The following is a 143,826-nucleotide window of genomic DNA, read 5'->3' as shown; positions in this document are numbered from 1 at the left end:
CCCTTCAATTAGTCTCCTTTTCCATATGTCACAGTTCCAAAGTGGTGATTGAAGGAGTCAGGCGCAGAGAGCAGGGTAGTTCAGAAGGACATGGATTTAATATTCCAAAAATAACAGCGAGACGGTTACGCCACACACACAAGAGCGCGTCAAGTCCCAGTCCAAAACAAACAGGACTAAATCTAATCGGAACAGACACCACAAGAAATAACGAAACACCACAAACAGAAAAACAAGCCCGCACAAAAGTCAGCGGGACAACTGGGTTTAAATAGCCCACAATAAACCTAATTCGTGACACCATAAGTCACGTACGGCCTCTAAAAGATAGATAAGGTGAGTGGAGGAGAAGATGAGTGGAGGAGAAGATGAGTGGAGGAGGAGGGAAAAAGGATGAATGATTCGGGACCATTAGTAACGCGTGGTGGGAGGGGCGCTGGATGAGCGAGTGAAGGGTGATGATAACACATTCATTAACAGGACGTAAAACCACGCGTTAAATATGAGGGCCATCCATTATTATTTCAGATCTACCAGAGTGAGTGTAGGCAGCTTGGGTAAAAAGCAGAAAGATTGTCACACATGAATGGCACCTCTCTCTCTCTCTGACAGAGATAATGCAATTAGCTGATTAATTACTCCCGTGGATCATGTTTATGAAGAGGTTGGCTGCAAACTCGACAGCGGTGTTTTTTTTATGTTCCTCGCAGACGGCTGGGTAATTGCATGCAGCGGTAATAAGTGTGTTAATATGATCCCTAACATGAAAGGAAACAGGGAGAGTGATATATAACCCCACAGCCCAACAGCACTCGACAGGGGTTTGAGGGTGATGTTGATGAGCCTAGCGCCTAGATACATTTACAACCGTCACAACCCACTGAGCACAGACGTCAATTCAATTGCTTGCTGTTTGGGGTTTTAGACTGGGGTTCTGTACAGCACTTTATGACATCAGCTGATGTAAGAAGGGCTTTATAAATACATTTGTTTGAAATTTGATTGATATTGAAACAACAAGTGTGTGCCGAGTGGGAATGCTTCATCTACTTACCTCTGTCTTGATTGCATGTTAAACATTTTTTTATATATTTTTTGTTTATTTGACCTTTATTTAACTCGGCAAGTCAGTTAAGAACAAATTCTTATTTTCAATGACGACCTAGGAACAGTGGGTTAACTGCCTTGTTCAGGGGCAGAACGACAGATTTTTACCTTGTCAGCTCGGGGATTCGATCTTGCAACCTTTCGGTTCCAAGTCCAACGCTCTAACCACTAAGCTACCTGCCATCCCGACATGGATAAGATGATAAGGGAATGTGGAAAAGATAACCTCTTAGCCGCTTAGCTGCATTTCAAAGGAGTGGGACATTGTCTTTGGTTTTAATTGCTGAGAAACTTAATCTCATGTGCTGCACTGCAGACCATATCCACTCTAGTACTGCTGGGGCACTTTTCTTCTTCCAGCAATCAGGCTAGGCTGCAGTATGTATTTGACATAATCTAGCCCTAATGAGGCTCAGAGGGAGAGTTCTCTCTCTCTCCTCTACTGTCCACGGTGTGGCCTGACAGACTCTGTGTACTGCAGCAGAGCAGAGATCATTGTATAGTATTGGTCCGACTGAAACAGAAAGGGTGGGTTATGAGGGGAAGCCCAGATAAACTGGCTGTCCAGGGCACTGACAAACTAGTCCAACTGAATCCTCCTAGGAGACCTGCAGAGAGAGTTGGCTCAGCTGAAAACAAGGCTCCACACAAATGGCCATTTACAGTTTACAGCACTGATGTGTCTCTTAGACAGTTCTGATTGATTGGGAAATACAATACAACCTCGAGCTAACAGAAAAGCAGCAGCCAAAATGAAAATCAAACCATCACTCAGAAAGCTAAACCATCTGGATTATCAGCTTTACAAAAATGTGTTATTGTACACACCACCATATTATATAATGCAATACATCTCCCCTTTCCAGTGTGGCAGCTGCAAATATTTTAGCACCCATAATTACTGTAGTACTCAGATAATCTTAAGTGCACAACGCCTGAGGACCGTTTTATGACCTTTGACTTTCATAGGAACACAGTTCAAATACACCAGCTATCAATCACCTACGCAGACTTCATAATGATATCAACTCGAGCGCAATAACCTGGAGGTCGACAATCTTGGCCAACTGCTATCAATATTTGTATTCTAAATAAAAGGGAAGGAAAACTCATTTTGGATAAGGGCAGTAAATTTCAAATGTTCACCTTCACGTGGGGAGTCAGAATTAACAGCGTGATGACAATCTCCTTTGTTTTCCACTCCCACAGAAAGTCAATGATTCTCTCATAATTCGGAATGTGTTACAACAAGCTTTAGTAAAGAAATAGTAAATATACAGTATAAATCTCTCTCATTGAGACACAGTAAGGGAATATAGTTAGGCAAAGTGAAAGGATACATATTTGATTGACAGTCACAGAGGAGAGACAGTAGACCATTACATTTTGCTCATTTAGCCGACGCCTCAGAAGATAGAGGGTTAGCGCTAAATTAATGAAAACAGGTGCTTCACTTCAATGTATTGAAAACGGCTGTAAAAAAAACAACAGTTAACCCCTCGAGGCGAAAGAAAACACCTAACCACCAGATTGTGATAATGGAAAACAAAACTCTTCAAAGTGAGGCAAAACAACCAATTAAGTTGACATAAAACTTGTGCAGAGTATCTGAAGCTGAAATCAACTAATAAAGTAGAACCTTTCAAGTATTCTCATTTCAGTATAACCATTCAGATGAGGGAGGACAAACATTGAAGAGACTGTTGATTTATGTAGACGGGGTCTGCTCCAATCACTTCACCTCTCAACGTTTCACAAGCGTAATGAAAGTTGCATTCACAGGCTGATTTTATTTTCCAGAGGAGAGTCTGGAGTTGGCGGCCATGCGGCTCACCGATATTGCCGTTTCTCTTTGCCAGACACCGTTAAAGGAAAACTCCACCCAAAAACGATATTTTGGTATTTGTTTCATTAGTCCCTTGTTGACATATACTCTTAGAAAGAAGGGTTTCAAAAGGGTTCTTCAGCTGTCCCCATATGATAACCCTTTTTGGTTCCAGGTACTCTTCTGGGTTCCATGTAGAACCCTCTGTGTAAAGGGTTCTACATGGAACCAAAAATAGTTTTTCAAATGGTTCTCCTATGGGGACAGCCAAAGAACACTTTTAGGTTCTAGATAGCACCTTTTCTTCTAAGAGTGTAGTCCCAAAATGTTGCTTGTCAGCAATCAAGTGTTCAAGATATGTAACTTTCAAAATACAGAAATTGTCCCCGTAATTTGATAGTTACATATCTTGAAAACTTGCTGATTGCTGACAAACAAAACATTTTGGGACTATGTCAACAATGGACTAATGAAACCAACTGGACTACCAAAAGATAGTTTTGGGTGGAATTTTCCTTTAAGAGGAGGGTGGTGAGGAGAGAATTAACCCTGTTTCTCAGTCTTCTCCCCTCTTGGCTTCCTGCTACTCCACCAACGTGTGAATTACAGAGCACTCAAAGGAGAGGAGGAAGAAGAAGAGGGGTCAGAGGGAGAAAGAGTACAAACTTATGACAAACACACTGGCTACAAAAATCAAGCCACCAACTTTAAACTTTCTTCACAAATCTAAAATGAAATCTTACTTTCTTCATAGCCTACATAATTTTAAATGCTGACACACTGCCCTATGACTTATGGACAGGGAACAGAAAGCGAGGAAATTACCTTCAGCCTATTCTTGGAGAGCAATACAGTAGATAGATGGGAAAATCTCATTGTCTTCCTCACTTCCTCCTCAATAGATTTTGTAATCAAATAGAAGCACAATCACTTCTCTTCTCCTCTTCGAGATGAGGGCCATCTGCTGTGGAGGAAGCCAGTGTCCAGAACCATTTAAACGTTTCAACAGCAGCAGCATCTGCCACTGCTCTCCATACAGTAGATGCCAGAAGCATTAGGCTAGTTAAGCAGGTTTTGTCTGGAATCCAAGAGAGGACGGTTGGTCCGCCAAATGGTCCTGATGGAATTTGAAGACTGTCAAACATGAAACGATTCAACAACAATTCTAGGGCCCCTTTCATGCCGTTCCACGTTCTACCCCGCCGCCATGTCACATTCCAACAGTGAATCGGCTGTGGCAATATGCTTGTCTCTTTTCATTCAGAAGCCAGCGCCCCGGGGATGATAAACAAGCAGGAATTATGGAACTGAAAAATTGTGTCACTGACCTGTAATACATTATATATATACAGTTGAAGTCGGAAGTTTACATACACTTAGGTTGGAGTCATTAAAACTTGTTTTTCAACCACTCCACAAATTTCGTGTTAACAAACTAAAGTTTTGGCAAGTCAGTTAGGACATGTACTTTGTGCATGACACAAGTAAGTTTTCCAACAATTGTTTACAGACAGATTATTTCACTGTATCACAATTCCAGTGGGTCAGAAGTTTACATACACGAAGTTTACTGTGCCTTTAAACAGCTTGGAAAATTCCAGAAAATTATGTCATGGCTTTAGAAGCTTCTGATAGGCTAATTAACATAATTTGAGTCAATTTGAGGTGTACCTGTGGATGTATTTCAAGGCCTACCTTCAAACTCAGTGCCTCTTTGCTTGACATCATGGGAAAATCAAAAGAATTCAGCCAAGACCTCAGGAAAAAATTGTATACCTCCACAAGTCTGGTACATCCTTAGGAGCAATTTCCAAACACCTGAAGGTACCACGTTCATCTGTGCAAACAATAGCACGCAAGTATAAACACCATGGGACCACGCAGCCGCCATACCGCTCAGGAAGGAGACGCGTTCTGTCTCCTAGAGATGAACGTACTTTGGTGCGAAAAGTGCAAATCAATCCCAGAACAACAGCAAAGGACCTTGTGAAGATGCTGGAGGAAAAAGGTACAAAAGTATCTATAGCCACAGTAAAACGAGTCCTATATCGACATAACCTGAAAGGCCGCTCAGCAAGGAAGAAGCCACTGTTCCAAAACCGCCATAAAAAAGCCAGACTACGGTTTGCAACTGCACATGGGGACAAAGATCGTACTTTTTGGAGAAATGTCCTCTGGTCTGATGAAACAAAAATAGAACTGTTTGGCCATATTGACCATCGTTATGTTTGGAGGAAAAAGGGAGAGGCTTGCAAGCCGAAGAACATCATCCCAACCGTGAAGCACGGGGGTTTCAGTATCATGTTGTGGGTGTGCTTTTCTGCCGGAGGGACTGGTGCACTTCACAAAATAAATGGCATCATGAGGGAGGAAAATTATGTGGATATATTGAAGCAACATCTCAAGACATCAGTCAGGAAGTTAAAGCTTGGTCGCAAATGGGTCTTCCAAATGGACAATGACCCAAAGCATACTTCCAAAGTTGTGGCAAAATGGGTTAAGGACAACAAAGTCAAGGTATTGGAGTGGCCATCACAAAGCTCTGACCTCAATCCTATAGAAAATGTGTGGGCAAAAGCGTGTGCTGGCAAGGAGGCCTACAAATCTGACTCAGTTACACCAGCTCTGTCAGGAGGAATGGGCCAAAATTCACACAACTTATTGTGGGAAGCTTGTGGAAGGCTACCAGAAACGTTTCACCCAAGTTAAACAATTTAAAGGCAATGCTACCAAATACTAATTGAGTGTATGTAAACTTCTGACCCACTGGGAATGTGTTGAAAGAAATAAAAGCTTTAATAAATCATTCTCTCTACTATTATTCTGACATTTCACATTCTTAAAATAAAGTGGTGATCCTAACTGACCTAAGACAGGGAATTTGTACTTGGATTAAATGTCAGGAATTGTGAAAAACTGAGTTTAAATGTATTTGGCTAAGGTGTATGTAAACGTCTGACTTCAACTGTATATACAGTGGGGCAAAAAAGTATTTAGTCAGCCACCAATTGTGCAAGTTCTCCCACTTAAAAAGATGAGAGAGGCCTGTAATTTTCATCATAGGTACACTTCAACTATGACAGACAAAATGAGAAAAAAAATCCAGAAAATCACATTGTAGGATTTTTAATGAATTTATTTGCAAATTATGGTGGAAAATAAGTATTTGGTCACCTACAAACAAGCAAGATTTCTTTAAGAGGCTCCTCTGTCCTCCACTCGTTACCTGTATTAATGGCACCTGTTTGAACTTGTTATCAGTATAAAAGACACCTGTCCACAACCTCAAACAGTCACACTCCAAACTCCACTATGGCCAAGACCAAAGAGCTGTCAAAGGACACCAGAAACAAAATTGTAGACCTGCACCAGGCTGGGAATACTGAATCTGCAATAGGTAAGCAGCTTGGTTTGAAGAAATCAACTGTGGGAGCAATTATTAGGAAATGGAAGACATACAAGACCACTGATAATCTCCCTCGATCTGGGGCTCCACGCAAGATCTCACCCTGTGGGGTCAAAATGATCACAAGAACGGTGAGCAAAAATCCCAGAACCACACGGGGGGACCTAGTGAATGACCTGCAGAGAGCTGGGACCAAAGTAACAAAGCCTACCATCAGTAACACACTACGCCGCCAGGGACTCAAATCCTGCAGTGCCAGACGTGTCCCCCTGCTTAAGCCAGTACATGTCCAGGCCCGTCTGAAGTTTGCTAGAGAGCATTTGGATGATCCAGAAGAAGATTGGGAGAATGTCATATGGTCAGATGAAACCAAAATATAACTTTTTGGTAAAAACTCAACTCGTCGTGTTTGGAGGACAAAGAATGCTGAGTTGCATCCAAAGAACACCATACCTACTGTGAAGCATGGGGGTGGAAACATCATGCTTTGGGGCTGTTTTTCTGCAAAGGGACCAGGACGACTGATCCGTGTAAAGGAAAGAATGAATGGGGCCATGTATCGTGAGATTTTGAGTGAAAACCTTCTTCCATCAGCAAGGGCATTGAAGATGAAACGTGGCTGGGTCTTTCAGCATGACAATGATCCCAAACACACCGCCCGGGCAACGAAGGAGTGGCTTCGTAAGAAGCATTTCAAGGTCCTGGAGTGGCCTAGCCAGTCTCAAGATCTCAACCCCATAGAAAATCTTTGGAAGGAGTTGAAAGTCCGTGTTGCCCAGCAACAGCCCCAAAACATCACTGCTCTAGAGGAGATCTGCATGGAGGAATGGGCCAAAATACCAGCAACAGTGTGTGAAAACCTTGTGAAGACTTACAGAAAACGTTTGACCTCTGTCATTGCCAACAAAGGGTATATAACAAAGTATTGAGATAAACATTTGTTATTGACCAAATACTTATTTTCCACCATAATTTGCAAATAAATTCATAAAAAATCCTACAATGTGATTTTCTGAATTTCTTTTCTCATTTTGTCTGTCATAGTTGAAGTGTACCTATGATGAAAATTACAGGCCTCTCTCATCTTTTTAAGTGGGAGAACTTGCACAATTGGTGGCTGACTAAATACTTTTTTGCCCCACTGTACACACACAAGTATGTGGACACCCCTTCAAATTAGTAAATTCAGGTATGACAGGTGTATAAAACTGAGCACACAGCCATGCAATCTCCATAGACAAACACTGGCAGAAGAATGACCTTACTGAAGAGCTCAGTGACTTTTAATGTGGCACCGTCATACAACAGGATGCCACCTTTCCAACAAGTCAGTTCATCAAATTTCTTCCCTACTAGAGCTGCCCCGGTCAACTGTAAATGCTGTTCTTGTGAAGTTGAAACGTCTAGGTGCAACATCGTCTCAGCTGCAAAGTGGTAGGCCACACAAGCTCACAGAACGGGACCCCCGAGTGCTGAAGCTCGTAAAAATTGTCTGTCCTTGGTTGCAACACTCACTATCGAGTTTCAAACTGCCTCTGGAAGCTACCTGCCCCAATGCAGTGCCAACTGTAAAGTTTGGTGGAGGAGGAATAATGGTCTAGGGCTGTTTTTCATGGTTCGGACTAGGCCCCTTAGTTCCAGTGAAGAGAAATCTTAACACTACAGCATACAATGACATTCTAGACGATTCTGTGGTTCCAATTTTGTGGCATGACAATGCCCTCATGCCCAGAGCGAAGTCCAAATGGAAATGGTTTGTCGTGATCGGTGAGGAAGAACTTGACTGGCCTGCACAGAGCCCTGACCTCAACCCCATCGAACACCTTTGGGGTGAATTGGAACACCAACTGCGAGCCAAGCCTAATCGCCCAACAGCAGTACCCGACCTTACTAATGCTCTTGTGGATGAATGGAATCAAGTCCCCGCAGCAATGTTTCAACATCTAGTGGAAAGCCTTCCCAGAAGAGTTGAGGCTGTTATAGCAGCAAAGGCCTTCCAACACCCAATTATCAATAATCATCAAATACAATAATTCAAATGGCATTATTAAAATGCATTATTACTGCTACAGGAAGAACACTCATATCATTGTTGTTCAACAAAGTAGAATTGGAAGAATAATGACTTGCGTACAATAAATACTGATTCATTGGGGCACCAGCCTAGACACACCAATAGCGTTCGCTGGCCGAGAGTACTTAGCACCTCAGAATGTAATTTGAGCACCGATTTTTATACATAGAATCGGGTGAAAAATGTCAGCATTCAGACGTCTACAGCGCGCTGAACAATCGGCAGACGAACGCTAGATCCACATTCGGAGCGATGTGATTGGCCTTGGTGAGAAGGATCGAAAGGTGAAAACTCCATAAAAAAAACGAGGTCAAATCATGACGTCAGTGATCTTCAGGTCGGAATTCTAGAAAGATGCCAGTGTTTCCGAAATGATTTTCCAAGTCGGAGCCCGTTTTTTGGGGGAGGGGGGGGGGGGTCACAACAATTGTCTTGAACGCACTGAAGTTGGAAGTCAGAGATTTCCGACTTCCCAATTGTTTATAATGCGGCATGCGTGCCGTCTGAAACTTTTTTTGGGGAGGGGGGGGGGTTCACAACAATTGTCTTGAACGCACTGAAGTTGGAAGTCAGAGATTTCCGACTTCCCAATTGTTTATAATGCGGCATGCGTGCCGTCTGAAACCATTAAGTGCGCCTCGTCTGACTTTTGACAATAGTTCGTCAGCCTCTGCCGCTCTTTTGGCGGGGTGCTGGTGAAGCATGCCTCTTTTTCATGCAGTGCACCAGAGCAGTTCTTCCACTGTAGGGAGAAATGGTATTGCATATTAATATATGTTCATTTCATGCAAATAAACGTTGCTTCGCTACCACACCCACAACGGGAAAAAATAATGGTATTGGATTCGCAGGTGTAATAAATATCATTTATTATAACACAAGCATATTTGCTATTACATTGTTATAACTAACTTCTTTCCAAACAGGGTTTCTCACAAACTCATAAGCAGATACGGAGACCCACACACACCCAGAGACAGATGGCTGACACAGGCCTTTTCATAAAGACTGATAAGAAAAGGGTGCCTGGTACTGCATATCACGAGAAACTGAGACACACACATACCCAAGGACAGAGGACTGACGCAAACCTTTCATAAACACTGATAAGACAGGAACATCTACGCACACACAAAATCTCCTCTTCAGTCTGAACATTTTACAGAGACACACAGAAATGTCAAAATAGGAACATCTACGCACACACCTAATCTCCTGTTTTAGCTGAACATTTCTGAAGACAAAGAAATCTACTCAGAGCCAATGAGACAGTGATACTAGCCTGAAGGGGACCTCGCCCAACTCATCAGGACCAACCAGAGGACAAGAACTTCCAGACTCAACCTACTTTCTATCTTTGTATAAATGTCTATGCACTCTGTTATCTGGGCTTCTTTCGGATAGTTCATTTTGAGCTTGATGAAAGGGTCCGTGCACGCTATTTCAGATATCTTTACCTCTGAATAAATTGCTTTTAATTAAACCTTATCCACCCTGTCCAGAGTCTCTACTTCGTCTCAGTTCTCCAGTAAACTTGTGATATCAACAAATTGGTAGCAGAGGATGGTTTTCTTCTCTGAATTCGGTCCATAAAAAGTTGATAGAGAAAAGAGACAAGTGAGAGACGGATCAGAGAGACGGGTGACCTGAAAAGGAGCTGCCGGGGATTCATCTCACCTCAGGAATCTGATCTAAAAGTCGACTAAACAAAAGGTAAGCAGAGCCTGTTAAATCAAAAATCTGCATATTGTATTATAGAGATAACCAAATTTAAGATCAGTGACTGAGTGTGAGTATGAATTTCCGTTAAATTTATTATATAAGTTGCATACTAAGGCATTGATGTAAAGATATTTGTCATATAGTCTAAGAATGAAAAGAGATGAAATGAGTAATGAGAAATGAGAAATGATTGACCACCGTAGAAGCGGGCCTAGTTGCTAGAACTAGAAGGATCCTGCACGGTTGAAGTGTCTGTTCAAGTTTGTATCAGTGTCCGGGACTAGAAGTTAGTGTAAGTTGAAGATGTAAGTTGTTGGCAACCTCGTACACGCCTCGGACACCCTTCTAGGTAGCATCGGAATTAAACTGAGCTTGATCATTCGGGAGCTCGTGCTGAATTGGCAAATCCGGGTCAGGTTAATAACTATTTTTTAACTGGTCGCCGCTCGGTACCTAAGTCCAAGCCTGAGCTTTAATGTGGTGAGGACTTAATCCTCTTGGCCATGTTTTAAATTCTTGTGACAGGTATAACTATGTAATTATGTTTTGTTTGTAGTAAACGTTTGGGTTAAGGGGATTTACATGTTCCCAGAGACAAGGTATCTTAAAGGGGCACACTCATATATGGAGTGTTCAGAGTTTTATTTTCTGAGTTTTAATTAGAGGGGGAATTAAAACTAAGTGAGAGACGGATCAGAGAGACGGGTGACCTGAAAAGGAGCTGCCGGGGATTCATCTCACCTCAGGAATCTGATCTAAAAGTCGACTAAACAAAAGGTAAGCAGAGCCTGTTAAATCAAAAATCTGCATATTGTATTATAGAGATAACCAAATTTAAGATCAGTGACTGAGTGTGAGTATGAATTTCCGTTAAATGTATTATATAAGTTGCATACTAAGGCATTGATGTAAAGATATTTGTCATATAGTCTAAGAATGAAAAGAGATGAAATGAGTAATGACAAATGAGAAATGATTGACCACCGTAGAAGCGGGCCTAGTTGCTAGAACTAGAAGGATCCTGCACGGTTGAAGTGTCTGTTCAAGTTTGTATCAGTGTCCGGGACTAGAAGTTAGTGTAAGTTGAAGATGTAAGTTGTTGGCAACCTCGTACACGCCTCGGACACCCTTCTAGGTAGCATCGGAATTAAACTGAGCTTGATCATTCGGGAGCTCGTGCTGAATTGGCAAATCCGGGTCAGGTTAATAACTATTTTTTAACTGGTCGCCGCTCGGTACCTAAGTCCAAGCCTGAGCTTTAATGTGGTGAGGACTTAATCCTCTTGGCCATGTTTTAAATTCTTGTGACAGGTATAACTATGTAATTATGTTTTGTTTGTAGTAAACGTTTGGGTTAAGGGGATTTACATGTTCCCAGAGACAGGGTATCTTAAGGGGGCACACTCATATATGGAGTGTTCAGAGTTTTATTTTCTGAGTTTTAATTAATTGGGGCTCGGAGGATGAAACTCTGAATGTTCGATTCTGATACCTTCTGGGAAAATATATAACAACTCGAAAAACTGAAAAACGCTGATAACTTTTGCAAAATAATTCCTATAATTGAATTGATAATTATTTTAGCAGCGCTTGAGTTCGTAGATATATTGTTCCAGAAGGGCGATTCTGATACCTTCTGGGAAAATATATAACAACTCGAAAAACTGAAAAACGCTGATAACTTTTGCAAAATAATTCCTATAATTGAATTGATAATTATTTTAGCAGCGCTTGAGTTCGTAGATATATTGTTCCGGAAGGGCGATTCTGATACCTTCTGGGAAAATATATAACAACTCGAAAAACTGAAAAGCGCCGATAACTTTTGCAAAATAATTCCTATAATTGAATTGATAATTATTTTAGCAGCGCTTGAGTTCGTAGATATATTGTTCCGGAAGGCCGATGCTGATACCTTCTGGGAAAATATATAACAACTCGATTAACAAAAACTGTTTAACAGTAATAACTGCTGTAAATAATTCTTTGTGTACGAGTGTGGGGCACCAGAGATAAGTCGGTGTCAGCACCGAGAATACATTGCTGGCCTCGGCCAGTGACGGGCTAAGTGCACTAAGATAGTCAAACCTGATCCTGAAATTTACCATGGCAGCCGCTAATGGCCCAAAACTAAAGTTCAATGAATACCTAGAACAAAAAATACAGGACAGGGCAGGGGGAAAGGAACAATATAAATGTACAGGCCCCAATCTCAAGACCTCGTGGGAGGGCCAATCAGACTTTGAAGGCTAAGATAGCCAAGGTATGTGCTGGGTCCAAACTGTCGTGGGTAGAGGCCTTTCCCCTTGGGCTGATGGCCATGAGAGCCTCTCCAGGGGCAGGGACTCATCTGTCTCCTCATGAGATCATGACAGGGAGGGTGATGTCTGGTCCAACAAGAGAGGGAGGTCATATGCCCGCTCTTGATGTACAACAAATTGCAATGTCTGACTATGTGAGAAAACTGACGGAACTTTCTGCAGCTCTCTCCAAACAGATTCACAAGGTCCAATGGCAGGGTATAAAGTATTTTGGGGAGAAAATTTGGAGAAGGACTGAATGAGTTACATGAAAAGTCACTAGAGGGCGCCATTGGTCAACTTGTGGAGGTTCATGGAATTGGGAGAAGGCAGACAGTTACATGAAACATAGATGAAATTTAAAACGAATGATTTGAGGGTATTATCATAATTCTTTTTAAAGATAAGGGGTTCTTTAATAGGTCTAGACATGGTATGGAACACGAATATAAGGGGGTGTTGTAACCTTTGACCTGCATCATGGCTGTCTCTTGAAGTCTGATCAGCTTCGGGGGAGGGCCATGTAAATAATGCATTTGTGGTCATTTGGTATACTGGTTTTGAGGTAAATTGGTGTAAGTCATTATTTAGAGTAGGTAAGGTTGTTACCTGGCCAGGGCCAGGTATCAAAAGGGGGAGGGGTACATTGTGGTCTAGGATAGGATGGGGCCTATTGAATAATAAACTAATTTAAAATGTAAAAAATTCTAGCTAAAAAATAGGCATAGAAGTTAAATATATAATCAGATAGAACAAATGAGAAACTGTTTGTTAACCAAACCTGTATGTCCAAGATTTTATGCATTACAGATGAATTAAAGGAGAAGGTGATTCACTCGACCTGGGGGCATATCGCACTTGGAGGGTGAGACACACTGACACTGCCGAATGATCACAGAGTTAAGGAGAAGAACTGTTGCTAATAAAGCTCAGGGGTCAACTCCTTAATGAAGAATTCCCTGACCCCGACCTTTCCTCACTGTGTACGTTCATAGAAGTGAAAGTGTTGCTTGATCTCTAGCTGATGATGTGTTCTCTGGGAGAGGATGGGGCTTTACAGGACTGCTTGTGGTCCTGAGCTGTCTGTTTAGGATACGATGGGGATGTTACCATCGCAGTGCTGCCAGAACCACCACCAGTTCCAACGGACCAGGGATTCAGCCGGCCTCCTCCACCACTTCAAGACCAAGTCCCACACCACCACCTAAGCTCTCCAATCTGGGACAGGTAATAAATGTAAAAGACATCTCAGATAGTGACCAATTGGGGACTGAAACTGAATATGAGGAAAGGAAGAATATGTGGTTGGCCTACAAAACAATAAATAGAAAGGACTGTGTCGTATGTGGACATGCCAGACCTATTCTGGCTGCTCACCCATTTGCCCTAAGTAATGGGGAAGGTTGGATGTGTATATTGGAAAGTTTAAGCCAAATTCAACCCTGTGTAAAACTCTGAGTCTTGTGTTCACAGAAGTCCCTCCCCAGAAGGTACCGTGGGGAGTTAAGGCATATGGGGGATATTACAGCTGTATCACTAGTACAGGTAGGGGTATAGACTATGGGAGACTCCCTACTACTACCTGCATCACTAATGCCACTATTAACTAGAGGTGTTGCTGATGTATGGTGGATGTGGGGACCTGCCAGGCGATTGACCCCATTTTGAAAGGATATTGTCGTTGCACATGTGCTTTGGCCAGTCTGATAACACCATTGCCTATTATTGAGGTTACAGCTAACCAACTTCTGGGAGCTGCACATGACACAGAGACTCGGTACCAACCCAGGAGACGGCAGAACCGTGACGCTCCTTGGTCCGAGGGTACAGATAACATGCACACCAACCTGTTGGGGTCCCAATAGGGGTCCCCCACGAATACCAGACATCAAACAGGAATGATGGCTTGTGGCATTTATTGCCCATTTTTGGCCCAGCTATTGTTGATGCTAAGCAGAATGCCTGAATCAATTATATCTACTATAATCAACAATGATTTGTTAACTACACCCACACAGTACTTACGGGATGGCTGAACGATTGGATGCTACCTCTCAAACCAGTAGACAAAATAGACTAGAACTGGACATGATTCTGGCCAACCAGGGAGGTGTATGTAAAATGATTGGAGAACAGTGTTGCACGTTTGTCCCTAAACAATACTAGTCCGGATGGGAGCATTTCAAAAGCTCTGAGTGGGTTGGCAAGGTTATCAGTGGAGATGAAGGGTCTTGCAGGTGTGGAGGAGAGTGGACTGTTCCCCTGGCTGGGTGGTTGGTTTGGTAAGTACACTGCGATGATGATTACTGGATTTCTGACCCTAGTTGTTGTTTTTCTTATGCTCATGTGCTGTGCTGTCTTTCTCATACCTTGTTTGAAGAAGTCTGTTACAGATGTGGCAAGGGCCTCTGGTATGATGCCGTTGCTTGATGCTCCAGTTGGAGAGGCTGATACGGAATCAAGCTTTCGCAGGAGAGTGGGCCTGACAGAGGAGGACCCTTGGTTTGCTGTAGTAGAGGTTGTCGAATGAATAAAAAGTGATGTTTGTCCTCCCTGTTGTGAAGGTTTGAAGTTCCCGGGTGGCGACGAGCCCACCTGGTACAGGTTGTATAGAGGGATGGACCTGAGGGTTTAACATTTTCTCGTTTTTTGGTTAAAAATTAGGTAATTGGACTCAACAAGGTTTTGAAGCGGTTCATGGCCAGTTGGCTGCAACTAGCCTGATGGCATCCCAAAATAGAATCGCGGTGGATATGTTGTTGGCTGAACGCGGAGGTGTTTGTGCCATGTTCGGGGAGCAATGTTGTACTTTCATTCCCAATAACACAGCAACTGATGGTAGTCTTACTGTTGCCTTAGAGGGTCTTCGTACACTTAATGAGAAGATGAAGCACCACTCCGGGGTTGACACCTCTATGTGGGACTCTTGGATGGATGCGTTTGGGAAATATAAGATGCTTGTTTCCTCCATACTGGTATCTATATCTGTCTTCACTGCGATACTGGTGCTTTGTGGATGCTGCTGCATTCCATGTATTCGAACGCTGACCACTAGGATCATAACTACTGCTATTGATCCCAACCAGGCAGAGAAGGGACAGATGTTTCCTATGCTTGCCCTGGAGGATGCTGAGCCAGGCTATTGGACTGATGACTAATTAAACGCCATTCATAGTTTATGTCACGTCTCTTTGGAGACGTGAAGAGGGGGAATTAAAACTTTCTCTCTGAGAAAGTTTCCCTGGTTGTTTACTTTTGCTTTTCTTACTTTTACCTAAGTTTATGTCACGTCTCTTGTGAGACGTGAAGAGGGGGAATTAAAACTTTCTCTCTGAGAAAGTTTCCCTGGTTGTTTACTTTTGCTTTTCTTACTTTTACCTAGTTTATGTCACGTCTCTTTGGAGACGTGAAGAGGGGGAATCAAAACTTTATCTTCTGATAAAGTTTACTCTATTTTTTGCCACTTGTAGCTTTTGTCCTAGCGTTTGTCACGTCTCTTATGAGACGTGAAGAGGGGGATTTGTAATAAATATCATTTATTATAACACAAGCATATTTGCTATTACATTGTTATAACTAACTTCTTTCCAAACAGGGTTTCTCACAAACTCATAAGCAGATACGGAGACCCACACACACCCAGAGACAGATGGCTGACACAGGCCTTTTCATAAAGACTGATAAGAAAAGGGTGCCTGGTACTGCATATCACGAGAAACTGAGACACACACATACCCAAGGACAGAGGACTGACGCAAACCTTTCATAAACACTGATAAGACAGGAACATCTACGCACACACAAAATCTCCTCTTCAGTCTGAACATTTTACAGAGACACACAGAAATGTCAAAATAGGAACATCTACGCACACACCTAATCTCCTGTTTTAGCTGAACATTTCTGAAGACAAAGAAATCTACTCAGAGCCAATGAGACAGTGATACTAGCCTGAAGGGGACCTCACCCAACTCATCAGGACCAACCAGAGGACAAGAACTTCCAGACTCAACCTACTTTCTATCTTTGTATAAATGTCTATGCACTCTGTTATCTGGGCTTCTTTCGGATAGTTCATTTTGAGCTTGATGAAAGGGTCCGTGCACGCTATTTCAGATATCTTTACCTCTGAATAAATTGCTTTTAATTAAACCTTATCCACCCTGTCCAGAGTCTCTACTTCGTCTCAGTTCTCCAGTAAACTTGTGATATCAACACAGGTGGAGGACTTCTGTGAGAGGCCGCTGTTATGCCTGAATTCGACCCAAAACCAACGAGGAAGTCTGCTCCAGTGTTGAGAGCGGTTGTATAAAACCAATTGGTATGTCAAGCAATGCTCTTAACCGTGCCAGGCTGCTCTTAATTTCTATTCAGTTCGACTCGCTATAAGTTTGGCGTCTAAACTGTCCGTAAGAGAGCTTTAAGAAGAGGCAGCAGAGAGAAAAGCTCTCTCTCTCCTGCATGCTCTCTCGTTTATGCGACTGACTTTCAAGGCCTCAAGTTGCTTTCTTATTTCATTCTGTGAAGTAGATCACAGAGGGAAGTGACTTGTGGCCTAAATCTGTCATCAGCTCACTGTTGTAAAGCTGTTTCTCTGCAGGATCTTTCCTCTGACCCTGGCTATGGGCAGTAAAATATATTGGTATTCACTGTCAGTTGAAAAGGACCTGAAGCAAGTCAAAAAATTTCTTATTTTTTTTAACAGACACTTTGTCCTTCACTAAGACAGTCCATGACATAGACAACAAGATGATAAAGCATCATATTTATTGCTCTGCAACATTCTCCAAATAATAAAGTTTAATTTAATAAATGTGTATAAAAATACATTATCAAGCCATCCACTTGCCACTGTACGTACCCGTTATAAATTAAAGTTTCCATTATCGTAATTAGATTCCAAATACATGATAGATCACCATATCGAGCTCATCACATCAGTCTGTGCGGTTCTGTTACACCACTGATTACCACATCTTTAACATGTCTCCCACATCAAATATGCTTGTACATTCATGAAGGGGTGGTGATTTCTGTTAGCAAAAAGGCACCATAACTAAAAGATGAAATCTCATCCTGAATTTAAAATGTTACCTCTACATTCTGAAAATTAAATCCTTGAAGTAAGCTTACGGGGACAGATCACCCTAAAACAGTTCAGATTGTGGTTCCCTTTTACATAGTGACTACATTTGACTTCATCCAACCCTTTATTTCAAAAAACAATATTTTATTAGAACGAGAACTGTTCTGTGGGTTACCTGTTATTTCCAGGCTAGTGGTGATGTCTCAGACAGAGTTTTGTTTCTGATAGAATCATCTCTAGAGGTTCAAGCTGTACTTTGTCCAAATGAGATAGAAATGTAAAACTTCATAAATATGCTGCTTATAAATCAAGGATATTGCGTGAAAATGACATCCCTTTGCAGAGGGCTTAAATGAAGAGGGTGACTAATAAGTTGTATGTACATTTTATTAGTATTTTTATTTAACTAGGCAAGTCAGTTAAGAACAAATTCTTATTTACAATGACGGCCAAACCCGGACGACGCTGGGCCAATTGTGCGCCGCCCTATGGGACTTCCAATCATGGCCGGTTGTGATACAGTTGTGTAAAAGCAAAACTAAATGTAGAACGCAATGTGATTGGGGAAAAAAACAAGATCTCTTAACAATATAAGCTTATATCCATGGTTGGAACCTGAACGTCTGGTTAGACTTTTCCCACAAGGCCCTCTGCTGCCGTCCGTCCACTGAAGATGACATCATTGACCGAGACGCCATCATAAGAGGACCCAGCCAGACTAAGGGGTAGATTGTGGTCTCTGATGTACTGTCTCATATTTTCTGTTGATAGAAAAACCAAGCCCAAATCAACAGATATACGGTAGATAGGTATATTTAAAAAACGAAAGCTCTTTTTCGATACAGGGCACAGAGATCAGAGATACCCAGCACAAAAGCAAGTCAAATCTATTAAATGAAGACTGTCCTCATCTTACCAAGTCGTTTCCAGTGTCCAAGGTAATATTGAGGAATGCAGTCCTAGAGGAGATAAATTACATATTAAGACAACAATTATATTAGCTGTCCTGATCCCAGACCTGTATGAGCTAAAGCCGTCTCTTAACTATCATCGTAATTCCAAGGAATTGGCTAAGCACATACAGACCTGGAACCAGCCGACAAATGGTGGAGGACGTTAAAACTAAGAGTGACTGGACAGGAAAGCAGGCACTCAGATCACATTTATGGAAGATAGCAGTGAAAGATGAATCCATCCTGTCAACAAATTAAAAAATAGGACATTTATTCCCCTACAGTGTCAGTTCGGAAGTGATTATCACGTCGTCTATCTATCTATACAGACCATACCATTCAAATTGAACTCTTTGTCTTGCTCAAAACGTCCTGCTATCTCTGCTGCTTGGTTGTTGGTTGACATGAGAGCACAGAGAGATAACACAAATGGAAAAGGATTTGTTGGTGCTGATGAAATAAATGACAAGAACATCTGAGCATACAACAGAGGGAATGACTTGGTGCAAGGGAAACATCAGGATTTGAGCTAGCATCAGGGAGATGCAGCATTATGAATACTGATGTCGCTGACTTGGGGTAGTGTGTGTCTGTGAAGATGTGTGTGTAGGAGTAGGGGAAGAGGATCTAACATCCCAGTGCCCCTCTCCATCCTCCCTATCCAGTTCCATAGAGGGAAAGAGGGAGGAAGACCAATACAGAAACAGAGAGGAGCCATCTATCTGGTGAGATAGTGATCATCAACAGGCTTGTTGATCTGTTTGCTCCAGTCTTGCTCCCCTGGCACAGGGCTAAGTTATGACATAGTGGAGCTCAACTGAATACATCGTTGGTTGGTTCGAATACTAACTGAATCCAGGGCCCAATGAGGACCTCTGGTGACACATAGTGGTTAATGAATGAAATTGAACAAGAAGTGGCTTTTGATTCAAGTCTCATGAAAACACACACACACCTTACCTTGAGTAATGCAACGATGCTCCAGATAGGTGGTGTGGTAACACCTAGGTGTGATGTCACGGCCTGGGTGGCCCTATCCAGGAGGAGCTGCTCAGTCACTTCCTCTGGATTCCCAAACACTTCCTGGAACCAGGCCCCGCCCATCATCACCTAGGGAACACAGACAGTACACACACAGCGGATTCAAATCATCAAAGCTTGATGATGAGTTGGTTATTTTAATCAGCTGTGTACTGCTAGGGCAAAAACCAAAGCGTACACCCAGGGGAGGCCCTGGGACTGGGTTTGGGAAACCCTGATTTAGAGAACTGTCTGTCTGCCTGCCAGCCAGCTTAATAATAAATTAATCATCATCCTTTGTCCTAAAGGACCATCACTGAAGAAATGGAACTACATTCCAACAACAGCCTTGTTCAGGGCTACTGGGTTATAGTCCCACGGATGGCTGCACCATATTTGCCTTGGCCAGCAGCTTGTCTGTTTGCATAAACTAACGTGTCTAGAGAAACAGGCATCTGCTCAGTAAACAAATAATGCGAGGAGAAGGAGGAACATCAATAATGGAGTGACATTTGTTGTAGAAGTCAAGTCACATGGCACCAGAGGCTATTTGCAGTTAGTTATACAGTATGTCTTCCACACCAGGGTATTCCAAACAGAAACTCCCTCCACAACCTCCCTGTGACATGACCCCATAAGCCTGACTGAGGCTGGGGCTGGACTGTGTAAGGGACATGGGGATCTGTCATCCTCACTTCTAAAGCATGAATCATTTACGCTGAGCGTAATCCTGTATATCTTGATGGGTTCCACTGTGGTTTATACATGGAAGGTTGGTCCCTGCCATGCTGTGCATTATTAACATAGGAAAGCATTCTTGCACGGCCTATAACACACACATTGTAATTGTTTGTGTATGAGAGAGAGAATATAGTACATATATATTGTGTGTCTCTTACTGTTAGTCTGGTGGTGGGTCCTCCAGTGCGGTTGTGCTGAGGGAAGGGCACAGAGTCATAGACCACCCCTAGGAGACCTCTGTCTTCTGAGGATGGCACCAGGTGGCCAAAGCCCTGAGGCCACACAAGACAACACTCACATTAGATACACACACATTCTGAAACACACGCATACCCATACAAAATAACAGAGAATCTTCCAAAACAAATTGCTTCATTCTCATTGAGTGTTCTCACCGTGACAGGCAGGACGGAACCCTCGTACTCCAGGTTTACCACGGCAACAGTCACTGTGGCGATCTCCAGTAGCTGCTGTGACAGGGGCTGTGCAGCAGAGGGCAGTGCTGAGGCCAGAGCTAAAACAACACACACGCACAACTGAAGACCAACACCACACAGGCTTCCAGGTCCACAGGCAGAACGACAGGGACTGAATTTAGAACCACTGTTTGAAGTTAAAAGATGTAGGTTCAGAGGTCAAGTTTAGTAAAAGTGAATTTACCTTTTGCGGGTAGAGCAGAAATGATATGATCAGCTTTGATGGTGCCGTCCTCCAGTTGAATCTATGTTAAAAAATCAATTCCACAGACATCAGTTGATTAATTTACTCAATTTAATAAACAACTTAAAAATACATATACCACCACAACTCCAGTGCAATGGCAGTACACATACATGTGTCTCAACCCCCAGGTCTCCAGCAGTCTCACCTCCCAGTCGGTGCCATTAGTACTTAGCCCCATCACAGGGGTGTCTCTGTGCACCTCTACACGTCCCCCATTCCTCATCCTCTCCTCCAGGGCTTCTGGAAGGTTCTGTAAGCCCCTCTTCAGTGACCACTGGGCCCAGTTCTCCTGAGCGGCCCTCTTGGCCAGGGTAGAGGGGGGTACGTCTGGTCCAGGGCCTGGGGGGACAGTCACACTTGTTATTCATCTACTCATTTAGACAGGTCAGCAATATGACTGTTATGGGGCCCTTTAAGACTCAGAATTCCTATGTAGCTTCGGTGTGGTGGCGGACTCTCTCTCACCTGAGCCCAGCAACATCCCCAGGACGATGGAACCTCTGGCCTTCTCTGCGTTGTAGAGTGGCGGGAGACAAGAGCGCACACTCAGCTTCCTGCAGTCCCCTGCAAACACTCCCCTGCACAGGCTGTCGATGGCAATGTCTGCAAGCTGCAGAGAGAAGAGGAGCATACTGTCACTCTGAACTGATGTGGAAGTTGTGTGGACATAATTTCGGGTCTTTTTTTAACGCCATCTCACCTCAGTGCCCAGCCTTCTCGACACGAAGGAATGAACAGACTCATCCTCCTCCTTTCCTCTGCTGATCAGTATCTCCTTCAGTACGCTCTGGACCAGAGGACGAGAGAACGGAGGGACTGTACACACTACTCCACTGGATGGAGGGAGAGAGACAGAGGGTGACTTGGATAGACAGACTACCTACAGTTGATTAATTTCACCATGTTGTGAATGCATGAACATAGCTGTTTGTGTCTAACGTGGTACTATTTTATCACTCATCCTTACCCCCCCTTACCCTAAGCCAGAAGGCATCTTGTGTAGCTGGCCTCCCACGTAGAGGTAACGGTTCTTAGAGGCCACGTGATCATAGGTGACTGGGAGGACCTCGCTCTCCAGCCCCAACTCTTCCACCTGTAGAAAACAGACTTCGATTTTTACCTCCTCACACACACACACACACACACACACACACACACACACACACACACACACACACACACACACACACACACACACACACACACACACACACTTCACACATACACACATACACTTCACACACACACATACACTTCACAGTGCCTACCATGTTGAGTGTGTTTCGTCCCACGGCTCCTGCAGGTCGAATCCCTCTGGGTCCATGTTCAAACACAGCTCCATCCTCCCTACGAGTTGAGCTTAGCCAGCCTCCGAACCGTCCAGCCCTCTCCAGCAGCACTATCTACACAGACAGACAATGTTGTACCTGTGCAGGGCCTAGTGGGCATCTCATAATAGTGTAATAACAGCTTAATTACAGTATGTTTGGCCTTACAGTAGAGATGTAGTCTACCTGCAGCATATGTGGAGATAGTTGTGGTAATGATATTTACCTTGGAGACCTGGGGGCTCTTGCTGAGGTGGAAGCAGGCTGACAGGCCCCCGATCCCCCCTCCCAGGACAGCCACTGTCTTCTGCATTCAGCCCTAGGATTCCCAGCTCTGTGCAATGGGACAGAACAGGGCTGTAGTGTCTATTCTGTACCACACAAATGGCATGAAGAGCAACTGAGCAAGCCAAGTAACCAAGCTTGGCTTTGGTTAAAGTGGGGGGAAACAAGGACAGCTGCACACTGTCAGACCGGTAACTGTCAAGTGGCCTGGCCAAGCCTACTTGACCCCATGAGGAAGTGTTTTTGATGAGCTTCCCCACAGGGTGATGCAGTTACAAGGGTTTGTGGAATTCAGCTATGACTACATCGATTCGCTCAAGGTCAATACTTCTAAAAAGTGTAATTGTTAAACACTTACCTTGTACCTAAGTTTGTCCTCTGTAGTTCTGTGCCTGGATTGCTGAAATCCATACTTTTTAATAAAACGTTCATTAAATACAACCACCAACCGTTTCCTATTTTCTGTTGCTCTAAAATGGTATGTCATGTGCCAATTGAATCTCAGATTAGGCAGGGTAATGTACGTTTTAGAGCAATCTTTGAACAATAGAAAATGTGGAAATGGTCAGTGGTTGTATTTGACAAACGTTTTGTTAAAAAGTATGGACAAAGGCACGCAACTACAGAGGACAAACATAGGTACAAGGTAAGTGTTTCATAATTAAAAATTTTGGGCGAATCGATGTAGTCAGACTGACTTCCACAAAGCCTGGTCCCTGCTCAACTCCGTTGGCGGAGATATTCAGAAACTTCCTTCACCACGGAGTTGAGTTTAGTTAGGGGCCGTTACTAAAACAATATGATGGTGTCTCTCACTCATCAAACAGATGACTGACAGAGAGTTGTAGCCTATGTCTCCCACTAATCTTGAGTGGAGAAGGAGGGTTGGGTCTGGGTGGTGGCCCCTGATAAGATGATGACATAATGACAGTCTCTTTTAATCTGCTGTCTGGAGACTCAGAGAGCCAAGAGAAATGTACTATTGAAATAAATACTTTCTTGTACAGTCAGTGACAGTTTTCACTCAGAAACATTAGCAGTATCTGGATACAGCAATAGCCTAAATACAGCTAGCTTGAAGATGATCTTTTTATTGTGAACACTTTTTATAATTTTTTACTTTAGTTTATTTGGTAAATATTTTTTTAAACTCTTCTTGAACTGCACTGTTGGTTAAGGGCTTGTAAGCATTTCACGGTAAGGTCTACACTTGTATTCGGCATATGTGACAAAGTTTGATTTGATTTGCTAGCTATCTATCTAGTTTGATAAGTAAGGCCAGTGAACGTGCAAAGGCATGATGCCAAATTACACTAGGGGCCAAAGGCAGTCATTCGGTTGTGTGCAGTTTTACAGTAAATTACAATACACCGGCAACATATCTAATTGAACAAAGTAACGTTAGTTGTTTTGAAGGAGTCTTCGCTCACAACACCGGTTGTCAGGTGTTATCCAATGCATTCGAAAGAACCCCAAACGTTGTTAGCCGGTTAGCAAGCAACACAACTGGGAAAAAGTGTAGCACACGTTGCAAAGGAAGGCACAACTTCACGAGAGGTAAACTGACAGGTCGATGTGCTTATTGGAATAAATGTAGAAATGTCTAGAATTTACCTTTTGCGGTCTAAAGTTGGAGTCACTACTCATATGAACCTCCGTGACATAACGTTGATGACAGAGGACTTCGTCGCTGCTTTGAATAACCAATTACAATCACCGATTTCGTCTTTTTTGCTGGAAATCCTTTGCTTGTTCTTTCTGTTTTCTGCATGGTTGCCATCTAGTGTATGGGAAAGCATTTACAACATGCTTTATTTTATTGCTATGTGGAGTTCATAACCATTCAAAAATACAATGACTCATTTGCATACCGGTAATTGCATTTAATGTATTTATTTTTATTTGCTTAAAACCACAATGACCCATAACTTCATAAACTGGATACAACTTTACCATACAATGATTATTTGTACATTTGTATTGTATTTGTGAGACATTCTACTGCACTGTTGGAGATAGTAACATAAGTGTTTCGCTGCATCTGCCATAACACCTGCAAGTAAGCATTTCACTGTTGTGTTGTATTTGGCGCATGTGATAAATACAATTTGATTCGATTTTAAATCTGTGTACGCTACCAATAAACTTAGATTTTATTTCGATTTTAATATAGAACATGGACCCAGTCATTCAGATTATCCAGAGCCTCTGACGTCTCACATCATGGCTTTGATACAACAGGAGACAGCCAAAAAGAATGTACCAAGCTATCTAGCTAGTTAATTAAAGGTTAAATAAAACAAAACAAATACAGTTTGTTGAAATGACATGTCACTGAAGCTTGCAAGGGTCTGCCTGGTCCTTTCCCCCCCACACCTCTGATTCCAAAAGTTCTACAACATAATGAACAAGGGCAGCCTTTCTGTGGGAAACCATTGCACTACACAACAGCTCCTGCAGCCTGGGGAAGTCCAGCTCCTCTGGGTGGAGAGCTGACACCAGGAAAGTGGTATGTTTGAGGCCTAGTCGACCTAGGGCCTCCTCACTCCACCTTCTAACCTCTTCAACAGCCCCTTCCCCCATTAGGTCAGCCTTGGAGAGGACCAGGTAGCACATCCTCCCCTGAGCTGACAGACTCTGCAGCAGCTGGACACAGACCTGGCTAAGCCTGAGAGGCGAGACCAGGATGTAGACATCACATAGTGGGTGCAGAAGAGTCAGCGACATCGGAGGGAATGGAGATGGAGGTTGCGGAGAAGATGAAAGAGCCCTCTGATCTGTCTTGGTCGACGAGGGAGCCAGATCCCCCACCCTGCCCATGCCTGGTAGATCCCACAGCCAGACATTAGGCAGCTCAGGGTGTGGGAACCCCAGAGCCTCCATGGTGGTTTCAGTGACTCCAGTGGGAGACGCCCTCTCGTCCTGGTTCTTCAAGCCCAGGAGGGAGTTGACTAGGCTGGAGCTGCCGCAACCCGTCTGCCCCAGGACCCCCAGGTCCAGTCGGAGGTGCTCCAAGGCCGTGAGGGCGGAGAGAAGTCTGGATGGGGGGTTGGTCAGATCTCTGGACTGGAACAGGTGTCCATTCCGATCAATGTCCCCCGGACGCACCTTATCCATTCTCAGACCAGCTGACAGCAGAGACCTGCAGGGAAGGATACGGGCAAAAGGATGCAATGAAACAAAGAAGTGTGATTTTTCTTTTTTTTTAAGTCCATATCACATGATATTACAAATTAATGGTTTGTTTTACAGTATCTCCTCAAGGGACAAACTTGATTATTTACTCTGAATCTGGAAAATTGCCATGTAGTTTCATTAATATGAATTATCTGTACACACTGTTTGCACAATTAACCATAACATGAGACTAAACACACACTCACTGTTTGTCATTCCTCAGCAGTTTTGGAACTCTGTTTTCTCTGAAAACATCCACCATGAACTGACAAAAGGCTTTCTTTCTCAGCTCAGGCAGAGCTGTAGTCATGGTCGCTCCAATCTCCCTTAACTCTAGTAATGTTTGCTTCACATCCTCTGGGACCTCAGCTTCTCCAGCTGTGGCTGCCAGCCTCTTCCTCTCAATCTCCATCTGACGGGCTTTCATTCTCTCCCAGGCACAGGTCTTACAGGGTCCTGTGAGCTTCTCCTGGATCAGGTCCCACTCCTGTTCAGCTCTGACTAAGAACAGCGGTTGGTCCCTGTCACGGAGCTCCATGATAGGCCCTGGGAGGTTGTCCTGGTGCTGCACTGAGGTGAGGACCACCAACACATCGAAGTGTTCAATAGGGTGGTTTTGGCCATCAAGGCTTGGAATTGTCCAAATCCGAATGTTGGGGATTTTAGGGTGCAGGACCATTGGTGATTTGGGGTGCAGGACGATCGGTTGATTCTCAGTGGGAGGGTCATCTCTCTTATTGTCGTCCTGCTCACTTTCCTTAACCTGTCCTTTTTCTTCTCTCTCAAACACTTTAGACAGAGTCCCCGAAATCTCAATTTCATCATCATCACTAGCTTCCTCATCCTCACTTTTCTCCTCCTCTTCCTCCTCCTCCTCCTCCTCCTCCTCCTCCTCCTCCTCCTCATCTCCTAACCCACACAGTGCTCTGGCCAGCTGAGTGTTGGCCTCCTGGGTTCCCCCAGTAACAGCCACATCTAAAGGGAAGTGGTCATACAGTTCCAACGCCGCCACCAGCGTGCACTCCAGTCCCGTCGCCCGTGTAGACGATCGCCATGGTGCAAGGAGCAGCTCCACCATTTCTTCACTCAGTTTCCCAGTCATCATGAGCTCAGTTCATCTCCCTGAGAAAAAACAAATGAGTATAAAGGTATTTGTCACAATTATGTTCTCCTAAGACTTGATATTGTACAAGATGCTATTGTTACAAAATCAATAACTAGTCTACGAATATTGTTGCACTCTCTTTGTCTAGGAGTTCTATGTTCTTGACCTCTTGGTCGGCCAGTCCAAGCTTACTATATATTTTTTCAGTTGGTGAATAAACATAAATATGTACAAAAAGGAAAAATACCAAAGGCATGCCCAAACTAAAGGCTAAAAAATAAACGAAAGGCCTCATGGCCACCAAACAAAACCCGCAGCCTTTATGGCTTGCTAGCTGGGATACTGACCGACGATCACCTTCTTCATATTATTCTTCTTCTTCTTCAATGAGGTTTAACGGCGGTTTGCATCCATATTATTTACACAGTGATGCCGAAACGTTGGTAAATACCCATTAAATTGCTGGGAGTTTATATATGGAGGGTGCGACTTTCTTTATTTTGATAGTTTATAGTTTATTTGCCATTAGTCAGCACAAACCTTTTTTCTGGGTGTGCGCCAGCTCATGTTTTTTATTCTAGCATTACCACCACCAACAATACTTTTTTGGCGGTTGGCATCCAACTTTATGTTCCATTCCTGACACCTACTGAACTGACTATCACCTTCATTGACAGCACCTGCTTATCATCCAGGTTCAGCACCTGCTGCCTCCAGGGGGAATGGAGTTTGGAAGTGTATCCTGTCAATGTGTTGCCTAACTGTGTGCTTACACTACACTACCTACTACATAACACTATGGAGAAAGAAATAATCAGGGTAGCACTTTACATTACAGCACTTTATCCCGTCTACTGTAATGTAAAGAGATACTGATTTAGTTGGGCGGAGGATGGAGAATACTTAAGCATAAATAATGACAGACTACTTACCTGGCAGAGATAAAAGAAAAATTATATGCAGACTTGATTTTAAGGCTAATATCACTAGAGTGTTTTTTCCTCTTGTATTGAGTAATCCTTCTCTTCTGGAGGTTTGCCGAGGTGGTAAGTTCTTTAGGAATAACATCTGAACCCCATTCACTTCAATGTTGACCAAGTCAGTCACATGCTGCATTGTAAATAAACCACAGAACCTGCTTCCAGGATATAGATTTTTTTTCAGGTGGAGCAAGGTGTGTGTAGTCTGGCTGGCCACGACCCACGGGACAACACAGCGAGCTAGAGAGGCTGGTGTTAGCAAGACTACGGTGTGTGAATACAGACCAACAAACTGTTGACTTATTGGAAAACACAAGAACTGGCTGCTTTTATGACATGAATGTTACTTGATATGAAACAATATGAAAAAAAATATGACAAGAATATTACTTGGTATGAAACAAGATTAAATTTGTTGTTTGATATTCAGATCATAATTATTACAACACAATTACAAATGGCACTTATTTTACTGTACATTTAAGACAATAACCTACGAGTTTCTTCATAGGCCAAATGTAATGTAGAGCCAAACAAAAGCATTATTATGACATGTGTGCAATGAAATTACTTTGTAGAGGTTTTTAATCATCCATTCATGAGAAACACCATTCTCAACAAGAATGTAGCCTACTACCTAATGAAATTGTCCTGTATCCTGTTTGAGTGTGAACAGTTAAGAAGAGCAATGGCACTTCTCCCCAGCAGATGTCATCATTGCTTTTCATCTCAACCTACTAATAGTAACGCCACTCAGTCCACTGGAATAGTGTATTATTCAGCTATGTCAAATAGGCCTGTTGACAATAAATTCAATGTTGGAAACACCCAAATTAGTCAATATACAGTACAGTACACACATACAAAACAATGAAGATGCATGTACAAACATACTGTACAAATTATTTTTTTTAATTATTTTTTTTAGGAACTTGGGATCAAGACATGTGCAGACATGCCCCATGACATCATGGAAGTAGACTACCTTTAACAGTATGCTGAGACAGGTGCTGAGCACAGCAGGTGCAACAGAACAACAGCTGTTTGGTCAACAGAAGAAGATGCTCAGGGCCTGACATCACTGCAGTGGGGGTAATGTTTGTTGTGTGAAAAAATAGATGATGTGATGATTGCTCTAACTCTAACAGTCTTTAAACCTGCTAATTTAAGAGGCTGCTGTAACCTAAAAAGGTCAAGAATGGTTAAATACCAGTTGCTATAGGTGTAACATTATACAGCCTAGGGCTAGACTGAGGACTGATGGCTTCAGGCAGAACTGCTCACTTTCTGTCTGGGCCAGATATAGTCTAGGTTTATCATGAATCCATTTCTTTTGTCATATTTTGTAGTCAATATCTCAGTGTTTCCATTCAAAAGGACCACAATGCAATCTCTTGCTGAGCCAAACTGGTTGGACCACTTCTGTTGCTGCTAGTATGAATAAGATCAAGCCCCTCCCTGGACATATTCCCATGTCAACAATACATTACATCCAGCCAGAACCTACATTCTCTTGGATCTGTTAGAAATACTTATACTTGGGTCTGTTATTTCTTCACTGTCTTCTTCTTCTCTGCTCAGGAGCAGTGGGTTTAGAAGGAGCTGACAGAAGGACTGCTACCATGGCTGATGGAAAGGGATTCACCTGTCTTATGGTCATTCTCATCCTGGGGAATATATTTGGAGCTGTAAGAGTTGCACTTGATTTTATTCCTATAGAGCTGTATTTTGATAGTATTTGTTTAATCATATGTAATCATATGGTAGACAAATGGTGTGTAGATCTATGGTGTTGTCCTTAACATTAAAATCCAGAAGTTTACTACAGTACATTAGATTTCTGGTCCTTTTCAGCACTATACTGTACGGGTTATTGCCACTTTCAATTGTAATGTAGGATCCTGTTATAATAATGTTTACAATTTGTTATAACAACTTTTAATATGTTATTACCTTATTATAGGCAGCAGGTCTTGCCCTTTGTGCTCTGGCCATCTGGGTTGCAGTAGATGAATACAAGCTCTACCCTATATCTAGTGTGTCGGGGAAAGATGACATATTTGCCGGGGCCTGGATTGCCATTTTCACAGGCTTTGCCTTCTTCTGCATGTGTGTCTTTGGTATCTTGGCTGCTGCGAAGAAGAGCCGTGCCTTAATGCTAACAGTAAGACTTTGATACTAAATTCATCACAATCTATTTGGTCACCGAAGTTCTTCATTTGTTCATCTGAACACTGATTCAAAATATATAATTCAAGTGGAATATATGGTATGTCTATATCTCTTTCCCTGTTGTTCTTTTCAAGTAAAGGAAAATATTTATTTTGGGATCTTGACAGTATCTGATCCTGATGTTGATCATCTACATATTTGAGTGTGCCTCGTGTATCACTGCAGTCACCCACAGAGACTATGTGAGTACATGGGAAATGGGCAACTTGGGATACCTTCAGATCTTCACATTGTTTGAACAGCACAATTCTAGAAACACCACTTTGAAACGTATTCTCCTGTTTTGTCTCATCCTCTCCTATGTGCTGTTTGTAGCTGGTTGGAAACAGTAATCTGGTGAAGAAGCAGATGCTGAAGTACTATGCAGCCGACGGTGACTCTGGCAGTCGGATCACACTGACATGGAACAAAGTGATGAAAGAGGTGACTGGTCACCAAATCAAAGGAATCTGTCATAGGATAATCTGACTAATCAGAGCCACACCACACATTCCAAACAGACGATTAGCACAAAGACCGACTAAACCTAGGTTATTGTGTGGAGTATCTGTTAGGGAAAGGTATCACATTCCAGTAACACACACACACACACACACACACACACACACACACACACACACACACACACACACACACTCACACGCACACACCCTTGGGAGTAGCAGATGAATTGTCAGCTCTGACATGACATAGCATGTCCCTCTCTCTCCATCATCAATGCCAGAGTCCAGATGTGTCTCTGCTGGGTGAACCGGTTTGGACAGCCCCATAGTGTGGGAAAGACAAGGGTGTCACGACTTCCACCGAGGTCGGCTCCTCTCCTTGTTCGGGCGGCGGTCGACGTCACCGGCCTTTTAGCCATCGCCGCCCCATTTTTCATTGTTCCATTTGTTTTGTCTTGTTCCCCGCACACCTGGTTATCATTCCCTAATTACATTGTGTATATATATTCCTCTGTTCTGGAGACCTGGTCTGGACTTTCCAAGAAGGCGACTGAATTACCATCACATCGACGGGGGTATTGTGCGATAAATCTCCTGGTAGACGCTACACTTCCCAGGAGTCACGTGTATCCCCTGTCGCAAGCGGAGACGGAGGCTATGGAGACATATGTCTCTGAATCCCAGCGTCAGGGGTACATTCGGTCCTCCACTTCACCCGCCTCCTCGAGTTTCTTTTTCGTGAAGAAGAAGGAGGGAGGTCTGCGCCCGTGCATTGACTATCGAGGTCTAAATCAAATCACGGTGAGGTAGAGTTACCCGGCGATTGAGTCAATGCACGGGGTGCGCTTCTTCACTAAATTAGATCTCAGGAGCGCTTACAACCTGGTGCGTATCCGGGAGGGAGACGAGTGGAAGACGGCGTTTAGTACCACGTCAGGGCATTATGAGTACCTCGTCATGCCGTATGGGTTGATGAATGCTCCATCAGTCTTCCAATCCTTTGTAGACGAGATTTTCAGGGACCTGCACTGGCAGGGTGTAGTGGTGTATATCGATGACATTCTGATATACTCCACTACACGCGCTGAGCATGTGTCCCTGGTGCGCAGGGTGCTTGGACGACTGATGGAGCATGACCTGTACATCAAGGCTGAGAAATGCTTGTTCTTTCAGCAGGCCGTCTCCTTCCTAGGGTATCGAATTTCCACCTCGGGTGGAGATGGAGAGTGACCGCATTTCTGCAGTGCGCAATTGGCCGACTCCCACCACGGTAAAGGAGGTGCAGCGGTTTTTAGGGTTTGCCAATTACTACCGGAGGTTTACCCGGGGTTTTGGCCAGGTGGCGGCTCCCATTACCCCACTGCTGAAGGGGGGCCCTGTTCGTTTGCAGTGGTCGGCTAAGGCGGACAGGGCTTTTGGGCACCTACGGGCTCTGTTTACCTCGGCTCCCGTGCTGGCCCATCCGGATCCCGCTTTGGCGTTCATAGTGGAGGTGGACTCGTCCGAAGCTGGGATAGGAACCGTGCTCTCTCAGCGATCGGGCATGCCACCGAAGCTCCGCCCCTGTGCTTCTTCTCGAAGAAGCTCAGCCCGGCGGAGCGGAACTATGATGTTAGGTACCGGGAGTTGTTGGCTGTGGTTAAGGCTTTGAAGGCGTTGAGACATTGGCTTGAGGGGGCTAAACACCCTTTCCTCATCTGGACTGACCACCGCAACCTGGAGTACATCCGGGCAGCGAGGAGACTGAATCCTCGTCAGGCAAGGTGGGCCATGTTTTTTACCCGTTTTGTGTTCACCCTGTCGTACAGACCAGGTTCCCAAAATGTGAAGGCAGACACACTGTCCCGGCTGTATGACACAGAGGAGCGGTCCATGAATCAGACTCCCATATTCCCGGCCTCCTGCCTGGTAGCACCGGTCGTATGGGAGCTGGACGCGGACATTGAGCAGGCGTTACGTACAGAGCCTGCTCCCCTCCAGTGTTCCGTCGGGCATCTGTATGTTCCGTCTACTGTCCGTGACCTGTTGATCTATTGGGCCCACACGTCACCCTCCTCTGGTCATCCGGTGGATCGGTCGGACGGTGCGCTGTCTGAGTGGGAAGTACTGGTGGCCCACCTTGGCAAAGGACGTGAGGGTTTATGTTTCCTCCTGCTCGGTGTGCGCCCAGTGTAAGGCTCCGAGACACCTGCCCAGAGGTAAGCTACATCCCTTACCCATTCCACAATGGCCTTGGTCACACCTGTCGGTGGATTTTCTAACCGATCTTCCTCTCTCACAGGGAAACACCACGATCCTGGTCGTTGTGGATCGTTTCTCTAAGTCCTGTCATCTCCTCCCTCTGCCCGGTCTCCCTACAGCCCTACAGACTGCAGAGGCCTTGTTTACACACGTCTTCCGGCACTACGGGGTGCTTGAGGATATAGTGTCTGAACGAGGTCCCCAGTTCACTTCGAGAGTCTGGGAGACGTTCATGGAACGTCTGGGGGTCTCGATCAGCTTTACCTCAGGTTTTCACCCTGAGAGTAATGGGCAGGTGGAGAGAGTGAACCAGGATGTGGGCATGTTTCTGCGGTCTTATTGCCAGGACCGGCCGGGGAGGTGGGCGGCGTTCGTGCCCTGGGCAGAGATGGCGCAGAACTCAGTCCGCCACTCCTCCACTAACCTCTCTCCCTTTCAGTGCGAATTGGGGTACCAGCCGGTTCTGGCGCCGTGGCATCAGGGTTGGATTATTACGTTTGTTTTTTGTGACTGTATTTTGCGCAGTTCTCTTTAGCATATTGGCTGGAGGTTTGACGATGTTGCATCCGTTCGTTGTGCTTCTGCCCAATAAAGAGTGCGCCTGCTCACAACTCTCTGCTCTCCTGCACTCTCCTGACTTCAAACACCAGTAGCGCATACGTTGACAAAGGGATGGGATCAGTTTGCTGCACAGGGACACAAACAACCTCTGCAGGCTATGTTGATGTAGCTAGGATAAAGAATGTAGAGCTGCACTTTCTACAAATACTTACAGTATACAGTAGCTCGCTCAGTTTGAGTGAAGTGAGTTCAGTCTGTCACAACATCAGTTTGTCCACTGACTAACTAAACTATTCCTGTTTGATTGAAGAATATTCCTCACCCATGTATTGTTTCTACAACATCCTCTCCTCTCCTATTTCAGGTGGAGTGTTGTGGAACAGATGGCCCAGTGGACTGGATAGAGTACAACTCCACCTTCAGGGAGAAGTTTGGTACAGACTACCCCTGGCCCACCCACTGCTGCAAGAGGAAGAACAACTACGAGGTGGTGAATATAGAGGCCTGCAAGAACGGCCAGAACACCACCATGTTCACTAAGGTGAGAAAACACATTCCCATTGCCTAAAACCTAAGAGATTCTCTGGTTCTCTGATTCTCACTTGAAGGTTCAAGATTTAAGTAGCTCATAACCACAGATCTAGGATCTGATTATACAGTACCTGCCATTAATTATAACTGTACTGTAACTAATAACAGTATGGAAAATATCTGACCCTATACTGTATCAGTGGTTAGGGGTCATTTATACCTCCCACTTGAAGTAAGCACATTGTTGCTTGTCCTTGAACCACCTTGGCACAGGCTATCCTGTTTATACCCTCTATCTTTCTACCCAGGGCTGCTTCAACCACATTGAGTCTGTGTTCAGTCGATATACATGGGCTATCAGCTGGTATGGTTTCGCTGTGCTAATGTTTATGGTGAGTGTTCAGTTGGTCTACTTAGGTTGGTAAATAGTTAAGTATTCAGTTGGTCTACTTAGGTTGGTAAATAGTGAAGTATTCAGTTGCAACAGTTTCATTACCCGAAAACGATTTATCGGACACTTTTGTATACTACACAACATACAGTAGAGACATTATCATAAGATAAAGTCTAACAACACTTAAGTCTAACGTCCCCTTGTCTTTAGACTGTAAGTCTAACGTTCCCTTGTCTTTATTTGATTCAGTTCTGGCTGTTGATCCTGGCCATGGTGTACTACCTGATGCTATGAGAAGTCTGGAGGTGATGTCTGCTGAAGCCACACCAACCCTCACTTCAGGAACTACCTAATTTCTTAAATAACAAATGACTGTGGGAATGATAACAGAAAAGTTTTCTGATATATAGAGAATGAACACTGTGTAGGGATGTTCCATCTTTTTAGGTAAATGGTCTCAAATTTGTATATTTTATTTATGTATATTTTTTTAATGGTTTATTGCACTGTAAATGCTAGATGAACAAATGGTGATTGGCCTGAGAATTTCAATGTCCTAACTGCTTTGGTAATGGGACATATACAGTGGGGAGAACAAGTATTTGATACACTGCCGATTTTGCAGGTTTTCCTACTTACAAAGCATGTAGAGGTCTGTAATTTTTATCATAGGTACACTTCAACTGTGAGAGACGGAATTTAAAACAAAAATCCAGAAAATCACATTGTATGATTTTTAAGTAATTAATTCGCATTTTATTGCATGACATAAGTATTTGATACATCAGAAAAGCAGAACTTAATATTTGGTACAGAAACCTTTGTTTGCAATTACAGAGATCATACGTTTCCTGTAGTTCTTGACCAGGTTTGCACACACTGCAGCAGGGATTTTGGCCCACTCCTCCATACAGACCTTCTCCAGATCCTTCAGGTTTCGGGGCTGTCGCTGGGCAATACGGACTTTCAGCTCCCTCCAAAGATTTTCTATTGGGTTCAGGTCTGGAGACTGGCTAGGCCACTCCAGGACCTTGAGATGCTTCTTACGGAGCCACTCCTTAGTTGCCCTGGCTGTGTGTTTCGGGTCGTTGTCATGCTGGAAGACCCAGCCACGACCTATCTTCAATGCTCTTACTGAGGGAAGGAGGTTGTTGGCCAAGATCTCGCGATGCATGGCCCCATCCATCCTCCCCTCAATACGGTGCAGTCATCCTGTCCCCTTTGCAGAAAAGCATCCCCAAAGAATGATGTTTCCACCTCCAAGCTTCACGGTTAGGATGGTGTTCTTGGGGTTGTACTAATCCTTCTTCTTCCTCCAAACACGGCGAGTGGAGTTTAGACCAAAAAGCTCTATTTTTGTCTCATCAGACCACATGACCTTCTCCAATTCCTCCTCTGGATCATCCAGATGGTCATTGGCAAACTTCAGACGGGCCTGGACATGCGCTGGCTTGAGCAGGGGGACCTTGCGTGCGCTGCAGGATTTTAATCCATGACGGCGTAGTGTGTTACTAATGGTTTTCTTTGAGACTGTGGTCCCAGCTCTCTTCAGGTCATTAACCAGGTCCTGCCGTGTAGTTCTGGGCTGATCCCTCACCTTCCTCATGATCATTGATGCCCCACGAGGTGAGATCTTGCATGGAGCCCCAGACCGAGGGTGATTGACCGTCATCTTGAACTTCTTCCATTTTCTAATAATTGCGCCAACAGTTGTTGCCTTCTCACCAAGCTGCTTACCTATTGTCCTGTAGCCCATCCCAGCCTTGTGCAGGTCTACAATTTTATCCCTGATGTCCTTACACAGCTCTCTGGTCTTGGCCATTGTGGAGAGGTTGGAGTCTGTTTGATTGAGTGGGTGGACAGGTGTCTTTTATACAGGTAACGAGTTCAAACAGGTGCAGTTAATACAGGTAATGAGTGGAGAACAGGAGGGCTTCTTAAAGAAAAACTAACAGGTCTGTGAGAGCCGGAATTCTTACTGGTTGGTAGGTGATCAAATACTTATGTCATGCAATAAAATGCGAATTAATTACTTAAAAATCATACAATGTGATTTTCTGGATTTTTGTTTTAAATTCCGTCTCTCACAGTTGAAGTGTACCTATGATAAAAATTACAGACCTTTACATGCTTTGTAAGTAGGAAAACCTGCAAAATCGGCAGTGTATCAAATACTTGTTCTCCCCACTGTATATAGTTCTTGTCATTAATTGTACAGTACCAGTCAAAAGTTTGGACACACCTACTCATTACAGGGTGTTTCTTTATTTTTACTATTTTCTACATTGTAGAATAATAGTGAAGACATCAAAACTATGAAATAACACATATGAAATCATGTATAAAAAAAACAACACTTTTTTGGTTACTACATGATTCCATATGTGTTATTTCATAGTTTTGACGTCTTCACTGTTATTCTACAATGTAGAAAATAGTAAAACAATTAAGAAAAACCCTTGAATGAGTAGGTGTGTCCAAACTTTTGACTGGTACTGTAAAATATTTGTTTTTTGTAATTTTCTAAATATTTTCAATATTATTAATTTCCATGTTGACTGTGTGCCAGGAAATGCCCCTGTCCAGAGCAAACTCCCCGAAAAAGTGTCAAAGAAAAAAAAAAACTGGCAAAAATTAAATAACTTAGAAAGGATCTCATGTTAGTTTCCTGATTTATAGTATCTGAAAACTGTGATTCCTAAAAAAATGTGTCAGAAGTTTTGTTCAACTCTATCAGATATGTCTATCTTTATTAAATTAATCAGAAATGAATGAGCAGGCTCAGCTATATCTTGACAACCCCTTCTTTATTGTATGGTCCTAAAGGTCCTGTACTTTTGATAGATTTAAACAAACAATATTGAAATCACCATGTTCACAACAATAACCTGTCAACTCCATCTCCCTTATAGGGTGACCACATTTAAAATACCCAAATGCGGGACAACAGGATGATTTTGTGGGACATTTGCGGTACAGTGTAGCCCACATGATTATTTAATTTTGTTGCAGCACTTAGATCTTCTTGCAATTGAATTACTGTTTAATTAGCAATGTAGAGCAGATGATGTTAGCAAACTATATAGCTTTCCTGTATTTTGTTTAAATCAAAGTACATTCTGCCTAGTAGCCCACATTCCTGTGCTGTTGAGTTTTGGCCACACAAGATTTTTTGTTGATGTTATTTGGCTTCCCTTGGTATCCATGACTATACGCCACTGAGACCAAGCTGAATTTAAGGGCATCTAGCCTAGTATTTTTCCTCAGTGCAAAATGTGGTGATACAGAAACTAGAGAGCAGGTGTGGCTGTTTTTATGAAAATCTGGTAATATGTGGCCAATGAAATATTTCTGGTTGGTCTCAGGGAATGTAAAACAATAGGGAGACCTTTAAAAATGGGATTGAGTGAAGTGTCATCAAATATGTTGAATGAGCAACTAATGAGCATAGAGACTGGAGAGCCTCACACATTTGATGAAATTACCTTAGGCCTATATCTTTCATTATATACTGGGTGGTTCAAGCCCTGAATGCTGATTTGCTGACAGACGTAGGACAAAACATTTATTTTTACTGCTATAATTACGTTGGTAAACAGTTTATAATAGCAATAAGGCATCTCGGGGGTTTGTGATATATGGCCAATATAACACGACTAAGGGCCGTGTCCAGGCACTCCGCTTTGCATCGCGCTTAATAGCCCTTAGCCATGGTATATTAGCCATATACCACACCTCCTCGGGCCTTATTGCGTAAGTCTAATACAGCGGTTTACTTACTTTTGTAGCTCTTCATCAGAAGCACCCTTTTTTAAGTAGTGAGGACTAGCTGTCCTCTCCAAGATTAAATGGAATTTAGCCTAAAAGGATTTGAGAAATGTGATTGGTTGACGATAGGCCAACAATGACTGGAGAAGTGTTTAACATCACCAGTACTACATCCTTATGATGTATATTGTTTCATAAGGGCAATGTAAGTGCATGAGACAGTTTGGAATGTCTGACTGAAATACAGGACAAATCAACCTTTATAATTTTTTATTGTGGTGCTTAATTAAATTTGATAAAATCCGTGACATGAATGTTTGGTTGCGGGACGCGGTGTGCCAAAATGCGGGACTGTCCCGCACAATCCAGGACATGTGGTCACCCTACTTATAGAGAAGATAGAATATGAGTTATGGTTAAAATATGTTCATTTTAATTAGGTTTTAGAGCCATAAAACAACTGAGGAAAAACTAAATTGCTGTTAAGTATACCACTTGAAGGTTGAAGAAAAATGTGCAAATTGTCAACTCCGTAAAACATCAACTCCATCAGATTTTTTGTCTAATGTCAACTATGCCAGAGTGCTGAAAGATCTGTTAGAACAGTTATGTTTTTATTGGGGAATTTCTAATGAATTATTTTCCATTATTTAGAGAATGTTTGTATTGAACTTAAAAATGTCTGTTTTAAGTATCTGTACTCCATTAGAGGCATTTCAACTCTGTCACTGATGGGTAACCCCCTTAAAAATCGATGTTTTTGTCAATATTCGGGAATAAGTATTAATATGCTTAAACTGTTGAAGTATTTGTATATACCTAAGTGATCATTTTAATAACTTTTTTATGTTCTGAATCTATATAGTGCAATAAATAGAAAAAAGTTAGGAGATTTGTATTACATATTTGAATAATCTCATGTTAGAATGAAACAAGCAAGGCCTTTAAACAGTTGTTGGACAATACATGTAAAAAATAACATGCCTTTTATGGTGTCTGACTGAGTTGACATGAATCCAGTTTATTGCATTTTCAAATAAATTAACAAAAATGGTTGATCCTCTAAAGTATTTCAAAAATATATTTGTGAAAAAGAAGTTGAGATTGTTCCATCTTTCAAGAATCTCTGAGCTACAGTGCCTTGCAGAAGTATTCAGACCCCTTGGATTTCTTAACTTTTTCATTGTGCTATAAAATGGGATTCAAATGTATTTGTCATTTTTTTGTCAACAATCTACACAACATATTCTGTAATGTCAAAGTGGAAGAAAAAGTAGACATATTTTTTAAGATGAACAAAATGTAAATAACAGCTCCCTGATTAAATACATGTTAGAAACACCTTTGGCATCAATTACAGCTGTAAGTCTTATTGGGTAAGTCTCTAAGAGCTTTGTACAAACCTTGATTGCACAATACTTACACATTATTCTTTTAAAAATTGTTCTAGCTCTGTCAAGTTGGTTGTTTATCATTGCTAAACAGCCCCTTTCAAGTCTTGCCCTAGACTTTCAAGCTGATTTAAGTCAAAACTGTAACTAGGCCACTCAGGAACATTCAATGTTGTCTTGGTAAGCAACTCCAGTGTATATATGGCTTTGTGTTTTAGGTTATTGTCCTGCTGAAAGGTGAATTTGTCTCCCAGTGTCTGTTGGAAAGCAGACTGAATCAGGTTTTCCTCTATGATTTTGCCTGTGCTTAGCTATATTCTGTTTCTAAAAATAAGAAAAATCCCATGCCAATGACAAGCATACCCATAACATGATGAACCCACCACCATACTTGAACATATGAAGAGTGGTATTAAAAATTTTCCCAAAACATAACTCTTTGTATTCAGGAGATCCTTATCGCAAACAGGATGCATGTTTTGGAATATTTTTTATTCTGTATAGGCTTCCTTCTTTTTACTCTTTAATTTAGATTAGTATTGTGTAGTAACTACAATGTTGTTGATCCATCCTCAGTTTTCTCCAGTCACAGCCATTAAAAACTCTGTAACTGTTTTAAAGTCACCATTGGCCTTATGGTGAAATCCCTGAGCAGTTTCCTTCCTCTCCGGCAACTGAGTTAGGAAGGACGCCTCTATCTTTGTAGTGACTGAGTGTATTGATACATCATCCAAAGTGTAATTAAGAACTTTTTTGTCTTTTTACCCATCTACCAAATCGGTGCCCTCCTTTGTGAGGCATTGGAAAACCTCCCTGGTCTTTGTGGTTGACTCTGTGTTTGAAATTCACTGCTTGACTGAGGGACCTTACAGATAATTGTATGTGTGGGGTACATGTTAAACACTATTATTTCACACAGAGTCCATGCAACTTATGTGACTTGTTTAACAAATTTTTACTCCTGAACTTATTTAAGCTTGCCATAACAAAGGGGGTGAATACTTATTGACTCAAGACATTTCAGCTTTTCATGTTCTATTCATTTGTAAACATTTCTGAAAACATAATTCATCTTTGACATTATGGGGTATTGTGTTTAGGCCAGTGACACAAAATCTCAATTTAATCCATTTTAATTTCACATCAAAATGTGGAAAAAGTCAAGGGGTGTGAATATTTTCTGAAGTCAGAGGAAGGGTTAATCATTCAAAAATCATATAAAGCCCTATTATTTCATACAGAGTCCACATATGTGATTTGTTAAGCCAAATTGTACTCCTGAAATCATTTAGGAATTCCTAAACAAAGATTCTGAATACTTACAACTACATTTTAGTTATGAATTTTGTATTGATCTTTAATTTTTCTTCCACTTTAACAGAGTATTTTGTGTAGATTTTTACAATAAAGACAACTAAATCCATTTTAATCACACTTTATAACACAGAAATCCAAGGGGTCTGAATACTTTGCTAGGCACTGCATAACTGTTGTACTCAAACGATCCTAAATGGTCTAACCCTTCCTTTGGAAATTGTACATATATATATATTTTTTTTTTTACAGTATATGACATAAAAGGATGACAAAATATTAACATTTTGCAATATCAGGTATTCTTTTCTGGTTTTACCAGTATTTGCTGTCTGGGTGTGCCAAAAGTAAAACCATGGAGAAGTCACTGTGCTGTGTTTTGTGTATGGACATGGCTTTACCTGTACACCTATAGAATACATCACACCCAAACCTTTTATAGTCTCAGTCTAATTTGATAAACCCTGTTATCAAAAGTAGGAGTGCCTTTTGGTCAGGATGTACAACGAACTTTAGGTGACATCACAGGTATAAGCAAGAGACAAACAACTCCACCCTGTACATTGAAGATAGCCCCATTGTTCACATTTCATTTGAAGAAATATCAGGACATCAAAATGGTGTCAAAGACATCAAAATGACATCAAAATGGTGTCTCCTGGTTTAAAGAATAACTGTTTGAAGGCCATCTATGCAGCTGAAGGATAATGTTACCTTGGTTTTCTGCTATTCTACTCTCTGGGTTACAGCTAGAACGCAGAACCAGTTTAGTTTCAGTCAAACAATAGGTAGAAGGTGAAATCTCAAGGCTGCATAATGGTAAAGTAGATATGGATGAAGAATACATTTAATTTAAAATCGCTGATGAAACCTCAACTTTAAATGTTTTAATCTTCAAAAATGTCCATTGTATGTTTATACAATTCTTATTTTAGTATTCTATTCAATGACAAAATCTGCAGTTCAGGAAAAAAACAAGGACAAATTGTTTCATCTTTGATGTAACCATCAGGTTTTTAATTCACACCTTGTAAAATATTACAAAATAAGATTAACTGCCTTTTGCCAAGTGCTATAAGGCTGAAAGGGATAGTATTGGACTGAAAATTCAGGTTACACCCACACACCTGTAATACACACATAGGTAGTATAGCCATTTTAAGTCTTTCCAACTTATATGGACTTCAATGTACTTGGTCACTGCATAGATATAAAAGAGAAGAGGGAGGGAGGGATGCATGCTTGCTCACACAACAGGACCATACTCACACGCCCACACAGTAACAGAGAACACACAAGCGTGCACACAAACAATTATCCTTCAAAAAGCCCAAGTCCAGAGTCATTAGGGAGTTCAATGAAAAATGTGCAATTTTCTTTAATCTAATCTAAGGAGTTTAGGGACACTAAGAGTACCAGGTCCTGTATGCTGCTTTGTACCGTCATAGTAAAGAGCTATAGTGCACGTGGCAAGATACCATTCAATGTTACCAGCCCGGACCTAGAGAGAAAAAGTTACCGCCTTAACATGCTTCATGGAACCAAATGATTGTTCATCAAAAAGGCACGTTGAACAAAAACCAAAGTACATCTCAGAAGTGGCACCATTTTTCGCATTCTCACCCCCGTTACAAAACAGCTCTTCCTTCCCTCGCACTTCATTACAGTGGTATCACAGCATTACAACACAGTTGAGGAAACACCCCTGAAAGATAGTTGAGGAAACACCCCTGAAAGATGTATAGTTCCCAAAGTTCAATGGACAGCACTGCTAAGCTAGCCTAATACAACCTTGTCCTTTGTTTAGCTCTCCTACAATACAACTACACTGGGACATTTGTCTATCTGTGATGGAAAAGTATCCACAAAGACAGTGAGACATACCAACGACTGGGAAAGGATTGAACCAGTTTTGTAAACGACACAGTCATAGGGACAGAAGTGAAGTGATATACATGTGCACGCACACACACACACCCAGTTCAATATAGTGGAAGTCTGTGCAAAAACCATTACAGTACAGGTAATGACCTACCAAGATGAAGTGTCTCCCCCTGCTGTCCAATAACAGTAGTGCAGTCCCAACGCCAGAATGGGGAAGATACATGAATTAAGACATGGTGGTTTGTTAATGGAATGAAATTAACACATACAGTACGTGGTTTCTGCCTCCACTGAATCATCACATCACACCTTTAGTAATGTGTTGTACGTGTCAGGTATATGTTGCATAGGGGCAGGCAGTGAGTACAACTCCCAAAATGGAGGTAAGGACTTCTAGGGTGCTTCTGTTGTATTCAACCAACACGGATACAGAAAAACAACAGAGGACCAGTGTGTGGTATTGTATTATCAGCACAGTACATTGCTTTGGATAAAAGCATCTGTTAGACTTAACATGTACAAAAACATCCTTCAAGGATAAGTACATTAGATAAGTCGCACAGTACAAACTTTCTGCAGTCAGACAGGCAGACAGAAAGACACACACAGCATTCAGAATGAAAGCGCAAACTAGTGTAGTACCACTAATCCTAAAACGACAAAGTACTGTCTGTAAAAACAGATTCCCTAAAACAGAAGGCAATGTTTTGTTTCAGTTTTTCATTTGCTGAATTATGTGCTTTTTAGCTCACCATGAGAGACACTCGTCATTGGCTACATGGACACATTTAGACATGCGTACATACATTCACACACTCACATTCTGTCCAGGGATAAAAATTAAAACAATCAAATTCTACTTGGGTCGTTCCACAAAATAAGTGCCTTTTGCGTCCTTTTGATATTTTAAGTACAAAATTGTGCACCAATACTGAATTTTAAAAGCGTTATATTTAATGAAATGCCCTTTAATATAGACCACATGGAGAATTCAATATATTTTTAATATGAATAAAGACTTGCTAAAGTGCCAAAATTCTGCATTTGATATGTCCCTCTGTGACTTCCAAGAAGATGAACATTTCTCCATCATTGTAAAGCCCTAGTAATTTTGTTGCTTTGACAGTCATTTCTGATTATTATTCATTTAAAATGTGATTAGTCATTCATTTTAAGAAAAAAATGAATCTTTCCCTAATTTTAAGCGCAACCCGGTTATGTGAACTGAACTCGTTTTAATATGGTGAAACTTTTAAAATAATATTCCTTTTTAAATAATAATAAAAGACATTGAACATCTACTAGTCCAAATGATTGAGTAAGAGCAGTTGAGCTGGTTCTTCTGAAAACATTTATGGTGTTTTGTGGTGGAAAACTGAGTAGGCCGAGCATAACCCTGTTAACCACAGATAACCAGCCTAGATAATTGTATTATTTTGTGAAGCGTGCATTCAATTGCCCCTTCCTATTGCACACAACAAGCTTACATTTCCTCTGCCACTAGGGGATTTATGGCCGATTTAAGATGAACTTGTCAACCTTGTTACTTTATTTGGCACTAACTAGTCATTTATTATTTTTTTTACCTTGAGATGGGAAAGTTGAACAGGTGCTCTTTATGACTATATCTAAAGTAGGTGAAATCAACAAACAATACACATCTCAAAAGGCACCGAATTGGTGGAACGACAGACTTATTATTTCAAACAAATTATTTATATGACATGCATTCCTCGAAACTAAAACTAAAATAAATATAACATGTAAAATCAAGCTTCTGAAAACCACTAAACCAACTCAGCAGCTTTTGAGGTTCTTCTTTTTAAAAAAGGAGACAGACTGAGGTTATTTCCCTGTGTAGTCCTATTTCAGTACTACAACATTGTAAAAAACAAAGGCAAACCCAATCAAACCTAACCCACAGCCAGTCTAACAGTCACTGTGCAGAATACCTAATACTCTATTAAAAAGTACAGCAGCCAGGGTTTTTTTCTGCATAGAAAAGTCTTGGGCGGGCTGCCTAAGTGCTTTTCCAGGCCGCTTATGTAAAAAAGAAAAAGGACTATATATTATGATATATACAGTACCAGTCAAAAGTTTGGACACACCTACTCATTCAAGGGTTTTTCTTTATTTTTACTATTTTCTACATTGTAGAATAATAGTGAAGACATCAAAACTATGAAATAACACATATGGAATCATGTAGTAACCAAAAAAGTGTTAATCAAATCAAAATATTTTAGATCTTCAAAGTAGCCACCCTTTGCCTGGATGACAGCTTTGCACACTCTTGGCATTCTCTCAACCATCTTCATGAGGTAGTCACCGGGAATGCATTTCAATTAACAGGTGTGCCTTGTTAAAAAGTTAATTTGTGGAATTTCTTTCCTTCTTAATGCGTTTGAGCCAATCAGTTGTGTTGTGACAAGGCAGGGGTGGTATACAGAAGATAGCCCTATTTGGTAAAATACCAAGTCCATATTATGGCAAGACCAGCTCAAAAAAGCAAAGAGAAACAACAGTCCATTATTACTTTAAGACATGCAGGTCAGTCAATCCGGAAAATGTCAAGAACTTTCAAAGTTTCAAGTGCAGTCGCAAAAACCATCAATCACCATGATGAAACTGGCTCTCATGAGGACTGCCACAAGAAAGGAAGACCCAGAGTTACCTCTGCTGCAAAGGATAAGTTCATTAGAGTTAACTGCACCTCAGATTGCAGCCCAAATAAATGCTACACAGAGTTTAAGTAACAGATACATCTCAACATCAACTGTTCAGAGGAGACTGTGTGAATCAGGCCTTCATGGTCAAATTGCTGCAAATAAACCACTACTAAAGGACAGCAATAAGAAGAAGAGACTTGCTTGGGCCAAGAAACAAGCAATAGACACACTGTACTGTAGATGGACACACTGTAGATTTTTCTATTGTGTTATTGACTGTACGTTTGTTTATTCCATGTGTAACTCTGTGTTGTTGTTTGTGTCGCACTGCTTTGCTTTATCTTGGCCAGGTCGCAGTTGTAAATGAGAACTTGTTCTCAACAGGCCTACCTGGATAAATAAAAGGTGGGAAAATAAATAAATAAAATAGACATTAGACCAGTGGAAATCTGTTCTTTGGTCTGATGAGTCCAAATTTGAGATTTTCTTTGTCAGACGCAAAATAGGTGAACGGATGATTTCCGCATGTGTGGCTCGCACAGTGATGGTGTGTTGCTGATGACACTAAGTGCTTTATTTAGAATTCAAGGCACACTTAACCAGTATGGCTACTACAGCATTCTGCAGCGATACGCCATCTCATCTGGTTAGCGCTTAGTGGGACTATACTTTGTGTTTCAACAGAACAATGACCAAACACACCTCCAGGCTGTATAAGGGCTATTTGACCAAGAAGGAGAGTGACGCATCAGATGGCCTGGCCTCCACAATCACCCGACCTCAACCCAATTGAGATGGTTTGGGATGAGTTGGACCGCAGAGTGAAGGAAAAGCAGCCAACAAGTGCTCAGCATATGTTGGAACTCCTTCAAGACTGTTGGAAAAGCATTCCAGGTGAAGCAGGTTGAGAGAATGCCAAAGCTGTCATCAAGGCAAAGGGTGGCTACTTTGAAATAACACATGGAATAATGTAGGAACCAAAAAATGTTAAAACAGATTTTAGATTCTTCAAAGTTTCGATGTCTTCACTATTATTCTACAATGTAGAACATAAGAAAAACCCTTGAATGAGTAGCTGTGTCAACTTTTGACTGGTATTGTATGTATGTATATATATATATATATATATATATATATATATATATATATATATATTTTTTTTTTTTTTATATAATAAATAATTTTCAGGATGGAAAACATTTTCAATGTGTAAACTTAAATTACTAAAAAGAGATGTGAAGTATGTAGAAAAGATAATGAACCTATATATTTTTTAAAAATAAGATAATCTTTGAGAACTAACCATCACCTAAATAAAAGCTGGACAATCAGGGAGAATCTAAAATTCCAAAAATTATGCATTCAGGGGTTTTTGTCATAGCATGGGGCCACCAGATTTGTTTGAGTTGCAGAAAATGTGCTTTAAAACTGTAGAATTGTATCTCCGTCACATGGCAAAATGTGTAGAATTGCACAAAATTTGCTTGAAAACCACTACATTTTGTCACTGCGGCCAACAGAAGGGCCTCTAAAATTGTCGCTCGGCCACCGCACCATTGGCCACGCCCACCACGTAAGCCCCATTTTGATCCAGAAAAGACCCTGGCAGCTATTCGCCTTTCTTTCTCAACACTCACAACAACAGTCTGCTCTGGAATGTTTTCAAATCTAAGCCACTTTTCGGTTCATCTCTTTGATCTCTTCATCGCCTTCCATCATTGTTCCCTTCTTTCTCATTGGTCCAGTGGTTGCAGGTGTGAAGTGGTGATAGGCCCCAGGGAATGTTCAAACAGGAAACTGGACTGTATGTCTAGCTACCCCAGAATGCCTTGCCCTTGGTCCCATTTCTAGACATGACCTGTTGTCTCACGTTTCCAGGAAGGCTTTCTATCGTCCTGTTCCCTTTCTCTGTGGACCATGAGAGTTTTACATGGTCTCTTCCTAGCTCTTTCTCTCTCTTTCACATTCAGTCTGATAGGGTACAGTGTGTAAAAGTCTACTTTGCGCTCCTCCTCAGCAGTAGCTGCGTGTCTGACCCTCAGTATGGATGGTCCAGTTGGGTGATGGTCCAGGTAAGCTGCCCTGCCGTGCCAGCCCTCTCTGGTTCCTCAGACCCTGCGGCCGCAGCACCGGCTCGTGGACCACATCTCTGCGGGGTGGAGGGTTGGGGTATTGGCCCAGCATCGGGCCAGGCTGGAAGGGGTACTGGCTGTACTGGAGGCCTCCTGGCTGGCCGGGGTAGGGCCTGGGGGCTCCCAGCGTCAGGTTGGAGAAGGCTGCAGACGGGGAGTCTGAGGGCTCCAAGAGGGGCTGGCTGGGGTAGCTGGAGGAGCAGGGGTCCTGGGGGCTCTGGATGGGGTAGGGGGGCTCCTGGTAGTGCTGCCAAGGGGGGTAGGGGTTAGCGCCAGAGCTCTGGTGCTCTCCCTGGGTGAAGTCTTGGGTCCGGTAGTATTTGAGCACCTGATCGCCTGAGGGCATGACGTCAAAGGCCTGCCTGTACTGGCCCCCGGGCGAGGACCTCCGGAGCGGGTCTTGGCGTTGGAAGCCCCCTGCCCCAGCCCTCTGAGGAGCCCTGATCCGTGAGGGGCCCGGGGTGTAGACATTATAGGCAGGCGGGGACTGGTTGTGCTGCTGGCTGGGGTAGGGGTTGGCAGGGTGCTCCATGGCAGGGGAGGAGCTGGTGGAGGCAGAGGAGGAGGTGACTGTGGAGGGACCCTCAGCCCTCTCCTCCTCAGCCAGCTTCTCTATCAGCAGGGAGGCGATCTCCTTCCCCGACAGGCCCTGGATGGGCTCTGTACTACAGCTGGAGCTCTGGGGGTCTGAGCGGCTGCGGTAGTGGATCCCTGTCGATGTAGACGCTGTGGGCGCTGGGAGGAAGTCGCTCTCCTGGATGCTCCCTGGGGTCGTTGCTGCCGAGTCATTGTGGGCGGCTGGGCTGTCTGGAGTGGAGGGTGTGAGGCTGACGCTGGTGGAGCATGCCTGGTCAGGGGCCAGGCGGGGGGAGGACTGTCTCTGGTCCTCTGGGGGAGGGGGGTCGTTTGGCGAGGCAAGAGGTTCAAAATCCTGTGGAGAGTCTCCATCCAGGTCTGTGCTGGTCCAGCTCTTTTGGGCCCCAGTAGAGGGGCTGGGGAAAGGGAAGTTGACGTAGATGGGCTCAGACAGGTCCTTGGAGGTTGGTCTGTGGGCCTTTGGAGGGGAGGGCTGGGATGGCTGGCCCTGGAGAGACTTGCCCTGGGGAGGCTGGCTCAGACTCAGAGGAGCCTCCTCTGGCTTACGATAGCACACCTTCCCGTTTTCAAAATAGGGGTGTAGCTGGGAGGCGGTGAGGTCTGTAGAGGCTGACCTGTTGGAGCGGTGGAGGTTGCGTTGGTGCTGGTGGAGCGCCAGGGGAACCATGGAGGAGGAGGGGAGGGGGTGCATCTCACTACGGGCCAGCCGGACTGAGGAGGAGGTCTGGCGCTGGGGCCGGGGGTGGTGGTGAGAGGGGTGATGGTGGTGGGTGGAGCCGTCCTGGGAGTGTCCGTGGGAGAATGAATGGGACTGGGAGTGGGCGGCTGCCCAAGCCCGCGTGGCTTCTTTGGACCAGAGCTGGGGCCCCCTCTCGCCTCTGGGTCCACCCTGGTTGTGGTGGAGAGGCTGGGGTTGGTGATGCCCCCGGGAGATGGGCCTTTTGTTGGCCTCTGGGTGGGGGGCCGGGCGGAAGTTACCCTCCAGGTCCAGCCTCATGTTCTGGTAGCTGTGGCGGGCATAGCTGGGGGGGCCCTGCGGATTCTCAGGCCCGGCGATCTCGTAGTAGAAGTTTTCCATCCTTCCCTGGTCCTCTGAGGTGGAGGAGAGGGGCACGGGCCGGATCTGGGCCTGCTGAGGGGGCTGCTGACCCGGGGATGGTTGGCTGGCTGCCCTGGCTGCGAGGTAGCGGGTGAGGTGGTCTGGAGCTCCACTCAGACGCTCTGAGAAGGCTCTGGCCAGAGGAGGGTTCCCCTGTTGACCAAAGATCCGCCTGATGCGCCCTGAGTCCAGGGAGCGACGCATCTCAGTCTGGGCCAGTGGTGCTCTGTGGGGACGCTCCAGATCCAGGGGCTTAGGGGGTACTTTGGGGCGGGTGGGCTGGAAGGCACGGACCTGAGTCAGAGGGGACTCTGACTTGGAGTGCAGGAGCTGGGGGTGGGCCGAGGACGGCTTGGACTGGGTGGAGGTTGAGGCGGATTTCTGTTGGAGGTGAGGGGCAGAGAACTGGCGTGAGTAGGCTGGGGGCTTCCTCTGAGACTGGGACTCAGTGGGGCTAGGTCTCTCCCCAGACTGGACTGGTTTGGGTAGCTGTGACTGGGGCAGCTGCTTCTGGTTCTTGTAGATGGGGCTGGGGATCTGGTCGTCTCCAGAGGCGCCCCCACCAGACAGCTCCGAGTTGGACGCCACAGAGTCAGACGTCTCAGAGGACAGGGTCTCCGTATCCTGCAATAAAAAAAAGTATAACTTTTTTACAGCCATACAGTAAGTTACAGTACTGGTTAGTCATGCATGCTGTAGCTACGTGCAGCCGGACATACTTTACTGTACTGTTCTCTAAGCCTGCTTAACCAGCTGGGAAAATAGAACATGGGCTTTGTCAGTCTTCTCAAAACAACGACAGTTAAAAAAGGAATCTAATTTTGCCCAGGCAACTGTAAACATGGTGCTTGTTATGGTTAGGAAATGAAGGCTCGGCTGAAAATTACCTGACAGCACTGCACTCTTCATATGGAGCCCAAAACTAAAAAATCTCCAGCACAGTCAAAACAACATATCCACCACTTAGAATTTACCACAGTACAAACAGACACAGTTTACACAAAGTTACACCCATATAGTGCCAGTTACAGACATGTGCACACTCCCACACACACACCTGTCCTGGAGTCCTCTCTCCCTGGCCGTGTCCTGTATCTGCTGCAGTCTCTGTCGCGTTTCCCTCTCCCTCGGTCATCCACACAGACAGGGGGCGCACTGTGGAGTAGAGCTGATTGGGGTCAGAGGACAGCAGCTCTCCTGCGTCGGCAGACAGGGAACTCTGGTAGCGGGTGTCGGCTACGTCCTGGGACCGGGACTGAGGGGGGCGGTAGGGGGGCGAGGCGCCCTGTCTCAGGGCCTTGTTGGCACTCTCAGCCAGGGCCAGGGCCATGAGGCGTGCTGGGTTTTTAGGAGGTGGAGGGGGAGGCTGGGCAAACAGGGGGGCACCGGTGGGTCCCGTTATACCTGTAGAGGGGAGAGGAGGGTTAAATTACATGACTATGGTCTGCAGTAAAACCTCAAATCATCATTGAAAACAAACACATTTTTGATGATGATTATAAATCAATCAACTAATACATTCAATCAATCAAACTTGTTGGCAGAGTCCATTTCTGTTTACTCACCCTGTCCTCTGATCTTGGCCTCGGGGCCCAGTTTGCTGCGGATCTCCTGCTGGCAGCTCTCCGTCAGCTGGAAGTCACATGACCGAAGCAGCATGGAGATCATCTGAGGAGGCTGCGACTGGGAGGGGCCGCTGCTCGGGATGCCAGGCTGTAATTCACCAGCTCGCCCGCCAATCATGTCCAACACCTACGAGGGAGAAAGTCAAGTTTGGTGAGGCAAATTTATCATACAGAGTATATAGGCAAGTAAACTCCAACCCTGAGATACAGAAATACAAGGACAGCAGTGACACAGAGAAGGAGGAAGTACCTTAGCTGGGACGCTGATGGATACAGGGTCAGAGATGTCCAGTGTAGGGGACTTGGGGGATTTTTGTGAGAAGGCATTCACCATCTTCCGGGTAAAAGATCTTCTCTCTGGCGGGGGCTGAGCAGAGGGGGCAGAGGTCACAGATGTAGGGGGCTGGCCCTGGCCTTGACTGTGTGAGGTACTCAGGTTGGCACCCTCCCATGACTGGCCGGCAGATGGGCTGGTATTGGCCGGTCTGTGTTGACAGAACACCTGAAGGGGCGGGGCTGTGGCGGCGATGATCAGACTTCTCCTGACGGCCGCATCCGATTGGTTGAGCACCGAGTCGGGGTCCTCTGTGATTGAGCGCTGGCTGCTGGAGTGAGAGTGTCCTTGGTGGCTGAGGCAGCGGTAGGGAGGGGGCGTGGCAGTGGGCGGGGACTCCCTGCCACCCGCAGTGACTACGCTGCTGCCCAAGCCGATTGGTCCGTCCTCCAGGAAGGTGGGGCTGAAGTCAATGACGTCCTCGGCCATCCAGGAAGCAGCCGGGTCCTGGTTGGAGAAGTCAGGCAGCATGTAGATGCCTTCCTCGTCTTCATCCTCCTCATCGTCTCCATCATCCCTGGGCTGGCGGTCCTCAGGCAGCAGGCTATCATATGAGCGGCTGGAAGGCAGGCGGGACGGGGGGCGCTGGGGCAGGTGCTGAGGGTCCATGGAGGCAGCCAAAGACAGACCGTCACTGCTGGAGCGGGGCCGCCGCAGACGCTTAGACTGTCCTGAGAGAAGTAGGAAAAAAAAGGAATAGTCAGGGTTTAAAATAAGTGTCTCTGTAGTGCTCAGTGACTAACACACAGCTCCACCAGCTCCCAAAGGACCCATTCTACTCCGACTGTCCCAAAATGACTCAAACTATCATCACTGCTTCCAGACATATTCCTGCTCTTCCACAGCCTCCCCTGAAAGAGAAATCTCATACTCTATACTTAACGGACAAGAGAGAGGCTCTGCTATCGATCAGTCTGCGAGGACTTAAACTGCTGAGATGAGTAGCAGTATTAGCGTCAGTGTGTTATGGCCTACTGTGGTGTACCTGCTCCACTGTGCTGGGACGATAAGGATTCCTCACTCTTAGCTGAACGCAGGGTCACACTGTCCACACGACAACCTGCAGGAGAGACCAGAGAGAGAGAGACCAGAGAGAGAGAGAGACCAGAGCGAGAGATCAGAGAGAGACCAGAGAGAGAGAGAGAGAGAGAGAGAGAGAGAGAGAGAGAGACCAGAGACCAGAGAGAGAGAAAGAGATCTGTCATACAAAGAGAGGATCAAAAGGGGCGATAAACTGTGGTTGGTATTTATTTTCCTTTCTACCTCCATCCATCCAGGTAAATGGATGGATGGAGTTAGACATGGAGGTAGACATGATATCAGACATGATATCTACCTGCATGTGAGGTGGCGGGCTGGAACAGGGAGCTGATCCTCATTGGTTTACGTTGCCCCGCCCCCAGGGGCTTCCCGATCGCAAAGAACGTCTTCCAGCTCCCTCCAGCTGCCTTCCGTACCTTCAGCCCTCTCTTCCTCCTGTAGGGGGAGGAGAGAGAGCAAGACAGAGTAGGGGAGAGAGAGAGATTTAGGTGGGTGAGACTGCTAAATCAACTGCATGTGATAGTGAAACTATAGAAACTTGCATTGTCTGGAATAAGCCTGGCCTCCCACTCACCTGTCGACAGGGTGGTCCAGCACGGTGTGGAACTGGCCCTGGAACTGGACTGGCGCCCCCTGGAGGAGCAGAGGAGCCTGTGTCCTGGCCTGGGCCTCTTCTAGGGAGAGCAGCCTGGTGGAGACAAAGGACTTGGGCCTGGTCAGAGAGTGCCGCCCTGCAGGCAGAGAGAGGACCTACAGTTAGTAATAGATAGAGGGTGGGAGAGTGAGGAGGCATCGATGACGGTGGCCAAAAGCTTTGTTCCAAATGAGATCCTATTCCCTGTATAGTAGTGCATTACCTTTGGCCAAAGCCCCTAAGTGGCACACTATGTCGCATACAAATAAAAAGTGTACTGTACGGGAAATAGGGTGTCATTTCAGATTTACCCAACGAGAGCGAATAAGACACTGACACGCTTGCAACTCAGAAATCACACGGAGTTAACAACACAAAGGGAGGGAAGGCTGAGGTATGCAGAGGAAGTTGGACCTTTTCATTTGAAACTCCCAGTTAAAGAGCAACCAAAGTAAAACAGGACACCCGTCAGGGGAGAGCAGGGCATGGGTCATCAGACAGGATTGACATCTAAACAAATATGTATTATAATGCAATTAACAAATTACTGTAACAGTGTCTTATAGGGCAATTCCATGCCAGGAAAGCACAAAAATATTTTTCCCACATTAATTTACTGCAATACAATTTTTCACATTAAAATTACTCAACATTAAAGTATTCATATTAATATTTCAAAAGTACCCTTTTTGATTTAGCATATTTTTTGGACATATTGTTTGGAACAACAAGTCAAACACTCTTCAAATACGTCAAATTTCCAGAGTCCGTGCTCTGCTACTTTTGAAGACCATTTTATACATATAAACTGACAGGTCATTAAGCAATCACATTCAGCAAATCACCAGCAGAGGGAGTTCAATTTGAATCTATTTTCCCATTCACTGGTGGGGCTCACATAACTTATCATAACTTCAAAAGTAGCAGAATGTTGGAAAGTTTATGTACTTGTATAGTATATAGTTTAAAACAATGTCTAAAAATGTAAATGTACAAAATCTAGATAGTATGAGATGTTCACTAATATGTTTTATGTTGAATAAATAATATGTTAATAACATAATAAATAATATAATATGTGAATAATATAATATGTTGAATAAAAAAATCATAATCTAGACATAATCCATGTTTTAGAGCACACTATCATGTACAGTTCACAGATCATAGGGTCTTTTTTGTCTCACAAATGGTTTGTGATACAAATGTAAAAACCATATCAAACAAACAGTCATCCTCCCAATTAAGTTTCTGTGAGAATAGCTAGAACAATCAGACACCCAAAATATTTTTTGACTTTCCTGGCGTGGATCTGAGTCTGAGACACAAAGCAAGCATCTAGCTGAGCCCTGGCTGGGACGCTGACAGAAACGCTTCAGCTGGAGAAGCACACAGACACTGCTGATCTGTAGACAATACTGAGGTTAAACATTTTAGCTATAGGGCCTATTGATTATTTAGCTAGCTGACAAGACAAAACAGATCATGGAAGCTGGGAATCATCAATTCAACATTGTTGTTTTACCTGGTGGTTCTGGCTCAATGTAATCCTCTTAAAAGAAACATCCACAGCATTTGTGACACATTGATCAAAACAACGTCTATTCTTTAATATTTTGAGCATTACAGCGCAAAACAACCTAAAAGTTACTTTAATAACTATTTAAAATGACAAAAACAAATATTGGAGTAGACACAAAATGTAATCGACCACATTTACTTTAAGATGGGATGAATTGGAACCAGGATGGAAGTTTATTGCCTATTCAACTGTCAATACAACCGAAAAATCACGTGAGAGTTCACGGTTGACCAGTGACTCAAACCCTGAAGAGACACTGGGTTTATACAAACATATGTCAGCATGTGCGCACAAAACTTGGCTATATTAAATACTTGTTTTTTTTACCCCTTTTTCTCCCAAACTTCGTGGTATCCAATTGGTAGTTCAGTCTTGTCTCATCACTGCAACTCCCGTATGGACAACTCGGGAGAGGCGAAGGTTGAGAGCCGTGCGTCCTCCTTAACACAATGCCCACTTAACCCGGAAGCCAGCCGCACCAATGTGTCGGAGGAAACACCGTACACCTGGCGACCATGTCAGCATGCACTGCGCCCGGCCCGCCACAGGAGTCGCTAGAGAGCGAAGGGACAAGGACATCCCTGCTGGCCAAACCCTTCCCTAACCCGGACGACACTTGGCCAATTGTGAGCCGCCCCATGGGTCTCCCGGTCGCGGCCGGCTGCGACAGAACCTGGATTCGAACCCAGAATCTCTACTGGCCCTTAGACCACTGCACCACTCGGGAGGCCAACTTGGCTATACTTACTATCTACTGGAAAACAACAGACAAAAGCCCAATAGGATGAGACACATTCATCATGAACTCTTTCTTGTGCACATCGTACAGAGATCTCAGGACAAATGGGTCACACAGAAGCCAAAAGTAGACCAAGCCTAAACTAAACTAATCAACGCTATAGAGTGCTTGTAAGCATCCAGCATTGAGAGAGAGAAGGCACGGACGGTCAGAACATGGAGTAGTGTCGCCTCGCTACGGTGACTTCCAAAAGAGGGTGCCTGGGGGCCTAAGGGACCTCCTCACCCCTGGACTCCCCCACCTCCTCCTCACCTCTGGCCTCCTGCAGACTCACCAGCCTGGTTCTCTGGTGCTGCCGAGAGACCTTACACTCCAGCTTGCCCGTTGCTACGGAGACACAGAGCTCTCGCTCACTATCTGCTGCTGCTTCCATCACACTGGGCATACATTGGTTGAATCAACGTTGTTTCCACATCATTTCAATGAAATTACATTGAATCAACGTGGAATAGACATTGAATTGAAGTCTGTGCCCAGTGGGATGGCTACATCATCAGTGTGGCTGAGGGCTCACTTTATGGCAAGTTTTCAGTTTTATTCCATATTTAATACTGATGTTTATTAAGAGTAAAGAACAAAGTGTTGCCAAATATTGTACTACTTTTTGGAGCAAATTGATGCAGTGGAAAAATCTTTCCATGCTGAAATCACTTATATTACTGCCATTTTAGACTATTCATACACATGTTCTACTGTGCTGCGAGGCAAGACAAAGAGTGCAATGAAATATTAGTATCACAGAGTCATTCAAGTAGAGTTGCTTTCATAGACTTACAGCATTTGCGGGGTAAAAAGCGGAGGACAGCGGGCGGTCGTGACAGTTGTAATGGAGGTAGAAGTGTCTTTCATTATATACAGGGCTTTAACCAAAGCTCTCTGTTTAACCAGACAACTACAAGCATTAAGTAGAGGATAGAGGAAGCCTGGCTGGCTGAGTAGTAAAGCTAGTTACCGTAGGTAATAAAAAGAGGCTTTGAGGCTCTGAGGTAAATGCTCGGTGTGTGGCATTGATAACACAAAACCACAGAGCTGATACAGAGGGAGAGAAGACAGAGGGAGCACTCTGAAGGAGAAGACATTTTCAGTCGAATCCTAACTTGAAATCAAAACACGTCACTGATGATTGCCGACTGATGCATGCATCGATTTCAATGGGAAATGTGTGTTTTTCCACACAAATGGAACTCAAGTTAGGAAGATTGTGTCCAGTGACGGTTAGAGAAGCCAGCGTTGGGGTTATGGTGATGTGTGTACCTGTGCCTGTGAAGCGTCCTACAGAGGTGAAGGAGTCACTGAAGAGCACGTCCACGTGACCGAGGAGAAACTCCACCACCACAGACTGGATCCGCACCTCCTTAAACGGGTCAGCACCACTCAGACCCACCGCCTCGATCGCCATAGACCTGCCACAGAGACAACACACAGCCACACCATGTTCATCAACTCCAGACAGAAATGTCATGAATAGAGCTGACATGATTCCTCACTGTACATGTCAGAGGCACACTTGTTCTGAACAATATATTTCTATATGAACGATCCACAACGCACACATGCAGGTACAGTAGGTAGGTACAGACACACACCTGAGCAGGTTGGGGGCCCAGACGATGGCCAGGTTCTTGATGTGCATGTTGGTCTCTCCGCTGCAGGTGGCCAGACCAGCCAGGTGTCTAATGAGGTACTCCAGGGTCCTGACAGAGAGAAAGACAACATTAGTCCACAATCTGGGATCTGTCTCCATGGCTGTGTATACCTGTAGTCTCTATCTCCATGGCTGTGTTGTGTATACCCGTAGTCTCTGTCTCCCTCCATGGCTGTGTATACCTGTAGTCTCTATCTCCGTGGCTGTGTTGTGTATATACCTGTAGTCTCTGTCTCCCTCCATGGCTGTGTATACCTGTAGTCTCTATCTCCATGGCTGTGTTGTGTATACCCGTAGTCTCTGTCTCCCTCCATGGCTGTGTATACCTGTAGTCTCTATCTCCGTGGCTGTGTTGTGTATATACCTGTAGTCTCTGTCTCCCTCCATGGCTGTGTTGTGTGTATACCTGTAGTCTCTGTCTCCCTCCATGGCTGTGCTGTGTGTATACCTGTAGTCTCTGTCTCCCTCCATGGCTGTGCTGTGTGTATACCTGTAGTCTCTGTCTCCCTCCATGGCTGTGCTGTGTGTATACCTGTAGTCTCTGTCTCCCTCCATGGCTGTGTTGTGTGTATACCTGTAGTCTCTGTCTCCCTCCGTGGCTGTGTTGTGTATATACCTGTAGTTTCTGTCTCCCTCCCAGGCTGTGTTGTGTATACCTGTAGTCTCTGTCTCCATGGCTGTGTTGTGTATACCTGTAGTCTCTGTCTCCATGGCTGTGTTGTGTATACCTGTAGTCTCTGTCTCCATGGCTGTGTTGTGTATACCTGTAGTCTCTGTCTCCATGGCTGTGTTGTGTATACCTGTAGTCTCTGTCTCCATGGCTGTGTTGTGTATACCTGTAGTCTCTGTCTCCATGGCTGTGTTGTGTATACCTGTAGTCTCTGTCTCCATGGCTGTGTTGTGTATACCTGTAGTCTCTGTCTCCATGGCTGTGTTGTGTATACCTGTAGTCTCTGTCTCCATGGCTGTGTTGTGTATACCTGTAGTCTCTGTCTCCATGGCTGTGTTGTGTATACCTGTAGTCTCTGTCTCCATGGCTGTGTTGTGTATACCTGTAGTGTGGTGGTGGGAGCTGCTGGATGACATCATGTACTTTCACCATGCGCTCGTCGTCCGTCATCTCTCCCATACAGTCCTACGGAGGAAGACCAGGGAAAAAAGAGATGGCAAGTTTAGCCTTTGACAATGGACAGCGCTTTCAGTTGGAGGGAGTTGTGTTGGGTTATGGCCATGTACTCACAGCAAACTTGTCGTAGAGCTGGTAGGTGAGCAGGGGGTTGGGCAGCTCTCTGAAGTAGAGCTTACACAGGGACCCCACACAGTGGATGTCCTGCATGTACATATCCTTGGTCAGGTCTGGAACGTTCTCACTGTCAAACTCATGTCTGGTGGGGAGAGAGAGTGTCAAATAGGGTTGAATGCCAAAAAAGTATTGCATATTTGCCTATATGTATTTTATGCATGCAGTCAATGATCTATGTAGTCCTAAGTCTTTACAGGTTCAGGGCCTGACATGCAGGGTTAGCATGAGCAGTGGTACCGGAGTTTCTGAATGTTGGAGGAGACTCCAGAGTGCCTGTAGATGCCGTCCACCACACCATGCTTCTCTATGAACTCTGAGCAGCTCTTCAGAACCTGTGGAACTGGAGAAGCACACAAAGATCCTTGTCACACGTTACAGTAGTACACCAAACCAGACCAGGCTCTCAAGGACACACAGAGATGACTCCCTGAGACTCTAGAATTAGAACTCTAACTAGGGCAATGGGCCCATTTCATCAACTCCGTAGCACTAATGTGATCCTAAAATGGCATGATTGATTTTAATATTGTTCTGAGTTCACTTGACACACCAAAACCGCTCACTCTCTGCAGCCAGCAACTCACTCTTACGTTACTATAAAAATAACAAGCCCAAAGATACTGACAACTAATTTGCATCCCCAAAAGGTTATGTGAGGATAAGTGTGTTTTATGTACCGTCCAGTCCTGAGTTGAGCAGGTGCTCTCCCAGGTCACAGCCGAACACCCTCTCCTTAAGAATGCCTCTCTGTTTGAGCTTCTGCTTGGTGGGCCTGGACTTCATAAAGGTGCGCAGGAATCCCATCAGCTTGCCGTGCTTCTTAGAAACTGTCAGAGGGGGGCGACAGAGAGCTGCTGAGTATTGACACTACAGTGGGAAAGAGAGACTATTGTGGTGGGTGAGGGGTCCATCTCTGTGAGGGGCGTGTCTTTGTGTGTGTGTACACGTGCCTGCAAATGTGTGTGTGTGTATCCATATGTGAATGTTTAACATAAATGTCATCATCGTCATCAAATATAAACGGATGAAAAGACATGAGAAAATAGGAGAGTTTAGTGGGAGCTGGAGCATGGACACTAGTAGGAGGCTGGGTCGTGTTCTGGACCAATGAGCCACGACCACCAACATCATTAGAACAATAAGCAGCAGCAGATTACTTGGACACATCGTGAAGATTAGGATTAAGAGCAAGGAAATAATGATTGTCATTGGTAATAATAGGCGGTGGCCCGTTCCTGTAGGTTCATGCTCTACAACATCCGCAGAGTACGACCCTGCCTCACACAGGAAGCGGCGCAGGTCCTAATCCAGGCACTTGTCATCTCCCGTCTGGATTACTGCAACTCGCTGTTGGCTGGGCTTCCTGCCTGTGCCATCAAACCCCTACAACTCATCCAGAACGCCGCAGCCCGTCTGGTGTTCAACCTTCCCAAGTTCTCTCACGTCACCCCGCTCCTCCGCTCTCTCCACTGGCTTCCAGTTGAAGCTCGCATCCGCTACAAGACCATGGTGCTTGCCTACGGAGCTGTGAGGGGAACGGCACCTCAGTACCTTCAGGCTCTGATCAGGCCCTACACCCAAACAAGGGCTCTGCGTTCATCCACCTCTGGCCTGCTCGCCTCCCTACCACTGAGGAAGTACAGTTCCCGCTCAGCCCAGTCAAAACTGTTCGCTGCTCTGGCACCCCAATGGTGGAACAAACTCCCTCACGACGCCAGGACAGCGGAGTCAATCACCACCTTCCGGAGACACCTGAAACCCCACCTCTTCAAGGAATACCTAGGATAAAGCAATCCTTCTGCCCCCCCCCCCCCCCCCCCCCCCTTAAAAGATTTAGATGCACTATTGTAAAGTGGCTGTTCCACTGGATGTCATTAGGTGAATGCACCAATTTGTAAGTCGCTCTGGATAAGAGCGTCTGCTAAATGACTTAAATGTAAATGTAAATGTAATAATAAACCTGTATCGTCTTCCTCTATAACAACGACTTGCTTCTCATTTATACAACAAGCTCCATTGTGTTCCTATGATTTATGGGTGACTCTAAAATACATGTACACTAATTCTACTCTAAAAACATCCTCACCACTCCTGCATGTGAACAGCCCTAGGCTTGGCTAGTTGTATAAATGGCTATTGTACGTTTCCTGGTTGGCTTAAAGGGAAATGTGTTATACAGGCCCTGCATTAAGGGGAGAGATGAGGCGTTAGGAAAGATAAGGACGGTGGAAGGACTCTGATTAGATGACAAATAGATTAATGAGAGAGAAATTCAATTTCAGTTGTTGTTACCAGCAAGTCTTAGGTACCAAGGCTGAGGAACTGAGAGAGAGAGAGAGAAAGAGAAAAAGGCAATAGATACAACAGGAAGGCGGTTGGAACACCAGCTAAATACATTGTTTTGGGAGTGCGAAGTACAGAACAGAGATATACTGTGGTCAGAGATACAAATATGAAGATTGCAAAGATGTTGTGGTGACCACATTAAGCAAGCAAAACAACCTATGGGCTGAGTAATTGTGAAACTATGTAATGTCACGTGATCCGCTGTGTGTATCTGGTTAACACCACAAGATCATGTATCCTTAAATAAAAAATTGTCTAGATGTTTACAAGACGAAGATACAAGGGAGAGGGAGGAAAAGTGGCTGTTATATACGGTTCAATTAAATATAATAAGCGATATGTGCTGCATGCCATAATGGAAAAAAGTAACCATGACAGTTAATACTACATGTTGTCAACCTCATTTCAAGCCAGCCCCTGCAAAACCTTCGACACGCTCTGTGGAGACTAAATACTCATACAGCAGTGATTGGTTGATTGCGTCTGTTTACCGGATGTAGGAGAGGGAGGTCCTGGTGCGCTGGAGTTGGCTGGATCTCCATCTGGAAACACAAACATCACTCAATACATCTGACATTGATCTGGTGACACAGTGCAGGTGTACAGTGCATTCAGAAAGTATTCATACCCCTTGACTTTTTCCACATTGTTACGTTACAGTCTGATTCTAAAATGGATTAAAAAAATATCCCTCAAACTACACACAGTACCCCATAATAACAAAGCAAAAACAGCTTTTTCTAAATGTTTACAAATGTATTAAATATTTAAAAAAAAACTGAAATATGACATTTACATAAGTATTCCGACCGTTTACTCAGTGCTTTGTTGAAGCACCTTTGGCAGTGATTACAGCCGAGTCTTCTTGGGTATGACGCTACAAGCTTGGCACACCTGTATTTGGGGAGTTTCTCCCATTTTTCTCTGCAGATCCTCTCAAACTCTGTCAGGTTGGATGGGGAGCGTTGCTGCACAGCTATTTTCAGGTCTCTCCAGAGATGTTCGATCATGTTCAAGTTCTGGCTCTGGCTGGGCCACTCAAGGACATTCAGAGACTTGTCCCGAAGCCACTCCTGCGTTGTCTTGGTTGTGTGCTTAGGGTCGTTGTCCTGTTGGAAGTTGAACCTTTGCCCCAGTCTGAAGTCCTGAGCGTTCTGGAGTAGGTTTTCATCAAGGATCTCTCTGTACTTTGCTCCGTTCATCTTTCCCTCAATCCTGACTAGTCTCCCAGTCCCCGCCACTGAAAAACATCCCCACAGCAAGATGCTGCCACCACCATTCTTCCCCGTAGGGATGTTGCCAGGTTTCCTCCAGAAGTGATGCTTGGCATTTAGGCCAAAGAGTTCAGTCTTGGTTTTATCAGACCAGAAAATCTTGTTTCTCATGGTCTGAGTCTTTAGGTGCCTTTTGGCCAACTCCAAGCAGGCTGTCATGTGCCTTTTACTGAGGAGTGGCTTCCATCTGGACACTTTACCATAAAGGCCTGATTGATGGAGTGCTGCAGAGATGGGAGAACCTTCCAGAAGGACAACCATCTCCACAGAGGAACTATAGAGCCCTGTCAAAGTGACCATCGGGTTCTTGGTCACCTCCCTGACGAAGGCCCTTCTCCACCAATTGCTCAGTTTGGCCAGCTCTAGGAAGAGTCTTGGTGGTGCCAAACTTCTTCCATTTAAGAATGATGAAGGCCACTGTGTTCTTTTGGTACCCTTCCCCAGATCTGTGCCTCGACACAATCCTGCCTCAGAGTTCTATGGACAATTCCTTCGACCTCATGGCTTGGTTTTTGCTCTAACATGCACTGTCAACTAGAGGTCGACCGATTAATCGGAATGGCCGATTAATTAGGGCCGATTTCAAGTTTTCATAACAATCGGAAATCTGTATTTTTTGGACACATTTTTTTTTTTACACCTTTATTTAACTAGGCAAGTCAGTTAAGAACACATTCTTATTTTCAATGACGGCCTAGGAACGGTGGGTTAACTGCCTTGTTCAGGGGCAGAACGACAGATTTTTACCATGTCAGCTCGGGGATTCAATCTTGCAACCTTACAGTTAACTAGTCCAATGCTCTAACCACCTGCCTCACGAGGAGCCCGCCTGTTACGCGAATGCAGTAAGAAGCCAAGGGAAGTTGCTAGCTAGCATTAAACTTATCTTATAAAAAACAATCAATCAATCATAATCACTAGTTAATCACATGGTTGATGATATTACTAGTTTATCTAGCGTGTCCTGCGTTGCATATAATCGATGCGGTGCGCATTCACGGAAAAAGGACTGTCGTTGCTCCAAAGTGTACCTAACCATAAACATCAATGCCTTTCTTAAAATCAATATACAGAAGTATATATTTTTTAAACCTGCATATTTAGCTAAAGGAAATCCAGGTTAGCAGGCAATATTAACTAATATTAATTAAGGTGAAATTGTGTCACTTCTCTTGTGTTCCTTGCACGCAGAGTCAGGGTATATGCGATAATAATAAAAGTTTTGTTTTCGAAATGATAGTTTCCGGATTCGACCATATTAATGACCAAAGGCTCGTATTTCTGTGTGTTATTATGTTATAATTAAGTCTATGATTTGATATTTGATAGAGCAGTCTGACTGAGCGATGGTAGGCAGCAGCAGGCTCGTAAGCATTCATTCAAACAGCACTTTCGTGCATTTTGCCAGCAGCTCTTCACTGTCATTCAAGCATTGCGCTGTTTATGACTTCAACCCTATCAACTCCCGAGATTAGGCTGGTGTAACCGATGTGAAATGGCTAGCTAGTTAGTGGGGTGCGCGCTAATAGCGTTTCAAACGTCACTCGCTCTGAGACCTGGAGTAGTTGTTCCCCTTGCTCTGCATGGGTAACGCTGCTTCGAGGGTGGCTGTTGTCGATGTGTTCTTCGTTCGAGCCCAGGTAGGAGCGAAGAGAGGGACGGAAGCTATACTGTTACACTGCAATACTAAAGTGCCTATAAGAACATCCAATAGTCAAAGGTATATGGAATACAATTGGTATAGAGAGAAATAGTCGTATAAATACAATATTAACTACAACCTAAAACCTCATACCTTGGAATATTGTAGTCTCATGTTAAAAGGAACCACCAGCTTTCATATGTTCTCATGTTCTGAGCAAGGAACTTAAACGTTAGCTTTTACTTTCTTCTCCAACACTTTGTTTTTGCATTATTTAAACCAAATTGAACATGTTTCATTATTTATTTGAGGCCAAATTGATTTTTATTGATGTATTATATTAAGTTAAAATAAGTGTTCATTCAGTATTGTTGTAATTGTCATAATTACAAATTAAAAATATATATATAAAAAAAATAATAATAAAATAAATCGGCCGATTAATCGGTATCGGCTTTTTGTTGATCCTCCAATAAATCGGTATCGGCGTTGAAAAATCATAATCGGTCGACCTCTACTGTCAACTGTGGGACCTTTATATAGACAGGTGTGTGCCTTTCCAAATCAAGTTGTAGAAACATCGCAAGGATGATTAATGGAAACAGGATGCACCTGAGCTCAATTTCAAGTCTCATAGCAAAGGGTCTGAATACTTATGTAAATAAGATATTTCTGTATTTAATTTTTTTTTAAATATTTATTTTTTAACCTGTTTTTGCTTTGTCATTATGGGGTATTGTCTGTAGATTGATGAGGAAAAACATGTATTTAATCCATTTCTGAAAAACGTAACAAAATGTGGAAAAAGTCAAGGGGTCTGAGTACTTTCCGAAGGCACTGTATGTGATAATATACAGTAAGTGGGATTTAGTATGGTGGTGTCATAACGTGTGTGTGTGTGTGTGTGTGTGTGTGTGTGTGTGTGTGTGTGTGTGTGTGTGTGTGTGTGTGTGTGTGAGCCACCTATTTTAGCGGCGGACTGAGGCTTCTCGTTGATGAGCTCCACACACTCACTGGGGAAGAAGCCCACCTAAAGTGAGGAAAGACCATCAAAGTAACTGAGGATAACAAGCACGGACACACAAAAACTTGGACACACACACACACACACACAATAGCTTACACATGACATAGGTTAAAAAACAAGAGCAAATGAGTTAAAAGAAAAGTAAAAGCTCAGTGAAAATAGAGAACAGTGAAAGAAAAAGAGGAAACAAAACGAGAAGGGAAAAGGAAGTACAGAAACATGAAGACGTGAGATAGTGAATGTAGCCATCATCTGGAGAACTGTTGTTCTGCAGTGGGACTCTTTAGAGAGGGTGAGGGAGACAGGCGTGCGCGTGAGGGAGACAGGCGTGCGGGTGAGGGAGACAGGCGTGCGGGTGAGGGAGGCAGGCGTGCGCGTGAGGGAGACAGGCGTGCGCGTGAGGGAGACAGGCGTGCGCGTGAGGGAGACAGGCGTGCGCGTGAGGGAGACAGGCGTGCGCGTGAGGGAGACAGGCGTGCGCGTGAGGGAGACAGGGGTGTGAGGGAGACAGGGGTGCGCACGAGGGAGACAGGGGTGCGCACGAGGGAGACGGGTGCGCATGAGGGAGACAGGGGTGCGCATGAGGGAGACAGGGGTGCGCATGAGGGAGACAGCCAGTGGTGGAATTCTCCAGTGATTGTGTTGTGTACCTGGAAGCCATGCTTCCCCCTCCACCAGTTGGAGTCCTCTTTGGGTGGCATATCAATTACAGACAGGATATCTCCCACCTGGAGAGAGACACACACACACATTAGACAAAGACATTAAACAACCTCCGACTTCAGACAAAGTCTACAGGCAAACGAGCCAGATGACTTCATTTAACATCGCACCCCCCCCCCAAAAAAAGTACATCAACACATAATACAGCCTCGGCAGTCAAAACACCAGCCCCAAAACTAAACATTATCCAGACACAACAAGCTGGATCAGGGCATAATGTATCCTGCCCGATTTGGCTGAACTCCTCACACTTATTTCAGATAACAGATAAGGAGAACAGATGAGATACAGTTGCCATTCCTCACTGTAAGGAGGACAGGACAGAGAGGAGATAAGAAACAGAGAGAGAAACAGAGAGAGAGAGCGCGAGAGAGAGACAAAATGAGAGTGAGACGGAAAGAGAGAGAGAGACAGAAGCGCTAAAATGTGCCTCGGTGTTTGGGTCACCCCATTCCGGGGTGCTGTGGCCCAGAAACAGAAAGAGGAGCAGTATGTAGAGCAGGAGGAGGAGATGAGGACAGGAATAGACAGAACAGGAAGATGGAAAAGGAAAAAAAGAAGAAAAAGGAAGGTGACAGCCAAACAGAGAGACCAAGGCCCAGACAGAGGTGACACAGAAATCTGAAAACTATGAGTGCCACTAATGAAAATCTCATTTGGTTCTGTGTATCCCTGCAGCAGCTCCATACCTCAATGGAGATCTCGTCGCTGGCCTGCGCCGTGTAGCGCTTGATGACATGAGCAGCGGCGATGGCGGGAACGTTGAGCGAAGCTTCCTCTTTCAGGAGGAACCGATTCCCACGGTTGTCAATCTGGGAGGAACAGCAAACACAAACCTCTGTTGTTTAAGGAATAGACGGGCAAATAATTACACCACTTTCTCAATATCCCTTAATTATAGTAGTAGGGCTAATGCACAGGTGGTAAGACAAAGCCTGTCTCTCTAGGTCTGTCTTTCTCTCTCCCACTCTTCTTTGGTCTTCCCCAACAATTGTCTTCTTTCTCTGGCCAATTTGTTATGTTTCCATGTTTTTAGAGCTTATTCTCACCTTCACTCTTTCTTTCAACGTCTTTGGGGGGAGGGGCAGCCCCCCGCCAAAAAAACAGTCCCACTATGTTTTATTTTTTAGCTTTATTGAAGAGATCGTACTACCGTGTGAAAAACGGGGGAGGGTGAATCAAAAGGCAGTGGGCCATATTCGAACCCATGCTGACTCTGGCATATATGTGAGCCGGGGTCAGCGGCTGTAACCACTGGACCACACAGTCCACTCTCTTATGTTTTTTAAAAACACTTTAATAGTCTCACCTCCATCCAGGTGAGCACAGGCCCACAGTTGAGCTTGTTGTCCACGATCATGGAGAGGCGGCTCAGGTACTCCGACAGCAGCGGGGTGAAGATCTGACAAACAACAAAAACAACTGACGCAGGACTTAACACACAGCTACTGTAGGAGCCGACAGCCATTTACATACATCTACTTCCAGATACCATAGATGAAGACAGGTGACCCAAATATCAACACCTGCTAGAATCAGAGAACAAAGGTGTACAGAGACAGACAGGTCACAGACAACGATGACTACATAACCTCGATGAAGGTAATTTCATGTCATTCTCAGAGGTCTTCATGCTAACCTACAGCAGTACCATCGACCTCCATACAGTACAACAACAAAAAACTTCTACAGCTAATTCAGTCAGAATGCTACATCACCCCCTCAACAAATAAGCTCTCCCACAGTCCCCACTCACCTCTACCCTGTCCCCGATCTCGCTGAGGGGTGGCAGGGGCAGCAGCTGGGAGTAACGCCGGTCGTAGATACACTGGTGGAGGTGAGCGTCCAGAGTACGGAACTCCTCATAGGAGCGCCGAACCATCCACGTCTTAGCCTACATCACACAGACAGACGGAGAGACAGAGAGAGAAAGAGAGAGAGCACGCGAGACAGCGAGAGGGAAAGAAGAGGGGACAGAAATATTAATGTGAGGAGGAGAGCAAGGAAGGGGGGGGAATAAGTCAGACAGGAGGAGAGAGGAAGAGAGAGGGGGAAATATATTCCCAATCTGTCAAAGTGTACGTGTTGGTGTGAATGTGTCTGGGTTAGATATAGCCCTGGCAAGGAGATGTGCGAGTGCGTGTGCACTCGTGTTTGGCGAGGGTATGTGGCCGTGCCCACTCACCTGGCAGGACACCTGCACCAGGAAAACCAGGTCTTTGGCAGAGCCCGAGATCCAGCTGGCATCGCTCTGCTCGTTCGCAAACTGCAACTGAGGAACAGAAACACACACACACACACACACAAGCATGGGTCAGAGGAACAGGTGGAGCAACTATACAAAACATATAGCCTACTGTACACCGAATAAGCAAACACATATACAAGGATACTGCAAAGCACCCTCCTATACCTACACACACGATCAGGATACATTATATCCAGGGAAATCGCAATCCTTGCCTGGTACCTTTTACAGAACCTCCCTCCTAGTCGCCCAGATTCTGCATCTTCTAATAAAGCAGCCAACTAAATCAGAGGAGATCTTTCAAAATGGCCGACAACATCTATGTGAAAGCTGTGAAAAGACACGCCTGCTAAACTAGTGACATCAGAGCCATGTGTAGCTAATAGAAAGCCTCGGGTGGAGCCGTAGGACACCCATGGGGTTCTGGTGGCCCGGATTTACAAACAAATGGGCTTCTACAAACAAGCACAAAAGGAAAACAGTCATGTGTTTTTTTGTCTTTTGTCTTTTTTGGGGAAGAGGAGGAAGAAGTGAGGGCGGTGTTGAGGCTCCAGGCAGATTAAAATAGAAAATACTTTCATCTGAAATGAGACAGGCAGTGTTGTGGACCTCGGACTTTCACATCACATCCACTACGACTAACGCCTCAGAGAAAGATACAGAGAGAGAGGGATAAAGAGGAGAGAGACTCAGTGGAGAGAGGTAGAAAGAGGGGGAGAGGGATAAAGAGGAGAGACTCAGAGGAGAGAGGTAGAAAAAGGGGGAGAGGGATAAAGAGGAGAGCGACTCAGTGGAGAGAGGTAGAAAAAGGGGGAGAGGGATAGAGGGGGAGAGGGATAAAGAGGAGAGCGACTCAGTGGAGAGAGGTAGAAAAAGGGGGAGAGGGATAGAGGGGGAGAGGGATAAAGAGGAGAGCGACTCAGTGGAGAGAGGTAGAAAAAGGGGGAGAGGGATAAAGAGGAGAGAGACTCAGTGGAGAGAGGTAGAAAGAGGGGGAGAGGGATAAAGAGGAGAGAGACTCAGTGGAGAGAGGTAGAAAGAGGGGGAGAGGGATAAAGAGGAGAGACTCAGTGGAGAGAGGTAGAAAGAGGGGGAGAGGGATAAAGAGGAGAGACTCAGAGGAGGGAGGTAGAAAGAGGGGGAGAGGGATAAAGAGGAGAGACTCAGAGGAGGGAGGTAGAAAGAGGGGGAGAGGGATAAAGAGGAGAGACTCAGAGGAGGGAGGTAGAAAGAGGGGGAGAGGGATAAAGAGGAGAGACTCAGAGGAGGAGGGAGATAGGAAGAGAAGGAGAGGTAAAGAGAAAGTAGCCAGAGAGACTTAAAAAAGAAAGCAAATGCAAGAAAGAGGAAGAATAGAGGGTTTGACGTGTGTTTGTTTCTGACTCAGAGAGCAAGGACAGTGAGATCTCTTTTCTTCAGGGGCTTCAGACACTAATGAGCAGTGCTCCCTCTGCACACACACACACACACACACACACACACACACACACACACACACACACACACACACACACACACACACACACACACACACACACACACACACACACACACACACACACACACACACGCTCCAGCACAGAGAAAGAGAGCACTAACAGCTGTGCTGGGTGGGGAGAGACATGGAGGTGATGATGTCACTCACTACATCAGGTGTATGGAGTTCATCATCATGACAGTGTTTAAAATGGCATTAAAGTTACAAAATCCTTGTTATAGGATGATGTTATATGATTTCTGTTGAAGTAGCGTATGTTTAACAGTGTGTGCGTTTAGATTGTTTTTAGGGGGGAATTGTACACGGTGTGTGCTTGTATAAGTAAACAAGTTTGTGAACATAAGAGTGTGAATATGAATTAACTAATTACGTTACAATGAAAAGTATCTAGAGAGGTATGAGAATGTGCTCAGTGTGAATGTCAGAGAAAAGGGAGAGTACTGCTGCTCTTCCACTCCGATGCCCATGGACATAAAATCTGACTGAGTTCGTATTTGTGAGTCCAGTTGTGGTTGTGTGCCCAGTAGCGTGTGTGTGTGTGTGTGTGTGAGAGAGAGTGTGTAGGTCAGGCACAAAGAAAGAGAGCCAGCCTCAGCCCTGGAGATGTTGCTGCTCTCATCTCTCCACTGTGCCCACCCCCTTCCACATCTAGCCCACAGTCCTGACGCATTCTGACAGAAACACCCACAGTACAGACATGCAGTAACACACACACACCCCCAGTACAGACATGCAGTAACACACACACACACCCACAGTACAGACATGCAGTAACACACACACACCCACAGTACAGACATGCAGTAACACACACACACACACAGACATGCAGTAACACACACAGTAACACACACCCATAGTACAGACATGCAGTAACACACCCATAGTACAGACATGCAGTAACACACACCCACAGTACAGACATGCAGTAACACACACACACACACACACACACACACACACACACACACACACACACACACACACACACACACACAGTACAGACATGCAGTAACACACACACACACAGTACAGACATGCAATAACACACACACACACACCCACAGTACAGACATGCAGTAACACACACACCCCCAGTACAGACATGCAGTAACACACACACACACACACACACAGTACATACATGCAGTAACACACACACACCCACAGTACAGACATGCAGTAACACACACACACACACCCATAGTACAGACATGCAGTAACACACACCCACAGTACAGACATGCAGTAACACACACACACACACAGTACAGACATGCAGTAACACACACACACACACACAGTACAGACATGCAATAACACACACACACACACCCACAGTACAGGCATGCAGTAACACACACACACCCCCAGTACAGACATGCAGTAACACACACACACACACCCATAGTACAGACATGCAGTAACACACACCCACAGTACAGACATGCAGTAACACACACACACACACAGTACAGACATGCAGTAACACACACACACACACAGTACAGACATGCAATAACACACACACACACACACACACACCCACAGTACAGACATGCAGTAACACACACACACCCCCAGTACAGACATGCAGTAACACACACACACACCCACAGTACAGACATGCAGTAACACACACACACACACCCATAGTACAGACATGCAGTAACACACACCCACAGTACAGACATGCAGTAACACACACCCACAGTACAGACATGCAGTAACACACACCCACAGTACAGACATGCAGTAACACACACACACACACACACACACACACACACACACACACACACACACACACACATGCAATAACACACACACACACACACACACACACACACACACCCACAGTACAGACATGCAGTAACACACACACACCCACAGTACAGACTAGAGGTCGACCGATTAATCGGAATGGCCGATTAATTAGGGCCGATTTCATAACAATTGGAAATCGGTAATTTTGGACGCTGATTTTGCGGATGTTTTTTTTACACCTTTATTTAACTAGGCAAGTCAGTTAAGAACACATTCTTATTTTCAATGACGGCCTAGGAACGGTGGGTTAACTGCCTTGTTCAGGGGCAGAACGACAGATTTTTACCTTGTCAGCTCAGGGATTCAATCTTGTAACCTTACTTACGGTTAACTAGTCCAATGCTCTAACCACCTGCCTCACGAGGAGCCCGCCTGTTGCGCGAATGCAGTAAAAAGCCAAGGTAAGTTGCTAGCTAGCATTAAACTTATCTTATAAAAAACAATCAATCATAATCACTAGTTAATCACATGGTTGATGATATTACTAGTTTATCTAGCGTGTCCTGCGTTGCATATAATCGATGCGGTGCGCATTCGCGAAAAAGGACTGTCGTTGCTCCAATGTGTACCTAACCATAAACATCAATGCCTTTCTTAAAATCAACACACATAAGTATATATTTTTAAACCTGCATATTTAGCTAAAAGAAAGGTGAAATTGTGTCACTTCTCTTGCGTTCATTGCACGCAGTCAGGGTATATGCAACAGTTTGGGCCGCCTGGCTCATTGCGAACTAATTTGTCAGAATTTTACGTAATTATGACGTAACATTGAAGGTTGTGCAATGTAACAGGAATATTTAGACTGATGGATGCCACCCGTTAGATAAAATACGGAACGGTTCCGTATTTCACTGAAAGAATAAACGTTTTGTTTTCGAGATGATAGTTACCGGATTCGACCATATTAATGACCTAAGGCTCGTATTTCTGTGTGTTATTATGTTGTAATTAAGTCTATGATTTGATAGAGCAGTCTGACTGAGCGATGGTGGGCACCAGCAGGCTTGTAAGCATTCATTCAAACAGCACTTTCGTGCGTTTTGCCAGCAGCTCTGCTGTTTATGAATTCAAGCCTATCAACTCCTGAGATTAGGCTGGTGTAACCGATGTGAAATGGCTAGCTAGTTAGTGGGGTGCGCGCTAATAGCGTTTCAAACGTCACTCGCTCTGAGACTTGGAGTTGTTGTTCCCCTTGCTCTGCATGGGTAACGCTGCTTCGAGGGTGGCTGTTGTCGATGTGTTCCTGGTTCGAGCCCAGGTAGGAGCGAAGAGAGGGACGGAAGCTATACTGTTACACTGGCAATACTAAAGTGCCTATAAGAACATCCAATAGTCAAAGGTATATGAAATACAAATCATATAGAGAGAAATAGTCCTATAATTCCTATAAATACAACCTAAAACTTCTTACCTGGGAATATTGAAGACTCATGTTAAAAGGAACCACCAGCTTTCATATGTTCTGAGCAAGGAACTTAAACGTTAGCTTTCTTACATGGCACATATTGCACTTTTACTTTCTTCTCCAACACTTTGTTTTTGCATTATTTCAACCAAATTGAACATGTTTCATTATTTTTTTGAGGCTAAATTGATTTTATTGATGTATTATATTAAGTTAAAATAAGTGTTCATTCAGTATTGTTGTAATTGTCATTATTACAAATATATATATATATTATTATATATATATATATATTTTTTTTAATCGGCCGATTAATCGGTATAGGCTTTTTTTGGTCCTCCAATAATCGGTATCGGCGTTGAAAAATCATAATCGGTCGACCTCTAGTACAGACATGCAGTAACACACACACACACACACACACACACACACACACACACACACACACACACACACACACACACACACACACACACACACACACACACACACACACACACACACACACACACACACACACACACACACACACACACACACACACACACACACACACAGTGTGACCTGTATTGTGAGGTCATTAGGAGAGTCCAGTCCTGTTCACATGTGATAATTACTACAGTAACATTACAGCATGAGGCTGGGGTCAACATCACTACAGTAAAATTACAACATGAGGCTGGGGTTGTCGTCACTACAGTAACATTACAACATGAGGCTGGGGTTGTCGTCACTACAGTAACATTACAACATGAGGCTGGGGTTGTCGTCACTACAGTAACATTACAACATGAGGCTGGGGTTGTCGTCACTACAGTAACATTACAACATGAGGCTGGGGTTGTCGTCACTACAGTAACATTACAACATGAGGCTGGGGTTGTCGTCACTACAGTAACATTACAACATGAGGCTGGGGTTGTCGTCACTACAGTAACATTACAACATGAGGCTGGGGTTGTCGTCACTACAGTAACATTACAACATGAGGCTGGGGTTGTCGTCACTACAGTAACATTACAACATGAGGCTGGGGTTGTCGTCACTACAGTAACATTACAACATGAGGCTGGGGTTGTCGTCACTACAGTAACATTACAACATGAGGCTGGGGTTGTCGTCACTACAGTAACATTACAACATGAGGCTGGGGTTGTCGTCACTACAGTAACATTACAACATGAGGCTGGGGTTGTCGTCACTACAGTAACATTACAACATGAGGCTGGGGTTGTCGTCACTACAGTAACATTACAACATGAGGCTGGGGTTGTCGTCACTACAGTAACATTACAACATGAGGCTGGGGTTGTCGTCACTACAGTAACATTACAACATGAGGCTGGGGTTGTCGTCACTACAGTAACATTACAACATGAGGCTGGGGTTGTCGTCACTACAGTAACATTACAACATGAGGCTGGGGTTGTCGTCACTACAGTAACATTACAACATGAGGCTGGGGTTGTCGTCACTACAGTAACATTACAACATGAGGCTGGGGTTGTCGTCACTACAGTAACATTACAACATGAGGCTGGGGTTCTAATGCAGGCCACTGGAACATCCATAAGGACCTATGACGTTAGTAATAGACATGGCTAAAACACACTTTATTTACAGTCAGCCAAGCAGGACATCTTTGTAGTTACATTTCTAAAATGGGCATTTTAGCTACCGGTCCCTGACCTGCTGTTTTCAACTCTCTAGAGACAGCAGGAGCAGTAGAGATACTCTGAATGACCGGCTATGAAAAGCCAACTGACATTAATCTCCTGAGGTGCTGGCCTGTTGCACCCTCAATAACCACTGTGATTATTATTATTTGACCCTGCTGGTCATCTATGAACAGTTGAACATCTTGGCCATGTTCTGTTATAATCTCCACCCGGCACAGCCAGAAGAGGACAGGCCACTCCTCATAGCCTGGTTCCTCTCTAGGTTTCTTCCTAGGTTCTGGCCTTTCTAGGGAGTTTTTCCTAGCCACCGTGCTTCTACACCTGCATTGCTTGCTGTTTGGGGTTTTAGGCTGAGTTTCTGTACAGCACTTTGTGACATCAGCTGATGTAAGAAGGGCTTCATAAATACATTTGATTGATTGATTGCCTGGAAACCTACCTGGATGGAGCCAAACTCCACATTGTCATAGTGGAAGTGGGCACAGTCAACGAGCTTAGGGAAGTGGCCTTTCACAACAGACAGCCTGAGATAGAAACAAACAGCAGTCAGATTAGATTAAATAACAGCATTATACAGTCACAGAGTGTGAGAGTCACAATACAGAGAATCTATTTGTCTTGAACAGCAGCAGACCAACACTGTTCTAACAGTTAGTGCAGTAGTAGAAGCCCTGTATACAGTGTCTATGTTTGGGTGAATTAGTAGGCCTACACTTAGGTTAGGAGTGAAGCTCCAGGACAAACAAAGCTGTAGCTATGGGAGCTTGACAGTGACCGTGGTTCTCGTATGAACAGAAACCACCCTGAGCAGACTGCTTTGCATGTCCCTACTCTCAAACGCACACACTGACTGTGGCAGTTCCATTGCATGGTGATTTTTGCAGCTCGATGTTTATCATGAATCTTGCCCTGCAGGCAGAAGTGAGCGACGTCTGCTAGATGGGCCAGCTGCAAAGTCAAATTTGGCTATATTGTAAAAATGTATGAAAACAAAAATGTGCTTTTGGTCTTAAATTTAAGGTTAGGCATTAGGTTTAGCGGTGTGTTTAAGGTTAGGTTTCATGCCAACCTGCGGTGACCAGGGCCAGACTTTATCAGTGACACCACTCACTCCTCTAAGCTTCACACCACATCAACCTCCCACTGTCAACTACCACATAACCTCACAGCAGCCAGGGGGAAATGAAACTGGGGAACTTCCTGTTTCACAGCACTGCGTGGTCTGTAAGGGAAGTTCTGAGGTTCCCTGTATGTGTTTGTGTATAAACTTCTCTCCGACCCGTGTCTCCACATAAGTGGTTTAAGACCTGACAGGGATGTCCATACAAGGGCATTCATCACAGAGCACAGCTAAAAAGTATAGTGAACCTGAAATACTACAGTATATATAATATACACCCTTCCTCTCAGTCTATGCTTGGCATCCCTTGTCTGGCACCAAAGTTCCATCGGTGCCTAATGGTTCACATTTCACACCACTTCTGCGTCCTGTAACTACACTGCAGCCACATTTCCCTCGTGCAGGTCAGCAGTGTACTTGTTCCACCCTCTGTGAAATGATCTTTAACTGTTCCAATCCACCCTCAGTGAAATGATTAAGACCCAGAGGGCAGTGTGCCAGTCTTAGTGGCAGTATCACCTCTTACTCATCTTCCCCCTCAAGTTGGCAGTGGTGCCCACGGAGCGGGTAGTGGGCTCCCCGGAAGTGTCCAGATTATCGGTGCTCCAAGCCTTAGGGAGGGAGATGAGGAAAGAGGAAAAAGACACAGTTAGTAAAACACGACAGTCAATAGGCCACGTTACATGGTGTCAGTCTGTCTCCAGGGGTGGTGGTCAAGACTGTACCTCAAAGGGAGATTGGTGTCCTCCCTGTCTTAAGACATCAACCAGGAGATATCTAGATATCTACTATAGTCAAAGTATGGTATATAGGCTACACCATCTACAAAATCTCTTCCTTCTTGACGGTGATTTGACTTCGTCAAAGCAACTTCCTCAGCCCCATGATGTCACTCCTGACTACAGTACATAACATGCAGAAGATACTTACACAAACACAGCACAACTAACACCACTGCAGAGGACAGAGCAAACTGTAGTAGTGGTAGCTGTGTCTGATTCTACTTCCCATGCTGTAGCCTATATAAGCTGTTAGTTAGTAAATCCCTGTCCCCCTGCGCGTATCCAGTCCTTCCTGTCAGGATCTGCATGACGATGCAGCAGCCGTCACACAGCGGAGCTGAATGCGCACTGACTCATACTGACTCAACAGCAGGTGGAAACACAGCTAACCATCACACGGTTCACACCTTCACAGGCCCTACGGCAAGCCAGACACACACCCCTCCTCTCCCTCTGGCTTTAGGTCTACCTTCACTCATCTCTAAAACCAGCATACAGCCATGTAACCGTCATCACAAATGAACGAATGACAAATATTTGTCCCTCTTTCCATTCATACCTCTCTCTTGCTCTCCCTCTCTCAATGTCAATATCCACCTCCTTTCCATATTATCCAGCTGATGAATGCAAACCAACACACCCACTCCTACACAAACAGGTAGCAGCACAGATGAGCTGTCAACCACCAGAGGGAACGAACATCAATCGCTCACTGTGTGTGTGTGTTTGTAAACAAGCCATTTTTCACACACGACCAGTGTATATTACACCCATAAGGCTTTGGTAGAGGTTAACTGAAGTCATTTGTCTGTTGTCAGGGAAATATGTCCCAAATAGACAGCAGGTAGCCTAGTGGTTAGAGTGTTGTAACCAAAAGGTTGCTGGATCGAATCCCCGAGCTGACAAGGTAAAAATCTGTCATTCTGCCCCTGGACAAGGCAGTTAACCCACTGTTCCCTGGTAGGCCGTCATTGTAAATAAGAATTTGTTCTTAAAACTGACTTGCCTAGTTAAATAAAAATAAATAAATAAAATGGGCAGGGTTGTCACCCCCATGAGATGAATTGGTGACAACCATCTCCATTCACAACATAGACAGTGAGAAATGGTTTTGCCCAGATGGGGGGAGGATGAGATGGGAATTAGGCTAAAAGTATGTGGATGAGTGACTCCCGATTCTCCTTCAAATACTCAAAATGGGATCAAATATCAAAACCCCATGTTCAGAAGCTAAAGGCCTCTACCTGAACAAGTGTAAGAGAATCTACCGCTTCCTCAGAGAGTTGGCCTATCTTACAATGTCTCACTCTCACATGCTGGATACAGTTTGGAAGGGTGCAAGCCAGGTTCAAGATCAGATTCTCCACTACTCGGCCTGTCATGGGCTTCTGCAACACCTTTAAAGGATACAGCAGCGAAAACTCCTGGGCTTTTAAAGCCTTCCCAGTTGTGAATCACTGTGATTGGGGACAGCGTGTCTGTTCACAGGTTATTCCTCAGCAGAAGCAGAGGATGCAGAGCTGGATAGAGTACTGCAGCTCCAGGGAAAAACATTACTCCTCAGAGTATTGGCCTAGGATCAGTACTACTCCTCCCGGGACTGACCTTACCCACACAAACCCAAACTGGTCCTGGTCAATCAGTTGGGGACAACTGACACCCTCACCGTTCCTGGGTGAGTGAGTGGGAGAGTGAGCACCTGGCATAGGCTGCTGAGGTAAATTGACTGTTAACAGTAAGCCTGGACAGCCCTGCCTCCACCTGGTGTGTGTGTGTGTACGCACTCAGCGGGGCCCTTAGAGGCTGAAGGCACTGGGGCTAAACTGGGCAAAGCTTCATCAGAATACATCAGCGCTGCATCACTTCAGCATTGAGTGTATCACACACCAAGATGTGTCTGTTCAGCCCTCAGTACAGCCCGGCCCCTTAAAGGGACTGAGTCGAGGCTGACAACGTGGCAACAGCAGAGAAACTCAACGAGCTGAGAGTCCATCATTACAAAGCAGGGGATAAGGTATTTATAGACAAGAACCCTGGCCTGTATCCAGTCTGCACTGACTGTCTGCAACATGCATTCATTCCATCTCCAACATTCTAAAACCTTAGTTCACCACCGACTGGTACATTAATGGATGCTAAAGGTCATTAGCGGACCACGTCATGTCGTTGCTCTTCCAGTAACTCCACACCCCTCTTCACTCTACACCAGGCTAGAGTGTCACGGGCAGCCGGTATGGAACAACAGGCACCTGGAACTGGATCTGCCATGGAAGCCACCGCTTCCAAACAACAGTTAGCTAGACGGTCAGAGACACAGGCAGGCGGTCAGAGCAGGGCAGTATCCACACACAACCTTCCGGGACAATACCAGCCGTTAATCCTAAGAGACTAGGCTCTAGGAGGTATTGTTGTACAGCAACAACACAGAGAGGTCTTCTTTAGACCAAAACCAAAGACATGACAATCCTAATGGCATTCAGGCAGGGTAATAACCCCTGCAGTCATTCACTCTCACACCCCCTCATTGATTCCACAGCAGCCCTCTTTCTCTCCACCTCCTGTTCTCTACCTTCTGCATCCTCCTCTTCTTGAACATATTGAGGACCCCTTTCAAGGGGGGCGGGGGTTCTTTTTAGATGTTGGTGTAGTCCATCTCCAGTGCTACGTATCTCCTCTGTCCATCCATCTGTCTGTCACCATCGGTCTCCCATGGTTACCTCCGCCCAGCCATCACTGTCCCTTCTCAGTGCATTCTGCTCAGAGGGACAGGTAAGTGGACCTAGCATACCTGGCGGTTACGTCTGTGTGCGTGTGCACAGACACATACTTGACTGTTGAATATTTCATGGTGTGAACACACACAGCGATCTGAACCCTGGGCCATTGCCAGAGCTCAGGCTTCTCAGCTGTTCTATGAGAGGGGCAGGAGACGGACTGAAGGGCGGTCGGTCGCTTTATATAAAAGCTTGGTTTCCTTCCTAATCTATCCAGCGACAACTGGCAGTTATACAGGGCAACACAACCTCCACATCATAGCAAAACCACATAAGGGGGATATAAAAAGGTGTCACGTTTAATGCTTCGACAAGGCCAAGAGGAGGGAGTCTTGGTGGTACAGAGAAGAACTGACCTAGAAAGCGTGTTCTGTTGAGTCTAGAGGATCCAGCATGCTATATAAACCCCCTCTCAGTTTAGACATCTTTAAATGATAAGCCCTGGTTCTCTCAGTAAGGCCGCTGTCATCAGATCTCACCTCATAGTTTGAATGTTTGTGCCCTGATCCAACAGCAACAGTCCATGTAATGCATGCCTGGTATTCCAGCCTCTCTTTAGGGACCGGGAAAACAGGAACTCTGATCTCTTGTTTGGGAAGAGCGGCTGCAGTGGTTCAGCAGCAACTCTACCCAGTGTCTACCCAGCGTCTACCCAGCGTCTACCCAGCCTCTACCCAGCGTCTACCCAGCGTCTACCCAGCCTCTACCCAGCCTCTACCCAGCCTCTACCCAGCCTCTACCCAGCCTCTACCCAGCCTCTACCCAGCCTCTACCCAGCGTCTACCCAGCGTCTACCCAGTGTCTACCCAGTGCCAAGCAGTGTCTACCCAGTGTCTACCCAGTGCCAAGCAGTGTCTACCCAGTGTCTACCCAGTGCCAAGCAGTGTCTACCCAGTGTCTACCCAGTGCCAAGCAGTGTCTACCCAGTGTCTACCCAGTGCCAAGCAGTGTCTACCCAGTGTCTACCCAGTGCCAAGCAGTGTCTACCCAGTGCCAAGCAGTGTCTACCCAGTGTCTACCCAGTGTCTACCCAGTGCCAAGCAGTCTACCCAGTGTCTACCCAGTCTCTACCCAGTGCCAAGCAGTGTCTACCCAGTGTCTACCCAGTGCCAAGCAGTGTCTACCCAGTGTCTACCCAGTGCAAAGCAGTGTCTACCCAGTGTCTACCCAGTGCCAAGCAGTGTCTACCCAGTGCCAAGCAGTCTACCCAGTGTCTACCCAGTGCCTACCCAGTGCCAAGCAGTGTCTACCCAGTGTCTACCCAGTGCAAAGCAGTGTCTACCCAGTGTCTACCCAGTGCCAAGCAGTCTACCCAGTGTCTACCCAGTGCCAAGCAGTGTCTACCCAGTGCCAAGCAGTCTACCCAGTGTCTACCCAGTGCCTACCCAGTGTCTACCCAGTGCCAAGCAGTGTTGGGGAGTAGTGAACTACATGTAGTTCAACAAGTAACCGAAACTACCACCAACTTCAAAATGTAGTTAACTAAATTCCAATCTTGGTAGTGTTTTAGTACATAGTTAATTACTTTTTTTTTTGCCATGTAGCGGTGTAGCTAACTACTGGAACTATACACTACTCTTCTTGCAAATAGAAAAGAAGGTATGGCTGAAGTAGACAAGTTTCCTTACTATTTTGGCATCAGCCCTTCCCCTAATTCTAATTTGAAAGACAGTTTTTGTGTTTAATATGCACATTCTGTAATCTTACTTCAGAGAGATCTGTTTTAACAAATTGTAGTCAATGACATTTCAGATTTTGATATGATAATTTATCAAAGTCGTTTGGATCTAGTGAACAACTTTTTCAAATGAACTCTAGTGTAGTTTTTCTTCCTCCAGTGTGAAGGAATTGGTAGCTTGGTAATCAATATTCTCAGACAATCTTCCCCAACACTGGTACAAAATCATCCATTGCTGGGTAGTTTCTGGTCCATAACTATGTGCCATAATGAAAATGTCCCACTGTTCTGTGGCAAACAGTGCCACACAGAGACATGACCACCATGGAGACATTCAGGGGAATAAGACAAAACAAGCATGCATACTATACAGGCCACAGAGATAACATAGATAGAATGTCTTCCCAGAATAGCAGATCACTCACACCACACTGGGTAAAGCCACACACACAGACATTATCGTGCTGACGACATACAGAGGTAGACAATACTTGTAATAATTGTTGACCGCATGCACAAGTATGTATATTTACACACACGTGCAGACAGACCACCACACCACACAGGCACAATAAGTACCCACAAACATAAAGAGGTGCATACAGAAAGTTTGGGTAGACGGAGACTTACCAGACATGACTGTCCGGCTCATAGCGCGTATAAACATGGTGCATTTCCCAACCCACTGGGGTCACGACACTTCACACAGAAAAAGAAAACGAAGGAAGCACATTTAATTTCCGTCCCTTCATACAAGAGTCTTAATGTGTGTAGACAAGAGACAATACACGCTAGACTGCTTCCTTGAGGGATTTGAGTAAGTTGAGTTCAAAGTTGATTCTGGAGAGAAAGTCAGACTTTTGTTTAGCCTAATTGTTTGAGGGTAAAAAATAAAATAAAAACATAAATAAATAAAAACAATTCTATTGAGCTTTGCTGTAACACCAAGTGGCCTGTGTTGAGAGCTGGAGCGAGAGGACTTGGCTGACTGTCCACGCTCCATCATAAAGAGCCAAACCCTAACCAACCAGCCCTGATCTAACGTAACAAGGCCATGCATCAACACCACTGCTCTGAAAGCCTTCTCCACTCTGACACAGTTAAAAGATCACTTGATTCCCATACAGAACCATCCCTATAATAGTGCCATCTAACCCATAACCCACAGTGAGAATCGTATCTCAAATGCCTATGCTGGTTTTGAATACTCCTCTTTGTTGACAACAACCCTTGGTATTTTCAGTCACATACCATTTCTAACAGTCTAACCTGTGAGGTTGTCAGCACGGACAGCATCATTGTGCTTGGGCTTCCCAGTATTACAGCAGAGTGAAGCGTTGGCACACTGTCTGTCTGTCTCAGGGGAGTTGGCTCATCTAGTTCGTTGGAGGTGGGAGAGGAGCAAACAGACATGGGTCACACACAGGGGTCAACACGCTGAGGAAATGGGTTAAATGTGACAGTTTTGTTCCTTCTAGAGTATGCCTAAGTCATGTGTGTATATAAGATTTGGCGTGGCTATGCTGTGTGTTTGCATGTGCGGGGGGGGGGGGGGGGGGGGCTTGAGGTTCAAGGCACATTAGAAAAGTTTCAAAGAGTATCAGTGAAGCTTTCTCTGGGAGGGGGAGTATTCTGCTGCTATGTAACAATGCCCCTAAATTTTTTTACAAAAACAATGCCATTGATTTGAATGTGTGTGTAGGAGGGAATTCTCTGCAAGTGAATCTGCCCAATGATCATTCTATTACAGCCTCTGCCATTCAACTCCTACAACGGTCCCAAGTCACATGGTTAGGCTTAGTAAATGTAGGGAGTTCGGCTAGGCCTACTCTACCCTATGAATCACACGAGTGAGGCTGTTCCATGAACCTTACTAAGTCACAGGCATCGAGTGTGTTTAAAATGTTGACTAGAGTCAGTGGGCAGCCTGTTGGTCTGTGCAGAGCAGACGTTGGTGTTTATGATGTGGGAGTGAGGCTCCATGCTTTGTAGTCAGCCAGAGCCTTACCAACAGTTGCCGAGATCTTCCGTCATGTGGGCAGCATCACTATAGTAACGCAGCGTGTTTTTGCATGTCAGGCCGTGAGGGAGATTGTGTGCTTTCTCGAGCTTATAAAAGGACTGCATGGATAAGATTTAGGTGGACAGGATGTCAGAGTAGGATAAGAGAGTGTGTGGATGTGCATGCTAGAGTGTGTCACAGGGAAAGAAAAATAATGGTGTGAGAGCCTGATTCAACTACTTCTGTCCTTGTGCGATTGAGAGGGTTTAAGTAGGATCAAATGTGCTTGACTATGTGGGGTGAACTGGACAGTGTGTGTGAGCAACATGAGTGTGTGTTTCTCTCATTCCTCTGACTCTGAACTTGACACATAAGTTGGTGTAGAGACAGTGGCCAGCAACTCTCTCATGCCTGTAGGTGTATAGAGTGAAGTGGGTCTCACACACACACAGATTTAACACATATGCACCATATACTTATGACGACTGAAAAACAAGCTCAAAACCACTCTGCATAAATCAATCCTGACAAATCTCTCATAACTAAATCCCTGGCTGGCTATTATTACGATGATTGTTTTGTCTCTGCCTCTCTGCTCTCTGAGGCTCAGCAGGAGTCCTGGATCTTGACCCCAAAAGAAGACAATAGGATAGAGGGTCAGTCAAGCAGAAGAAGAGCCATTTGTTATTGTCCCTTTTCTCCCACGGTCAGTAAACCCCCCCACTCCAAGCGACGCTGTCTTCACAGTCAAGGAGACTTTGGTCTGTCCTCTTCAGGTCACAGCACAATGTTGGCTTGGGTTGGTTGGCTGGGTGGGTTTGGCTTGGGTTGGTTGGGTGGGTGGGTTTGGCTTGGGTCCGGCTTGGGTTGGTTGGGTGGGTGGGTTTGGCTTGGGTCCGGCTTGGGTTGGTTGGGTGGGGTGGGTTTGGCTTGGGTTGGTTGGGTGGGGTGGGTCTGGCTTGGGTTGGTTGGGTGGGGTGGGTCTGGCTTGGGTTGGTTGGGTGGGGTGGGTTTGGCTTGGGTTGGTTGGGTGGGGTGGGTCTGGCTTGGGTTGGTTGGGTGGGGTGGGTCTGGCTTGGGTTGGTTGGGTGGGGTGGGTCTGGCTTGGGTTGGTTGGGTGGGGTGGGTCTGGCTTGGGTTGGTTGGGTGGGGTGGGTCTGGCTTGGGTTGGTTGGGTGGGGTGGGTCTGGCTTGGGTTGGTTGGGTGGGGTGGGTCTGGCTTGGGTTGGTTGGGTGGGGTGGGTCTGGCTTGGGTTGGTTGGGTGGGGTGGGTTTGGCTTGGGTTGGTTGGGTGGGGTGGGTCTGGCTTGGGTTGGTTGGGTGGGGTGGGTCTGGCTTGGGTTGGTTGGGTGGGGTGGGTCTGGCTTGGGTTGGTTGGGTGGGGTGGGTCTGGCTTGGGTTGGTTGGGTGGGGTGGGTCTGGCTTGGGTTGGTTGGGTGGGGTGGGTCTGGCTTGGGTTGGTTGGGTGGGGTGGGTCTGGCTTGGGTTGGTTGGGTGGGGTGGGTCTGGCTTGGGTTGGTTGGGTGGGGTGGGTCTGGCTTGGGTTGGTTGGGTGGGGTGGGTCTGGCTTGGGTTGGTTGGGTGGGGTGGGTCTGGCTTGGGTTGGTTGGGTGGGGTGGGTCTGGCTTGGGTTGGTTGGGTGGGGTGGGTCTGGCTTGGGTTGGTTGGGTGGGTGGGTTTGGCTTGGGTTGGTTGGGTGGGGTGGGTCTGGCTTGGGTTGGTTGGGTGGGGTGGGTCTGGCTTGGGTTGGTTGGGTGGGGTGGGTCTGGCTTGGGTTGGTTGGGTGGGGTGGGTCTGGCTTAGTTCAGTGGGTTGGCTTGGGTTGAATGGGATGATGATAAATGGGAAAACCCAGAAGATGGCCGCATGTTCCATCAAACATAGATAAGAGGAAGACTTTACTTCTTCTGTCTTCTGAGTGGCAACCTTGCCAACAGAGAATACTACAGCCCAAAGGGTGAATGTCTGTTTGCGTAACCCAGCTGCTCCAACAGTTTTGCGTGTTGTCTAGAACTCCCCCTGCTACTCCTCCATGCCCCATCCCCTGCTTCTCTCACTCCTCCATTTCACTCACTTTCTGTATGAAAGAGGACAATGAGTATCCCCTACCCTTTTACACCCTCCTTCCCTCTTTCTCCAGGGGGAAGAATAGGTTCAAAGAGTGTCCTTTCATGCTCACTCTCTCCCTCCTCCTCTCTTTCGTAGCGACCCAGTGTAATAGAAGTGTCAGCCCCTCTTTCTCTGAGGACTGAATAAGTGGGTAATGTTGGGAGATGGGTCTTGGGAGAATTCGGGGGGTGGGGTGAGGAGGAACGGCATCACAAATTTGCTCTTTTCGTTATTATCATCATCAAATCAAATGTATTTGTCACATACACATGGTTAGCAGATGTTAATGCGAGTGTAGCGAAATGCTTGTGCTTCTAGTTCCAACAATGCAGTAATATCCAACGAGTAATCTAACCTAACAATTCCACAACTACTACCTTATACACACAAGTGTAAAGGGATAAAGAATATGTACATAAAGATACAGTGGGGCAAAAAAGTATTTAGTCAGCCACCAATTGTGCAAGTTCTCCGACTTAAAAAGATGATTTTTCATCATAGGTACACTTCAACTATGACAGACAATGACAGACAAAATGAGAAAAAAAAATCCAGAAAATCACACTGTAGGATTTTTAATGAATTTATTTGCAAATTATGGTGGAAAATAAGTATTTGGTCAATAACAAAAGTTTCTCAATACTTTGTTATATACCCTTTGTTGGCAATGACAGAGGTCAAACGTTTTCTGTAAGTCTTCACAAGGTTTTCACACACTGTTGCTGGTATTTTGGCCCATTCCTCCATGCAGATCTCCTCTAGAGCAGTGATGTTTTGGGGCTGTTGCTGGGCAACACGGACTTTCGGCTCGGGTGGTTGTTGTCCTTGAGAGGGTACTAGACCCAGGGTCTCGAGCTTGATGACGAGTTTGGAGGGTACTATGGTGTTAAATGCTGAGCTGTAGTCGATGAACAGCATTCTCACATAGGTATTCCTCTTGTCCAGATGGGTTAGGGCATTGTGCAGTGTGGTTGCGATTGCGTCATCTGTGGACCTGGGGCGGTAAGCAAATTGGAGTGGGTCTAGGGTGTCAGGTAGGGTGGAGGTGATATGGTCCTTGACTAGTCTCTCAAAGCACTTCATGATGACGGAAGTGAGTGCTACGGGGCGGTAGTTGTTTAGCTCAGTTACCTTCGCTTTCTTGGGAACAGGAACAATGGTGGCCCTCTTGAAGCATGTGGGAACAGCAGACTGGGATAAGGATTGATTGAATATGTCCGTAAACACACCAGCCAGCTGGTCTGCGCATGCTCTGAGGACGCGGCTGGGAATGCCGTCTGGGCCTGCAGCCTTGCGAGGGTTAACACGTTTAAATGTTTTACTCATGTCGGCTGCAGTGAAGGAGAGTCCGCAGGTTTTGGTAGCGGGCCGTGTCAGTGGCACTGTATTGTCCTCAAAGCGAGCAAAGAAGTTATCTAGTCTGTCTGGGAGCAAGACATCCTGGTCCGCGACGGGGCTGGTTTTCTTTTTGTAATCCGTGATTGACTGTAGACCCTGCCACATACCTCTTGTGTCTGAGCCGTTGAATTGCAACTCTACTTTGTCTGTATACTGACGCTTAGCTTGTTTGATTGCCTTGCGGAGGGAATAGCTACACTGTTTGTATTCGGTCATGTTTCCAGTCACCTTGCCCTGGTTAAAAGCAGTGGTTCGCGCTTTCAGTTTCGCGCGAATGCTGCCATCAATCCACGGTTTCTGGTTTGGGAATGTTTTAATAGTTGTTGTGGGTACGACGTCGCCGATGCATTTCTAATGAACTCGCTCACCGAATCAGCGTATTCGTCAATGTTGTTGTTGGACGCAATGCGGAACATATCCCAATCCACGTGATCGAAGCAGTCTTGAAGCGTGGAATCAGATTGGTCGGAACAGCGTTGAACAGACCTGAGCGCGGGAGCTTCTTGTTTTAGTTTCTGTCTGTAGGCTGGACGCAACAAAATGGAGTCGTGGGCCGCTTTTCCGAAAGGAGGGCGGGGGAGGGCCTTATATGCGTCGCGGAAGTTAGAATAACAATGATCCAGGGTTTTACCAGCCCTGGTTGCGCAATCGATATGCTGATAGAATTTTGGGAGTCTTGTTTTCAGATTAGCCTTGTTAAAATCCCCAGCTACAATGAATGCAGCCTCAGGATACGTGGTTTCCAGTTTACATAGAGTCAAATAAAGTTCATTCAGGGCCATCGATGTGTCTGCTTGGGGGGGGGGAATATATACGGCTGTGATTATAATCGAAGAGAATTCCCTTGGTAGATAATGCGGTCGACATTTGATTGTGAGGGATTCTAAATCAGGTGAACAGAATGACTTGAGTTCCTGTATGTTGTTATGATCACACCACGTCTCGTTAATCATAAGGCATACCCCCCCGCCCCTCTTCTTACCAGAAAGATGCTTGTTTCTGTTGGCGCGATGCGTGAAGAAACCAGCTGGCTGCACCGACTCCGATAGCGTCTCTCGAGTGAGCCATGTTTCCGTGAAGCAAAGAACGTTACAGTCTCTGATGTCTCTCTGGAAGGCAACCCTTGCTCGGATTTCATCAACCTTGTTGTCAAGAGACTGGACATTGGCGAGTAGTATGCTAGGGAGTGGTGCGCGATGTGCCCGTCTCCGGAGCCTGACCAGAAGACAGCTTCGTTTGCCCCTTTTACGGCGACGTTGTTTAGGTTCGCCGGCTGGGATCAGATCCATTGTCCTGGGTGGAAGGCAAAACACTGGATCCGCTTCGGGAAGTCATATTCCTGGTCATAATGAAGGTGAGTTGACGTTGCTCTTATATTCAGTAGTTCCTCCCAACTGTATGTAATAAAACCTAAGATTACCTGGGGTACCAATGTAAGAAATAACACGTAAAAAAACAAAATACTGCATAGTTTCCTAGGAACGCGAAGCGAGGCGGCCATCTCTGTTGGCGCCGGAAGTTTGCTGGGTTTGCATCATCTGTAAGTGGTCGCGGCTGGGCTACTGTGACGTGAATGGGCCAGTTTGGGGCAAGTACAGTCGTGGCTACAAGTGTTGAACTGTCACGCCAGACACACTCCAGTGGGTGGAGGTAAGTGGAGGAGGTGACAGAGACAGACAGGGACTGTGTTGTTCAAATCCAGGGGCTACTACAGTGACAGGAGCTTGGGGACTGGACATGGGGGAGAAGCATCAGCCTGGACCCAGACATGAGGCCAGGGGTCAAGTCATTCAGCAGGTTGACAGCCCAATGGCACATGTGACTAACTGTACCTCACTGAGTGTGTTTACAACACAACACTAGACTACACATGATTACTTTTCATGTTTCACGCAACATTAGGCCCCTTGGTTATTGATGTAGTAACACTGTAGAGGTGTACCAGAGGGGTGCTTCCTCTGTCTCCCAGCCTCAATACAACTTTACTGGGAGTGTGTTTCTAATGCATGAGCTCCGTTAGTTCCCCCCCACTGCCCTTTGACCTTTCATAGAACAAAACAGGCCTTCCCATTCAGCCTTGCCACACCATCCCCTCACCTCTTATAGATCCCACCCAAACCCAACGACACCCCAAAAAAGGAACTGCATTCACCCATCCCTCCCTGTACTCCTTCAGGCTAATGCAGCAAACACTGCCCCCCAAATCTTCTCCCATCTCCCAGAGTAAGCATGGGAAGCCATAGCGAAGGCTAGCTAAGATGGAAGGCTGGGGAGGATCTAGGCTGTGTAAGATGGGAGCAAGGTGGGCTCTATCATGGACATTCCAGAAGAGGGTCCCTGGGAAACAGACAGTCCCCCTGTCACCCCCCACCGCCCGTTACCCAAAAAGCGCCTCTGGGAGCCCCGTCCTCTTTCTTCCACGCGACAGGAAAGACACAGAGCCACCGGCAGCATACTAAACACCAAACACCGCCCTCATCCCAGCTGCAGCCACGTGAGATAGAGAGATACAAGAGGGAGAGAAAAGACTAAAAAGAAAAAAAGAGAGGTGGGGGAAGAAAAAAGTAGAGAAAAGAAAAAGAAAGAGAGGGAGAATTCGTCAGAAGCCTGACTGTTGTGAACAAGTGTGTGTGTGTAGCGAGACATGAGGGACAGTGGAGGAGGGGGCCGTTTGTGTTGGTACGGAACAATGTGGGCATGGCTTCAGAACAGATGTTTCTATAGGGGCAGACAGCTGGCACCCAGAGCATCTGACTGCAGCGGTGAGAGAGGAAAAACCATAAAGGAATTAGGGAAAAAGAGAATGGCTGAATGAAAACACTAACAGGAAAAAAACGATCCATACGTGGAGCCTAGGTCTGGTGGGGGGAAATAAGGTCACTAGTCACGGTAAAGGGGAGGGGTTCTGAAGACATGCTTCAGCAATGTGGAGGATGTCAAGGCAACATGAAAGATTTTAAACTATAGAGCTAGCATGTATAGTATATGGACAGACAGAGGGCTACACTCCAGGATAGTGACTTGGTGGCTGTACTGCATAGGCAGGTATGCTGTCTGTTTAGTCAGTGTCTCTTCAAGCTGCTGTATATGGGCTTGGACAACCAGGATATGAATCATAATGCAAAACCGGTTAGTAGGCACTGACTGTACTGCAAGTCATGGATAGAAGGGTGAACCCATGAGGCAAACAGATATTGGCATAGCACACATTCCAGCCTCCAGGCCAAAACAGAGAGGAGTAGTGAGAGGGGGAAGGGAAGAAAGTCGTAGGTTTGTATACAGGTTAATGTACTGTAAATAAACCATATATAATCGTACACAGTATTAGCACAGAGATCTAATGTTAAGCACCCATTAAAGAGTATTTTTCCATCTCCAGGGTGAGTAGTGTGTGTGTGCACGTTGGGCGTGGCTGGTGCTGGCTGGCTTCTCCTCTATGAGGGCGTTAGAGGAGATGATGGGTGACAGGGCGTGAGGCAGTGCCCTCGCCCAGACCAGCCCTTCTCCGGCCTGAGGCGGGACTCTGTGACGCCCCTTGGCCCCAAGCTGTCAGCAGCAGCCGTGTGAGCCCAGTTCCAGCTCTCTAGCTCCAGCCGTTCAGGCTTTAGGCCCTGGGAAAGGGGTCAGGGACAGGGATGGTGTCCCCAATCAGGCCTTTTAGCTCAGCTTACAGCTCACCTCTCTAGACCTACCAGGGATCGATGATCCCTTTACTATTCACATGACATGAGGTACAGAAGTAAGAACCTGGTAATAACATAGTGTTGGCTCACATGAGACGCAGCACCTCTCTAAAGGGCCTGCTTTGAGAGCAGCTTGAAAGATGCTCAACATGTTAACATGCTCAGCGAAACAGCCCCCTGGCTGTAGCCTAGCGGTAATTCAATTCACCATTATCACTGTAGGAAAATATCCGAGGTGGTCAAACTAGATCTTTCTAAACATCTGTCCTCACGGTGAGTCCACATGCAGGGGGAAGTAGAGACGAGCAGAGAGTAGAAGCACTGAGCACACAGGAGGACTGTCTGACCGTTACCCCTGACAACGAGCTGTGCGCTGCCTAAACCAGCCCCCCCCCCCCCGCCTCTCTCCACATCCTCATTTCAGCTCAAACATAAACCGCTTGCTTTGTGACTGAACGTTGTTGCTAATGCAGCCAGGCTTGTTTAGTTTCTCATTACACGGTATGTGATAAAATAATGAGCGGTCAGTGAAGAACCAAACCAGTGGCCAATGACAGAGGTGGTGTGGCCAGAACGCCAGTGTTACAGAGTCCGTAAGCAGCCATTGATTTGTGTGTGTATTGTGTTTGTGCTCAGTTACAGGCAGATCCACACAGGTGTCACACAGGGAAGAGAGAGAGTAAGCAAGAGATGAGGGTAGAGGAAGGGAGTAGGAAGGGCCTCACAGTAAACAGGAAGCGATGGAGAGGATTATTGGTGGGCGTGGCCCTGCTGTGCCAACTCTCTTTGCTTTTTACCTTCCTCTCCATCTTCCTGTCTAGGGTCTCTTTCTATCCCTACCCAATTTGTACATTGAGGACATCTTTATGTAATTTGTACAGCCCAAGTGGCAGAGGGGGTGAAGGGAACAGTGGAATAGAATGTGACGTTATGTAACAACAGCAGTGCTGATTCTGACAAACATCAAAATCAACCATTCCTCTCATGTTTTCTTGCGATAATAACGCTGGTGCACCGAGGACACGGAGGGAGTGTGTCTGTGTACTGAGGCACTTCCCTTACCACTTCAACTCCTCAGGTCATCAATGGTAGCAAGAAGGGACAACAGCTGGGAACAATCTTCAATAGGATTAAATTAGCCAGAGCACATCAGAGCAACACAACTAACATGGGACCGGATGCATAAATAAAAAGGATGTATTATTAGTGAGTTCCTTTCTGTACAGTAAGAGCCCCCTATCATTCAGCTGTTGGCAGCCACAGGCCAAGCATTTCATTCTCCTGTTGGCAAGTGAGCATCCTAGGGGAGCATTTACATTAAATCAAGTGTGTTGAAAACAACTAGCATTTGAGTTCAGTTGGGGCTGGGCTAGGCTAATTTGTGCTGCAACGGAAGCCTAATCTTTATAATAGTCTTACTACAAATCCAAATGCGTACAGAAAAACTACACACACACATTGAACTGCAGCCGGCTGCACACTGCGCCAACAACGCAAAGGAAGCAGAATAACTCTTGTTCAGCAAATGTAATGTCCAAACGTAAAAGGCTCTTAACACAACATTACCATCAGTCTGCATTGATTTTCCTCTTACCGAACATTGCAAGTGACCATGAGATGATTAAACGGAAATCAATTAGGTACGTAGCCAGTGAGTCCATCCAACAGCTGTAAATAAACAGTCTGTCCGAAACAAAGACACACACACACAAAGACACACACACACACACTATTTTTCTGTCTCGGTCTCAGTCGCTCAGTCTCTGTATGGTATACACACAGACACACACTCGGTCTCAGGCCCTCAGTCTTAGTCTCATTCAATCTCTGTAACACACAGCTCCTTCCAGACAGTGTTATGAAGATGCTGGGTTTGTAATTAAACACCTTGATCGCCCACTGCTGCTCACACTGGAGGCAGAGCTAATCCTCAAACTGACTATTGGGGAGAGCAGGCCAAGATAAGCTACACCAGCTGGACATGGAATCAGAATGACAACATTCAAGGATACTGGAAAGGGTTCAGACTAGGGAGGTCAACGTAACCAATGGGTCTTGAGATTGTGAGATGGATCTAAACTATAGCCTTGAGCGAAGTTTTAGACTCAGGACTGACAACACAGTAATGCTTCTCTAGAACATGGAACCAACTATCTATCTGAAGCCAGTGAGTCAATCCAACAGAGCCACAATGAAGACCATAAGATTTAGTTCCATAAAGGAAAAAGCAGTAATGACACACATGCCTTGTTTGGCCAGGCATTAGAGAATACAGAAGCATAAAATAGGCCTGGCTTTTCCTAGTTTTCCAAGGGATATTTAATGTACAGTCTGAGAATAAACATAGGTGACATAATCTGAAGCTAAGCACCAGTTCAGCCTGTTTCAGCTGTAACATACTGGGTCCACTGCGGTTGGGTAGAGTAATGATGGATTGATCATTATTGACAGAAATACCCTGTGCTGTGGCAAAGAGACAGTCTTGGGACCTAACCCAGATTACTAATTGTCAGTCTTGAGAGTAGGAGACTCGTGGATGGAGGAGGATTTGTATCTGATCATAAACCACCACATTCTCTGGTAGAACGACCTGTTCCACTGGTATGCAAAACCCATGTCTATTGCAAACACAGCTGTATGTAAGAATAATGACACGTTCACGTGCTAGTCGGATATAGGAAGTCAGACATTTCCGAGTTTCCTAGATCTGACTAGCACTTGAACGCGGCATAACTCCAGGGAGTAGACAATATATCAAAATGGAGTTGGCAGGCCAATCACTCCATTCAATAAAATACAATTTCAAGTTGCACAGCACAGTTGGGACTAACCATAAAGTCTAAAGCGCGTTTACCTTAGGAAAACATGAATTCAGTGAAGTGATGTTATAGCGCGAGACGACAGCATAGCGTTGGAACGGTTTGAAGTGTTACTTCAGCACGCTGACGGCACAGTTACCTGGAACCGATTGTTTTCCCATTGGACTAATTGTATCTACACGCCGAGAGGGTCATTAACAATATCATATCTGAAAACGTTGCAGCCCGACAATGGGAAACAGATGAGTTGTATTATGTTGCGCATATAACATTCGTTTCTTTAGTACTAACTCATTTAAAATCATATTAGCTACATTAGTATCCCGTGCCTTTGTTATGAGAATAACGTTAGTTGGAAAAGAGCTGAACGCTGTTCATCACTGTGACTTGCGCGCAATTGATGAAATGGAAGCCCCGGCCGGAGTAGACAAAAGATGGTCCGTTTTCAAAACTGTTTTGAGCTGGCAATCTAGCAACTAACAAGGAAATCATAATAATATTAGCTAGCCTTGCTAGATTGTGTTAAACGATTACACGTTGTAGACAGCACGTAAATATTCGAATTAAGGCAAGTGATGAATGCCCAGTAAAACCGAATCACCCTGTCTGGCTGACAGACAACAACGCCATTCATGCTTGCATTTCAATTTCAAGGGAGGGGCGCGCGATGTAGCTAACTGGAGCTAGCTAGCAAACTAGATGAAATAAATAACGTAACTCACGTTAGTTAGCTAAATTGAGCTAATAAACGGCATAGCCACACGGGATCTGGCTTTATAGCATTAGCTATAAGATTTAGTTAGTTGGTCAGATAAAGAGAATAACCATATCAAATGACTTGAGCGAAGCAGTGATAGGCCAGGGTTCAGCAATGTCCCTGTAACTAATGGCAACAACGGACTGGACAGCATCTTCCGTTTCAGTTTGCCACAGACTAGCCATATGTGACAGACATGGTACGACAAACTAGCTAGCACATGTTTTGCTGCAAAACTAAAAAAAAACGTTTTTTTCACTTGCCTCATGTCTACTGACATATGCAGCCTGAACTAAAACAAAAATGATGACTTACCACCATTCCGATATCCAGGTTCAGGGGAAAGGGTCGGATGGGCTCCGTCTTCAAATTCCAATCTCACTGGCTTAAATTAATGTTTGATTGATGCATTCGTTAAAGTGGCCCTCCGCTTCTTACATTGATATGTAACGTTAGCAACAGTTTACCTCGCATTTAGAAAATGTCGAAGCATCATTGCTAGTTGTGAATCTAACACGAAAAAGGACCTCCTAACCAGCCCTCCAAGACAGGACTGTGAGGAGTGACTGGAACCACGAGGGGGTGGCGAAATCTAGTTTGTTGCCTTGACAAAAAACAAATTTTCAGCGAGATCCTGATGAAAATGTAGACAACTGTCTCCATATTATAGACGACATAATGTGCTTGTTAGAAATCTGAAGAAGTTCTCGGTTCATGCAAAATCGTCCTTTCTACATTGTTAGTAGGCTGCATTCATTGCCTCAGTTCAGGCAATGATATGTTTCTACACACGTGTGGATAAGCAGTGTCTATCCGCCGATACCAAAACTCAAAGGGATATGTGTATTTTATGGAAACGTAAAGATTGAGTGTAAAGCTCTAGTTAATCGTAAATAAGATAACATTATTTTAACGCCAACAATGATAAACAATTTTTGTATCTTCATTGATCAGCCAAAAATACTCGTTTAGGTAGAGCTCCCCTATTGTGTTTAAATGCTGAGGTCCAGTTGATGCCCCTGATCGGACAAAGGCGTAAGAAGCAGACTGGCTATCCTTTATTTATGCTTTCAAGTTAAATCTATTCAGCTAGCTGTCTTTTTCCTCGCATTATATTTAGATTGGTGAGACTCAATACAATCATTCTTTATCATCCAATTACTTCCCAAGACAGACATCCTAATCTGCTTTAACACATTGCCATTTCCTAGAAATTGTGCACTGTGAGGGCAAAAGGTTTTAGTTCCACAATACTTCTAATCTCAAATCGAATCCAACAGTATTATCCAATATTCTCCCCAATGTATGGCACAATTGAGAATGCCTTATCCCTCAGGCTATAGTAACGTTGAATACTCCAAATGGTAGTTGGACAAAATATTCAATATCAGTTATCTTAAAACCTGACCTTCTCATCCATTTTGTATGTTACAATTTAAAGCAAGGTATGTATATCAACCCTACCTTTCAACGGTCGGTTTATTAAAGAATCAAGATGGTATTGGAGCCCCATCTTGTGACCAATTTATGAACTATCCCACCTCACCTCAGTAAACGCTTTCATTGCCTGGGCTGGAGGAGACAGGAAAGGTGAGTGCCAGGCAAATATGTCAAGCCATTTGGTTTATTTTAAAAACTTTGCATTGGTTTGAATCCACTGCTTCAAAATAAACCACTTTAATGTACAAACATTTAGATTTTCCATAAAAAAAAAAAAATGGTTTGCTGTATGAATAACAGAGGCTATCCGGAAATACATAATTGCCATTGGAAGTAGTTTCCACAATAGCACAATAGATCACCAATCTCACACTTCAGACATCTGAGATGCATGGGAGCCATACCAACTAAGAAAATCTGAGTAATGTTCAGAATTTTTTTACAAACTAAAATGTTAAAATAAAAAAAACTGGAGATCAGTACATTCTAAACTTCATAAGGGCATGGTTCATAAGGGAAAGGTTCATGTCTAACCATTGCAACCAGGGCCAGTGTAATGTACAGTGTTTTGTAGCCTAGTTTAACCATGCTCTATGAGTAAAATGACATCCCTACTCTGTGGTAATTGAAAACATGTCAGATAGCTGGATGAGTGGCCTTCCAACTGGGCAATGGCAACTGTATTATGCCATCAGTGTGATTCTCACACACTCCCAGTCAAAAGAACACTTGCACATACATACAAAAGGGAAACATTGTCTATCTCAGTCCCAGTTTCTTTTTCTCCTTCTGTTTCTTGCGTACAACTTCCATGTTCCTGTCCTTCCACATGCTCTTTCTCAGTTTGATGGGTCTGCTGCCCACATACTTCCCTGTGGAGAAAAAAAGTTTAAGATCAGTTGAGAATTGGACTGGCGCCACCACACAGGTAGGTGTTAGGAAAGGAGAAGTCATTCTCAACACACACATAACTGCTCACCATTCATCTCACTCATGGTGCGGATGTAATCGTTAGGGTCCTTGAAGCTGACAAAGCTGTAGCCCTTGGCCGTGCATTTGTCACCTTCCTTAGCTTTCTACCTATGCTTTCTTGCTAAATTATGCAGCTAATCCTGTGTTTGCATGAAAAAAGAAAAGTCCATGTTCCCACGAAATATTACTTACTACGGAGCCTCAGAATTAAAAGATCCAGATCAGGAGTTACTCCCCATTTTAAAATGACATCTTGGGGATGGATACAAAACTTGTTGGGCCATTTCACACATACTATTGCTCACCGTTCATCTCCCTCATGGCGCGGACGTAGTCATTGGGGTCCTTGAAGCTGACAAAGCCGTATCCCTTGGTCTTGCCTGTGCGTTTGTCCCGCACCACCTTGGCTTTCAGGTAGGAGGGGTAGCGGCTGAATGCCCTTGCCAGGATGTCGTCGTTCACCTCATTGCCAAGGTCTCCACAGAAGATTCTGAAATCATCTGGATGGAGAAGGGAAAGTCAGATGAGGTGTGATATTGAGCAAAGAGGGAGGAACAAAAAGGGAATGGGACAGTCGCCTGTTTGTAGTGAAAACAAAAATTATACTATTCTCAATACAGGTAAGTAGGTAGCTGCTTTAGCAATGCTAGTATTTTACACACTAGTGTTGCTGGGAATTAGCTTGCGAAATAAATACAATTCAACGTACTCTGTTAATTGTCCTTATGGTCCTTATGCAGGGGGGAATTTGAAGAAGAAAAGCAAGAAATTGTGTGGGACTTATTTCACTTTTTAAGGATAGGGGGCAGCATTTTCACTTTGGATGAAGTGTGCCCAGAGTGAACTGCCTCCTACTCTGTCCCAGATGCTAATATATGCATATTATTATTACTATTGGATATAAAACACTCTGAAGTTTCTAAAACTGTTTGAATGATGTCTGTGAGTATAACAGAACTCATATGGCAGGCAAAAACCTGAGAAAAAATCCAAACAGGAAGTGAGAATTCTGAGGCTGGTCGATTTAACTCATCGCCTATTGAAATCCCAGTGGGATATGGATTTTTTTGCACTTCCTACGCCTTCCACTAGATGTCAACAGTCTGTAGAACGTTGAATGAAGCTTCTACTGTGATGTTGAGCCGGATGGGGCTGTTTGAGTCAGTGGTCTGGCAGAGTGCCAGGTCCTGGTCACGCGCATTCCACATGATATCGACTTGCGTTCCAATACTTCTATAGACACAAAGGAATTCTCCGGTTGGAACGTTATTGAATATTTATGATAACATCCTAAAGATTGATTCTCTACTTAGTTTGACAAGTTTATTCGACCTGTAATATAACTTTTTGAAGTTTTCGTCCGACGTTCACCTGGATCTGCGCGAGCGTTTGGATATGTGTACTAAACGTGCTAACGAAAGTAGCTACTTGGACATTATCGAACAAAACAACAATTTATTGTGGAACTAGGATTCCTGGGAGTGCATTCTGATGAAGATCATCAAAGGTAAGGGAATATTGATGTAATTTCGTATTTCTGTTGACTCCAACATGGCGGAGAAATGTTATTTCTATCTGAGCGGCGTCTCAGATTATTGCATGGTGTGCTTTTTCCGTGAAGTTTTTTTGAAATCTGACACAGCGGTTGCATTAAGAACAAGTGTATCTTTAATTCTATGTAAAACATGTATCTTTCATCAAAGTTTATGATGAGTATTTCTGTTATTTGATGTGGCTCTCTGCAATTTCTCCGGATATTTTGGAGGCATTTCTGAACATAGCGCCAATGTAAACCGATTTTTTGATATAAATATGCACATTATCGAACAAAACATACATGTATTGTGTAACATGATGTCCTATGAGTGTCATCTGATGAAGATCATCAAAGGTTAGTGATACATTTTATCTCTTTCTGCTTTTTGTGACTCCTATCTTTGGCTGGGAAAATGGCTGTGTGTTTTTTGGACTTGGCGGTGATCTAACAATCATATGTTGTGTTTTGGCTGTAATTGTTTTTTTTTTAAATCGGACACGATGGGTAGATTAACAAGATGTTTATCTTTAATTTGCTGTATTGGACTTGTTAATGTCTGAAAGTTACATATTTCTAAAAAATATTTTTGAATTTCCCGCGCTGCCTTTTCAGCGGAATGTTGTCAGGGGTTCCGCTAGCGGAACGTGTGTCCTAGAAAGGTTAACTGATCCACCTTTTGAAATTCTGTCGAACTATACATTCCTTTAGATGTTAATGGAAGATATAATTAAACAGGATTTCCAAACGTGGGTCTGTTGTAGACCCTGCAGTTCCTCAGAGGCCTCATTGCCTGCATCCGTAATGGGTCTGTGGTCAAACGACCACCCCTCATAACTGTCAAACGCTCCCTAAAACACTTCAGCGAGCAGGCCTTTCTAATCGACCTGGCCCGGGTATCCTAGAAGGATATTGACCTCATCCCGTCAGTAGAGGATGCCTGTTTATTCTTTAAAAGTGCCTTCCTCACCATCTTAAATAAGCATGCCCCATTCAAAAAATGTAGAACCAGGAACAGATATAGCCCTTGGTTCTCTCCAGACCTAACTGCCCTTGACCAGCACAAAAACATCCTGTGGCGCTCTGCATTAGCATCGAATAGCCCCCGTGACATGCAACTTTTCAAGTAAGTTAGGAACCAATATACGCAGGCAGTTGAAAAAGCTATCCTTAGCTTTCCTAAGCAGAAATTTTCATCCCGTAGCACAAACTCAAAAAAGTTCTGGGACACTGTAAAGTCCATGGAGAATAAGAGCACCTCCTCCCAGCTGCCCACTGCACTGAGGCTAGGAAACACTGTCACCCCCGATAAATACACTATAATTGAGAATTCCAATAAGCATTTTTCTACGGCTGGCCATGCTTTCCACCTGGCTACCCCTACCCCGATCAACAGCCCTGCACGCCCCACAGCAACTCGCCCAAGCCTCCCCCATTTCTCCTTCACCCAAATCCAGATAGCTGATGATCTGAAAGAGCTGCAAAATCTGGACCCCTACAAATCAGCCGGGCTAGACAATCGGGACCCTCTCTTTCTAAAATGATCTGCCGAAATTGTTGCAACCCCTATTACTAGCCTGTTTAACCTCTCTTTCGTATCGTCTGAGATCCCCAAAGATTGGAAAGCTGCCGCGGTCATCCCCCTCTTCAAAGGGGGGGACACTCTAGACCCAAACTGCTATAGACGTATATCCTACCCTGCCTTTCTAAGGTCTTCGAAAGCCAAGTTAACAAACAGATCACCGACCATTTCGAATCCCACCGTACCTTCTCCGCTATGCAATCTGGTTTCAGAGCTGGTCATGGGTGCACCTCAGCCACGCTCAAGGTCCTAAACGATATAACCGCCATCGATAAGAGACATTACTGTGCAGCCGGATTCATCGACCTGGCCAAGGCTTTCGACTCTGTCAATCACCACACTCTTATCGGCAGACTCAACAGCCTTGGTTTCTCAAATAATTTTCCTCGCCTGGTTCACCAACTACTTCTCTGATAGAGTTCAGTGTGTCAAATCGGAGGGCCTGTTGTCCGGACCTCTGGCAGTCTATGGGGGTGCCACAGGGTTCAATTCTCGGGCCGACCCTCTTCTCTGTATACATCAATGATGTCGCTCTTGCTGCTGGTGATTCTCTGATCCACCTCTACGCAGACGACACCATTCTGTATACCTCTGGCCCTTCTTTGGACACTGTGTTAACTAACCTCCAGACGAGCTTCAATGCCATACAACTCTCCTTCCGTGGCCTCCAACTGCTCTTAAATGCAAGTAGAACTAAATGCATGCTATTCAACCGATCGCTGCCCGCACCTGCCCACCTGTCCAGCATCAGTAGTTGTCCAGTAGTTGTCCAATATGTGGACAACTACAAATACCTAGGTGTCTGGTTAGACTGTAAACTCTCCTTCCAGACTCACATTAAGCATCTCCAATCAAAAATTAAATCTAGAATCGGCTTCCTATTTCGCAACAAAGCATCCTTCCCTCGTGTTGCCAAACATACCCTCGTAAAAGTGACCATCCTACCGATCCTCGACTTTGGCGATGTCATTTACAAAATAGCTATCCGTTTTTTCACCAAAAAAAACATATACTACTCACCACTGTGACCTGTATGATCTCGTCGGCTGGCCCTCGCTTCATACTCGCCGCCAAACCCATTGGCTCCACGTCATCTACAAGTCTCTGCTAGGTAAAGCCCCGCCTTATCTCAGCTCACTGGTCACCATAGCAGCACCCACCCGTAGCACGCACTCCAGCAGATATATCTCACTGGTCACCCCCAAAGCCAATTCTTCCTTTGCCGCCTTTCCTTCCAGTTCTCTGCTGCCAATGACTGGAACGAACTGCAAAAATCACTGAAGCTGGAGACATATCTCCCTCACTAGCTTTAAGCACCAGCTGTCAGAGCATCTCACAGATCACTGCACCTGTACATAGCCCATCTGTAAATAGCCCATCCAACTACCTCATCCCCATACTGTATTTATTTATTTATCTTGCTCCTTTGCACCCCAGTATCTCTACTTGCACATTCATCTTCTGCACATCTACCATTCCAGTGTTTAATTGCTATATTGTAATTACTTCGCTACCATGGCCTATTTATTGCCTCCCTTATCCTACCTCATTTGCACACATTGACTGTATGTTTGTTTATTCCATGTGTAACTCTGTGTTGTTGTATGTGTCGAACTGCTTTGCTTTATCTTGGCCAGGTCGCCGTTGTAAATGAGAACTTGTTCTCAACTAGCCTACCTGATTAAATAAAGGCAAAATAAAAAATTAAATAAGAGGTCAGTTCCTCTGCTTACCTCATGTCAAAATAAGTCCCCCACAAGATCTTGCTTTTTTTGGTTGCAGGTATGGCGCACGTGCAGGACTTTTATTTTGACGTGAAGTAAGCGGGTCTACAACAGACCAACGTTTGGAAAGTCTTTAATTTATGTTCTATTAGATGTTTTTTCTCAATTTCCCCCTTGCATAAGGACCAACCCTATGGACAATTGGCAGAGTAAGTTGAAATTGAAGTTGATTGAACTTCTGGAATCCGGCGGGCTATTAATTGTTTTTGCACGCTAATTCCCAGCAACGCTAGTGTGTAAATACTAGAGTTGCAAATTTATTTTTTAACTAGGAATTAATCGTCTCAGTGTAATCTGAAGTCATTAGCCATCTTACCGGAGTCCCACTCCAGTAGACTCTGGTCCTCCCAGCTGGTGCCTGCGGCTGTACGGATACACTTCTTCGCCTTCTCTTGCTTACCCTTCTTCTTCTCCTCTGCTGTGCTATCCACTGGCTGCAGAGAAACCCAAGATTCTAGAGTCAGACATATTCTAGAGATTGCTGCAATACTGGCCCTTTGTAGGGTTTGGGTCAAGTCTATACCAACTGAATTGTACAAGCATTTTGAATGCAGAAAAGTTTAAACCCTTTAACTAGGGCCAGGGCTGATAAACTAGGCAGAGTGTTCTGTACCTCAGTGTGGACGGGCTCGGGCTCTGGCATGCTGGGTCCGATAACGTTGTCATCTGAGGCGGCCAGGCTGGCCTCCTTCTTAGCCTCCAGCAGTCCGGCGGCCATCACCGCTGCCTGCTGCTCTGCTACAGACGCTGCCAGCTCCTCCTGATGAAGTCAGAGGGAGACCAGAGAGAGAAAAAAACTAAATCAGAGATTTGATGATAGATGAGATTCAGTGTGAATTTGCAGCAAACAGCAGCAGACTTGGAAAGACTTGCAAATTTTAAGTAGTCGCTGAATTTTTTTTTAATGCAAAAGGCATTCAACTAAAAAGAGTAGAAGTGTGTGTGCTTACCATGCGAGCCTTTCTCTGGGCATGGATGTCTGGTATCTTGGGTCCGGAGGAGGGAGCCGTGTAGACAGTGGGGGCCGCAGAGATGATCGAGGGGGTGAGCTTGGGAGGGGCCTGGGTCACAGACCTGGAGGGTGCAGACACCATGGAGTGTCCCATGGGTGTACCATGGGTCGATCCCACCTGTAGATGGTAAGATATGGTAACAGCATATAGAGAAATGGAGATAATGAAGCACAACAGAACGAGGTAAGATTGACCAAGCTTGTTCACATTCCTAATTGAAGACAGTTAACACTGAATTTCCTTAAAGGCCTTCCCACACTGTACGTCGGATTCAGTCTTCTCCGATTATTACATGTCACACTGTGCGATTTTACCGAATTGAAATCTTTATCAACCTGGCCAGATTGTATGATTTGCTTCAGTACGGTCGACACATTCTGTGATTGGCTTGCGAGGCTACGTCAGCCGATGTATGCTACGTCAACTGCAGCAGTGTATTTGATCTGCACTTGAGCCAGCACAAGCCTCCCTCTGCTTATGTGTGAGTTCGGAAAAAACTGAAGGTATGCATCTTAGAAATAGTTTTACATACCAACTTGATATGTCTGAACTCAGAATCAAACACGCTTCCCAAAAAGCGGTAGAACGTTTATTTTGATTACCGATTGTGCATTTATCAAAATCCCATCAGGTAGCCTGATTTCAGATGTCAACATTTTCAGATGTAGCCTAAACAAGATTAGGGAAATTGTTCTTCTTGCAAAGCATTTAAATGTTTAAATCAAACTATTACATGGACAGTGAAGCATGTTTTCTTTTGGTTCTAAAAAATCGAACAATGACTATGGAGGTTAAAGTGCAGACTGACAGCTTTAATTTGAGGTTATTGGGTGAACCATTTAGAAATTACCACTTTTTGTACATAGTCCCCTCATTTTAGGGGAGCAAAAGTATTGGGACAAATTCGCTTGCGTGTTAAAGTAGCAAAAGTTACGTATTTGTTCCCATATTCATATCACGCAATGACTACATCAAGCTTCTGACAAAAATTTGTTGGATGCATTTGGTCTTTGTTTTGGTTGTGCCCAATAACATTTATGGTAAATATGTATTGTGTCATTTTAGAGTCACGTTTATTATAAATAAGAATAGAATGTTTCTACATACTTTAATGTGGATGCTACCATGATTACGAATCATCCTGAATGAATCGTGAATAATGATGAGTGAGAAAGTTAGACGCACAAATACCATACTTCCAAGACTAACCTCTCACCTTTACAATAACGGGAGGTTAGCATTTCAGGACTATCTGTAATCATGGTAGCATCCACATTCATGGAAAGTCACTGTATATTAATCTGACTATTCACAATAATCCTACTGTTGTGTGCATACTCAGTGCCGGCCGTGTTCCTATTGGTAAGTCACCGGGATCGGCTCGTGACACCAGCCACACTACACGATAAAGGCTCAACATTTCTGACACTGCCAGAACTTTGTCTGAGCCTATGACTGCGTGTAGTGGTACTCAAAATCGGCAGACCTAGACCATGTCACACTGAACGAGCAAAGAAAATCGTTTATGACCTAAGAATTTTCCAACAACGTAGAAATGTTGTCTGGGAGGGCCAAATCGTGGCATAAGATGGCTAAAAGCGTACAGTCTGTGTGGGCCTTTATGGAGAACATTGATATCCATTGTCCTAGGAGCCTCGGCGAGAGAAAAAGGCACTGTAGCAACTAACCGGGGGTCCTCCTGAGCTCATATGCCCCATTGGGTCCATGGGATGCTGAGGGGGTCCTTGCATGGGGGGTGCCATCATCATGGGCGGGGGAGGAGGAGGGCGTGGCAGTGGGGGAGCCATCATACCCTGTGGAGGGGGACCACGCATCATAGGCATCCTCGGACCCCCTGACAGAGATTTCAAAATTAGCTTCCCAATACATTGTTTTTAATTTGAAGACTAAATCGCTGTAGAGATTTGATCCTATTTCTTATTTCATTTAGCTAGCACTGAGGTGAAGTCAACAACAGTAGAGATAGATGACCTGGTCTCTGCAGGATGTGCGGCATAAACGCTGGTCTCATCATTGGCGGTGGTCTGACACCTGGGGTTATAGCTGAAGAGCAGAAAAAAAGACCAGCATAAACTGAAGAGACCTGTAGACGTGGTGGTGTAAATGATCAACATTGTTTTTGGGTAAAATAGGTATTTTAAGTATGTCTAGTAATGTACTATGTGGTCCTCTGTAGCTCAGTTGGTAGAGCATGGTGCTGGCATTGCCAGGATAGTGGGTTTGATTCCCGGGACCACCCATAATGAAAAATGTATTCACGCATGACTAAGTCGCTTTGGATAAATGCGTCTGCTAAATGGCATATACAGTGCATTCGCTAAGTATTCAGACCCCTTGACTTTTCCCACATTTTGTTACGTTACAGCCTTATTCTAAAATGGATTAAAAATAAATCCTCAATCTACACACAATACCCCATAATGACAAAGGAAAAACAGGTTACACATTTTTTTTTACAAATGTATATAAAAACTGAAATATCACATTTACATAAGTATTCAGACCGTTCACTCAGTACTTTGTTGAAGCACCTTTGGCAGTGATTACAGCCTTGAGTCTTCTTGGGTATGACACTACAAGCCTGACACACCTGTATTTGGGGAGTTTCTCCTGTTCTTCTCTGCAGATCCTCTCAAGCTCTGTCAGGTTGGATGGGGAGCATTGCTGCACAGCTATTTTCAGGTCTCTCCAGAGATGTTCGATCGGGTTCAAGTTCGGGCTCTGGCTGGGCCACTCAAGGACATTCAGAGACTTGTCCGGAAGCTACTCCTGCGTTGTCTTGGCTGTGTTCTTAGGATCGTTGTCCTGTTGGAAGGTGAACCTTCACCCCAGTCTGAAGTCCTGAGCTCTCTGGAGCAGGTTTTCATCAAGAATCTCTACTTTGCGCCATTCATCTTTCCTCAAGCGTGACTAGTCTCCCAGTCCCTGCCGCTGAAAAGCATACCCACAGCATGATGCTGCCACCACCATGCTTCTCCGTAGAGATGTTGCCAGGTTTCCTCCAGAAGTGATGCTTTGGCATTCAGGCCAAAGAGTTCAGTCTTGGTTTTATCAGACCAGAAAATCTTGTTTCTCATGGTCTGAGAGTCTTTGGGTGCCTTTTGGCAAACTCCAAGTCGGCTGTCATGCACCTTTTACTGAGGAGTGGCTTCCATCTGGCCACTTTATCATAAAAGCCTGATGGGTGGAATGCTGCAAAGATGGTTATCCCATCTCCATAGAGGAACTGGAGCTCTGTCAGAGTGACCATCATGTTCTTTGTCACCTCCCTGACCAAGGCCCTTCTCCCCTGATTTAAGAATGATGGAGGCCACTGTGTTCTTGGACCTTCAATGCTGCAGAAATGTTTTCGTACCCTTCCCCAAACATGTTCCCTGACACAATCCTGTCTCGGAGCTCTACGGACATTTCCGTCAACCTCACGGCTTGGTTTTTGCTCTGACATGCACTGTCAACTGTGGTACCTTATATAGACAAGTGTGTGCCTTTCCAAATCATGTCCAATCAATTTAATTTACCACAGGTGAACTCCAATAAAGTTGTAGAAACATCAAGGACGATCAATGGAAACAGGATGCACCTGAGCTAAATTTTGTGTCTCATAGCAAAGGGTCTGAATGCTTATGTAAATAAGGTACCAGTTTTTTTTTCTACTTAAATTTGCAAAACCCGGTTTTCATTTTGTCATTATGGGGTATTGTGTGTATATTGATGAAGGGCAAAAAGTATTAAATCAATTTTAGAATAAGGCTGTAACAAAATTTGGAAAAAGGGAAGGGGTCTGAATACATTCTGAATGCAAAGTATTATGTTAATAAACCTGAATCAAACCATGTCACCTGGGCCTACAAATGCAGGGGGTGGAGGTCCCACGAAAGTGGCAGCCCTTGCATCCAAGGTTTGCTGGACCTGAGAGAGAAAGAGGATTTGAAGGAGTTGGATGCCTCCGGCTAACACCACATTCTGTTTGCTTTTGGCAGAAGATAGGTTTGAGTTCGTTCATTCTACGGTTGATCTTTCCTATATCATGTTCAATCTATCTCTCCTCAAGATCTCAGTACCTGTCGGTAGGTGTTGGTGCCGATGATGGGCCGGATCATAGGAACAGCCATAGGAATACCCATAGGGAGCACCTCCATCACTACAGGGTCTCCTGCAGTCATTGCCACTTGACCCCCCAGGACCTCCTGCTCAAACCTGGATCAAAACCAACACAAGAGTTACCAATAGATGACGATTGTCATGAGCTATTGTTTGCCTGTCCTGATAGAGAAGAAAGACCATTTCGTAGAGGTTGTTTTGGCATAGTCACCACACACATCATTGCAATCTTATTGAAGGTAACCGAAGTGTCACGCCTCAACTCTTGTACTCACAGAGCCATTTCAGCCTCCATCTCCTTCAACCGCTCCTCTCCGGATTTCATCGCCATACTTACTGCAAAGACAAACGTTTTGTTGGTAGTCCATTCTTTGGTGTTAAACACATCTAGAGAGCTACTGAAAATGTGTACAGTCAACGTCTGGCTAACACCAAATGCATTGATAGTTGGCTTGTTTACGTTATAACTACTGTATTGGCTAGTAACGTGAACTGTTTGCTAATAGTTATCGCTAGTTGTCTGGCTAACGTTAACCAGGATGTCAAAATAAAAAAATTCAGCAAGTTAGTACAGAACGTATACGTACAAAACATCATTACCCTAAATCGTGACGTTCCAAAACTCTTGAATCTTAACTAGCTATTTAAATAAAGTATGAATTGTTGTATTTGTCCGTCCCTGCAAACCGAGGCCAACGTTGTCCAAAACAGCTAGTCGCATTATTATGACGTGGAGTCTTGGTTGCGTTCCATTCCGACGGTGTGGTTGGGTCTGTTCCAGGGGGTCTGATCTTCTTCGTGTGATTTTCCGGCACACTGTTGAATATTGTTGCCTTTCACAGTTCGGAAAGTGCATTGCACATTTGTTCACAAAAAAGGGAAATTGCACCACCATCTAACCCTATTTATAAAGTGGGTGGTTCGAGCCCTGAATGCTGATTGACTGACAGCCGTGGTATATCAGACCGTATACCACGGGTATGACATTTATTTTTACTGCTCTAATTATGTTAGTAACCAGTTTAAAATAGCAATAAGGCACCTCAGGGGTTTGTGGTATATGGCAATATCCAAGAACATCCCTTAGCTGTGCTATATTGGCCAAATACCACAGCCCCTCGTGCCTTATTGCGTAAATATATACCACTATACTCAACGCACCCCACCACCCCTCCCCACTACTTTGGCCCTCACAGATCCTACACCATGCCGTTGGCCAGGGAGCCTGTGTCCCCTTCTCTCAAAACCCCCTGTAGTTCTTCTGCAGTAAAATCTCTGACACCCAAAAACTTCTCTGCTTGTGCAGAGAACTGTTCAAGTCATTCTGTACAGGCCTACTACTCACAGGGATCCTCTCCCTCACGCTTTGTCCACTATCCTCTACTTTACTCACTGCCTCAGCATGACGCTTTCTGCACTGCTCTTGTAACAGTATAGCTTCCGTCCCTCTCCTCGCCCCTACCTGGGCTCGAACCAGGGACCCTCTGCACACATAGACAACTGCCACCCTCAAAGCATTGTTACCCATCGCACCACAAAAGCCACGGCCCTTGCAGAGCAAGGGGAACAACTACTTCAAGGTCTCAGAGCAAGTGACATCACCGACTGAAACGCTATTAGCGCGCACCCCGCTAACCATTTCACATCGGTTACACTCACCCCCCTTTTCCGAAGCAACCAGTGATCCGGGTCCCGGCACCAATGTAACAGTATAGCTTCCATCCCTCTCCTCGCCCCTACCTGAGCTCAAACCAGGGATCCTCTGCACACATAGACAACAGCCACCCTCGAAGCATCGTTACCCATCGCTCCACAAAAGCGATGGGTTGTTCCTCCTTGCTACTTCAAGGTCTCAGAGCGAGTGACGTCACCAATTGAAACACTATTAGCGCTCCTTTCAGTGGTGCTTTGTTCCGGAGAGCAAAGCAGGACACAGCTCTCATTCCGAGTCGCGAAGCGCGCAGCGCCCTCTCCCTCTGGGCAGCAGACACACAAAAAAATCAACACAAGTCCACTTCTGGATATTTTGACTTCTTCACCGAGCCAGATACCACAAACTGATCGGCCAAAAGGCATAGATCCACTTTCTAAATGAATCATACTCCCACTGGGCCAGAGCATCTTAGGCATTTTCCTGATCATGGGGGTGAGTCTCAAAAGCCTTCTCCTAACGGTACAGGTTCTTCCTCTTCACTTCTGTCAGGTTCAATTCGACTGCTCACGGTTTCAGGAGTGTAACGTAATTATCTCTCCTGTACTTGAGTCAAAGTACTCGGCTTGTATTTAGCAGATGTCGTCTTGGGTTTGAACCTCGCCCCCTTCTTTCTGCCTCACGTCATCTCGCAATTTTTTCTGCCTCGTGTCATCTCGCCATCCTCCATCTTGCCGCATGTCCACTAGCTAGCTTGCTCCAACTCCACCTCAAGCTGTCCACGTCTAGACAAAACTTTTTCCAGGGGGTCTGATAATCACACAGAAAGCTGTCAAGTTCAAGATGTATTGATATCCACATGGCAATCAATGAAACATAAAACTGAAATAAATGTTGCGGGTGTATACATACACTAGGGTTGCTCCCTATTGTATTGGGTTGCACAAAAACAGTCCTTGGGAAGCCAGAAGTTAAATACATTCCTATACAGGCTCCGGGGCCTGTGAGGATGGAGCATTCATCGCCACGATTCCTTCTGTAAAATCCCTGAGTCCCACAAAACGTTCAGCCACACTCACAACAATGCCTATTTCCTCAGATTTCCTCTCTCTTTGTGTACTTGTGCAGTTGATGATAACCAATGCAATCAACGTTACTACGTCCATCTTCTTAACATGCAACATGTCAGGGTCCCTCTATTGACAAGGAATATTCTCTGGTGTCAGTACTCCTACTACCATTATTTCTTCAACGGCACTCCTTTCTTCTACTTTTCTCACCGCCTACGGATAGGAGACATGCTGGACAGCCCTTATTCTTGCCACCTCCGTCTCCTTCACACTAACAGGGAACTTCAGGAATTCGGGCGCATGATCATCACCACAATTGCAGCATTTAGGCTCAGCTGGCATACGATAGTCCTCCTGTCTACATACACTTGACACATGGACAAATATTTTGCATTTATCACACTGCATGGGTTTGGGTACAAAAGCTTTCACAGGGTATCTCATAAAACCCAAATACACGTGAGAAGGAAGAATGGATGGAGTGGGATTCCTCTCTCCTTCCACCATGCGGGTCAATCGGTGTGCACCAACCACCTGATCCAATTTTTCACATACACTACCGTTCAAAAGTTTGGGGTCACTTAGAAATGTCCTTGTTTTTGAAAGAAGAGCACATTTTTTGTCCATTAAAATAACATAAAATTGATCAGAAATACAGTGTAGACATTGTTAATGTTGTAAATGACTATTGTAGCTGGAAACGGCTGATTTTTAAAGGAATATCTACATAGACGTACAGAGGCCCATTATCAGCAACCATCACTCGTGTTTCAATGGCACGTTGTGTTAGCTAATCCAAGTTTATAATTTTAAAAGGCTAATTGATCATTAGAAAACCCTTTTGCAATTATGTTAGCACAGCTGAAAACTGTTGTCCTGATTAAAGAAGCAATAAAACTGGCCTTCTTTAGACTAGTTGAGTATCTGGAGAATCAGCATTTGTGGGTTCAATTACAGATTAAATAACTTTCTTCTGAAACTTGTCAGTCTATTCTTGTTCTGAGAAATGAAGGCTATTTCATGCGAGAAATTGCCAAGAAACTGAAGATCTCGAACAGTGCTGTGTACTACTCCCTTCACAGAACAGCAGAAACTGGCTCTAACCAGAATAGAAAGAGGAGTGGGAGGCCCTGGTGCACAACTGAGCAAGAGGACAAGTACATTAGAGTGTCTAGTTTGAGAAACAGATACCTCACAAGTCCTCAACTGGCAGCTTCATTAAATAGTACCCGCAAAACCAATTGTGTTTTTTGTTCGTTTATTTGCGTTGTTTGCAACTTATGTTTTTACTTATTTTGTACATAATGTTGCCGCTACCGTCTCTTATAACTGAAAATAATTTCTGGACATCAGGACTGCGATTACTCACCACAGACTAGTAGAATCCTTTTTTTCCTTTCACGAGTCCTACGAGCAAGACGCCAAGGATATACTGCTTTCTCGGGAACAGGCCCAGATCCCCTTGATTTGCGTGAAGAGGCGCCTGAGAAAAAGGGGCCGAAGGGCGGGCTGCCTTCTGAGAATTCATTGGCGATCGAATAAACCCCCACTTCCTTCCATTCTGCTAGCAAACCTGTAATCTTTGGAGAATTTCTTCTTTTTTTTTACGCAGAAGATTAAACTAATTTACGCAGAATATTAAAACGAATATATTAAGCTTCACGGATTCGTGGCTGAACGACGACACTATCAACATACAGCTGGCTGGTTATACGCTGTACAAGGTGTCACGTCATTCGTGCTATTTGATGGGAACTAGCCCCTGTCCCCCTATACACCTCAAGTTTGCTCTTTCAGGCCCACAAAGACAACAAGAAAAATGCTCCTCTGGGATTTAAACTCTCAAACACTCCTTTGGAGATCAACCAACATAACCACTACTCTACCAGTCAGACAGATTTAACTTAGAGAATTTGGATGTATTGAGACTCCTTCCCTTTTTTTCACATGCTATTACCTTACAGCCTTATTCTAAAATAGATTACATTTTAATTTTCCCTCAATCTACACACAATACCCTATAATGACAAAGCGAAAATCAGGTTTATACATTTTAGCTAATTCATTACAAATAAAAACAGAAATACCTCATTTACATGATTAAACCAAGATTGAACTCTTTGGCCTGAATGGCAAGCGTCACGTCTGGAGGACACCTGGCACCATCCGTACGATGAAGCATGGTGGTGGCAGCATCATGATGTGGGGATGATTTTCAACAGCAGGGACTGGGAGACTAATCAGGATTGAGGGAAACACGTGCCTTTACACCTGCATTGCTTGCTGTTTGGGGTTTTAGGCTGGGTTTCTGTACAGCACTTTGAGATATCAGCTGATGTAAGAAGGGCTATATAAATAAATTTGATTTGATTTGATGAACGGAGCAAAGTACACAGAGATTTATGATGAAAATCTGCTCCAGAGCGCTCAGGACCTCAGACTGGGTCGAAGGTTCACCTTCCAACAGGACAATAACCCTAAGCACACAGCCAAGACAACGCAGGAGTGGCTTCGGGACAAGTTTCTGAATGTCCTTGAGTGTCCCAGACAGTGGAGGAACTAGAGTTTTATACATGGGGTGGCCAGGGGGTGGCCAAGGCTACTTCAGAGGGTCCATAGACTATGACAGAAAATGTGTGTGTAACCCTAACCTGGCATCTAAGTAGCATGAATGAATCCTATGATTGCTGATTAGAGGCAGAAGTGATAATTCACTTAACCCGGAGTTCTTCAATGTGGCAGATAGTCTGGTCCTAAAGGGTTACTTCACTAGAATTCTTTAACATACTTTGAATAGTCAGTGTCTCTACCTCGAAACTGCAGCTCAATTTCTTTCTCACACACACACACACACACACTGGAGAGACTTGGGTCACTTTGTTTTCATGAATATATAATCTGGGTCTATAAGTGTTGAACATCAAAATATTTTCAGAAAATAAAGCTAAAGCACCAAGGAAATAAGATAGCATTTGTGTGTTACATAAATTGCATAGTTTATTTACCAAAAAGTACATTTACAAAAAAAACACACTGCAATTTGACATACCAGGTATCAAGCAGAAATTGACTTATTATTATGTTAACTAATAGCAAAGAAACGTTTTGGAATTGGTTTAAAAATTGGTTTTAATCCGTTTTAAAGCTGAGAATCTTCTCTTGCAAGAAGCACTGCTGACTGGTGTAACTACAGAAATCTTACAAAGTCGAAATAGTTCATGGAAAACCTCTTTATAAGGTTCTAGAAACACAACAAAGTCAAGAAGAGTAGACGGTCTGTCCCTTCCACTTTTCTCTATCCTATTAACTTCTTGTGGCTGCAGGGGTAGTATTGAGTAGCTTGGATGAAAGGTGCACAGAGGTGCCCAGAGTAAACGGCCTGCTCCTCAGTCATAGTTGCTAATATATGCATATTATGATTAGTATTGGTTAGAAACCACTCTGAAGTTTCTAAAACTGTTTGAATTATGTCTTTGAGTATAACAGAACTCATATGGCAGGCAAAAACCTGAGAAAAAATCCAAACAGGAAGTGGAAATTATTAGGCTGGTCGATTTTCAACCAAGATCCCATTGAAATTACAGCGAGATATGAATGAGTTTTCACTTCCTACGGCTTCCACTAGATGTCAACAGTCTGTAGAACTTATTGCATGGTTTGCTTTTTCCGTAAAGTTTTTTTGAAATCTGACACAGCGGTTGCATTAAGGAGAGGTACTGTATATCTATAATTCCATGTGTATATAATTCCATTATCATCTACATTTATGATGAGTATTTCTGTTGAAACGATGTGGCTATGCAAAATCCCTGGATGTTTTTGGAACCAGTGAATGTAACGCGCCAATGTAAACTCAGATTTCTTTCTATAAATATGAACTTGATCAAACAAAACATACATGTATTGTGTAACATGAAGTCCTATGAGTGTCATCTGATGAAGATCATCAAAGGTTAGTGATTAATTTTATCTCTATTCGTGCTTTTTGTGACTCCTATCTTTGGCTGGAAAAATGGCTGTGCTTATTGTGGTTTGGTGTGACCTAACATAATCGTTTGTGGTGCTTTCACTGAAAAGCATATTTGAAATCGGACACTTTGGTGGGATTAACAACAAGATTACCTTTAAAATGGTATAAAACACATGTATGTCTGAGGAATTTTAATTATGAGATTTCTGTTTTTTTAATTTGGCGCCCTGCACTTTCACTGGCTGTTGTCATATCGATCCCGTTACCGGGATTGCAGCCCTAAGAAGTTTTAAGAAGCCGCGTGGTTTGATGAACCTCATGTTTGAGGTCCTCTAAATCTAACTCAAAGGTCTGAGCAAAGGCAAACAGAGGCTCCTCATTCAAGAATGTTGTACTCTTTGGGTTGAGAGACTGGACCTCTTGCATTATCTCGCAATTCTTCTTTGAAAAACGCCTCTGCAGCTCAGCTGTGAGACTGTCAAGCATGAAGCACCTGATAAAAGATAGCTCTTTGGAAGCTCTCACTACCACTTTGGTCAGTATTTTTCTGTCCTACATTGCTCATCATCAATGAGTCGTGAAATCTTAAGCTTATTTTAGGCTCTTTTACACACTGTTTGTACACTTATTTTGCAGTGCTCTGCAATCTCTTCAACCTCTTTCCATAGTTCTCCAAAGTAACCCTCTCTTCTGTAGTCCTGTAATGTGTCTGAAAGGGCACCTACTAGGTCCACAGCCCATGCTAGGTCAAGAAAGCTTGATTGGAGCATGTCAGAAAGACATTTGGCATCACCAAGCACTTTACAAAAGGTAACCAAAAGCCCTAGGAAATGTAAATCTATCTGAGAAAGAAGGCCCCTTGCCTCCACTGATATATCACCACTATTTTCAAGTGTGATATCCTGTAGCCCTCTCAGAACTGCTGGAAGCCTGTCCTTCAGATTACAGCATGCCAAGTACAGTTGAAGTCGGAAGTTTACATACACTGAGGTTGGAGTCATTAAAACTAGTTTTCAAACACTCCACACATTTCTTGTTAACAAACTATAGTTTTGGCAAGTCGGTTAGGACATCTACTTTGTGCATGACACAAGCAATTTTTCCAACAATTGTTTACAGACAGATTATTTCACTGTATCACAATTCCAGTGGGTCAGAAGTTTACATACACTATGTTGACTGTGCCTTTAAACAGCTTGGAAAATTCCAGAAAATTATGTCATGGCTTTAGAAGCTTCTGTTAGGCTAATTGACATAATTTGAGTCAATTGGAGTTGTACCTGTGGATGTATTTCAAGGCTTACCTTTAAACGCAGTGCCTCTTTGCTTGACATCATGGGAAAATCTAAAGAAATCAGCCAAGACCTCTGAAAAAAAATCGGAGACCTCCACAAGTCTGGTTCATCCTTGGGAGCAATTTCCAAACACCTGAAGGTACCACGTTCATCTGTACAAACAATAGTACGCAAGTATAAACACCATGAGTGTCACTCCCTGGCCTTAGTTATCTTTGTTTTCTTTATTATTTTAGTTAGGTCAGGGTGTGACATGGGGGATGTATGTGTTTTGTATTGTCTAGGGTTTTTTGTATGTTTATGGGTGCTGTGGTTTAGTTGGTTAAAGTGTCTGGTCTAGGTGTATGTATGTCTATGGTTGCCTAGATTGGTTCTCAATTAGAGACAGCTGTCTATCGTTGTCTCTGATTGGGAACCATATTTAGGCAGCCATATTCATTAGGTAGTTCGTGGGTGATTGTCTATGTGTAGTGTTTAGTGTCAGCACTATTTGTTCTATAGCGTCACGTTCGTCGTTTTATTGTTTTGTATAGTTTGTATAGTGTTCTTCGTTTCGTTTTCGTCTTCAATAAAAGAAGATGTATTGTTATCACGCTGCACCTTGGTCCTCCTCTCTTCCACAATACGACGATCGTGACAATAGGACCACGCAGCCGTCATACCGTTCAGGAAGGAGACGCGTTCTGTCTCCTAAAGATGAACGTACTTTGGTGCAAAAAGTGCAAATCAATCCCAGAACAACAGCAAAGGACCTTGTGAAGATACTAGACGAAACCAGTACAAAAGTATCTATATCCACAGTAAAATGAGTCCTATATCAACATAACCTGAAAGGCCGCTCAGCAAGGAAGAAGCCACGGCTCCAAAACCGCCATAAAAAAGCCAGACTACGGCTTGCAACTGCACATGGGGAAAAATATCCTACTTTTTGGAGAAATGTCCTCTGGTCTGATGAAACAAAAATAGAACTGTTTGGCCATAACGACCAACGTTATGATTGGACAAAAAAGGGGGAGGCTTGCAAGCCGAAGAACACCATCCCAACTGTGAAGCACCGGGGTGGCAGCATCATGTTGTGGGGGTGCTTTGCTGCAGGAGGGACTGGTGCACTTCACAAAATAGATGGCATGAGGCAGGAAAATTATGCGGATATATTGAAGCAACATCTCAAGACATAAGTCAGGAAGTTAAAGCTTGGTCGCAAATGGGTCTTCCAAATGGACAATGACCCCAAGCATACTTCCAAAGTTGTGGTAAAATGGCTTAAGGACAACAAAGTCAAGGTACTGGAGTGGCCATCACAAAGCCCTGACCTAAATCTTATAGAAAATTTGTGGGTAGAACTGAAAAAGTGTGTGCGAGCAAGGAGGCCTACAAATCTGACTCAGTTACACCAGCTCTGTTTGGAGGAATGGGCCAAAATTAACCAACTTATTGTGGGAAGCTTGTGGAAGGCTACCCGAAATGTTTGACCCAAGTTAAACAATTTAAAGGCAATTCTACCAAATACTAATTGAGTGTATGTAAACTTCTGATCCACTGGGAATGTGATGAAAGAAATAAAAGCTGATATAAATCATTCTCTCTCCTATTATTCTGACATTTCACATTCTTAAAATAAAGTGGTGATCCTAACTGACGTAAGACAGGGAATTTTTACAAGGATTAAATGTCAGGAATTGTGAAAAACGGAGTTTAAATGTTTTTGGCTAAGGTGTATGTAAACTTCCGACTTCAACTGTATCTGCATGCCCACCTTACATCCGTAAGTCTCTGTTGTTCCCTGAGCTGCTGCTGTTGATACAGCTCTTTCTGAACTGCAAGCTACTTGAGATGAACGTACGAACCAGATACCAAGTTATAAAGCTTCTGCAGTAGAACAAAGTTAACTGCCTCAGGCACTGATTTTACAGCATCGACAAGAACCAAATTCAAACAATGTGCATTACTGTGCACATAAAATGCAAATCTTGCATTGCTTTTAATCCGCGCACACACACCAGAATGCTTTCCACTCATGACAGATGCACCGTCATAGCCTTGCCCCACAAGATTCTTTCTGAAGTCCAGACCATGTTTTTCAAGGCAATCAATTATAATTTTTTGAGACCTGCTGCATCTAAGCTCCAGCTGACTGAAAGTGGAAAAGCTTTTGTGGAGGTCCCCGTTGTAATAGTACCTCTTAACTAAAGACATTGGTTTCATCAATTTAAAGTGAGGCTTAATCTGACAAATCATCTATTACAAGCTGAAGCTAAACTTAAATTCTGAACTGGGCATGTGACTGACTGCCTGATAGATGCTCTGACCTGATGGTGGTAGACTAGGTCCTTGTGAATGTAACAGTTTAACTTTATTGCGTCCCCTTCGCCCCGACCCGGGCGCGAACCAGGGACCCTCTGCACACATCAACAACAGTCACCCACGAAGCATCGTTACCCATCGCTCCACAAAAGCCGAGCAAGGGGAACCACTACTTCAAGGTCTCAAAGCGAGTGACGTAACCGATTGAAACGCTATTAGCGCGGACCACCGCTAACTAGCTAGCCATTTCACATCTGTTACACTCACCCCCCTTTCGACCTCCTCCTTTTCCGCAGCAACCAGTGATCCGGGTCACGGCACCAATGTAACAGTTTAACTTTATTGCGTCCCCTCGCCCCGACCCGGGCGCGAACCAGGGACCCTCTGCACACATCAACAACAGTCACCCACGAAGCATCGTTACCCATCGCTCCACAAAAGCCGCGGCCCTTGCAGAGCAAGGGGAACCACTACTTCAAGGTCTCAAAGCGAGTGACGTAACCAATTGAAACGCTATTAGCGCGGACCACCGCTAACTAGCTAGCCATTTCACATCCGTTACATGAAGTCTGACCACACTGACTCTGACTAGCCTCATGTAGGGAGCTGCTCTGGAGTCCGGTGGTGATGCAGTCTGATATCTCTCCCTTTCTTTTCATGTTTAATTGACCCTATGCAAAAATAAGACTATGCATGGATGCAGTCTATGCATCCAATTACCCTCATTTTAGTCCAATCTCAATCTTAATTACAAATCCCCATTATCATAACTGTACCTTAAAATCAACTACCAGCCTAAGTTACTAGTTAAATCATGGCTAGCCCTACTCTGCAGTAAGTAACTTAGCTAGCTATTATTTCTTACACCTTTACGATAGCAAACAGACTATCTGCAAATTGTGGTTAATCTTTTGAGTAACATTAACAGATTGATAATAACAATTGTTCGTTTTGAGTTCAAGTACGAAAATCTAACTGAGTTAATGGATTTCAAATTTATGAATGTTAACTTGCTGAACACTGACAGCTGTAGCCTACTAGTTACCCTACATTAGCTAAACATTCATATACTGTAACTTACGACACTGCACTGTATATTCGTGTATTACTAGGACAGATGTAAACATAATGTGAGGGTAAATTGGGAACCGATCTCTCTTATCTGATTAACTGTCTGTTAATGGAGCCAAAGGTCTAACATTAACTTACACAGCAACTCAACTTTCGTAAAAGTTGTTCAGGAAACCTAAACCTGATACTACCTTAAAACTTACTTGAAATATGATGATTTCGCCAATCGCGAAAAGAGCTTGTGGAGCTCCAACGTTAATATTCTCTCTTCCTCGTCCTCAATTTGAAAAATGCGCCGCCGAAGGTCAAAATAAATGCTTCTTTCAAAAAGAGGTGAAATGAGATGTCAATCAGCATCAAACTGCCAGTAGTGAATGAAATTTTGGGGTGGCACCCGAGGTGGCCAATCAGATGTCAGGGGTGTTCAGTGCCACCCCGGACACCCCTCAGGCTCCGCCCCTGGTCCCAGCCAGAACCCGAACTTGAAGCCGATCAAATATCTCTGGAGAGACCTGAAAATAGCTGTGCAGCCACACTCCCCATAGAACTTGACAGAGCTTGAGAGGATCGACAGAGAAGAATGGGAGAAACTCCCCAAATACAGGTGTGCCAACCTTGTAGCGTCAGAGTTTTATGCAAGAAATGTGCATTTCTAATCCTGTTTTTGCTTTGTCATTGTGGGCTATTGTGGGCTTTGTCATTGTGGGCTATTGTTTGTAGATTGATGAGAGAAAAACAATGTAATCAATTGTACAAATAAGGCTGTAACGTAACAACATTTGGAAAAAGTCAAAGGGTCTGAATACTTTCCAAATGCACTGTATATTGATTGATAAGTCACTTTGTATAAAATATTTTTTAAATCATATAGTTACATTCTGGAATGGTAAATTGAGACTAATACAGTCAGGATAGTATAACATATTCTATCATACCTAAGACTTAAGACATTTAGGAAATTGTTCCAATACATTAGATTAATCAAGAGTCATTGACTTTATACCATTATGGTAATTGAAACTGCCATTACCCATCAGGAAAAGTAAGGGTTTTTAATGCCACCGATAAACACCAACTTTGTGTTCAAATTCCTTTTTCATCAATATAATGGTTAACATTCTCTGTAGAAGTTGCAGAAACTAAAATATCTACTGTAGCTATGCAGGCTATCTATTGTCACTCAAAAGAAAAAAACAGAATACGTACACTTCCGTTCAAAAGTTTGAGGTCACTTAGAAATGTCCTTGTTTTCCATGAAAACATACATGAAATTAGTTGCAAAATGATAGGAAATATAGTCAAGATGTTGACAAGGTTCTAAATAATGTTTTTTAATTGAAATAATAATTGTTTCCTTCAAACTATGCTTTTGTCAAAGAATCCTCCATTTGCAGCAATTACAACCTTGCAGACCTTTAGCATTCTAGTTGTCAATTTGTTGAGGTAATCTTAAGAAATTTCACCCAATGCTTCCTGAAGCACCCATCACAAGTTGGATTGACTTGATGGGCACTTCTTACGTACCGTACGGTCAAGCTGCTCCCACACAGCTCAATAGGTTTGAGATCCGGTGACTGTGCTGGCCACTCCATTATAGACAGAATACCAGCTGACTGCTTCTTCCCTAAATAGTTCTTGAATCGTTTGGAGCTGTGCTTTGGGCCATTGTCCTGTTGTAGGAGGAAATTGGCTCCAATTAAGCACCGTCCACAGGGTATGGCATGGCTTTGCAAAATGGAGTGATAGCCTTCCTTCTTCAAGATCCCTTTTAGCCTGTACAAATGTCCCACTTTACCATCACATTGCCTCCATCATGTTTGACAGATGGCATCAAGCACTCCTCCAGCATCTATACATTTTTTCTGCGTCTCACGAAAGTTCTTCTTTGTGATTGAATTGAATTTATTTTGGGCAACAGACATATCCGAACACCTCAAACTTTTTCTTTTTCTTTTTCCCAATCTTCCTGTCTAGTGTCTGTTCTTTTGCCAATCTAAATATTTTATTTTTATTGGCCAGTCTGAGATATGGCTTTTTCTTTGCAACTCTGCCTAGAAGGCCAGCATCCCTGAGTCGCCTCTTCACTGTTGACATTGAGACTGGTGTTTTCCGGGTACTATTTAATGAAGCTGCCAGTTGAGGACTTGAGGTGTCCGTTTCTCAAACTAGACACTCTAATGTACTTGTCCTCTTGCTCAGTTGTGCACCGGGGCCTCCCACTCCTTTCTATTCTGTCTAGAGACAGTTTGCGCTGTTCTGTACACAGCATTGTACGAGATCTTCAGTTTCTTGGCAATTTCTCACATGGAATAGCCTTCATTTCTCAGAACAAGTATAGACTGACGAGTTTCAGAAGAAAGTGCTTTGCTTCTGGCCATTTTGAGCCTGTAATCGAAACCACAAATGCTAATGCTCAAGATACTCAACTAGTCTAAAGGCCAGTTTTATTGCTTCTTTAATCAGGACAACAGTTCTCAGCTGTGCTAACAATTGCAAAAAGGTTTTCTAATGATAAATTAGCCTTTTAAAATGATAAACTTGGATTAGCTAACACAATGTGCTATTGGAACACAGGACTGATGGTTGCTGATAATGGGCCTCTGTACGCCTACGTAGATATTCCATTAACAATCTGCCGTTTCCAGCTACAATAGTCATTTACAACATTAACAATGTCTACACTGTATTTCTGATCAATGATGTTATTGTAATGGAAAAATATATATATATTTAAAAAACAAGGACATTTCTAAGTGACCCCTAACTTTTGAACGGTAGTGTAGTTTTTTAAAATCCAAATTAAACAAGCATATATAAACTAGCAAATCCAAAATCATTCGCTTAGGCCAGCTCAACCATAAATACAGTGGAGTATTGCAATATTATGACATTATCTGTACTGTTACTTTATTTACATTTTACTGTAGTAAAAAACAACAAGTATCTCATTTCCAAAGTACTGAGTAAAAAGAGTTACTTTTTAAAAATCAAACATGGTGTAACGTCTGTTGTTAGGAGAAAGAGGAGGACCAAGATGCAGCGTGGTGAGTATTCATTTTAATTAGAATACTTGAACAAGAACCAAAACAATAAACGACAAAACAGTCCCATAACGTGAACACAAAACACAGGAACAATCACCCACAATACAAAACAGGCTACCTAAATATGGCTCCCAATCAGAGACAACAACTGACACCTGCCTCTGATTGAGAACCATATCAGGCCAAACACATAGAAATAGACAAACTAGACATACAACATAGAATGCCCACTCAGATCACACCCTGACCAAACAAAACATAGAAACATACAAAGCAAACTATGGTCAGGGCGTGACAGTTCCCCCACCCCCCCCCAAGGTGCGGACTCAGGCCGCAAAACCTAAACCTATAGGGGAGGGCCTGGGTGGGCATCTGTCCGCGGTGGCGGCTCTGGCACGGGACGTGGACCCCACTCCACCATAGTCATTGCCCGCTTCAGTGACCTCTTTGGAGCGGCGACCCTCGCCGCCGACCTTGGACTGGGAACCCTAATAAAGGGCCCCACTGGACTGAGGGGCGGCTCCGGACTGGCGGGCGGCTCCTGAGTGTTTAATAGCCTACTGATTCTGTGAGCGCCAAGCCTCATGCAACAGCCAAATTATTTAATCAAACAGTGTGCTTAAGCATCAGACAAGCTCAAAGCATATGTAGTGGGTTTCTTTAAACACATAGGGCGTATTTAAATACATTTGACCAATCGATTGGTCAAAAGAACAGGACTCAGTCGACCAAGATTTTTTTCTGTCGTTGACAGCCCTAAAACATCAATCAAATGTATTTATAAAGCCATTTTTACATCAGCCAATGTCACAAAGAGCTATACAGAAACCCAACCTAAAACCCAAAACAGCAAGCAATGCAGATGTAGCAGCACGGTGACTAGGAAAAACTCCCTAGAAAGGCAGAAACCTAGAGAGGACCAGGCTCTGAGGGGTGGCCAGTCCTCTTCTGGCTGTGCCAGGTGAAGATTATAACAGTACATGGCCAAGATGTTCAAACGTTCATAGATGACCAGCAGGGTCAAATAATAATCACAGTGATTGTAGAGAGTGTAACAGCTCAACACCACAGAAGTAAATGTAGGTTGGCTTTTATAGCCAAGCATTCAGAGTTAAAGTCAGCAGGTGCGGTAGAGAGAGAGATAGTTAAAAACAGCAGGTCCGGGACAAGGTAGAACGTCCGGTGATGTCACGACTTCCACCGAAGTCAGTCCCTCTCCTGGTTCGGGCGGTGTTCGGCTGTCGACTTCACCGACCTTCTAGCCATCACTGATCCATTTTTCATTTTCCATTGTTTTTGACTTGTCTTCTTTCACACCTGGTTCCAATCCCATCAATTACATGTTGTGTATTTAACCCTCTGTTTCCCCTCATGTCCTTGTCGGAGATTGTTTTATTGTATGTTATGTGCAAGTCATGTGTCGGTGTGCGACGGGTTTTGTACCCACTTCTATTATTTTTTGTATATTTTGGTTTTTGGAGTTTTATGCGCACTTATTAAACGACTCTGTTTATACCAAGTTCGTTTTCCTGCGCCTGACTTCATGCCACCGACACACACCCATTACAGGTGAACACGTCAGGGTTCCATAGGCACAGGCAGAACAGTTGAAGCTGGAGCAGCAGCACAACCAGGTGGACTGGGGACAGCATAGAGTCATCGGCCAGGTAGTCCTGAGGCATGGTCCCAGGGCTCAGGTCCTCTGGGAGGGGAGGGAGAGAGAGAATTAGAGAGAGCACACTTAGTCACACAGGACACCGGATAGGACAGGAGAAATACTCCAGATATAACAGACTGACCCTAGCCCCCCGACACAAACTATTACAGCATAAATACTGGAGGCTGAGAAACGAGGGTTCGGGAGACACTGTGGCCCAGTCCGACGATACCCGCGGACGATTCGACACAGTATGAATGCAATAGTAGCCTTGGTGTGCAGGTCTCCAGTGGTGGCAGGGTGGGCACATCCATTGTAAGGCAGGATTATCTCTGTGTTGATGGTAAATGGTGATGATAACCTAGCACAGGAGGTGTGATACCAACTGGAGCATGTGGAGCACTCCATCTGTGAAAGTAATTGTCAATTACGCCACTGATTCCATTATATGATGTCACAGTTAAAAGGATAGCGCAACAATCCACGATTGAGTTTTGTTTAACGGCCATTGCCATTAAATTATAGGTGAAATCATTGACCAACAATCCACACAAGAGATGATTTGGCCATGAATGTGGCAAAGAGAGGAGATTGACAGTTTGGTGAAGAAATTACAATAGCATTTGTTGGCAGTGGCTAGTTAAAAAACCTATAGATTGAAGTCACTACCTGCTTTAAATGTAAGAAAATATTTAAACGAGTGAAATTACTGAGCCATCCCTTTAAGGTTATAAACATATAATTACTACATAACTCAACACCCATCAGACCACAGTAATAGACAGACAACAGCAATTGCCTACCTTCCGGCCATTGTTCATAGAGCATTGAAAGGTTTGAACATTCAAACATTGAAAGGTCAAAGTTCTTATGGAATTGTCATGTCAACTGTGTGACAAGTTGGCATGCTAACTGACGGGCACTAAGGCTTGCTTTTGCCTAGCTTACATCAATGTGTAAAATAATACTCACCCAGTCTCCCCCCTCATCTGTTGCACAGAATCTGCAGTAGAGTTTCCGGTCAATTTCTGAAAGAAAAAAGGAAACATGTCAGCTATATCACCTCATGCCTTAGGATGATATACTATATACAGTTCTGGCCAAATATGATCACCCTTACAATTTTTTAAAGATTATTCCCCATTTCTTCTCAAAATGTTTAGGTGGGTGTAGGAAGTTCAGTTGGGCTTTGCGTCTCTTTCAGCAGTGGGGTCTTTCTATGTTTCCCAACAACAAAATGAATAATTCTAACAAAATAACAACCTCCCTACAATCAAACATGGGGGATGTTATGTTGGTTATAGGCCACTTAGGATTTATAATGTAGTCTGTCAGCTACTTTCACCTCCATGTAGGCTAAAATTACAAAACGTTGCCAACCTCAAAAATGGCAGGTAAAACAATAGTGCTATCGAACACTATTAATCGTCTATTAAAGTGGGGCCAGGACAATGTAGCAACAGTAAATGAGATAAGCCAGCAGTGACTTGGGCTTGACTGCTGCGCTGTAGCACCTTATATCCCATCACATGGTAATGACACAAGGAGCAGTGTATGATGTAGACTAGGCTACAATCCTTCAACTTTACATTGTCAGATTTTTTAAGTGATAGACAATCTCACCTTTGTACAGGATCTCTTTCGCCACCTCCATTCTTGCCACACCGATGTTAACATGCATTGGGACAGTTGGGTCATTTAGTGCCTTCTCCCTCTGCATTAACTCTGGCCATCTAGGTAGTACATAAACAGACAATGGGATAAATAATGTCTACCATCTATAGAGCCATTGGGAAATATAATATAATGTGAAAGGCCTCCAACTGCCTTGTCATCTTAACAATAGTAATCAGCTGATTCATTGTGGTAGTCTAACACTTTGGAAAACCTTTTTTGCCTGGCTGTAATCATGAAAACAAGCCAGCACACTGGTGATATTGAAGCTCCACTGATTTGACGATATTACACCAACATTTCATATAGTGTCACATAGCAACCAGGTTCTCCATTGACCTGGGTCAAATGATTTAGTGCACACCATAGCACATCGGTTACCAACATAATTACTTTTTCTCCTTGAACACGTGCACATGGGTTCCTTCCCATTTCAGACCATTTTCTTAGGTGTGCACATGACAGGTGTGAAATTGACTAATTTGTTATGCTAATCTAATCCTTTCAATGGAATGACTTTGGCTAAACGCTCAGAAAGATCTATGCATATGAACATTGGGTGCATTTGCTTTTGACCCACTTTGGGTGGCCTACCCTTAAAAGGTTACCCACAGATTTCTAACATAACACATTTGTCTACTGAATTATTCTTGGAACTAATAAGCATATGAACTCACCAGCACATGAATGGCTGCTCAGGATTGAGACAGCATGCTTGAACGGAAATCAATAATGCTTCATAATTATCTCTTCATAGCCTACAACATTCCTAACATGAATACACAGGCTAATTGAGGCATTAATATGCATAAAATACTACTTGATTAAAAGTCTAACGTTTTAAATATACTTAAGTATCAAAAGCAAATGTAATTGGTAAAATATACTTAAGTAACAAATGTAAAAGTTAAAGGATAAATAATTTCAAATTCTTTAGATTAAGCAAACCAGAAGGAAAGATTTTTTATTTTTTTTTAATTTACAGATAGCCAGAAGCACATTCAAACACTCAGACATAATTTACAAACAATGTGTGTAGTGAGTCCCCCAGATCAGAGGCAGTAGCGATGACCAGGGATATTCTCTTGATAAGTGCATGAATGCTAACATTTTCCTGTCCTGCTAAGCATTCAAAGTGTAACCACTACTTTTGGGTGTCAAGGAAAATGTATGGAGTAAAAACAGCATTATTTTCTTTAGGAATGTAGTAAAAGTAGTCAAAAATATAAATAGTAAAGTAAAGTACAAATACTCCAAAAAACTACTTTCAAGTATTTTTACACAACTGGATTTACCAAACCTGATGTGCTTGACCAGGTTCTCGCTCACATGGCACTCTGCGTTAGGGGAACCAATAGGGTCCAGGACAATGGCAGAGTGGGTCCTTGTGATTGACATACTAAGCGCAAGCAGTAATACCAAGTCAGTATATCAAAATGGCCTCAATCATAACATATTCAAGTATAGTACTGTCCAATCTCTTACAGTACAGTAGATGGTCCATCGTGTGCAGCTTACCAAGAGTATCCAGTGGTAGTTTGCCACGTTGCAAGCTCCAATCAAGCAACTGTGCTGCTCCAGACTGGTCTACAGGAAGAGGAATGAAGATGCATTTATATGGTGTGGCAGGCCATTTTCTGTCAGGAAGGTGGCACCTCTCCACACATTGACCCCTCTAGCCTCTTATTTAGAACCATGACACAAAAGTAACTCTGCGGACATGCATTTACCTTTGACAAGGTGTTCTTGCGCATCACCACCTTATTCTCATGCAGGATATTCCCTGCCAGAAGGTGATCCACAATAAAAACATCCCTCTCCACTTGAAAGTCAATCCTCTTCAGTTGGGGGTAGAAGTCAATGACCTAAAGCAGAATGGCATATGGTTGGTCAAAGTTGACATGATTCCCAGGCAATACAGTCTAATTGTACTTTATACCAACTGCACCCATGGAAATGTCATACAATTCAACCATAACATGTGGGCAACCTGAACATACCTCCCCACTAAGCCACTCATTGGGCTTCAACGTAAGGAAGTCATGGATGTGCAGGAATGCAATGGATCCCTCCAACAAAATCCTTGCGGTTGCCCTGTCCACGCCATCCGACGACATTGCCCACAGTTTCTTCACATATACAAACAGAATATGGTCATAAAAATGGTGTCCAAACTGCCTGACTGTACAGATGCAATCAACATGCAATAGGAAAACATGCAGAATGTAACCAAAACAGTCACATTCCACTTACTCTATTCTCCAATTCGTCATCCCTGCTGGGGTGTTTCAGAGACTGTTGGAATTGGTCACCCTATTGAATAATGGTGACAGTTCAGTTTGGGACAAGCCTGCATTTTGTGTTCATGGATATACATAAAACCCATGAGGCCCACATGGCTTAGTAAAATGGTCAACATTTTGTGACGTACCCAAATAAGACTAAATCTAGGAACAAGTAAGACCGACCTGTTGATCAACTGTTGATTGTTCTTCCTGGCGTTAGACGTCCAACATGCTCCTTGGTGGCACACTTCTGGCCAGAGCGTTTTGCGCTCATATGCCTTGTCCTTAGCTTTATTGGCATAGGACTGTCCACACTTCCGCCAATGGCCAGTACAGCTGCCAGTCGGTGGACACACCTCTGAGCACTATCCGATGCAGAGCAGGAGCTCGTCTCCATTGGTAACAGAGTAACGCCGTGCTGCTTGTCTGAGAAGCCCTGGTAGAGGAATGATTGGGTGCTTGGCACCAGGAGGAGTCGTCCCTTTGCCACAATCATCCTGGCCAAGGCCTCCGCTCCAGTTTCTGCCACGTCATACTCTTCCTGTGCCACACAGGACTGGATGCCTTCAGCAAAGGACACCATGTCGTCCTCCGACATGTGGTAGGGGAAACTGGTGGTGGGCATTCATCTGGAAAATTGTTCATGGTACTCAGAGGTCAGGTGGAAATTCCTAGGTTACAGTAGCCCTGCAGAACCTCCCTCAAGGCATTGGTTTGGAGTTGGTAGAGTAGATAAACCAATTTACCATCCAACCTTTGCCTTGAGAACAGCATTGAAACTCTGAGCAGTTGTTTGTAATTCCGTCTGACTGGATGCCCAAGCTGTTTAGCACATATTGTGCGCTCGTCCAAGGCGTCAGACAGCGACTGATGGAAATAAGCCCTGAGATCAGGGCTCCAGTGGACACACTCTCCAGTGTGCATTCGTAGTCACGCATTGATTTCGAGGCCAAGATCTTTGATGGCCTGCTGGTAATCGGCCACAGCTTGGGCACTCTCTGACCCCATCTTGTGCTTCACATTGTTTGAGATGTGGTTCCAGCAATTGACAATCCTGGCTTGCGGCATCACAGACTGGATTGCTCCCTTATTAGCCACCTCACGGTCTGTGCAGAAGTTTGCTGTTGATAGTTGGGGAAGGAGTGAAAGGATGGTGCAAAATAACTGTTCGTGGTTTTCCATGTGCCGGTGGTGTGAATGAGGAAGGCCAGGGGAAGGACAGGTATCTCTTGAAATGGTACATGATGGAAAACAAGGGGTGAATCATAAATTGCCCAGGTAAAATGTGGTGTCATAGTGAAAAATGTGTGCTCCTTGGTGTTTGCTTTTAATGACTGCCTTGGCCTCTTCAACCATTTCTGGTGCTGCCACCACCAGAAGGGTTGCGGGTCGAGTCTCCATATGTGTGACAAATCCGAGGAGAATGTCACCCATCATATGTGTTGACACCAACTCACCTCGGTCCAAAACAGTGACGTCCCTTGCACGACGAATTGTGTTCTTCAATTGTGCCAAGTTGTGAGGTTGGTACTCTGGCATGAATGATGCATTTGGGGGTGGTGGTGGGTTATTGGTCATGTCTGAGTGTACTTTGCCAGGTGTTTCTGTCTTTCGCCTGGACATTTCATAATTGAGGGAGCCGATCAGATGAAATCCCTTGCTTGCTCCTGTTGGCTGTTGCGGTGGGGGACAGCAGAGTGTGCCTCCTCACCAAAGTAGTGAATGAGCACAGTATGAGACTGATGCAGCAACTCGTACTCCCTTTATGAAGCCCTGGTGCTTCCTTCCCTGCATAGTACCGCACCCTTAGTTTTGGTGAACGGCGAGGAAGGTTTTGGGATCCCTTCTGAATCCATCTCTTTGTCCGCCTTCCGGTACTCACATGACGAGGAACTACCCGCAAACATAAAAATGTCTCCAGGCTTGGGGTGGAGTGGTGGAAGGTGGGATACGTTAGCAGGATCAACCGTTTCAAACATTTCAGCTGCTTGTGCTGGTGTTAAAGGCAGCAGGCGTGTGGTGTATACTTGCTGGGGTATTGATTGGGGGACCTGGGGTAGAGATGTGGCAATCTGGGAGACGGAGGTGGGTTGTGCATTGGCTACCCTTCCCTTACTCCACACGTCGTAGAGTTGACGACGATAGCTGAGGGTGTTCGACCTTTCCAGTTCAATGACCAGCACAGAAAATAATAAATGTTCTTGATGGTAGCCCGCTGCTGTAACTTCGTCTGGTGAGAGGCCTTTTAACAACTGAGGCAATGTCATCAACAGCTGGGGCCCTCTTCCTTTTTGGCATTCTGATGAGGGAAATTACATTGGGATAAGTATGGAGAGGACAAGTTTTCCAGACAGTTACAGGCTAACTATATGGAATGTTACAGTACATTGAAAAATGTCCCCTAGTGCTTCAAATAGTTTACCAAGCCAGATTGGGGTCCATTCAGAATTAAATTAGACCTGTTACATTCTACATCAGTTACTTAATTTTGAATGGAAATAATCAGTGTGCAGAATTTGACATTGAATGTAAAGAACATGGATTGAAAGTGAATTACATTAGTAAAAAAAAACATATCCCCCTGTAATTAATGATAATTTCTAAATACATGACTTGCCCAATCATGTCTAAGCAATGATTACTTCCAGGGAGGATGGAATTGCGCTATGACACAACCACAGCGGGCTGCAGGCATAATCCACATAGGCAGTAGCTAGGTGGCCACTGACCATTACTATAATTTGTATTAAATTTTTAACAACGGTCAGTTACTGTTGTGTTACAATAGTAAAATACACAAGGTGAAATTTAGAGATTTGGTTGTGCATCAGCAGTTGGTTAGCAAATAAAAGTTTGTCACATACACATATGTTATCGCAGGGGCAGCAAAATGTTGGTTTCTAGCTCCAATGTTACACTACAATGTTTTGCCAGAGACATGGGGAGCCCCCAAACCAAATATCGGTTAGGGCCCCCAAAAGGCATGTTAAGATCCAAATGAACAACATAAAATGGACAGAGGGGGACCTGGGACTTCAACCACAAATCATCTCAGAGTCAGTGCTTATCTAGGATGCGTCTAATCTTGTTCTTGTTGTAAACTGCAAAACTGATCCGAGAGGAACACTCCTACTCTGAGACACTTGATATGTAAGGCCCCAGGTTAGATTGAATGTTGACACTTGGCCCCTGGGGTTGAGTGGGGTTATATGGGTATCAAACTTCATGCTAATGAATTTACCTGGAGTAGGAGTGATGAGTTATTGCTGACGTGGACGAGGCAGAGGCTCAAGTGTTTCCACTGTACGAGATATCTGTGGAATGGTTACAGACAGTATACAGGTCAGAAGTCAAAAGTATATTACATGCAAATAACAGGATTGGGTTGTGCAGCTGACAATAGTGGCTTGCTCAATCTTTTACATCTTTCCCTCCTTTCTTCCTCCCTAGAAGTAATCACTGATTAGACGTGTTAAAGCCATGTGGTGGAGGCCTTGGTTTTACGTCAAGAAGGGAGGAAGGAGTTGTGCAGTAATTTGTACCAAACATCTCAGTTCTTCTAAAGTGCCCTAAAGTCTAATTCTCTGCATGAACAGGAAGTAAGGTGGAAACTCCTTTTGGCCCATGCATACGCCAATCTAATGCTTTTACATTCGTGGCGAATAGTGAATCATATGTGCGCCCTTCAGGAGAAGTGAGTGATGTCATTACACTAAATTGAAATAATGATCATCATAAGTGATTTCTTACAGACATCCCACCAAATGATGTTAAAATATTTGCAGGCCACTCAAAACGACAAATTAAAGACTACAAAGGAAATGCTTCACCCACATATTAAACATATTCAAAGTGTCTACATGAACAAATATAGCGATGTGCAGAATAAATTAGCAATTTCATTTGTCATTGATTGACATTTCCCCTCATCCCAAATCACATGTCATGTCTAAGTCATGTAGCACCTTTCCATTTAACTGCATAGAAGGCCAGCCAACATGGGACAAGTGCTGGGGGAAAAAATAGTCAGTCACACACACTAGATCAAACAATGAAATGTGATCATGGACTATAAGAAAAGGAGGGCCAAACAGGCCACCATTAACATCAACGGGGCTGAAGTGGAGCAAATCGAGAGTTTCAAGTTCCTTGGTGTCCTCATCACCAACAAACTATTATGGTCAAAACACACCAACACAGTTGAGGGCACGACAAAATCTTTTGCCCTCCAGAAGACTGACAATATTTAGCATGGGTCCCCAGATCCTCAAAAGCTTCTACAGCTGCACCATCGAGAGCATCCTGAGAGGTTGTATCACTGCCTGGTATGGCAACTGCTTGGCATATGACCATAAGGCACTACAGAGGGTAGTGCCTACGGCCCAGTACATCACTGGGGCCAAGCTTCCTGCCATCCAGGACCTATATAATAGGCGGTGTCAGAGGAAAGACTCCAGTCACCCACGTTATACACTGTTCTCTCTGCTACCGCACGGCAAGTGGTACGGGAGCGCCAAGTTTAGGACCAAAAGGCTCCTTAACAGCTTCTACCGCCAAGCCATAAGACTGCTGAACAATTAATCAAATGGCAACCCACACTATTGACAATATCTATGCATAGTCACTTTACAAATGACCTCAACTAACCTGTACCCCCGCACATTGACTCAGTACCGGTACCCCATGTGTATAGCCTCGTTATTGTTACATCATTTTCTTGTGTTACTTATGAATTTACATTTTTTTTTTTAAACCTTAGACTATTTAGGAAATATTTTCTTAACTCTATTTCTTGACCTGCATTGTTGGTTAAGGGGCTTGTAAGTAAGCACTTCACGGTAAGGTCCACAGCTGTTGTATTCGGCGCATGTGACAAATAAAATGTTGTTTGATTTGGCTTGGTTTTTGCTGTGGGGTGCACTGTCAACTGTGGAGCCTTATATAGACAGGTGTGTGCCTTTCCAAATCATGTCAAATCAATTGAATTTACCACAGCTGTACTCCAATCAAGTTGTAGAAACATCTCTAGGATGATCAATGGAAACAGGATGCACCTGAGCTCAATTTGAGTCTCATAGCAAAGGGTATGAATCATTACGTAAATGAGGTATTTCTGTTTTTATTTGTAATGAATTAGCTAAAATGTATAAACCTGGGGCCTGTTGCACAAAACTAGGATAAGGGATTATCCAGGATATCTTGGTGATCCTGGCTCAATTGATCCGTAATCCGGTTGCACTAAAGATGGATAGGGGGCAGGAGGATATGTTATGGTATAAATTACCATGGAGATTTATTCTGTGGAGCTAGCCTGCTCCAGACCAGGCTAAATTCCAGGATCTATTTAATCTCATCCCTAATGTCAGTCAGCAGTCACCACAAATGGAAACCAATAGTTATTTCACTGCTCACTATACATTGTTATCACATATAACTAGACCCACTGTTATTATTTAAACGTTTGTGATCATTAATTTCAATGATTTTGGATAAAAAATGATTTTTAGATGATGTTGCTATCACTAGATAATTTACAGTTTCCCATAGACTATAAGGCTATATATAAAATTATAGAATATTAGGGCCACAGAGGGGAAAAAAACACAAGTCATAATATTGTAACCAGTTGTTTTAAAGGAGGACAGTTGTTAAAATGACAGATGTGGGGCATTTCGTGAAATTGTACTTCAGTATGGTTTCATAAACAAAGACATGCTGATGTGCCAGAATATTAAGTATCACATTGTCATAAGTATCAAAACTGTAAAAACAATATGTAGCTTTTCTGCAGAAAGAACCAGCCTCATAAATTTATGACTTTATCCTTTTTCTTCAGTGTGGCCCTAGTACTCTGTCATATAAACAAATACACATTCCATATGAATATAAAAACACAATGTGTAACATTATGTTCCTTTATTGAATAAGGACAAAACAAAGCAGGTAAACCATCAGCTCCTTTCGAAACTGAAGTCACAGTGACTCTACAAGATGGAAAGCACAGAATCCAAGCATATTATACAAAATGATACATACACATTCAAAGATCTGTATATAACACACCCTGCATGTCTGCACACTAAAATAAATGCAGGACAAATCCATACACATCAACTGAACAGACAAATGAATGGATGCAGTAGCCTCCCTGCAGCCTTGTATTACACACAGTATACCGCACAAACATCATAAGAGGCCAAATTCGTCAAAAAACGAACCCAAAAAAACCCAAATTCCTCTGCCACCGCAGGACATATTTAACCAAAATTGAAAGCACACATACTAACTAAAATAATTCAACACATATTGGTCCCTCAGCAGCCGACCACTGTCGTCATCAGGGAAGATTGCCGGATTGTCCCAGTCCATGGCTGGTGGCACTCTGGGGGCCCTCTCCTTCCTCAGGCAGGCCACATTGTGGAGGACAGCACAAGCCACAGTAATATCACATGCCCTAACAGGGCTGACCCTTAATTTGTGAAGGCAGTGAAAGCGTGCCTTCAGGAGGCCAAAGGTCATTTCAACTCTGGCCCTGGTCCTGGCATGGGCATGGTTGTAGGCCTGCTGTGCTTCCTGGGGGTCTGTGAAAGGTGTCAGGAGAAAAGGCTGGCAGCCATACCCCCTGTCTCCCAGCAACACACCAGAGAATTCACCTGTCAACACAAAATCTCATCATTACTACCTCATAAACACAGTGATATTCTTGACACAGCCATGATGGTTATAAATAGGGGTTGTGTGGCTTACCTTGTGATAGGCACTGATAGATTTCAGAGGCCCGAAAGATTCTGGAGTCATGGACTGAGCCAGGCCATTTTGCCACAACATTGCTGATCACACAGTCAGCATTGCAGACCATCTGAAATCATAAGATGAGGAATATTACACCAATCAATGCACATCACTGGCAATGCAGAGTGTTCGTCAATGGACAATATCAAAAAGTTATGTTCACCTGAACATTAATGCTGTGAAAGGATTTCCTATTCACAAAATCGGCCTCATGGGCACCTGAGGGGGCTTTTATCCTTATGTGTGTGCAGTCCACTGCACCAATGACATTGGGGAAACCTGTCACACAAAGTAATGAGTATCCTACTATGTGTTAACAGTTGTCCTGTAATTTGTAGATCCTCTTACCTGCAATCCTATAGAACTCCTCTTTGATGTCACAGAGTCTTCTGTGGCCAGGGAAGGAGATGAAGACATCTGCTAATGCTTTGATAGCCAGACACACACTCCTTATTGTGCGGCAAATTGTGGCCTTGTTCAGCTGTTCTGCATCCCCCACTGAGTACAGGAAGGCTCCACTAGCAAAAAAGCGCAAGGCCACACAAACCATTTGCTCCACACTCAGTGCATGGCTCCGTGCAGTGCGGTGCTTAATCCTGGGACCCAGTAGTCTGCATAGATACCTGATGCCATCTGCAGAAAACCTGTATCTTTCATATAGATGGTCATCAGGGAAGGCCAGTGGGTCCAACCGGTCCCTGAAGACCCTTTCTCGCCTGAAGGCTCTCCTCAGCACAAGTGCTTCTTCATCCACCACATCTCGCACGAATGGGCATGCCATTGTCAGAGCAGAAAGGAACACACAATTTTGGGCCTTCATATAGGCTAGTGGCCACACCTGGTGCTGGGGGGGTGGGCAAAAGAGGGCGATGCCTTATAACGATGACTTGGTTGTACTGATTGCTGGGAAAATAAAAAAAACCTTAGAAAGATGCCACCGTCCTGTGTGCTCACAATAAGAGCTCATATGTCATGGCTCACTTGACTTTACGAGAATATACCTAATTTTTATTTTGAGCTGTGTCATCTTCTTGGAGCTGGGGGAGGAAAGAAAAATAATGATTAATACATTTGTGTTACAGTTAGCATACAGTGTACATTGAAGGCATATCTCACCTCCCTCTCAAGTTTTTTTATTTCAAGGTCCAGTTTCCTAATTGTCCTCTTTTTTATTTCGGACTCCAGTGCAAGATTTTCCATCTTTTTCTTCTTGTACTGAATGTCTATGTCTGCCAGTTCTATTTGGCGCCGGAGGTGGTTGCCATACAACTTTCTGATAGCTTGTGAGCTCTGTGAACACAATACAATTAGCGCAGCTGGAATTTGGCAGGATGTGGTGTCCTTTTATTAATACGCACTATGTTGCCAGGCTGGTTTTCCCACTGTATAGCATCTGGGTCCTGTAAAAGAAATTAGATTTTTTGATTTTGATGAGGACTCCTCACCATTGTAGAGTAAATAGTACTTTCACAGTCTTAACATGATACCTCATGCCTTCTGGAATCCAGAGAGATGGTCTCCTCCTCATCATCGTCTCCATCATGTGCTGTTGCTGCTGCACTGGGGCCTTCACCCTATCACATTTAATCGGATTCATATTGAAGCTAGTAGACAAGACATGCCAGGCCTACAGTATGCCTTTGATGGAGTACTCACTGGATCAGCATCGTCTGGTGCTTGTGCTGGTGGCTCTAACAGGAACACAGTGCTGCCAGACACTGCAAGGCAATAGGTAAACCAAAGTCAGACAGTCCAAATTGATTCAATATGAATGTGGTTGTATCCCATGTAGAGATGGAAGGACATACCTTGAATGAAGCGGGTGGCATCTTGGGAGGAACCTATGCTCGTCTCTTTCCCCCCAGGGATCCCCTCTAAGACGGGCCTGCCTTTATTTAGCTCCAAGGCCATGTCCTCTGCTGGGGTAAGGTCAGCCTTTGGTGACCCACCACCCGTGCCTTGTCTGTGGGTATTCTTTTTCACTGCTAAAACAGTACAGACAATGTGTGAGCAGGCACCTTCTGGGTACAATATATGCTTGTGCTTTGTTAAATATTAGTCAGGGACCATACCATTCTGCAGAATGTTCTTGTATTTGATTTTGACCTGCTGCCATGTCCGTTTTGGCCCGTTCATGTTTAATCTACACACACACACACACACACACACACACACACACACACATTTAATGGAGTCACACTGCAAAAAATTACTTGGTATTTTTGTCTTGTTTTCAGTAAAAATATCAAAAAATGTATCATAGCTTTATACAGTGTGATGGAGTTACTTTACACAATTTCACTCATATCTGCAGTGCATTTCAATTAAAAATTTAACCGTTTCATAATTACAGTACAACTGCATTCTTGGAGATGTGAATTAAATATTTGAATTGTAATTGTGATGTTTCAGCGGAGCGGTGAGTGTGTAATTGTGCACTACTTACGCATTCAGGCGGTCTGCAATACTTTGCCACGCTTTTTCTCTTTGCTTTATCACTGTGGCGGTGTTGCCTTTCTTCTTAATTATATCTTTTACCTCCTCGTATGCCTCCATGAGGATTTGTGCTTCCGACGGGGAAAAGTACGCGGCTCTAGTTGCCATGGTAAATCAGTTAATCTGTGATCTGTGGCGGGGTCTATTTGAGTGAGCCGTGAGCGCGCACCTATCCAGGATTGGTTTCACCTGGCTTAATGAATCCGTGTCTGCTCATCCTGGCTTGGTCTTTGTGCAATCAATTAAGCCTGGACGCACATGTTTTGGCTTCATTGAGCTCAGCTGAGTCATTTATCCCGGATGTCTTAATTCTACTTTTGTGCAACAGGCCCCTGATTTCCGCTTTGTCATTATGGGGTATTGTGTGTAGATTGAGGGAAAATTTAAATGTAATCTATTTTAGAATAAGGCTGTAAGGTAATAGCGTGTGAAAAGGGGAAGGAGTCTCAATACATCCAAATTCTCTAAGTTAAATCTGTCTGACTGGTAGAGTAGTGGTTATGTTGGTTCATCTCCAAAGGAGGGTTTGAGAGTTTAAATCCCAGAGGAGCAATTTATGGGGCAACATTTTTCTTGTTGTCTTTGTGGGCCTGAAAGAGCAAACTTGAGGTGTATAGGGGGACAGGGGCTAGTTCCCATCAAATAGCACAAATGACGTGACACCTTGTATAGAATGTCCTTTTAATAGAGTTGTGATAACATATTATGTCGTGGAGTAACAATATAACCCTTCTCTGCAAAAGCCTACTTTTACCTGGGGGCATGCTTTGTAGACTATTCAAAGGCGTTCTGATTCCTGGTCCCCGTGAAGAAACCCACATGTTATGATAGCTTAGAAACAGTAGTAGGCAAATGAAGGGAAAAAGGTAAAATAATACAGTATGATGATGGTATAATATTTCTTGCGTCTATTTGCTCGTAATTGGAAACATGTAACTTTCGAATTGCGTCCCCCATTCCTAAACACATCCATCCTATAGTGTAGGTTTTGAAGGTTCATAATATATGCTTGTAGTCATCAGAAGAAGACTGAGGAATGGTTGATGGATTTCTATACCCAGAAATGCTAACCAGATCTTAGTTCAGCACTCCTACTTCAAGCCACCAAGTGAACGTTGGGTCTGGGGTGCTAAATGTCTTGAACAGTGGTGGAAAATGTACACAATTGTCATACTTGAGTAAAAGTAAAGATACCTTACTAGAAAATGACTCAAGTGAGTCACCCAGTAAAATACTACATTAGAAAAAGTCTAAAAGTATTTGTTTTTAAATATACTTAAGTATCAAAAGTAAACATCATTGCTAAAATATACTTAAGTATCAGTGGTAAAAGTATAAATTATTGGACATTCCTTAAATTAAGCAAACCAGACGGCACGATTTTCTTGTTTTATATTTAAGAAATAGCCATGGGAACACTCCACTCAGACATAATTTACAAACGAAGCATGTGTTTAGTGAGTCCGCTAGATCAGAGGCAGTAGGGATGACCAGGGATGTTCTCTTGATAAGTGTGTGAATTGGAACATTTTCCTGTCCGGCGAAGCATTCGAAATGTAACAAGTGCTTTTGGGTTTCAGGAAAACTGTATGGAGTAAAAATAAAATTTTCTTTATGAATGTAGTGGAGTCCCAAGGCCAGTAGTTGAGAAGCATTTCCCTCTAGCAATGTAAAAATGTTCATGTCCTTGAATGTACATGACCCATCTGAATGTGTGTGTATATATATATATATATATATATATACACATACAGTGGGGAGAACAAGTATTTGATACACTGCCGATTCTGCCGATTTTGGTTTTCCTACTTACAAAGCATGTAGAGGTCTGTCATTTTTATCATAGGTACACTTCAACTGTGAGAGACGGAATCTAAAACAAAAATCCAGAAAATCACATTGTATGATTTTTAAATTATTAATTTGCATTTTATTGCATGACATAAGTATTTGATACATCAGAAAAGCAGAAGTTAATATTTGGTACAGAAACCTTTGTTTGCAATTACAGAGATCATACGTTTCCTGTAGTTCTTGACCAGGTTTGCCCACACTGCAGCAGGGATTTTGGCCCACTCCTCCATACAGACCTTCTCCAGATCCTTCAGGTTTCGGGGCTGTCGCTGGGCAATACGGACTTTCAACTCCCTCCAAAGATGTTCTATTGGGTTCAGGTCTGGAGACTGGCTAGGCCACTCCAGGACCTTGAGATGCTTCTTACGGAGCCACTCCTTAGTTGCCCTGGCTGTGTGTTTCAGGTCGTTGTCATGCTGGAAGACCCAGCCACGACCCATCTTCAATGCTCTTACTGAGGGAAGGAGGTTGTTGGCCAAGATCTCGCGATACATGGCCCCATCCATCCTCCCCTCAATACGGTGCAGTCGTCCTGTCCCCTTTGCAGAAAAGCATCCCCAAAGAACAATGTTTCCACCTCCATGCTTCACGGTTGGGATGGTGTTCTTGGGGTTGTACTTATCCTTCTTCTTCCTCCAAACACGGCGAGTGGAGTTTAGACCAAAAAGCTCTATTTTTGTCTCATCAGACCACATGACCTTCTCGCATTCCTCCTCTGGATCATCCAGATGGTCATTGGCAAACTTCAGAAGGGCCTGGACATGCGCTGGCTTGAGCAGGGGGACCTTGCGTGCACTGCAGGATTTTAATCCATGACGGCGTAGTGTGTTACTAATGGTTTTCTTTGAGACTGTGGTCCCAGCTCTCTTCGGGTCATTGACCAGGTCCTGTCGTGTAGTTCTGGGCTGATCCCTCACCTTCCTCATGATCATTGATGCCCCACGAGGTGAGATCTTGCATGGAGCCCCAGACCGAGGGTGATTGACCGTCATCTTCAACTTCTTCCATTTTCTAATAATTGCGCCAACAGTTGTTGCCTTCTCACCAAGCTGCTTGCCTATTGTCCTGTAGCCCATCCCAGCCTTGTGCAGGTCTACAATTTTATCCCTGATGTCCTTACACAGCTCTCTGGTCTTGGCCATTGTGGAGAGGTTGGAGTCTGTTTGATTGAGTGTGTGGACAGGTGTCTTTTATACAGGTAACGAGTTCAAACAGGTGCAGTTAATACAGGTAATGAGTGGAGAACAGGAGGGCTTCTTAAAGAAAAACTAACAGGTCTGTGAGGTAGGTAGGTAGGTGATCAAATACTTATGTCATGCAATAAAATGCTAATTAATTACTTAAAAATCATACAATGTGATTTTCTGGATTTTTGTTTTAGATTCAGTCTCTCACAGTTGAATTGTACCTATGATAAAAAATTACAGACCTCTACATGCTTTGTAAGTAGGAAAACCTGCAAAATCGGCAGTGTATCAAATACTTGTTCTCCCCACTGTATATATACAGTAATCCCTCGTTTATCGCGGGGGTTACGTTCCGAAAATGACCCGCGATAAGTGAAATCCGCGAAATAGAAAACTTTTTTTTTTTTTTCAATTAGCAACTATTACATGTATACAAATACAGTGACTCACGTGTAGGCCGTTTCGTCGACATTATGGGTTTAGGAGATGTTCGAAATTACAAGATAATTTGGCCAACTTAATGTAAATTTGCCAAGCTGTTTTATGTACGTACACATAACTGCACGAGACGACAAAATGATAGCACAATTCGTAGCATGTTTTGATACAAGAAGCGGGAGTGAGTTTTTAGCGAATCAGAATGCAGAGCACAATGCACCAAAAAAAAAAAAAAAATGCATTATGAAAATCCGCGAAATAGCGAATCCGCGATAAGTGAACCGCGAAGTGGCGAGGGATCACTGTACACACATACACACACACTGTATGAAACGATTTGATATTGTAAACTATGAAATGTAGATGAAATATTTGTGAAATGAAAACTGCAGAAAAATACAGTATGTATGTATATATATTTTTATATGATATTATTATTATTGTTATTATATATACATACACACTGTATTTTTCTGCATTATATATATAGACATATATAAACGGAAGGTAGTGGAGTACTTTAAATACATTTTTGTTAAGTAATTTACACCACTGGACTTGAAAGGAACACCTCAATTACCTCGACTAACCGGTGCTCCCGCACATTGACTCTGTACCGGTACCCCCTGTATAAATCCTCGCTATTGTTATTTTACTGCTGCTCTTGAATTATTTGTTACTTTTATTTTTTATTTTTTAATTAACACGCATTTTTCTTAAATCTCAATTGTTGGTTTAGGGCTTGTAAGTAAGCATTTCACTGTAAGGTCTACACCTGTAGAATTCGGCGCATGTGACAAATACAATTTGATTTGTTACACATGGTAACATGTGAACCTGGTGTGGCATTATTGAAACTGTGCTGACACCAAGTGGACATCAACAGAAACTACACCACACACACTAACCTTAAAACAGAGGGGATGCTTTACATACATTGCTATTTTTTATTAGACACTAATATATATGTTCAACAAAGACATTCAAAATTCGGAATGTAAAGCACAAACGACCTCAAAGTTCTTCAAAAGCAGCTGTAGTGAGTCAAGCATCTTGAGGACAGAGACACAAGTTACCTGCCATATGGGCAACAGGATTAACACAGAGGAGACAGAGTTCAGTGTGTCAAATCGGAGGGCATGTTGTCCGGACCTCTGGCAGTCTCTATGGGGGTACCACAGGGTTCAATTCTCGGGCCGACTCTTTTCTCTGTATATATCAATGATGTCGCTCTTGCTGCGGGCGATTCCCTGATCCACCTCTACGCAGACGACACCATTCTGTATACTTCTGGCCCTTCCTTGGACACTGTGCTAACTAACCTCCAAATGAGCTTCAATGCCATACAACACTCCTTCCGTGGCCTCCAACTGCTCTTAAACGCTAGTAAAACCAAATGCATGCTTTTCAACCGTTCGCTGCCCGCTCCCGCCCGCCCGACTAGCATCACCACCCTGGACGGTTCTGACCTAGAATATGTGGACAACTATAAATACCTAGGTGTCTGGCTAGACTGTAAACTCTCCTTCCAGACTCATATTAAACATCTCTAATCCAAAATCAAATCTAGAATCGGCTTTCTATTTCTCAACAAAGCCTCCTTCGCTCACACCGCCAAACTTACCCTAGTAAAACTGACTATCTTACCGATCCTCGACTTCAGCGATGTCATCTCCAAAATAGCTTCCAACACTCTACTCAGCAAACTGGATGCAGTCTATCACAGTGCCATCCGTTTTGTTACCAAATCACCTTATACCACCCACCACTGCGACCTGTATGCCCTAGTCGGCTGGCCCTCGCTACATATTCGTCGCCAGACCCACTGGCTCCAGGTAATCTAGAAGTCTATGCTAGGTAAAGCTCCGCCTTATCTCAGTTCACTGGTCACGATAACAACACCCACCCATAGCACACGTTCCAGCAGGTATATCTCATTGATCATCCCCAAAGCCAACACCTAATTTGGCCACCTTTCCTTCCAGTTCTCTGCTGCCAGTGACTGGAACGAATTGCAAAAATCTCTGAAGTTGAAGACTTTTATTTCCCTCACCAACTATAAACATCAACTATCTGAGCAGCTAACCGATCCCTGCAGCTGTACATAGTCCATCTGTAAATAGCACACCCAATTTACCTACCTCATCCCCATACTGTTTTTATTTGATTTACTTTTCTGCTCTTTTGCACACCAGTATCTCTACTTGCACATCATCATCTGCTCATTTATCACTCCAGTGTTAATCTGCTAAATTGTAATTATTCGCTCCTATGGTCTATTTATTGCCTACCTCCTCATGCCTTTTGCACACACTGTATATAGACTTTCTTTTTTCTACTGTGTCATTGACTTGTTTATTGTGTTATTGGCTTGTTTATTGTTTACTCCATGTGTAACTCTGTGTTGTTGTCTGTGTCACACTGCTTTGCTTTATCTTGGCCAGGTCGCAGTTGCAAATGATAACTTGTTCTCAACTAGCCTACCTGGTTAAATAAAGGTGAAATAAAAATACAAAAATAAAGAGAGAATTTGGCAAAATACTATATGTTTCTGTATTACGAGTAGGCTGATATATACAGTATCATCGGTAACAATTGTTTTCAAACAACCTAACTAATAAAATATTGGCGCTAGCAGTCATTAGTTAAGTTACATGTTAACCATAGCGATAGCCTACATGAGGCGCAGTAGAGTTCACCCGCCGAATGCCGACACACCGGAAATAACTAAAACAACAAACGATAAACGGTGGAGGCTACCAGAATGAAGACAGATATTCTTTCAGAATAAACGTGGTGAAACTGAATTACATAGCCCACTCCCTACCCGGAATCTCATTCTACCGCTATACGACTTTGTATGCGTTGTTTGTTGGCAACCTTGTTATTTCCGAAGTGTTTGGAACGTATTCCTGTTGGAACGTTCCACAAATTATACCCACCCCCTTTTTAAATTCGTTAATATCGGTTTAAATCTTATTGACGGTCCCCTTTAGCTTGCCTTTGTTGATATCACAAGTTTACTGGAGAACTGAGACGAAGTAGAGACTCTGGACAGGGTGGATAAGGTTTAATTAAAAGCAATTTATTCAGAGGTAAAGATATCTGAAATAGCGTGCACGGACCCTTTCATCAAGCTCAAATGGAACTATCCGAAAGAAGCCCAGATAACAGAGTGCATAGACATTTTATACAAAGATAGAAAGTAGGTTGAGTCTGGAAGTTCTTGTCCTCTGGTTGGTCCTGATGAGTTGGGCGAGGTCCCCTTCAGGCTAGTATCACTGTCTCATTGGCTCTGAGTAGATTTCTTTGTCTTCAGAAATGTTCAGCTAAAACAGGAGATTAGGTGTGTGCGTAGATGTTCCTATTTTGACATTTCTGTGTGTCTCTGTAAAATGTTCAGACTGAAGAGGAGATTTTGTGTGTGCGTAGATGTTCCTGTCTTATCAGTGTTTATGAAAGGTTTGCGTCAGCCCTCTGTCCTTGGGTATGTGTGTGTCTCAGTATCTCGTGATATGCAGTACCAAGCACTCTTTTCTTATCAGTGTTTATGAAAGGTCTGTGTCAGCCATCTGTCTCTGGGTGTGTGTGGGTCTCAGTATCTGCTTATGAGTTTGTGAGAAACCCTGTTTGGAAAGAAGTTAGTTATAACAACGTAATAGCAAATATGCTTGTGTTATAATAAATGATATTTATTACAAATCCCCCTCTTCACGTCTCATAAGAGACGTGACAAAAGCTAGGACAAAAGCTACAAGTGGCAAAAAATAGAGTAAACTTTATCAGAAGATAAAGTTTTGATTCCCCCTCTTCACGTCTCCAAAGAGACGTGACATAAACTAGGTAAAAGTAAGAAAAGCAAAAGTAAACAACCAGGGAAACTTTCTCAGAGAGAAAGTTTTAATTCCCCCTCCTCACGTCTCCAAAGAGACGTGACATAAACTAGGTAAAAGTAAGAAAAGCAAAAGTAAACAACCAGGGAAACTTTCTCAGAGAGAAAGTTTTAATTCCCCCTCTTCACGTCTCACCAGAGACGTGACAAAAGCTATAAATGGCAGAATAGGGTAAACTTTATCAGAAGATAAAGTTTTGATTCCCCCTCTTCACGTCTCACCAGAGACGTGACAAAAGCTATGAATGGCGTTTAATTAGTCATCAGTCCAATAGCCTGGCTCAGCATCCTCCAGGGCAAGCATAGGAAACATCTGTCCCTTCTCTGCCTGGTTGGGATCAATAGCATTAGTTATGATCCTAGTGGTCAGTGTTCGAATACATGGAATGCAGCAGCATCCACAAAGCACCAGTATCGCAGTGAAGACAGATATAGATACCAGTATGGAGGAAACAAGCATCTTATATTTACCAAACGCATCCATCCAAGAGTCCCACATAGAGGTGTCAACCCCGGAGTGGTGCTTCATCTTCTCATTAAGTGTACGAAGACCCTCTAAGGCAACAGTAAGACTACCATCAGTTGCTGTGTTATTGGGAATGAAAGTACAACATTGCTCCCCGAACATGGCACAAACACCTCCGCGTTCAGCCAACAACATATCCACCGCGATTCTATTTTGGAATGCCATCAGGCTAGTTGCAGCCAACTGGCCATGAACCGCTTCAAAACCTTGTTGAGTCCAATTACCTAATTTTTAACCAAAAAACGAGAAAATGTTAAACCCTCAGGTCCATCCCTCTATACAACCTGTACCAGGTGGGCTCGTCGCCACCCGGGAACTTCAAACCTTCACAACAGGGAGGACAAACATCACTTTTTATTCATTCGACAACCTCTACTACAGCAAACCAAGGGTCCTCCTCTGTCAGGCCCACTCTCCTGCGAAAGCTTGATTCCGTATCAGCCTCTCCAACTGGAGCATCAAGCAACGGCATCATACCAGAGGTCCTTGCCACATCTGTAACAGACTTCTTCAAACAAGGTATGATACAGGTACGACAGCACATGAGCATAAGAAAAACAACAACTAGAGTCAGAAATCCAGTAACCATCATTGTAGTGCACTTACCAAACCAACCACCCAGCCAGGGGAACAGTCCACTCTCCTCCACACCTGCAAGACCCTTCATCTCCACTGTTACCTTGCCAACCCACTCAGAGCTTTTGAAATGCTCCCATCCGGACTAGTATTGTTTAGGGACAAACGTGCAACACTGTTCTCCAATCATTTTACATACACCTCCCTGGTTGGCCAGAATCATGTCCAGTTCTAGTCTATTTTGTCTACTGGTTTGAGAGGTAGCATCCAATCGTTCAGCCATCCCCGTAAGTACTGTGTGGGTGTAGTTAACAAATCATTGTTGATTATAGTAGATATAATTGATCCAGGCATTCTGCTTAGCATCAACAATAGCTGGGCCAAAAATGGGCAATAAATGCCACAGGCCATCATTCCTGTTTGATGTCTGATATTCGTGGGGGACCCCTATTGGGACCCCAACAGGTTGGTGTGCATGTTATCTGTACCCTCGGACCAAGGAGCGTCACGGTTCTGCCGTCTCCTGGGTTGGTACCGAGTCTCTGTGTCATGTGCTGCTCCCAGAAGTTGGTTAGCTGTAACCTCAATAATAGGCAATGGTGTTATCAGACTGGCCAAAGCACATGTGCAACGACAATATCCTTTCAAAATGGGGTCAATCGCCTGGCAGGTCCCCACATCCACCATACATCAGCAACACCTCTAGTTAATAGTGACATTAGTGATGCAGGCAGTAGTAGGGAGCCTCCCAT

General features: G+C 44.0%; 6 protein-coding genes across 25 annotated transcripts; 1 reads left to right on the top strand and 5 right to left on the bottom strand.

Annotated features, from left to right (window-relative positions):
* Positions 1–17,184: 17,184 nt before the first annotated feature.
* Positions 17,185–24,315, bottom strand: LOC139564205 (protoporphyrinogen oxidase-like). 4 transcript variants are annotated; one of them, XR_011672711.1, is made up of 14 exons: positions 24,185–24,315; positions 22,512–22,619; positions 22,226–22,360; positions 21,935–22,050; positions 21,658–21,790; positions 21,423–21,567; positions 21,103–21,296; positions 20,895–20,955; positions 20,630–20,748; positions 20,393–20,506; positions 19,434–19,583; positions 18,810–18,857; positions 18,607–18,716; positions 18,437–18,479 (listed from the first exon to the last, which is right to left on the bottom strand). XR_011672711.1 is itself a non-coding variant. In XM_071383507.1 (13 exons), the coding sequence occupies exons 2-13, from the start codon at positions 22,596–22,598 to the stop codon at positions 18,148–18,150; spliced, it is 1,431 nt and encodes a 476-aa protein (XP_071239608.1). In that variant the 5' UTR covers positions 22,599–22,619; positions 24,185–24,315; the 3' UTR covers positions 17,185–18,147. The 4 variants fall into 4 exon arrangements, 2 of the variants coding, with proteins under 2 accessions (XP_071239608.1, XP_071239609.1); XM_071383507.1 differs by lacking the exons at positions 18,607–18,716; positions 18,810–18,857 and adding an exon at positions 17,185–18,281; XR_011672710.1 differs by lacking the exon at positions 18,810–18,857.
* A 123-nt stretch (positions 24,316–24,438) lies between these two features.
* Positions 24,439–26,600, bottom strand: LOC139564502 (interferon-inducible GTPase 5). Its single transcript, XM_071384075.1, has 2 exons — positions 25,954–26,600; positions 24,439–25,712 (listed from the first exon to the last, which is right to left on the bottom strand). The coding sequence occupies exons 1-2, from the start codon at positions 26,424–26,426 to the stop codon at positions 24,902–24,904; spliced, it is 1,284 nt and encodes a 427-aa protein (XP_071240176.1). The 5' UTR covers positions 26,427–26,600; the 3' UTR covers positions 24,439–24,901.
* Positions 26,601–27,972: 1,372 nt separating this feature from the next.
* On the top strand, positions 27,973–34,893 carry LOC139563991 (uroplakin-1a-like). 2 transcript variants are annotated; one of them, XM_071383096.1, is made up of 9 exons: positions 27,973–28,101; positions 28,761–28,924; positions 29,414–29,520; positions 29,796–29,996; positions 30,172–30,246; positions 30,380–30,487; positions 33,674–33,850; positions 34,149–34,232; positions 34,484–34,889. In XM_071383096.1, exons 3-9 carry the CDS (start codon positions 29,455–29,457, stop codon positions 34,526–34,528), a joined length of 756 nt encoding a protein of 251 aa, XP_071239197.1. In that variant the 5' UTR covers positions 27,973–28,101; positions 28,761–28,924; positions 29,414–29,454; the 3' UTR covers positions 34,529–34,889. The 2 variants fall into 2 exon arrangements, with proteins under 2 accessions (XP_071239197.1, XP_071239196.1); XM_071383095.1 differs by lacking the exons at positions 27,973–28,101; positions 28,761–28,924; positions 29,414–29,520; ... (1 more) ...; positions 30,172–30,246; positions 30,380–30,487 and adding an exon at positions 30,732–31,308 and having other exon boundaries at positions 34,484–34,893.
* Positions 34,894–46,408: 11,515 nt separating this feature from the next.
* On the bottom strand, positions 46,409–93,682 carry arhgap33 (Rho GTPase activating protein 33). 2 transcript variants are annotated; one of them, XM_071382987.1, is made up of 24 exons: positions 93,161–93,681; positions 80,708–80,776; positions 75,363–75,454; positions 74,163–74,247; positions 67,249–67,335; positions 66,820–66,957; positions 66,373–66,465; positions 65,753–65,875; positions 64,991–65,068; positions 64,277–64,343; positions 60,889–60,939; positions 58,729–58,878; positions 58,289–58,391; positions 57,989–58,133; positions 57,801–57,883; positions 56,690–56,797; positions 56,358–56,506; positions 52,663–52,819; positions 52,384–52,523; positions 52,033–52,107; positions 50,964–51,718; positions 50,654–50,840; positions 50,146–50,492; positions 46,409–49,712 (listed from the first exon to the last, which is right to left on the bottom strand). In XM_071382987.1, exons 3-24 carry the CDS (start codon positions 75,371–75,373, stop codon positions 47,274–47,276), a joined length of 5,571 nt encoding a protein of 1,856 aa, XP_071239088.1. In that variant the 5' UTR covers positions 75,374–75,454; positions 80,708–80,776; positions 93,161–93,681; the 3' UTR covers positions 46,409–47,273. The 2 variants fall into 2 exon arrangements, with proteins under 2 accessions (XP_071239088.1, XP_071239087.1); XM_071382986.1 differs by lacking the exon at positions 80,708–80,776 and having other exon boundaries at positions 93,161–93,682.
* Positions 93,683–94,453: 771 nt separating this feature from the next.
* On the bottom strand, positions 94,454–109,598 carry rbm42 (RNA binding motif protein 42). 4 transcript variants are annotated; one of them, XM_071383511.1, is made up of 11 exons: positions 109,383–109,598; positions 105,568–105,628; positions 105,253–105,388; positions 105,031–105,100; positions 103,163–103,234; positions 102,859–103,025; positions 101,108–101,287; positions 100,771–100,917; positions 100,474–100,591; positions 95,563–95,757; positions 94,454–95,157 (listed from the first exon to the last, which is right to left on the bottom strand). In XM_071383511.1, exons 2-11 carry the CDS (start codon positions 105,621–105,623, stop codon positions 95,045–95,047), a joined length of 1,254 nt encoding a protein of 417 aa, XP_071239612.1. In that variant the 5' UTR covers positions 105,624–105,628; positions 109,383–109,598; the 3' UTR covers positions 94,454–95,044. The 4 variants fall into 4 exon arrangements, with proteins under 4 accessions (XP_071239612.1, XP_071239613.1, XP_071239611.1 ...); XM_071383512.1 differs by lacking the exon at positions 109,383–109,598 and adding an exon at positions 106,952–107,044; XM_071383510.1 differs by lacking the exon at positions 109,383–109,598 and adding an exon at positions 105,893–106,039.
* Positions 109,599–131,193: 21,595 nt separating this feature from the next.
* On the bottom strand, positions 131,194–134,865 carry LOC139564408 (putative nuclease HARBI1). Of its 12 annotated transcripts, XM_071383922.1 has the most exons (12): positions 134,552–134,864; positions 134,178–134,248; positions 133,914–134,090; positions 133,762–133,823; positions 133,593–133,679; positions 133,464–133,505; positions 133,222–133,395; positions 133,107–133,142; positions 132,454–133,008; positions 132,269–132,384; positions 132,061–132,172; positions 131,194–131,966 (listed from the first exon to the last, which is right to left on the bottom strand). In XM_071383922.1, exons 1-8 carry the CDS (start codon positions 134,707–134,709, stop codon positions 133,107–133,109), a joined length of 807 nt encoding a protein of 268 aa, XP_071240023.1. In that variant the 5' UTR covers positions 134,710–134,864; the 3' UTR covers positions 131,194–131,966; positions 132,061–132,172; positions 132,269–132,384; positions 132,454–133,008. The 12 variants fall into 12 exon arrangements, with proteins under 12 accessions (XP_071240023.1, XP_071240021.1, XP_071240014.1 ...); XM_071383920.1 differs by having other exon boundaries at positions 133,107–133,395; XM_071383913.1 differs by having other exon boundaries at positions 134,178–134,858.
* Positions 134,866–143,826: the final 8,961 nt, after the last annotated feature.

The sequence above is a fragment of the Salvelinus alpinus genome, chromosome 35 (genome assembly GCF_045679555.1).
Source record: "Salvelinus alpinus chromosome 35, SLU_Salpinus.1, whole genome shotgun sequence".
Lineage (NCBI taxonomy): Eukaryota > Metazoa > Chordata > Actinopteri > Salmoniformes > Salmonidae > Salvelinus > Salvelinus alpinus.
This window is presented reverse-complemented; position numbering and strand designations above follow the sequence as displayed.

Coding starts and splice junctions, on each gene's coding strand:
- LOC139564205 (XM_071383507.1), bottom strand. CDS start 22,598: ATGCAGAAGACAGTGGCTGTCCTGGGAGGGGGGATCGGGGGCCTGTCA. Junction 22,361..22,511: donor AGAGCCCCCAGGTCTCCAAG/GTAAATATCATT, acceptor CTGTCTGTGTAG/ATAGTGCTGCTGGAGAGGGC. Junction 18,282..18,436: donor TGGACACTGGAAACGACTTG/GTAAGATGAGGA, acceptor TTCTATCAACAG/AAAATATGAGACAGTACATC.
- LOC139564502 (XM_071384075.1), bottom strand. CDS start 26,426: ATGGTCCTGCACCCTAAAATCCCCAACATTCGGATTTGGACAATTCCA. Junction 25,713..25,953: donor CTGCTGAGGAATGACAAACA/GTGAGTGTGTGT, acceptor CCTTCCCTGCAG/GTCTCTGCTGTCAGCTGGTC.
- LOC139563991 (XM_071383095.1), top strand. CDS start 30,796: ATGTGTCTCTGCTGGGTGAACCGGTTTGGACAGCCCCATAGTGTGGGA. Junction 31,309..33,673: donor GAGGTCTAAATCAAATCACG/GTGAGGTAGAGT, acceptor CTCCTATTTCAG/GTGGAGTGTTGTGGAACAGA. Junction 33,851..34,148: donor ACACCACCATGTTCACTAAG/GTGAGAAAACAC, acceptor CTTTCTACCCAG/GGCTGCTTCAACCACATTGA.
- arhgap33 (XM_071382986.1), bottom strand. Junction 67,336..74,162: donor TGGAGTTTGGCTCCATCCAG/GTAGGTTTCCAG, acceptor TCTGTTCCTCAG/TTGCAGTTTGCGAACGAGCA. Junction 58,879..60,888: donor ACCTCCCTCTCCTACATCCG/GTAAACAGACGC, acceptor CCCCTCTGACAG/TTTCTAAGAAGCACGGCAAG.
- rbm42 (XM_071383509.1), bottom strand. Junction 105,389..105,567: donor ATGGAGGCTGAAATGGCTCT/GTGAGTACAAGA, acceptor GTTTTGATCCAG/GTTTGAGCAGGAGGTCCTGG. Junction 105,101..105,252: donor GCACCAACACCTACCGACAG/GTACTGAGATCT, acceptor TTTCTCTCTCAG/GTCCAGCAAACCTTGGATGC.
- LOC139564408 (XM_071383911.1), bottom strand. CDS start 132,925: ATGAAGGCCCAAAATTGTGTGTTCCTTTCTGCTCTGACAATGGCATGC. Junction 132,173..132,268: donor TTCACAGCATTAATGTTCAG/GTGAACATAACT, acceptor TTATGATTTCAG/ATGGTCTGCAATGCTGACTG. Junction 131,967..132,060: donor CTATCAGTGCCTATCACAAG/GTAAGCCACACA, acceptor TTGTGTTGACAG/GTGAATTCTCTGGTGTGTTG.